At 36.3% G+C, this 113958-nt stretch overlaps 1 protein-coding gene across 1 annotated transcript; it reads right to left on the bottom strand.

Moving 5' to 3' along the window:
- Positions 1 to 16634: 16634 nt before the first annotated feature.
- C11H12orf40 (chromosome 11 C12orf40 homolog) lies at positions 16635 to 107388 on the bottom strand. Its single transcript, XM_003252303.4, has 13 exons — positions 107218 to 107388; positions 87976 to 88015; positions 85073 to 85211; positions 82529 to 82661; positions 82103 to 82151; positions 81012 to 81197; positions 78647 to 78762; positions 46309 to 46838; positions 45965 to 46034; positions 44563 to 44623; positions 37371 to 37434; positions 22096 to 22178; positions 16635 to 17755 (listed from the first exon to the last, which is right to left on the bottom strand). Exons 1-13 carry the CDS (start codon positions 107238 to 107240, stop codon positions 17291 to 17293), a joined length of 1959 nt encoding a protein of 652 aa, XP_003252351.1. The 5' UTR covers positions 107241 to 107388; the 3' UTR covers positions 16635 to 17290.
- Positions 107389 to 113958: the final 6570 nt, after the last annotated feature.

Here is a 113958-nt window from a genome sequence, read left to right as displayed (position 1 = left end):
GATATAGACCAATGGAACAGAACAGAGCCCTCAGAAATAACAGCACATATCTACAACTATCTGATCTTTGACAAACCTGACAAAAACAAGCAATGAGGAAAGGATTCCCTATTTAATAAATGGTGCTGGGAAAACTGGCTAGCCATATGTAGAAAGCCGAAACTGTATCCCTTCCTTACACCTTATACAAAAATTAATTCAAGATGGATTAAAGACTTACATGTTAGACCTAAAACCATAAAAACCCTACAAGAAAACCTAGGCATTGCCATTCAGGATATAGGAATGGGCAAGGACTTCATGTCTAAAACACCAAAAGCAATGGCAACAAAAGCCAAAATTGACAAATGGGATCTAATTAAACTAAAGAGCTTCTGCACAGCAAAAGAAACTACCATCAGAGTGAACAGGCAACTTACAAAATGGGAGAAAATTTTCGCAACCTACTCATCTGACAAAGGGCTAATATCCAGAATCTACAATGAACTGCAACAAATTTACAAGAAAAAAACAAACAACCCCATCAAAAAGTGAGTGAGGGACATGAACAGACACTTCTCAAAAGAAGACATTTATGCAGCCAAAAAACACATGAAAAAATGCTCATCATCACTGGCCATCAGAGAAATGCAAATCAAAACCACAATGAGATACCATCTCACACCAGTTAGAATGGCCATCATTAAAAAGTCAGGAAACAACAGGTGCTGGAGAGGATGTGGAGAAATAGGAACACTTTTACACTGTTGGTGGGACTGTAAACTAGTTCAACTATTGTGGAAGTCAGTGTGGCGATTCCTCAGGGATCTAGAACTAGAAATACCATTTGACCCAGCCATCCCATTACTGGGTATATACCCAAAGGATTATAAATCATGCTGCTATAAAGACACATGCACACGGATGTTTATTGTGGCACTATTCACAATAGCAAAGACTTGGAACCAACCCAAATGTCCAACAATGCTAGAATGGATTAAGAAACCGTGGCACATATACACCATGGAATACTATGCAGCCATAAAAAATGATGAGTTCATGTCCTTTGTAGGGACATGGATGAAACTGGAAAACATCATTCTCAGTAAACTATCACAAGGACAAAAAACCAAACACCGCATGTTCTCCCTCATAGGTGGGAATTGAACAATGAGAACACATGGACACAGGAAGGGGAACATCACACTCCAGGGACTGTTGTGGGGTGGGGAGAGGGGAGAGGGACAGCAGTAGGAGATATACCTAATACTAAATGACGAGTTAATGGGTGCAGTACACCAACATGGCACATGTATACATATGTAACAAACCTGCACATTTTGCGCATGTACCCTAAAACTTAAAGTATAATAATAATAAATTAAAAAAATAAAAAAAGAAAATACAAAGTACATCTGGTTGTAAAATTCAGAAATGACTCCTTGATTAAAACATACACTGAAATATTTTACGTTCATACATATTAAACAAATTTTGGATGCTCCCACAATTACTAAGGTCACTTTCTATAAAGTCAGATGAAATTATTTCCAAGTAAAAGCAGCCCAAGGAAATAATAACCATTGAATCTGATCTCATCTAAAATGAAGTGGTTTCCCATTATCAATTATTAAAGACAAATGAGAATTGACTATCAAACATAATAAGGTGTCAGTACAATTAGGTTATGATAGGAAAAAGATATTTTTGTACTCATTGCACTTTGATTTTTCAAATGTTTCTATTAGACTCCACCTGTTGTGGAAGAAGTGTCAAAGAAATTGCAAACATAACTTTTGATCACAAATTTTTATATTCCTTTCATATGCAAAATATACTCCACTTACTTAGGCAACTGGGTGTGGATGAGTCTCCTCAGATGCTATTTATCAAATACAGCTCTCTTGGTTTAACTTGTTAACTTCTCTCAGTTTTTATGCATTCACTTTGTCTAATTCGTAAATGATATATGAATAAAAATTCTTAAAAGAAGGGTGGCAAATATTGTACACATACGTGTTCAGTGACACAAAAAGCTGAGGAACAAGTGGCCAAGAGCAGGCAACAGAGTTAACTCTCATGCCAACATGCAACAGGAAAACAGACTCCATATGAGCAAGTGATTTCAGCTTAACAGAACAAAAGCATTTAACCGGTATATCTGCAATATTTAAAATGTCCAATTCTATGAGTGTGAAATCTAACATTAGAAAAGAATTCCAATAGGTGTTTTCATTCATTCTTACAAATCTTAATTTTTTCCAAGCATGGAAACATTTCAATGGCTCCAGTGAATGTTAGATTTCATAACTTTTCCATCTAGACAAGTTATTCTCTTTGTTACTGAAATAGGTCTTCTTAGTTCAGAATTTTATGTGCATAGTTAATCACATTTTGGTAGATTCTTTCTATGGACACTCAAATGTGAACCACAGGATGGAATGTAACTACACACAAATCAGGGACAAGCAAGGCATAAGTTCTGGAGAAGCAATGGCCAAATATCCAATAAAATACATGGTGTAGGCAAAGTCAATGGATAATACCTAGTTCAACAGCTAAAAATTTATGGTTAACAGCAAAACCAGGTAAAAATCAGTCATTAGAGCATAGGCTTTGAAGTCAAACAGACTTTTGGTTCAAATCCTGTCTCCACTATTGACTGTACTAACTTGGGAAAATCACTTCATTAATTTATTCAACTTCCTTATCTGCAAAATGGGGATAATAATCCTAATAATGTGTTGTGGAGATTAAAGGAGATTATGCATATAAGGTTACTTTGGTGTCTCCTACATAGTTATGATAAATCAATAAATGATTACTGAGTGTTTTACTCTGTACTAGGCACTGTGTTCCAGGGAGATACAGTGGCTCTCGACCTTATAAAACTTACATGTAGTTCAATATAGTTTATAGTTATCATCAGGCCATGAGGCAAAAGTTAGGTTAAGGAGTAGAAGTTGAGATGAAGTGAAAGAAATGCTAGACACTAGTTTGTGAACTAGAGCAAAGGGTAGAACGTAGCTAACGTAAACAAAGCAACAAGAGCAAACTTTCAAGGGGAAACGTAAACCAATCCAAACATATTGCAAGAATAGACCTGCTTTAAAAGAGCCAGGTGCATGTATTCTGGGTTGTGCTCCAATCCATTTAATATCACCAACTGGATTTATTGAGTATCAATTGTGGAAAAAAGCATTATTTGCAGCCATATATATTAAAAAACAAAAAGTAGTGCAGAACAGTTCTGGCTCTCAATAGTAAATACAGTAGTAAGGAGAATAAGATAGTTAAAGGTCCTCTGTTCCAATTATCTAATGCTGTGTAGCCCACCACCTCAAACTTTTGGTTGCAAAAAACAACATATTTTATCATAAATATGAAATCTGAGCAGGGTTAGCAGGGACAGCTTGTTCCTACTCACCATGGGCTGGGGCTGCACATCTAGTTCTTGGGCTAAGAAGACCCAAAATGCTGGGGCTGGGAAAGCTGGGACTTCTCAAGCATCTTACTCTCAATCTCTGTGTGGTCCCTCCACATGGTCTCTCCAGCATGGAGGCTTTAGGGTAGCCAGACTTCTTAAATGGCAGCTCAGGACACCCACAGCATGTGTCCTGAAAGACAGAGTGAGCATGCCAGCTGGAAATTCTATCACCTTTTATGACATAGGCTTGGAAACCATGCAACATCACTTCTGTCTCATTCTGTTTTGTTAGAAGCAAGTCATTAAGGCTCACCCATAATAAGGGAAGGGCAATTAGACTCCACCTTCTGAGGAAGGAGTGCCAAGAAATTGCAAACATAACCTTTGGTCACAGATTTTTATATTCCTTTCACAGGCAAAATATACTCCACTTACTTAGGCAACCAGGTGTGGATGAGTCTCCTCAGATGCTATTTATCAAATACAGCTCATAAAATATAGCTATCCTCAATCCAAAGACCTGGTGAATGAAAGAGAGAAGTTATATGTCCTTTACACACTGACATACAATGGTGGAAGAGGCATAGGATAATTACTACAGACTTTCCCATTGAAAAGGGAGGAAAAGAAAGGCAAACAGGATTCACTAGTCCATAAGAATTCTGTAATCCAGCCATGCACACACTATTGGCTCCTTGACTCAGGTCGGCTGTCAGATAATGCAGCATAGCATCTCCATGGGTCTTAGCTCTATCCTCTGAGCTCATAGTTCCTCCTCAAGTCATCCTTTTCCATTAAAAAGTGCTGATGTTTGCAGCTAAGTAGTTTTCTCAGCCTGCTTCCTACCAGTACTACTTCAGAAATCCAAAGCTCTCTTTTTGTGATGGTCTGTCTCTGTCCCCTTTAGTCCAAGCTGGCAGTGTTTCTCCAAGTACACTTCTCTTAAAACTTTGTGGGTCTCCTATGAATCATACTGGGGTTCACCCCATCTTCCAAAGTTATACCCATAAAATTCATCAAGATAAGCATTTCTCTACCTTTAGTTTCCTGTAAGGTTGCTATAGGAAAGCACGTTGACATTCTTAAAAGCCCTATTGTTTAGAAGAGACAATCTGCAATGCACGTGCCTCAAGATCCTTAGGGATAGTTACCTGTATGAAATACTACCTCAAATCTTTGCAAAGGGTTGTACAATAACACCCTTGAAATAATCTTTATTACTTATTTTCCTAACAGTGCCCTAAATTTGGCCTTCGTCCAAAAGCCTTTTCTTAATTTTAGCATCATTTGCCATCTGAAGAGACTACAATGAGAAAGTTGTATTTTTGATCCCTATAGTTCTGGCTTCTTAATATATTAAAGTTCTTTCTGTTGCTTAACACTCTCATCTGCCATTTTATAATAGGCAGCTAGAAACCAGGTGTCATCATCAACATTCTCCTTGGAAATCTACATAATTTTCTATTCCTATTTTCTACTTCTATTTTCTACATTACTTCATATGATAGTGTTGCTTAACTTTCTGTCACTACCTAATAAATATCCCCATTCTTCCAACTTTCAATAACATTATCTTTAATTTCCTTTCAGCCCTCACTATGAGCCACCTCTAGGGGCATAGAGTTACACTAAGAATCTCTTCAAGGCCCTTAGACCTTAACTAACAATGTTGTTAAGGTTCTTCGAGCTTCAGACCACCACTTAGTCCTAAAGCCACATGTTTTAGGGTTTTGTTATGGTAGCACATCACTCCCAGGTACCAAAATGTTTAACAACTATCTACTATGGGTTAAAAAGCTTCTCAAAACTTAGTGGCTTAAAATAATTTTCATGTTTCTCAAGAAGCACACTCTAGGCAAAAGATTGCTGCAATAAATTAGAGAAAACCTGAATAAGTAAAGAGCTACAGCATATTCATTGATTATAAAACTAAACATTATTAAGATATCAGTTCTCCAAATTGAGATAGCGAGTCAACACAATCCTTACCAAAATCCAACCAGGAATTTTTTAGTAGAAATTGACAAGCTGTAGCCAAAATCCCTATGGAAATGCAAGCAACCAAGTCTAGCCAAAGCAATTTTGAAAAAGAACAGAAAGTAACACTACAATCAAGACAGTATGATATTGGCATAAGAAGAGATATATAGATCAATGAAACAGAATAGAGTTCAAACTCACACGTATGGTCAATTGATTTTCGATAAAAGTGCAAAGTTAACTTAATTAAGAAGGAGTAGTCTTTTCAACAAATAGTGCTGGAGCAACTGGATATCTATATGCAAAAACAAACAAAAAAATCCTAATAACCCTATATTATATACATTACAAAAATTTTCTGAAAATGAATCGTAGACCCAAATATAAGAACTAAAAATAAAAAACTTCAGGAAGAAAAAGCAGGAGAAAATTTTTGTGACTACAATCAATATTTTTTAAAAGACAAATTTGATTTTATCAAAATTTAAAACTTTTGCCCTTCAAAAGATACCATTAAGAAAATTAAGATGATTCTTGGGCAAGATGGCTGAATAGGAACAGCTCCAGACTGCAGCTCCCAGTGAGATCAATGCAGAAGGTGGGTGATCTCTGCATTTCTATCTGAGGTACCCAGCTCATCCTATTGGGACTGGTTAGACAGTGCGTTCAACCGGAGGGCGAGCAGAAGCAGGGTGGGGTGTCACTTCACCCAGGAAGCGCAAAGGGTCTGGGAACTCCCTCCCCTAGTCAAGGGAAGCTGTGAGGGACTGTGCAGTGAGGAACTGTGCATTCCAGCCAAGATACTATGCTTTTCCCACAGTCTTCACAACCCGCAGACCAGGAGATTCCCTCAGGTGCCTACACCACCAGGGCCCTGGGTTTCAAGCACAAAACTGGGTGGCACCCTATTTGGGCAGACACCAAGCTAGCTGCAGGAGTTTTTTTTCATACCCCAGTGGCGCCTGGAATGCCAGCGAGACAGAACTGTTCATTCCCCTGGAAAGGCAGCTGAAGCCAGGGAGCTAAGTGGCCTAGCTCAGCGGATCCCACCCCTACAGGGCCCTTCAAGCTAAGATCCACTGGCTTGAAATTCTCGCTGTCAGCACAGCAGTCTGAAGTCAACCTGGGATGCTCCAGCTTGGTGGGGGCAGGGGCGTCCTCCATTACTGAGGATTGAGTAGGTGGTTTTCCCCTCACAGTGTAAACAAAGCCACAGGAAAGTTGGAACTGGGCGGAGCCCACTGCAGCTCAGCAAAGCTTCTGTAGCCAGACTGCCTCTCTAAATTCCTCCTCTCTGGGCACGGCATCTCTGAAAGAAAGGCAGCAGAACCAGTCAGGGGCATACAGATAAAACTCCCATCTCCCTGAGACACGGCGCCTGGGGGAAGGGGCGGCTGTAGGCACAGCTTCAGCAGACTTAAATGTTCCTGCCTGACGGCTCTGAAGAGAGCAACGAATATCCCAGCACAGCGCTTGAGCTCTGCTAAGGGACAGACTGCCTCCTCAAGTGGGTTCCTGACCCCTGTGCCTCCTGACTGGGAGATGCCTCCCAGCAGGGGTTGACGGACACCACATACGGGAGAGCTCCAGCTGGCATCTGGCAGGTGCCCCTCTGGGACAAAGCTTCCAGAGGAAGGAACAGGCAGAAATCTTTCCTGTTCTGTAGCCTCCACTGGTAATACTCAGGCAAACAGGGCCTGGAGCAGACCTCCAGCAAACTCCAGCAGACCTGCAGCAGAGGGGCCTGTTAGAAGGAACTAACAAACAGAAAGGAATAGCATCAACATCAACAGAAAGGATGTCCACACAGAAACCCCATCCGAAGATCACCAACATCAAAGACCAAAGGTAGATAAATCCACAAAGATGAGGAAAAACCAGCACAAAAAGGCTGAAAATTCCAAAAACCAGAACATCTCTTCTCCCCCAAAAGATCACAACTCCTCACCAGCAAGGGAACAAAACTGGACAGAGAATGAGTTTGATGAATTGACAGAAGCAGGCTTCAGAAGGTGGGTAATAACAAACTCCTCCGAGCTAAAGGCGCATGTTCTAACCCAATGCAAGGAAGCTAAGAACCATGAAAAAAGGATAGAGGAATTGCTAACTAGAATAACCAGTTTACAAAAAAACATAAATGACCTGATGGAGCTGAAAAACACAGCACAAGAACTTCATGAAGCATACACAAGTATCAATAGCCAAATCGATCAAGCAGAAAAAAGGCTGTCAGAGATTCAAGATCAACTTAATGAAATAAAGCATGAAGACAAGATTAGAGAAAAAAGAATGAAAAGAAATGAACAAAGCCTCCAAGAAATATGGGACTATGTGAAAAGACCAAACCTACATTTGATTGGTGTACCTGAAGGTGACGGGGAGAATGGAACCAAGTTGGAAAACACTTTTCAGGATATTATCCAGGAGAACTCCCCCACTCTAGCAAGACAGGCCAACACCAGGAAATACAGAGACCACCACAAAGATACTCCTCAAGAAGAGCAATCCCAAGACACATAATCGTCAGATTCACCAAGGTTGAAATAAAGGAAAAAATGTTAAGGGCAGCCAGAGAGAAAGGTCAGGTTACTCACAAAGGGAAGCCCATCAGACTAACAGCAGATCTCTCTGCAGAAACCCTACAAGCCAGAAGAAAGTAGGGGGCCAATATTCAACATTTTAAAGAAGAGAATTTTCAATCCAGAATTTCATATCCAGCCAAACTAAGCTTCACAAGAGAAGGAGAAATAAAATCCTTTACAGACAAGCAAATGCTGAGTGATTTTGTCACCACCAGGCCTGCCTTACAAGAGCTCCTGAAGGAAGCACTAAATATGGAAAGGAAAAACTGGTACCAGCCACTGCAAAAACATACCAAATTGTAAAGACCATTGACACTGAAGAAACTGCATCAACTAACGGGCAAAATAACCAGATGACATCATAATGACAGGATCAAATTCACACATAACAATATTAACCTTAAATGTAAATGGGCTAAATGCCCCAGTTAAAAGACACAGACTGGCAAATTGGATAAAAAGTCAAGACCCATAGGTGTGCTGTATTCAGGAGACTGATCTCACATGCAAAGACACACATAGGCTCAAAATAAAAGGATGGAGAAATATTTACCAAGCAAATAGAAAGCAAAAAAAAGCAGAGGCTGCAATCCTAGTCTCTGATAAAACAGACTTTAAACTAACAAAGATCAAAAAAGAGAAAGAAGGGCATTATATAATGGTAAAGGGATCAATGCAACAAGAAGAGCTAACTATCCTAAATATATATGCACCCAATACAAGAGCACCTAGATTCATAAAGCAAGTTCTTAGAGATCTACAAAGAGACTTATACTCCCACATAATAATAGTGGGAGACTTGAGCACCCCACTGTCAATATTAGATGGATCAACGAGACAGAAAATTAACAAGGATATTAAAGACTTGAACTCAGCTCTGGACCAAGTGGACCTAATAGACATCTACAGAACTCTCCACCCCAAATCAACAGAATATACATTCTTCTCAGCACCACATCACACTTATTCTAAAATTGACCATATAATTGGAAGTAAAACACTCCTCAGCAAATGCAAAAGAATGGAAATCATAACAAACAGTCACTCAGACCACTGTGCAATCAAATTAGAATTCAGGATTAAGAAACTCGCTCAAAACCACACAACTACATGGAAACTGAACAACCTGCTCCTGAATGACTACTGGGTAAATAACGAAATGAAGGCAGAAATAAATAAGTTCATTGAAACCAATGAGAATAAAGACACAACATACCAGAATCTCTGGGACATAGCTAGAGAAGTAGTTACAGGGAAATTTATAGCACTAAATGTCCACAGGAGAAGGCAGGAAAGATCTAAAATTGACACCCTAACATCACAATTAAAAGAACTAGAGCTAACAAATTCAAAAGGTAGCAGAAGACAAGAAATAACTAAGATCAGAATGGAACTAAAGGAGATAGAGACACAAAAAATCCTTCAAAAACTCAATGAATCCGGGAGCTGGTTTTTTGAAAAGATTAACAAAATAGACCACTAGCCAGACTAACAAAGAAGAAAAGAGAGAAGAATCAAATAGACACAACAAAAAATGATAAAGGGGAGATCACCACTGATCTCACAGAAATACAAACTGCCACCAGAGAATACTATAAACACCTCTATGCAGATAAACCAGAAAATCTAGAGAAATGGATGAATTCCTGGACACATACACCCTCCCGAGACCAAACCAGGAAGAAGTTGAATCCCTGAATACACCAACAACAAGTTCTGAAATTGAGGCAGTAATTAATAGCCTACCAACCATAAAAAAAAAAAGCCCAGGACCAGATGGATTCAGAGCCAAATTCTACCAGAGGTACACAGAGGAACTGGTACCATTCCTTCTGAAACTATTCCAAACAATAGAAAAAGACGGACTCTTCACTAACTCATTTTATGAGGCCAGCATCATCCTGATACCAAAACCTGGCAGAGACACAATAAAAAATGAAAATTTCAGGCCAATATCCCTGATGAACATCAATGCAAAAATTATCCATTAAATACTGGCAAACCGAATCCAGCAGCACATCAAAAAGCTTATCCATCACGATCAAGTTGGCTTCATCCCTGGGATGCAAGGCTGGTTTAACATAGGCAAATCATTAAACGTAATCCATCACACATAAACAGGACCAATGTCAAAAACCACATGATTATCTCAAAAAAGGCCTTCAATAAAATTCAACACCCCTTAATGCTAAAAACTCTCAATAAACTAGATATTGATGGAATTAATCTCAAAATAATAAGAGCTATTTATGAAAAACCCACAGCCAATATCATACTGAATGGGCAAAAGCTGGAAGCATTCCCTTTGAAAACCAGCACAAGACAAAGATGCCCTCTCTCATCACTCCTATTCAACATAGAATTGGAAGTTCTGGCCAGGGTAATCAAGCAAGTGAAAGAAATAAAGGGTATTCAGATAGGAATACAGAAAGTCAAATTGTCTCTGTTTGCAGATGACATGATTGTATATTAAGAAAACCCCATTGTCTCAGCCCAAAATCTCCTTAAGCTGATAAGCAACTTCAGGAAAGTCTCAGGATACAAAATCAATGTGCAAAAATTATAAGCATTCTTATACACCAATAATAGACAAACAGAGAGTCAAGTCATGAGTGAACTCCCATTCACAATTGCTACAAAGATAATTAAATACCTAGGAACACAAATTACATGGGATGTGAAGGATCTCTTCAAGGAGAACTACAAACCACTGCTCTAGGAAATAAGAGAGGACACAAACAAATGGAAGAACATTCCATGCTCATGGATAGTAAGAATCAGTATTGTGAAAATGGCCATACTGCCCAAAGTAATTTATAGATTCAATGCTATCCCCATTAACACAATTAGACTTTCTTCACAGAATTAGAAAAAACTAAATTTCATATGGAACCAAAAAAGAGTCTGTATAGCCAAGACAATCCTAAGCAAAAAGGCCAAAACTGTAGGCATCACGCTACATGACTTCAAACTACACTACAAGGCAATAGTAACCAAAACAACATGGTACTGGTACCAAAACAGATATATAGACCAATGGAACAGAACAGAGGCCTCAGAAATAATGCCACACATCTACAACCATTTGATCTTTGACAAACCTGACAAAAACAAGCAATGGAGAAAGGATTCTGTATTTAATAAATGCTGTTCTGAAAACTGGCAAGCCATATGCAGAAAACTGAAACTGGACCCCTTCCTTAAACCTTACATAAAATTTAACTCAAGATGGACTAAGGACTTAAACATAAGACTTAAAACCATAAAAACCCTAGAAGAAAACCTAGGCAATACCATTCAGGACATAGGCATGGGCAAAGACTTCATGACTAAAACACCAAAAGCAGTGACAACAAAAGCCAAAATTGACAAATGGGATCTAATTAAACTAAAGAGCTTCTGCACAGCAAGAGTAAACAGGCAACCTACAGAATGGGATAAAATTTTTGTAATCTATCCATCTGACAAAGGGCTAATATCCAGAATCTACAAGGAACTTAAACAAATTTACAAGAAGAAAAACAAACAACCCCATCAAAAAGTGGGCAAAGGATATGAACAGACACTTCTCAAAAGAAGACATTTATGCAGCCAACAAACATAGGAAAAAAAGTTCATCATCACTGGTCATTAGATAAATGCAAATCAAAACTACAATGAGATACCATCTCATGCCTGTTAGAATGGCAATTATTAAAACGTCAGGAAAGAACAGATGCTGGAGAGGAAGTGGAGAAATAGGAATGCTTTTACACTGTTGGTGGGAGTGTAAATTAGTTCAACCATTGTGGAAGACAGTGTGGCGATTCCTCAAGTATCTATGACCAGAAATATCATTTGACCCAGCAATCCCACTACTGGGTATATACCCAAAGGATTATAAATCATTCTACTATAAAGACACATGCACATGTATGTTTACTGCAGCAGTATTTACAATAGCAAAGACTTGGAACCAACCCAAATGCCCATCAATGATAGACTGGATAAAGAAAATGTGGCACACATACACCACGGAATACTATGCAGCCATAAAAAAGGGATGAGTCCATGTCCTTTGCAGGGACATGGATGAAGCTTCAAACCATCATTCTCAGCAAACTAACACAGGAACAGAGAAACAAACACTGCATGTTCTCACTCATAAGTGGGAGTTGAGCTGTGAGAACACATGGACACAGGGAGGGGAACATCACACACTGGAGCCTGTCGGGGTGTGGGGGGCCAGGGGAGGGATAGCATTAGGAGAAATACCTAATGTAGATGACTGGTTGATGGGTGCAGCAAACCACCATGGCACGTGTATACCTATGTAACAAACCTGCATGTTCTGCACCTGATTCCCAGAACTTGAAGTATAATTAAAAGAAGAAGAAGAAGAGGAGGAGGAGGAGGAGAAGGAGGAGGCGGCAGCAGCAAAAAAAAAGAAGAAAATTAAACGAAAATAGAGACTGGGAAAAATAGTTTTACTGGTACCAGTTGTTTTGAAAAGGCAAATTTGTTCCACATGACTGACATATTAGGAAACAATTTGAGCATACTGCAAGTATCACACTGGCTGATGTGCAGTTGTGTCCACAAGAAACACCAGGTGAACACACAAACCTGTACCCATGAGAACTGAACCACATAACACACAAAATGAACACACACACACCCTTCAGACACCTACAAGCTACCTTAATTCACTGTGTGTATTATAAGGTTGTGTTTTGCCGTTCTTTCACATTGTGGACATTTATAGATATCGATTATATAATTATATATTGGTTATTATATATATTATACATCTATAAAATATACATGAATAAATACAGTCAGTCAACATCCTAAAATGTCTATGTGTCCTGATTTTAAAATGTGCATGACACAGAAAGCATTAAGTGTTAAAGAGAAGCTTGAAATAAAGCCTTTTGAAGGAAATGAGAAAACACGTGGTACCTCCTGAGCAACAGGCATAAAGGAATACATATTGTAGACAGCACTGCAAAAATAAAACAAATGCCTGTGGCTAAAGCCATTTCAAGTGCTATGAAGTCTGTAAGAAGGCCTAAAGACATATGAGAAATAGGAAAATAGTTGAGCATATGGGTTGAAAAGCAAACAGGGATACAATCAAAAAAAACCTTTCCTACAGTCAAAGAGAAAGCACTTATCTATATACAATATAAAGACCCTAAATATGTCACCAAATCCTACAGAGCAGATCCTTCATGCTAGTAGTGGCTAGTTTTGTGATTTCAAACATTGTTACAGCTGTAGGGCTGGAAACACAATTTTGGAATGACAATTTTTTTCTGTCAGCATTTGGAAGGTATTATTACACTGTCTTTTAGCTTCCATCATTGCTGTTAGTGAGTCATGTGACACTGTAGCTGTCTTTTCTAAGAATGTAGTCTTTTTCTCTTCAGTGGCTTTCATGTTTTTCATTTGACTTTGAGGCTGTGTCATTTTATTATGTTGGGACTAGAATATAGATTTCATTTTTTTAAATCCCACTTGGAAATTGCTGGTCTTTGTGAATCTGTGGATTATATAATAGATCCATTCTGGAAAAAATTCTCAGCTATCATCTCTTCAAATTATGCCTCTATTCTCTCTCTCTCCTATACTGTTGATACTCCAATTAAACATATAAAGCTTCTCACACTGTCATTCTTATTGTTTAATTAATGCTCTTTCATATTTTCTATTTCTTTTTCTCTTCTGGCATTCGGGATAATTTATCTGTATATATATTTCACTTCACAAATTCTCTCTTCACCTGTATCTAACATGCCACTTTGCCCACATATTAAATTTTCAGCAGATGGCAGAAATGGAAATCTGAGACTAGAGAATGGTAAAACTACAAAAATTAGCAATGTTAACCTTTTAATTATACCTATAAAGCCAATTCATCCATCCACTTGTCATAATCTCTGCCTGTCTTAACTTGACTTGCCCCAAAAACAAACTATGAGGCAAGGATTCAAGTACATATAGTTTGTTTAGGGTATGATTTCAAGAAACACATGGAAGTGGGGAGTGAGACAGATGGGAGAAGAAGGAAAGTGTTGGTTATTAAGCAAGTTACCACTGTGAGCAATTTAAGGTTAATCCTTCTGAGGAACTCAGCAGGAGTAGTGTTTTCCAACATGAGAGGGCACAGACACCACTCTACAGATTCTCAGGACCTGAGATTCTGATTCAGTAATTTGGGGGTGGGTTCCACAAATTTTAATTCTCAGGCCTGAGATTCTGATTCAGTAATTTGGGGGTGGGTTCCACAAATTTTAATTACTAACCAGTTCCCAACCAATGTTGATGCTACTGTTACTGGTCAGTGGATAGTTTGAGTAAGCAGAGGTGTAGAACACACTTTCAAAGACTTATCCCACCCAAGAGGCAAGGGAGGAGTATTTAACCACCAATTCCCATCAGTTATTGTTTAAAACAACTGCGCTCAAACAGCATTAACACTCTGGTACTTCCTCTGCCTCCTCCTAGGCAGAAGAGGTATCTGCAGCCAAAAGACACCCCCCGGGAAACGAGTCATGCACTGGCAGCTGCAAGTCAGGCTGGTGTGTATGAAAATGAGGGATGCCCAAGAAATGTGAGCTGGGCACAGATAGCATTTGCTACACTGCTATATTGTCATGGAGGAAAATAAACAATTAACCAAGAAATTACAAATAAATTACAATTGTTATAAGTGCGTTAAAAGTAAATTACATGTAACTACCCATAAAGATAGCCTCTCATCTTACTACAGATGGAAACTTCCTGGAGTTGTTGTGGACCAAAAAAATGTACTGTTTCACAAATATGGTTAAACACCAACTCCAGCCCAATACTGTATAGCATTGGCCCTTACTGAATGTATAGTATCTTATCTGAAGTCACTCCGATTGGCAGTTTACATTAGAAATGTGTGCAGAATCATTAAATTTTCATTTTGTTTCATCTGGGTAGAACTTAGCTAGGATTTACTCTGCTTTATAAACATTAAATTACAAACATGGAATGAAAACAATGTTTCTTTCAATTGCTTTTTATTTATATTTTCATCAAACAGTTTTACCAAGAGAAAGCCTAAACCAGTAATGCATTTTGAGAAGTATGTTATAATTACATAAGATGGCTTATTTTGCAAATCCATACTCACTTTCCACTCTGAATATATGTATCTCCTTAAAGCATCTAAGGAATTAGCAACTGTGAAGTTAGGGAATAGACCATAAAACTGCCTTTACTTCTGACACCAACAGCAAGTCTGTGAGTTCCAAGACCACCCTCAGATTTGGTAATTCGTTAGAAAGACTCACAGAACACACTGAAAGATATTACACTCACAGTTATAGTTTATTATTGTAAAAGGATACCAATTAAAATCAACCAAGAGAAGAAACACATTGGAGAGAGTCTAGGAAAGTAACAAACGGGGAGCTTTCAGTCATCCTCTCTCATGGAGTCATGGACAGCATTACTTTCCTGGTAATGACTGACAATTCACATGAAGTATTGCCAACCAGGGAAGCTCACCTGAGCCTTGGTATTCAAAGTCTTTACTGGGTCTCAATCACAGCGGTGTGGCTGATTATCCAATCTCAGTTTCTGACCCCTTAGGAAGGCAAGCTGTTACTGCTTTACTCAACGTCTCCATCCTAAATCATATTGTTACTATCTAAATTGGGCCAAGCTTCCTAGGCAAATAAAGACACTCACTAGCCATGATATTGCAAGGGCTTGGAAGTTACCTCCAAGAAGCCAACAGCAAAGGTAATACCACTTTTGGGGCAAGATTAAATTATTTACTGCACTGCACCTTACTCTGCTCTCACTGTAAGTGGTCACTGCATTTTTTTAAAGCCCTGAAATTCTTCATCATACAGAGCTTAACTGCTACATTATGATATTGATAAAAACAGAACTAGGTGTGTACTTTCATAATTAATGTATTTTCAATATTGCTAGACTTCGATGCATATTTGGAAAAAAAATCAGTTTACTTGATATTTGAAACCAACCCAAAATTCACAGCTCAAGTTTATTCTACTGTCATCATTATAGTCTTCTTTTTCTATGTATCAGTCTTCACTGCTATAGTATGCAATATTTTTCCAAAATAATGCTCAGGATAACCAATCCACAATGGAATACCTTTCATTTAGTATCAGGATAAAAATCTGGCCTTTTGAAATACTATCAACATACATATATCAGATAATTATATTCCCCTTTCATGAGTTGATCATTAAACTGGAAGAAAATACTTAGGAGCTTATTGTGCTCTGTAAGATAGCAAAAATAACTTCCTAAAACTAGCTAAAAACCTGAAGATTGCTACTATTTAAACTTTAGCTGTTGGTGTCTCCAAATTGCAATGCCTCAAATCACCTCTGCAGCACAAACTCTTGAGTGATACATCTGTATATAAAAATGTAATATGAAACCATTGTTTTCTTTAAAGGCAAAGAAACCTCTAACAATTTTATTTTGGGTTCAGTTAGATACTAGAATGCCCTCTGCTGTGTACCTTGAAATATATCAAAACAAGTGTCAATTTTAGAGTACAAACATTTAAAATCTTTATACAAAATAAGTGTTGTCTTAGAAACAAAGCCTATATTTTAGAATAGGAAATCTTGTTATAATATTTATGAAAAGAATCAGCAACACTAAAATTAGTAACATAAATCTTTTTTAAGTTTCAAACAATTCTTTTATAAAAACATTAAAACATCTTTTAATCCTACAGAACATTTTCCTTTGAATAGCACCAACAAAAAAACTATGTTATGCAAATAGAAGAGATGTGTTATCTACGAATTAATGCTAGAATTTTTAAATAGGACTGTAATATTAAAGAGAAGTAGCTAACAAAATTATTATAATGAGGACATAAAATATATTAGGTATTATTTTCTATCTTAAATATCTTGAAAGAGAACATTTTTGCCAGAAAATGCAACTGCAAAGAATATTAAAATAAATGCAACAAGGAAGGAAGCAATTAAGCATATTTTAACCCATAAATAACAGCATATCATTATAATATACTGAATAATCACATAAAAATGATAGTAAATTTACAAATATATTATTTTCTAAAAACTCTACCATTTACCAAAGCTATTAAGGAAATGGCTATATACAAATTAAATACATACATTAATATTAAAATGTTTTAACATGAACCGTGAATATACACTCCGAACACTGTCAGCTTATGCTTAGCTACTTTTTCTCATTTCTTATCATGTTAATGAAATTTTCAACATTTACTATTGTTTTCTAAGGGCAAGTGAAATTCTACATCCTAGGTAGAGATTTTAGAATATTAGTTGTTCTTAAAGATTTCCTGCCCTCCAGTGGTATCTGCCTTAATATTTCCACTGCACTTTTCAAGGTTGCAAAGAGAAACATCACTTCTACATGTACATTTTGAAATTAGATCACACTGTATGGCAGCATCTAATTTTTTCTCCATTACAGATTCACTCTCTGTTTGTACCCCTGCATCACATCTTGCAGCCTGCAGAATGCAGTTATCATTGGTTTTGTTTTGCAAAATGTGGGCTGAGTTGCACTGCAACTGTGGAAACTGATCTGTATTATTTTTCACTGAGAACTGGTAGAAATTCTCATTCTGTTTGTGAATTTTGTTATTGTTTTTAACAATCCTGTCACCTGAAAGTTTTGCCATCCTTTCTACATAAAAATTATTCATTTTTTCCTTGGTTTTGATGGGAATCCTATTTGAATCTTCAATTTGCTGTGATATTTGATCTTCATCTTCAGATGACTAAAAAGAAATTAATAATGTTGCTATAAACCATGCTTACATTTTAAAAATGCATTCAATCACTTCAAAGAATATATTCTTAAAATCCCTACTATAGAAAATTTCTAAATACAGAAGAGAGTTTGGCAAGTTACAAATCAAAGCAGGTATATCATCAAAGAGTCTTCAACCAATAATCTGCCATACCTCCCAGGAGGCTATGAATTTTAAAATAGCAGTAACAATAATAATCTTTGTAATAAAAATGCAAAAGAGATAAAAAGGAGAAGGGAAATTTTGTCTTTTATTAGTCCCTATAATCACAGGCTCTATCATCTCTCTACCCTTTCAACAGAAGAAATGATATGCAGCATACTTCCTCCACTTAAAAAGAGTAGACTAGAAGCAGTACCTTCGAAGGAAACAGCTAACACAGATAACTTGTTCAATTATTTATTGATTCATTAAGTAAAAAATAACTACTTGTATGCTTTTTATGGGCCCAGTCCAATGAAATACATATATATATATATATACATATATAGATAGATATAAAAATATCTTAAGAGCATCAGGTAATAGGAAATTAAATAGACAAAGAAAAGTTAAGTAGCAATACATAAGCAATACATAACTCAACTGTTATATAAAAAGACAACCTTTAAGAACTTTTTTTAAAGAACTTTTTAATAGGTCTAGATTTCAATTTTCTAAGCATAAATTTTTCAAACTTCTTGAAAATTTCATCTTTTAATTACTGAATTAATGAAAATATTCTTTTAATGAAAATCTTATATAAAGTATTCATTATTCAAGTTAAAAATACAAAGTTAATATAAAAAACTAAATATAAAAAGGGGTATAGGCTTTAGCTGATTGACAATGAAAAATGTATATTTCAAAATAGCTAGTAGATACGTCTTAAAATGGTCCGAACACAGAGAAATAAATACTCAAGGTGATGGATATCCTAAATATTCTGGCTTGATCATTACACATTTGAGTCATGTAACAAAACATCATATACACCCAATTAAATACGTACAAATATTATATATCAATAAAAAAATAAAAGGTAAATCTAAATATGCTTCTTTAGTGATGCAATTTGAGTTATACTCTTTCAGAGAATCGAACTGTTTAACAAATAGATAAACTTGTAATCTAGTGTTGATAACATGTTATTGGTGATATTTTTTTATTTTTTTGAGACAGGGTCTCACTCCACTGCCTGGGCTGGACTGCAGTGGCACAATCATGGCTCACTGTGACCTCAACCTCCCAGGCTCAGGTGATTCTCCCACCTCAGCCTCTCCAGTAACTGGGCCCATAGGCGCACGCCACCATGTCTGACTAATTTTTTGTATTTGTTTTTGCCATGTTGTCCAGGCTGGTCACGAACTCCTGGGCTCAAACGATTGCCCACCTCAGTCTCCCAAAATGCTGGGATTACAAGCATGAACCACCATGCCCAGCTAAGTGATATTTCTTACCTTTGTTCATAAGTACTTATTATAATGTGTTTATGCATACACATTTAAAATGTAATTATAAGCAGGATCCTTTAGAAATGCATTATTTGCTCTTTTCTTTCAGGGAATGGAAATAGTTAACAAATAAAGAACACTGTAATATAGTGTTGAGAACATGCTATTAAAGGACAGTCATCTCTTCCTTTCTAAGGCCTCATTTGCATGAGTTTACATATACACAAGCAAAAGCTGAATCTAAGTATAGTTCTTTTAAAAAAGAAAGAAAAGGAAACTTGTGAAGGAAAATGTACTTTTGTGAAATACCTTTTTATGTTGTATTAAAAATGTAGCTTTTATGTGGGTGCAGGATTGCTATGACAAAGGCATACCTTTAGATGCTAATGTGATTCGAGAAAAAGTGAAGCCATTATATGACAACTTAAAGCAAAAGGAAGCTGAAGGATCTAATGCTGGAGAATTTAATGCCAGCAAAGGATGGTTTGATAATTTTAGAAACAGCTTTGGCTTAAAAAATATCAAGGTAATAGGGGAAGCAGCTTCTGCAGACCAAGAAGCAGCAGACACATTCCCAGATGCCTTTAAAGAAAATCACTGAAGAAAAAGGATATCTGCCCAAACAAGTTTTTAATGGAGACAAAAGTGCCCTATTCCAGGAAAAAAAAAATGTCACATAGGATATTTATTAGGAAGGGAAGCAAGCACCAGGATTTAAGGCAGGATGGGATAGGCTAACTCTACTGTTTTGTGCAAATGCACTCAGGTTTATGACCAAGATTGCCCTTATTTATAAAGCTGCTCACCCTCAAGTTTTGAAGGGAAGGATAAACACCAATTGCCAGTTTCTTGGTAATACAACAAGAAGGCCTGGAAAACAAAAACTCTTTTTCTGAATTGATTCCATCAGTGCTTTGTCCCTAAAGTCAGTAAGTGCTTTGCCAGTAAGGGACTGCCTTTTAAAGTTATTTTGATATTGCTAATGCCCCTGGCCACCCAGAATCCCATCAGTTCAATACCGAAGGCATCAAAGTAATTTACATGTTTTGAAGCACAACATCTCTAATTCAGCCTCTAGATTAGGGAGTCACACTGACCTTTAAGGTTCATTATACATTGTGCTCTATGGAAAGGATGGTCAATGCGATGGGAGAGAACCCAAGAGAGGGAACATCATAAAAGTCTGGAAGGATTATACCATTGAACATGTCATTACTGTTACAGAAAAAGCCATGAACGTCATCAAGACTCAGAAAAGAAATCCCTGCATGAGAAAACTGTTGTAGATGTTAAACATGACTTCATAGGATTTAAAAGAGCTAATCAAGAAAATCATGAAAGAGACTGTGGATATGGCAAAAAAGGTGAAAGGTGAAGGGTTTCAAGATACAGAGCTTAGAAAAATTAAAGAGCTAATAGATACCACTCCAGAGGAATTAACAGAAGGCAACTTGATGGAGATGAGTACTTAACAACCAGTTACAGACAACAAGCAAGAAGACATAAAAGAAGCAGTGCCAGAAAAATCTGACTTTAGACAATCTGGCAGAAGTGTTGATTACTCAAGACCTCTTGATTTCTTTATGACATAGACCTTTCTACGATACAGGCTCTGAAGCTAAAGTAAACAGTAGAAGAAGGATTGATACCATATAAAAACATTTTTAGAGAAACAAAAAATCAAAAGTCAGACAGAAATAATGATGTATTTCCATAAAGTTACACCAAGTGTGCCTGCCTCTCCTGCCCACCATTCTACTACCTCCATCTCTTCTGCCTCTGCTACCAATGAAACAGCAAGACCAACTCTGCCTCTCCCTTCTCCTCCTTGGCCTACTCAACGTGAAGATGATGAAGATTATGATGATTTATGACGATCTATTCCTACTTCATGAATAATAAATATATCTTCTCTTAAGATTTTCTTAGTAACGTTTTCTTTTCTTTAGCTTACTTTACTGTATAAATATAGTATATAATATATACAACATACAAAATATGTGTTAATCAACTGTTTATGTTATCAGTAAGGATTCTGGCCAACAGTAGGCTATTAGTAGTTAAGTTTGGTGGTGTCAAACGTTTTATTCAGATTTCTGACTGGGCAGCATCCCTAACCCCTGCATTGTTCAAGGATAAACTGTACACACATAAGTGTGTGTGTGTGTGTGCATGTGTGTATATATGTGTGTGTGTGTATATGTATGTATACATACATACATGTATGTATACATACATACGTATATACGTATATATATGTATGTATATACATACGTATATACGTATGTATGTATGTATATATACGTATGTATGTATGTATATATGTATGTATATAATGTATCTTGATAAAAGGATAAAAGGTGTTTTGTAATATAAACATGTATATATGTATATGTATATACGTATGTATATATATGTATGTATGTATATATGTATATATATACATATATACGTATGTATGTATGTATGTATACATACATACGTATATATGTATGTATATATGTATGTATATATATGTGTATATATATACGTATATACGTATGTATGTATGTATGTATATATACATACATATGTATATATGTATGTATATATATGTATGTATATAATGTATCTTGATAAAAGGATAAAAGGTGTTTTGTAAACGGCAATAAATGCATTTTTACAAACGTGAAAAATGGTACTCATGGAAATTTTTATTTACATTTTTCTTTTCTACATTTTTAAATAGTTGTACTTTTTTAAATTTTTTACTTTTTTGTTTATATTAATTTTTACTTCCACTATTTAATTGACTCAACATTTTTATAAGGTAAACTATGAGAAAAATAATTATTAATATAGCATGTATTAATATGTGAAACAAGCATCACTTACCAAATCTGAACTAGAACTGAAACAGCTGTCTGTTGGTCTTGGAGAGTAACTAGTAGACCGACTACTCTGTGTGGAATCAAGAGCTGAAAATAAAGGTTTAATACATCAATAATGGTATTTATGAATACTTTACAACATACATATGCCAGGCAGAAGATATCTGCTGGATAAAACAAATTTAGCTAACAACACACAACACTTTAAAATGTACCAAAATCAGTTAAAATTGTGGATACTTGGCACCTTACAATTCTGACAGGATTTATGGGTTTATTTTACCCTTAAAAGATTTGTAGCAAGAAATGAAATAAGGGTATATAACGTAAATGAAGAAAACAGAATAGAGAAAGTTGGATTGATTTTTCCAACATATGAATTATATTTTATGAACAAATAATTTAAAATGTTAACCTGAGGGAAGGAAGAGAAAACCAAGTTATTAAGTCCTAAGGCATCAGACATTTGCCAATCTAGTAAATGAAAGTTTCCTGTGCAATCAAACGATGCGAATAAAACCTATTCAAAGCATCCAGTTTGATACATTTTCATTATCTGCTTAATGTCGTTACTTTACAATTGCAAGTAAAGTTTTAAAATGGGATTGAGATGTAGGTCATGAATCCCTACTATGTATAAATGATAAAGAGCAACCGTAGCTTCAACCACTCCTGTTTCCTTGTTTATGAAAATGGATCCGCTATCAAGAGAAGCAAAAGGCTGCAGAACATCAACAACACATACCAGATCACATGCCCTCCTATATGCAATAAACCCTGAGTACCTCAGGCCGGGACTGATGCTCTCTGTAACAGAATCTAGCTTCAGTCAGCTGAGAAGCAGAGAGAACTTAGCTGAACTCTGATACCCTTATTTCATCATTCTAGAAGGAAATTTATACGCCCACGAAGCAGGTTTCTCCCTGACAACGAAAGTAGAGTGCACGAAAGTGAAGGGTAGAATATTACTACTAACAACATAATTTAAGGGCATTTCACCCCAATGAGGTTCATTCAGTCCATAAGTACTATAAATCCACAGTGATCAGAAGGGAAGAAATTTGTCCATTGAATGAATGTTCTCACCTTTAACACTACAGGAAAGGGCATGCAAATGAAAATAAGTACAATTAAACACTTGTTTTGGTGACCATGGCCTTATGGTATAGTTTGAAATTAGGTAGTGTGATGTGTCCAGATTTGTTATCTTTGCTTAGTCTTGCTTCGGCTATGTGGGCTTTTTTTGGTTCCATATAGATTTTAGAATTGTTTTTTCTAATTCTGTGAAGAATGATGGTGGTATTTTCATGGGAATTGCATTGAATTCGTAGATTGCTTTTGGCAGTATGGTGATTTTCAAAATATTGATTCTACCCATCCATGAGCATGGGATGTGCATGGTACTGGTATAAAAATAGCACATAGACCAATGGAACAGGATAGAGAACCTGGAAATAAACCCAAATACTTACAGCCAACTGATCTTCAATGAAGCAAACGAAAACATAAAGTGGGGAAAAGATACCCTTTTCAACAAATGGTGCTGGGCTAATTGGCTAGCCACATATAGGAGAATGAAACTAGATTCTCATCTCTTACCTTAGACAAAAATTAACTCAAAATTGATTCAGGACTTAAACCTAAGACCTGAAATTATAAAAATTCTAGAAGATAGCATGGGAAAAAACCTTCTAGACATTGGCTTAGGCAAGGATTTCATGACCAAGAACCCAAAAGCAAATGGAATAAAAACAGATATATAGCTGGGAGCTAATTAAACTAAAGAGCTTTTGCAAGGCAAAAGGAACAGTCAGAAAAGTAAACAGACAACCCACAAAGTGGGAGAAAATCTTCACAATCTATACATCTGACAAAGGACTTATATCCAGAATTTACAAGGAACTCAAATAAATCAGTAAGAAAAAAACAAACAATCCCATCAAAAAGTGGGCTTAGGGCATGAATAGACAATTCTCAAAAGAAGATATACAAATGGCCAACAAACACATGAAAAAATGTTCAATATCACTAATGATCGGGGAAATGCAAATCAAAACCACAATGCGATACCACCTTACCACCTGCAAGAATGGCCGTAATCAAAAAATCAAAAAACTGTAGATGTTGGCATGGGAGTGGTGAACAGGGAACATTTTTACATTGCTGGTGGGAATGTAAACTAGTACAGCCACTATGGAAAACAGCATAGAAATTCCTTAAAGAACTAAAAGTAGAACTACCATTTGGTCCAGCAGTCCCACTACTGGGTATCCACCCAGAGGAAAAGAAATCATTATTCAAAAAATTCAAAAAAATACTTTCACACACGTTTATAGCAGCACAATTCACAACTTCGAAATCATGGAACCAACCCAAATGCCCATCAATCAACGAGTGGATGAAGACACTGTGGTGTGTGTGTGTGTGTGTGTGTGTGTGTGTATATACACACATATATATATACACACATATATATGTGATATATACACATATATATATGATAGAATAAAAACACAGCCATAAAAAGGAAGGAATTAACAGCATTTGCAGTGACTAAGTGAAATAACTCAGGAATAGAAAACCAAACATCATATGTTCCCACTGATACGAGGGAACTAAGATATGAAGACGCAAAGGCATAAGAATGATACAATGGACTTTGTGAACTTGGGGGGAAGAGTGGGAGGAGGAAGTGGGATAAAAGACTACAAATATGGTGCAGTGTATACTGCTCGAGTGATGGGTGCACCAGTCTCACAAATCACCGCTAAAGAACTTTCTCATGTAACTAAATACCACCTTTACCCCAATAACTTGTGGTAAAAATTAAAAAAAAAAAAAAAGAAAACTAAAAAAAAAAAAACAACACTTATTGAGTAACTACTTTATGTAAGGCACTGTGACAGTTATTAGAGACACATGGTCAGAGCCCTCAAAGTGTTCAGAATCTTGTAGTGGAGAAAGATACACATTTGTTTAAGTCACAAAATAAGATGTGACATCATAGAAGATACAAAAGCAGTAGGCAGCTAAGTGTGAGGAACCCCAGGGAAAGAAATTTGGTGACAATTTACAGAGAAAACATAAGTATAAAGAGTACATTTTGAATGATGAATAAACAATTTTCAGAGACAAGATGAAAAATTAACATACGGGATAGAGGGAAAAGAATGTGTAAATATTTCTAAACATTAATGGAGGTACATTTTAGATTGTCCATGATGTCACCTAAGGATGAATTAAAGAGAAGTGAGACAATGAAATCAAGTCAGTTAGATGATTAACTGAATAATCTAGGTATGAAGTGATTATGATCTGCAATAAAGCAGTGAAATTGGGATAGAGAAGCAGCAAAAGATTCAAGTTTCAAGAAGGCTTTCAAATAGCCTGAATTTTTGCCTGTGTGTACATTTAAAAACTTTTGTGTATCTGTTATAACATCAATATCAAAATCTGATAAAGATTGCATACACATATACACACATTATCTCTCTACAGGAAAACCTCACTTATGAATACCAATACAAAAGCCTTATACTTAAAAAGTATTAAATTTTTTTAAAAGAACAGAATAAAAAGAAGAGCAAAGAATCATAACACATCAGGAGTTGGTGGAATTTATTATAGGAATGCTAAGATGGTCCAAATCACAAAATCCATTAGTAAAATTCACCATTTAAAAAGATCTATATCAAAATGAAATATCACCTCACACTTCTTAGGGTGACCACTGTCAGAAAAAACAAAAAATAATAAATATTGGCAAGGATGTAGAAAAACTGGAATCTTTTTGCACTGCTGGTGGAAATGTAAAATGGTGCAGCAACTACAGAAAATGGTATGAAGATTTCTCAAAAAATAAAAATAGAACTACCATATAATCCAGCAATATAACTTGTGAGTATATATCTAATAGAAGAGATATTTGCATACTTATGTTCATTGCAGCATTATTCACAATAGCCAAGAGTCAGAAACAACCTAAATGACCGTCAGTGAAAGAATGGATAAAGAAAATATGGTATACACATACAACTGAATACTATTCAGCAATGAAAAAGAATGAAATCTTGTTATATACCACAATGTGGATGAACCTTAAGGACATTATGCTAAGTGAAAGAAGCCATTACAAAAAAGACAAATACTACATGATTTCACCTACTAGATATATAAGTAGAGCATAGAAACAGAAGGTAAAATGGTAATGGCCAGGGGCTGGGGGGAGTGGCAAGTAGGAAATTGTTGTTTAGGGAGTGTGAGAGACAGGATGAGGGTCTGTTGCACAATGTGCATGTGGTTGACAACATTGTATTGTACACCTGGAAACTGTTGAGAGGATAAATCTTACGTTGCATGCTTTTTTGCAACAATAATGCAAAAAGACATATGAATAAAAATTAATAATCATTCCCATAGATGCTAAGAATCACTCTCTCCCAAATTACTGATTCATCAAAACTACCTCACAAGAAAAAAGCTATTGGCAAAACAAAAACAAAAAACAAAAACATAAGCCTAAGCCCCAAATCCAGAATCTTACTTAATATAGAAACACAGGATGTATATTCATGCTAAAGCAGCTGTGTGTGTTTGTTTGTGTATCAGAAAGCACTACAGATAAATCTAACAAGAAACATGCAGAATCTATGTGAGGAAAACCTCAGGAAAGTGCTTAAAGGTATTTTAAGCAACTACTAAATATAAAAAACTAGACTGAACTAATGAAAGGACATCTTATGTTCTTAGACAGGACTACTCAACATTATTAGGACAATAATTCACACTAAACTAACACATACAGCTAACAGTTTCCCAGTAAAAATTAAAACTTTTCTTCTGGACTTAAGCAAGTTGATTTTAAAGGTTATATGGAAAAGCAATCCAAGAATAACCAGAAAAAAACTTTTTAAAATGTGCAAAGAGGCATGTAATTCTTCAAGAAATTAAACATTTATAAAAATATAATAAAAGTGGTATGGTATTGGCACATGAAGATTAGGAAAGATCAATGAAACAATTAAGAAAGCCACAAAATAGATCAGCTACATATGGAAAGTTATTATATAAAAAAGGTAGTATCAAAAATACCTAGGGAAAAGACATATTTTTAAAACTTGGACTGATAGAAACCTCATGCCTTAAGTCAACTTAAACTCCAAATGGATTAAAGAACTAAATTTAAAAAAGCATATTAGTACTAGAAGAAAATATGGTAAGTTCATTTGTAACTTGGAAGTGTGGAGAGTCTGGAGAGTCTAAACCCAGAAATAAAAGAAAAAATTGATCAATTTAACTACATAAAGAAGATAAGTCTTCTGCAAAGCAAGAGACACTATATGCAAAGACTAAACAAAATAAATCAAAAACCAGTATTAAACTAGATGAAAACATTTGCCACATAGCAAAACATACATGTTATTACTTTTTAATTTTTGTGGATACATAGTAGGCATATATATTTATGGGGTACATGAGATGTTTTGATACAGGGATACAATGTATAATAATCACATGAAAACTGGAGTATTCATCCCCTAAAGCACTGATTCTTTGGGTTACAAATCATCTAATTATATTGTTTTCATTATTTTAAAATGTACAATTCAATTTTTATTCACTATAGCTACCTGCTGTGCTAGCAAATACTAGGTGTTATTCATTCTTTCTAATTAAATTTTTTGTACCCATTAACCATCACCACCCTCCCAAGCCCACCACTACCCTTCCTAGCCTCTAGTAACCATTCTTCCACCCTCTTATTTCCATGAGTTCAATTGCTTTGATTTTTAGATCCCACAAATAAGTGAGAACATGTGTTGTTTGTCTTTCTGTGCCTGGCTTGTTTCACTTAACATAATAACCTCCAGTTCCATCCATGGTGTTGCAAATGACAGGATCATTCTTTTTTTATGATATGTTCTGGAGTTAGGCAAGTTGATTTTAAAGGTTATATGAAAAAGTAATCAAGAATAACCAGAAAAAAAACTTTTTAAAAAATGCAAGGAGGTGTAACTTCTCAAGAAATGAAACATAAAACAATGATAATTATTATTAGATTATGTATAGATTATTAGATTGTGTTTAATTAACACATTTTCTTTAGTGATTCATTTGTTGATGGATACTTAGGTTGCTTCCAAATCTTGGATATTGTGAACAGTGCTGCAACAAACATGGGAGTGGAGATAGCTCTTTAATATACTGATTTCCTTTCTTTTGGGTATATATCCAGCAGTGGGATTGCTTGATCATATGGTATCTCTATTTTTAGTTTTTTTAGGAACCTCCAAACTATTCCCCATAGTGGCTGTACTAATTTATGTTACCATTGATAGTGTATAAGGGTTCCCTTTCTCCATATCCTCACCAGCGTTTGTAATTGCCTGTCTTTGGGATATAAGTCATTTTAAATGAGGTGAGATCATATCTCATTGTACTTTTGATTTGCATTTCTTTGATGATCAGTGATGTTGAGCACCCTTTCATATGCCCCTTTGCCATATGTATGTCTCTTTTGAGAAATGTCTATTCAAATATTTGGCCTATTTCTTATTGAGATTATTAGATTTTTTCCTATACACTTGTTTGAACTCCTTATACATTATATTAATCCCTTGCCAGATAGGTAATTTGCAAATATTTTCTCCCATTGTGGGTTGTCTCTTTATTGATTGTTTCCTTTATTGTGTAGAAGCTTTTTAACTTGATGTGATCCCATTTGTCCATTTTTGCTTTGGTTCCCTATGCTTATTATTACTCAAGAAATTTTTACCCAAAGGAATGTCCTGGGGAATTTCCTTAGTGTTTTCTTGTGGTAGTTCCATAGTTCAAGGTCTTAGATTTAAGTCTTTAATCCATTTTGATTTGATTTTTGTATATGGTGAGAGACAGGGGTCTAGTTTCATTTTTCTGCATACAGATACCCAGTTTTTGCTGCAGCATTCATTGAAGAGACTGTCTTTTCCCAGTGCATGTTCTTAGCACATCTATCAAAAATGCGTTCACTGGAAATGTGTGGAATTGTTTCTGGGTTCTCTATTCTGTTCCATTGGTCTATGTGTCTGTTTTATGCTGGTACCATGCTGTTTTGGTTACTATAGTTCTCATGCTGTTTTGGTTACTATAGTTCTATAGTATAATTTGAAGTAAGGGAATGCTATTCCTTCAGTTTTGTTTCTTTTGCTTAGGATAACTTTGGCTATTCTTGGTCTTTAATGGTTCCATATAAATTTTGGAATTGGTTTTTCAATTTCTGTTAATAATGTCATTGGTATTTTGATAGGGATTGCATTGAATATATAGATTGCTTAGGGTAGTATGGACATTTTAAACAATATTGATTCTTCTAATCCATGAACAGGGAATATCTTTCCATGTTTTGGTGTCCTCTTCAATGTCTTTCATCAGTGTTTTATAGTCTTTATTATTGAGCTCTTTCACTTCCTTGGTTAATTCCTAGGTACTTAACTTTATTTGTGGCTACTGTAAATGGAACTACTTTAAAAATTTTTTTCAGACTGTTCACTGTTGGCATATAAAAATGCCACTGATTTTTGCATGTTGATTTTGCCTCCTGCAACTTTATTGATTTTGTTTATCAATTCTAATAGGTTTTTTATGGCGTCTTTAGGTTTTTCTAAATATAAGACCACATCATTGGCAAACAACGATAATTTGACTTCTTTCTTTCCAATTTGGATGCCCTTTATTTCTTTCTCTTGTCTCATGCTGTAGATAGAACTTCCAGTAGAACTTCCAGTACTATGTTGAATAAAAATGAAAGTGGGCATATTTGTCATGTTCTAGATCTTAGAGGAAAGCCTTTCAGTTCTTCCCCATTAAGTACAATACTAGCTGTGGATCTGTCATACATGGCTGTTATTATATTAAGTTATGTTCCTTTTATATTCAGTTTTTTTGAAGGTTTTTTATCATGAAGGGATGTTAAATTTTATCAAATGCTTTTTCAGCATCAGTTGAAATGTTCATATGTTTCTTGTCCTTCATTCTGTTGTTATGATGTATCACATTGACTGATTTGTGTATCTTGAACCATTCTTGTATCCCAGGGATAAATCCCACTTGGTCATAATGAATAATCTTTTTAATTTACTGTTGAATTCTGTTTGCTAGTATTTTGTTGAAGATTTTTGCATCAATATTCATCAGAGACACTGATCTGTAGTTTTCTTTTCTTGATGTCTTTGTCTGGTTTTGGTATCAGGGTAATACACTGCCTTGTAGAATGGGTTTGGAAGTAGTCCCTCCTCCTCCCTTTTTCAGAATATTTTTAGTAGGACTGGTATTAGTTCTTCTTTACATGTTTTGTAGAATTCAGAATTCAGCAGTGAAGACTTCAAGTCCCAGGCTTTATTTCCTGGGAGACTTTTTATTACAACTTCAATCTAGTTCTCGTTATTGGACTGTTCAGGTTTTGGATTTCTTCATGGTTCAATCTTGGTAGATTGTGTGTGTCTAGGAATTTGTCCATTTCTTCTAGATTTTCCAACTTATTGGCACGTAGTCATTCATAGTACCCACTAATGATCCTTTGAATTCCTGTTATCAGCTATTATGTTCCTTTTTCATCTCTGATTTTATTTATTTAAATCTTCTTTTTTTCTTAGTCTAGATAAATGTTTGTCAATTTTAATTTTTCAAAAACCAACTTTTTTTCATTGATATTTTGTACTGTTTGCTTCATTTCAATGTCATTTATTTCTGCTCTAGTCCTTATTATTTATTTTCTGCTACTAATTTGGGGTTTGGTTTGTTCTTGCTTTTCTAGTTCTTTAAGATGTACAGCTAAGTTGTTTATTTGTGGTTTTTCTTCTTTTTTGATGTAGGCTTTTAGAGCTACAAACTTCCCTCTTAGTACTGCTTTTGCTGTATCCCACAGGTTTTGGTATATTGTGTTTCAATTATCATTTGTTTCAAGGAATTTTTCAATTTCATTCTTAATTTCTTCATTGACCCACTGGTCATTCAGGTGCATACTGTTTAATTTTCATGTATTTGTATAGTTTCCAAAATTCCTTATTATTGATTTCTAGTTTTATTCCATTGTAGTTAGAAAGATACTTGATATCATTTCAATTTTTTAAAATGTTTTAAGACTTGTTTTGTTGCCTAACATATGTCTACCTTTGAGAATGATACACGTGCTGGGGAAAAGAATGTCTATTCTGTAGCTACTGGATGAAATGTTCTGTAAATATCTTTTAGGTCCATTTGATCTATAGTAGAGATGAAGTCTGGTGTTTTATCAGTTTTCTTTCTGGAAGATCTGTCTAATGCTGAAAGAAGAATGTTGAAGTCTCCCACTATTATCGTATTGGGAGTGTGTCTCTTTCTCTTTCACTCTAATAATATTTGCTTTATATATCTGGGTGCTTCAGTGGTGGGTGCATATATATTTAAAATTGTTATCTCTTCTTTCCGAATTGACCCCCTTCATGAGGATGGAGCACTCATGGCCTAACTACCTCTTTAGTGGTCTCACCTCTTAACACTGTTGCATTAGGGATTAAGTTTCATTAAGTTGCATCAGGAATTATAATGACCTTCTTTTGTCTCTTATAATTTTTGTCTTGAAATTTGTCTAATAGACATATAGCTACTCTTGCTCTTTTTTGGTTTCTATTGGCTTGGAATATCTTTTTCCATCCCTTTATGTTCTGTCTGTGTGTGTCTTTATAGGTGAAATGTGTTTCTTATTGGCAACAGATCATTGGGTTTTATTTTTTATCCATTCAGCCACTCTATATCTTTTGATTGGAGAGCTTAATCCATTGACAGTCAAAGTCATTATTGATACGTAAAGACTTACTGCTGCTATTTTGTTATCTGTTTTTTGGCTGTTTTGTGGTCATCTCGTCTTTCCTTCCTTCTTGTCTTCCTTTTAGTAAAGCTGATTTTCTCTGGTGATATAATTTATTTTCTTACTTTTTATTTTGTGTATCTGTTGTATGATTTGGGTTTGAGTTTATCATAAGGCTTGCAAATACAATCTTAGAACTCACGATTTTAAGCTGATAGCAACTTGTTTGCATAAAAAAATGAGCAAAGAAAACTAATAAAAACTCTACCCCTTAACTTTGTTCCCTTTTTAACTTTCTGTTGTTTCTATATATATCTTATTATATACTCTGGCTTGAAAAGTTGATACAGTTATTATTTTTGACTAGTTCATCATTTAGTGTTTCTACTTCAGATATGAGTAGTTTACACACTACATTTACAGTGTTATAATATTTTGTTTTTCTGTGTACTTATTATTATCAGTGAGTTTTGTACCTTCAGATGATTTCTTCTTGCTCATTAACTTTCTTTTCTTTCTGACTGAAGTACTCCTTTTAGTATTTTCTTGCAGAACAGGTCTGGTGTTGATAATCCCTCAGCTTTTGTTTGTCTAGGAAGTCTTTATTTCTACTTCATGTTTGAGGGAGATTTTTGCTGGATATACTATTTTAGGGTAAAAGGTTTTTTCCTTCAGCACTTTAAATATGCCATGCCACTCTCTCGGCTTGTAAGGCTTCCACTGCAAAGTCTGCTCCCAGACGTATTGCAGCTCCATTGTATGTTACTTGTTTCTTTTCTCTTGCGGCTTTTAGCATCCTTTCTTTATTCTTGATCTTTAGGAGTTTGTTAAATGCCTTGAGGTAGTCTTCTTTGGGTTAAATCTGCTAGGTGTTCTATTACCTTCTTATACTTGTATACTGATATGTTTCTCTTGGGAAGTAAAAGGCCAATAACTACTCTTAGATTTGCCCTCTTGAGGCTATTTTCTAGATCCTGTAGGCATACTTCATTCTTTTTTTTTCTTTTGTCTCCTCTGACTGTGTATTTTCAAATTGTCTGCCTTCAAGCTCACTAATTCTTTGTGCTGCTTGATCAGTTCTGCTGTTAAGATTCTAATGCATTCTTCAATATGTCAATTGCATTTTTCAGCTCTAGATTCTGTGCTTGATTGTTTTTAATTATTTCAATCTCTTTGTTAAATTTGTCTGATATACTTCTGAATTCCTTCTCTTTGTTATCTTGAGTTTCACTTTCCTCACAACAGCTATTTTGAATACTATGTCTGAAAGGTCACATATGTCCATTTCTTCAGGGTTGGTCCTTGGTGCATTATTTAATTCATCTGGTGAAGTCGTTTTCCTGGATGGTCTTGCTACTTGTAGTTGTTCGTTTGTACCTGGGCACTGAAGAGTTAGCTATTTATTGCAGTCTTCACAGCCTGGGCTTGTTCTCATCCATCTTGGGAATGCTTTCCAGGAATTCAAAAAGGACTTGGGTGTTGAGACCTAAGCTGTATCTGCTTTAGGGGCACCCCAAGCCCAGTAATGCTGTGGTTCTTGCAGACTTGTAGACATACTGCCTTGATTGTCTTAGACAATATCTGGGAAAATTTTCTGCATTACCAAGCAGAGACTCTTGTCACTGCCCTTACTTTCTTCCAAATAAACAGTCTCTCTCTCTGTTCTGAGCCACCTGAAGCTAAGGATGGAGGGACATAGCATCCCCATGGCCACGACCATCAGGATTGTGCTTGGTCAGATGTTAAACAAGCACAGCACTGGGTCTTAACCAAGGTCCACTGTAACCACTACCTGGCTACTGCCTATGCTTTCTCAAGGCCCTAGGGCTCTGCAATCAGCAAGTGGCAAAGCTAGCCAGGCCTCTGTCCTTCCTTTCAGGGTGTCAAGTTCCCCCAGGCCCCAGGTGGATCCAGAAGTGCTGTCTCAGAACTGGGAGCCAGGGACTACAATCAAAAACCTTAGCAGCCTACCCGGTATTCTATTTTACTGGGGCTGAGCTTACATTCAAACCACAAGACACAGTCCTTCCCACTCTTCCCTTTCCAAAGGCAGATGAACCTCACCCCATGGCCATCACAACCCAGGCCTACAGGGAGTACTTCCAGAGTACCAGTGATGTTCCCTTAAGACCCAAGGGTTCTTCAGTCAGCTTGTGGTGAATGATGCCTAGGCTGGGAGTCACCCTTCAGGGCAGTGGGCTCCCCTCCGGTCCAGGGCAGGTCCAGAAATGCCATCCAAGAGCCAAGTCCTGGAATTGGGGACCCCAAGAGCCTACTTAGTATTCTACCCCCATGGCTGTACTGGTACCTAAAGTGCAAGACAAAGTCCCCTTTACTTTTTTCTCTGCTTTTCTCAAGTGAAGGGTCTTGTCCTATAGCCATCACAGCTGGAAATGTACTGAGACCCACCTGATGCCACCAAGTCTCAGAGTCTCACCCAAGGCCCTCAATGCAGTCCCTGGGCATCAGTGATGGTTATTCAGGGCCCCAGGGCTCCTCAGTTAGCAGGTGATGAATCTTGCCAGGAATGGGTCCTTCCTTTCAAGGATATAGGTGTCCTTCTCACCCAAGGAGTGTCTAGAAATGTCATCTTGGAGCTAGGGCCTGGAAAGGGGGCATCATGACTCTGACCAGTGCCCTATCTTACTGTGGCTAATCTGGTATCCAGGATGGAAGATAAAGTCCTCCCCACTATTCTTTCTCCTCTCCTCAAGCAGAGGGAAGGGGTCTATCTTGGAGCTGCAAGCTGAGTGGTCTGGGTTAGGAGAGGGGTGATTGCCACACTCCCTTAGCTGCCCCAGCTGGTGTCTCAATAGAACACATGCCAACCCCAGTCCACAGTCTCTGGGCCTAGTTCAGCACTAGGACTCACCTAGGAGTTGCAGTACTTGTGGCCTAGACTGCCTTTCAAATTTACTTAGAGCACCAGAGCACTTTAGCCCATAATAGGAGGCTTATGCAAACTCAAGTATTGACCTCTAGGATCAGCAATTCCCCTCTGGCTAGGGCTGGTTTAAATATTCCCTCCATGGGTAGGCATTGGCTGAGTTTGGTCCAATTTTGCTTTCTGTTAGAACAAGACAGCGCTGAGTTCAATGCCTCAAAACTGCTGCACTGACTGTCCCTCTCCCCAGTACACAGAATCACTCTCCGTACCATGTCGCCACTCCCACGGAATGGAGGAAGGGTGGCGTCAGTGACTCAAGACTGTTTTTCCTACCTGTTCAGTGCCTCTTTCAGTGATATAAAGTTAAAACCAGGTACTATGAGTGCTCTTATGCAGTTCTTAGGAAGGTGTTTTTTTGTGTGTAGATAGTTGTTAAATTGGTGTGCTTGCAGTGGGTGTCTTCTATTCCGCCATCTTGTTCCACCCCTCATCTACATCCTTCTAATATATAAGGATCTCTTAAATATCAAGAAAAAAATGCCAAAACCCAAGGGGGCAAAAGATATGAATAGAGAATTCACAGAAAAAGAATCGCAAATAGCCAATGAGCATTTTTAAAAGATGCTCAACTTCACACATAGTAAGCACAAACTAAAACTTCTATCTATCCGTCCCCCTGTGAGATTCAGAAAAATTCCTAAATTTGACCACAATCCCTGTTAGTGAGGCTGTGGAATAAAATGTACATTGCTACTGGAATTGCCAAACAGTGACACAAGGAACTTGGAAATATATATATAAATTGAAATTCAGCAAGATCTATCAAATACCAGCATATTTCTCCTTTTACTTAACAATGCCACTCCCAGAAATTACCCTGAAAATGTACCTCCACAAATAAGAAACATTGCACAAAGTTGTTTACTTACAGTATTTGTAAGAAAAATATACTGGAAATAGCCCAAATGTCCATCAATAGGGCATTGACTGAAAAAACTACAGTTCATGCATGTAATGGACTACTAAATGGTCATAAGTAAAGGATGAAGAAATACCTAGCACTAACACAGAGGAATCTATAGGAATATTTTATTAAATAAATGAATTCATTTAATTCTTTTATAAAATATTCTATATTACATTTGGAATGAGAAAGGCAGGAAACTAAGACTCATGGGTATTTACATGTTTATATATTTTTAGGATTTATTTTTTAAAAAATGGACTGGAATGAGAAACCAGAAAGCAGCAAAGAAAAAAAAAAAATACTCATGTTGCAGAAGGAAATAGGGCAGGGAGGATAAGGATAGAAACCAGACTAGTATTTTACATATTCAACAAATTAAATCATTAAAGGTTTCAAGGTATTCCATCAGACTAGATAACATGAAGGACTATGCTAGCATAGAATACCTAAAAGAGTACCAGATCAACATGAAACTTTTGTCTGTAAAAAGACAGTATAGACTTAAAAGATACTCAAACATGAAATATTTGCTACACACAAGCCTACAAGCAGTCAGTATCCAGGACACATAAAATATATATAGGAGACATAGACATATAAAAGACACATCCCATAAAGAAAACCAAATTTCAGAAAAGGAACATGAGCAAATGACATTTCACAAATGAAAATGAAACATCGGTGGCCAATTAACCTAATTAGTAATCAAAGAAATATAAGTTAGAACTACAATGAGCTATCAGATTACCAATAATGATAAAAGACTGAGATATTGTTGGTGAAAACACGTAACAACCAAGACTCTTACCCCTTGCTAAGAGGGGTACAACTGGAATAACCATTTAGGAAAATAATTTTGCATTACCTTGAAGATGCAAAGAAATGCATATTATATGAACTAGCAATTCTACTCCTAGAAATATATCCTAGAGAAACTTATACACGTGTGCAAGGAAAAATGTCAATAATAGTCCAAGTAGCATTGTTCTTCGTAGGAAAATATTCAAAACAACATAAGCAAAACATTCAAAATAACCTAAATATCCATTGTTAGAAGATACATAAATTGTGATATATTCATACAGTAGAATGCTGTATAGCAGAAAAAATAATAAATGTACTAGAGCTACAAGTATCAAAGCAGATGAACCATAAAATATAAAATTGGGTGAAAAAAAAGCAAGTTGCAGAAAAATATATAGAGTTGGATCAATATATAGAAAGTTCAAAATAAAGCAATTAAAAAGTCTGTGTTATAACAAAAAACAAATTCAAGGAAATAGTTACCTCTAGAGGGCAGGATATGAAATACAATTGAAGAAGTCTTCAAAAGTATTATGTATTGTTTCTTAAGCTACCTAGTGAGTATGAGGGTTATCTGTTTTATTCTTATTTGCTAAACTGTACGTATACATTAATGTGCTCATGTATATTTAATAAAATATAAAAGTAATTTTAAAGAGTCAATTGCATTAGTAGTACTAAAATATCCATGATATATATTTGTTGGCAAACGTCTAAAAAATCACTTCAAATTTAACTGATTTCTATTTAATTGTTAGTTTTTTAAATAGAGTAAAAGTAACATACAGTTATACTGACATATTTTCTCAGTAGATGTTGGCCTGCCTTTTAATGAACATATTCCTCCTTCTTCCATCAGAATCTAGGAGAAAACCAAAATGTTAACAATTCCTAAGTATACATAATAATATTCACTTATATCTACCCTATTTACACTACCAATTCATTTTATAGTACTTTTCTTTTACATTACTTCAGTTCAACATGGTTTATTTTTAAAGCACAAAGAAAAATTAGCCTGTGGTAAACAATAAAATGAAATTTAAATTCGTTTAAAAACAACAAGCAACAGAATAGACACTTGCCAAGAAATGAATTACTGAGAAAAAGGAAAAGCTTCAGGTAATCATAGTAAATGCAGCTGAAGAAAGACAAACATATTAAGGCAATTTGGAAATTTGTTATTTTTTATTTAATTTCCTAAGTTAGATCATCAGTCATTTATTATAAGGTTTTTTAAATAATAAAAGCTCTTAGAGGTATAACTTCCTATAGAACACACTATTGGTTTTGGTTTCCATCACTTTCTATGTAATTTGTACTTTATTTTCATTTCCTTTCTCTAACAAAGCAAACGAACCCTGAGTGTTTCTTTATTTCCAGGATGTTAAGGGAAGTTAAGTATCTCTTTTTAGTTGATTTCAATTTTATCAAATTTTGATTAGAGAATGTACCTATGAATCTCTCCTTAGATAAATTTCTTAGATTTTCTTTATGGCTTACTATATGAATTATGTTTGCATATGTATCATGGGCTTATAAAAATTTTTTTCTATATATTCTCTGTTGGTAGGATATAGAATTTTAGATATATAGAATAAAGGAGAAACTGTCTAGCTGCTTCCCAAACCTGACTCCCTTTTTCTTGGACATACAGCTAGACTGTATTTCCTGGCCTCCCTTGGAATTGGTTTAGACATGTTACTTAAGTTCTGGTCATAGGCAGAAGTAATGTAAACTACTGCCGGTCCTGGTCCATAAAAATCTTCCCCACAATCCTCCACATCCTTTTCCCTTCTGCTCTCTGGAAACAATAAACTGGAAGCCACCAGTTTAGGGCCTGAATAACTACATGGAGCAGAGCCCCTTCCCTAACCCCTCTATCTTATCATTTAAAAATCTTTTCTCTTCAAGTCATGACACATTCAAACCCCAAACTTGCAACAAGAACACAAAACTTTCAAGAAAGCTATGTAGACCCCAAGGCAGGCCTGCACTCCAATACCTACTTCAGATCTGCTTGAGAAGGACAGCAAAGATTTTCCTAAAGGACAAGACACTAAGTTTTTCACGAATGTCCTCCATCCTCCAGGATGGCAAGCCTTGCTATGGATCAGAAAATCTGCATCTCCTATTTTTCTCTTTTCCGAATGGGCTTTTTATTGCATTTATATGGTCTTTGCTCCAATAGTATATGTTTTCTTAATGTATGTATTTTGCTATCTGTTTGCTTTCAACCTTTATTATATTCTAGATACATTGCTTATAAACTATATTTATTTTTTCTTCATAATTTGATATCCTTTGAATCTTGAAAAGAATTCATATTCGATATATTAATTCATATTCAATGTTAATTGCTATCATATTCAATATGTTAATTGCTAAGTGGGTTTCATTTTTTACACTGTATATAGAATTGCTATTTCATTTCTTCCCATCTTGATCCGGTTTCCTAGTGTGACATCGTCACTCTTGAATTTTGTTCTTCCACGTCTCCACTTCTCTGGTGAATACCTTCCCATGTTAACAATTGTATTTAAACTTTATTCCTCTACTAAACCTTTAAAATTAAATAATTATACTCCTCCAATACTTTGTTCTTTCCTATTCTCTTCCACTCCCATCAAATGCTCTTGAGAACACCACATGTCCCCATCCAAGAGGCTTGTTCTGTTTGCTTGTTTTAGCCCGTATGTCTCTTCATCAATTCTTCCTCAGCAGAATCTACCTGTTTTAATTTTACCTAACCTGTGGACAGGTGCAACCCAGCCCCCTTTCTACTCCTACCCCTTCATTCCATCCCATTGGTGACTCCTGCCTTGGCCCCTCTGGTAGAACCTAATTTTAGTCAGGGTTCCACTGCACCTTTGGCCATGGCCAGGCATCACACTTTAAATTCCCCATACCTGCTCTACCCAAGGAAATCTTCATAGCACCTGATTCCCTTTGGGCTACACCAATGGGCTTTTTTATTTTTTGACTAGTTCTAGCCACATTCAAGCTGCCAGCTTTCTAGACAGAGGTGTAGTCAAACAGAATTTGTTTTTGAAGTATTAAATTCTGTTGATAATTCATCTTTTGGGAGGATACATCTATATTATTCATATTTGGGGAAATATGAATTATTTAAAGGAATAACAGGACAGCTTCCATCACTAATGACCACATTCTCCTCCTTTTTCTTTCCTATGACACTAGTACTCCTCAAACCTCTCTAGTAGCTCATTCTCAGCCCCCTTTTCTGGTTCCTCTTCTACTTCATACCCTCCAACCTGAAATGTGCCTTCTCAGGAATTTGACAATTTTTGTTCTTATTCTATACACTTTCTCTCGAGAATCATATACTTGGATGTAGTCAATTATCTCCTATTCATAAAGGCTAAAAAATCTCTTCTGACCTCAAGCCCTGTATATATAATTGTCTACTATACATCTCCACATAGATCACAGGTTTTTCAGAAGATCCTCACTTGAGCTCAGTGGGTCAAACTTACCTCTCTCAGAAATCTGCTCCTCCTCTGAATCAGAGTGATACTAGGTATTGTTTTTAAAAAGTACATCACAGAATGTATAATGCCAAACACAATCATTTCTCTCTGTGTAATAATCTAAAGTGAGTGTTTCTGGTAAGCAGGCAATTTTCCTCCATGTAGTGATTCAGAGACCCAGTCCTTTCCATCTTTTGGCTTCATTATCCCTTGGGGCCGCACTACCATCTAGCCATCAAAAGAAAGACAGCATGGAAAAATAATTCCCTTTTCTTATATGCCTTAACCTAAAATGATGCGCACCACTTCTCCTAACATTCCATTAGTGAGGTCTAGCCATACGGCCACATGTACATGGATGGATGGTTAGGAAATGTGTTCCTTGGCTGGGAAGCCATTTCATGGTGGCAGCTCTATTCTATTAAAAAGGGTACATTCTACAAAAAAAGGTACATGGATTTTGATGGACAGTTAACCTTTCCTGCCACCTCCTCCTATGGTTTCAATCTTGTTCAGTAGCACAATCCCATCAACTACCCATTTACTCATATCATAAATAAACCTAGGTCTTTCTCAATTTCTTCCTTCTCCCTTAACTAATCACCAATCACCAAGTACTATCAATTCTAGATCTAAATCTTCTCTTCTCTCACTTTCATCCTTACTGCTATTGTAAAACTGCAAGCTCTCATTATTTCTTCCCCTAACTTGAGCTGTTCCACTTATCAAATCCCTCCTCATTGTTGCTAGAGTCAACTTTTTTATTACTCTGATGTCATCATATTCCTCTGCTAAAGTTTGTTTAGTGGATCTCTGTTTAATGATCAAGAATTAAACTGTATATATCATACCAGGCCATCTATGACCTACCTCTTTGTATTGTCCAGAATTACCTAGGCCACTCCTGCGCCCTTTATCATTAGTATTATAAATCATAGCTATAACAGTAACTAGAATGAAACAAGGTACTTGAAATTTCTAAAACAGGCTGTACTCTGACATCTTAGTTTATCTATGTTGCTCTTTCTTCCCAATTTGACCATTTGGTAAACAACTTATTGATACTGTGCTCAAAAGTTACCTCCTCCATCACATCTTCCTCCTGTTTACAGATGAAACTTAGAAGTATCTTTTACTAATAACTCAAAACAAACTTTAATTCAAGCAATGTATCTAAATGCATTATATTTTTGTCTCTTTCTGACTAGCCACTAGATGAAGACTTCTTAAAGACAGGTTCCACGTCCTTTCATCTCTATACCTTGCAGAGTCTAGTGCATAACAGAATATAATCTTGAGAACAAAGCACCATTTTATCCCCAGTGTCTAGCATACAGGAAACATTCAATAAGTGTCTTTATATGAATTCACAATATGTACTCAATAAACATTTATTGAAGAAGGGAAAACAGTATAGCTGAAAATATCAAGTCAGATAAGACAGACAGTTTGAATCTTGTCTTGAGAGTGTGACCTCAAACAAGTTATCTAATCTCTTTAAATTTCAGTCTCTTTTGCTGTGAAGACTTTAGCAACTCAGGCTCCTGTAGATTAGAAATAAATTACATGAAGTTCCTAGCACTATTGTAAAAATTACACCCTTATGATGGCAACGGATTATAACATTACATAAGCAGGGTTTATAGATATTTCAATAGTATGGCAAATATAAAATTATGTAGCACACTGAAACCTAAAGCATTTTCATGTCGAAAGATGATATGGTTTGGATCTTTGGGTACCCCCAGGCAAATCTCATGTTGAATTATAATCCCCAGTGTTGGAGATGGGGCCTGGTGGGAGGTGACTGAATCATGGGAAGTAGTTTCTCCTGTATGGTTTTGCACCATCCCCCTTGGTACTGCCCTTACAATAGTGAAGTTTGTTCTCATGAGATCTGGATGGTTAAAAGTGTGTGGCACCTCCCACCTCACTCTCTCTTGCTCCTGCCTTTGCTGTTTGAGATGCCTCACACCTGCTTCACCTTCCACCATAATTCTAATTTCCTGAGGCTTCCCCAGAAGCCAATTAGATGCCAGAATCCTGCTTCCTATACAGCATGTGAAACCATGAGCCAATTAAATCTATTTTCTTTATAAATTACCCAGTCTCAAGTATTTTTTTTACAGCAATGTGAGAACAGACTAATACAGAAAATTGGTACCAGGAGTGGAATTTTGATATAAAGATACCTGAAAATGTGGAAGGAATTTTGGAACTCGGTAATGGGCAGAAGTTGGAAGAGTGTGGCAGGCTCAGAAGAAGACAAGAAAATAAGGGAAAGTTTGGAACTTCGTAAAGACTGGTGGTTGAATGGTTATAACAAAAAAGGCTGAAAATGCTGGTAGTGAAATTGATAGTGAAGTTCAGGCTGAGGAGGTCTCAGATGTAAATGAGGAACTTATTGGGAACTGGAGCAAAGGTCACTTTTGTTATGTGTTAGCAAAGAACTTGGCAGCATTGTGCCCCTACCCTAGGGATCTGTGGAACTCTGAACTTAAAGGTGATTAATTTAGGATATCTAGCAGAAGAAATTTCTAAGCAGCAAAGCATTGAAGATATGGACCAGCTGCTTCATATGAACAGCCTATGTTCATATGTGTGAGCAAAGAAATGATATAAAACTGGAACTTATATTTAAAACAGAAGCAGAGCATAAAAGTTTGGAAAATTTGCAGCCTGGCCATGTGGTAGAAAATAAAATGCCCATTTTCCGGGAAGGAATTCAAGCAGGCTGCAGAAATTTGCATAAGTAAAAAACGAGCTAAGTGCTAATAGCCAAGACAATAGGGAGTTGGTCTCAATGGCATTTCACAGAACTTCATGACAGCCCCTCCTATCACATGCCTGAAGGCCTAGGAGGCAAGAATGGTTTCCCGGGCCAGGCTCAGGGCCCTGCTGCTCTGTGCAGCCTCAGAACACTGCTCCCTGTATCCCAGTCACTCCAGCTCCAGCCATGGCTCAAAGGGGCCCAGGCACAGCTCAGTCTGCTGCTTCAGAGGATGCAAACTGTAAGCCTTGATGGCTTCCATGTGGTGTTAAGCCTGTAGGTGCACAGAGTATAAGAGTTAAGGCTTGAGAGACTCCACCTAGATTTCACAGGTTGTATGCAGAAGCCTAGATGTTCAGGCAGAAGTCTGTTGCACAGGTGGAACTCTCATGGATAACCTCTACTAGGGCAGAGTGGAGGGGCAATGTGGGATTGGAGCCCCCATACAGAGTCCCCAATGGGGCACTGACTAGTGGAGCCATGAGAAGAGGACCACCATCCTTCAGACCGCGAAAGGGCAGATACACTGACAGTTTGCGCCTAGCTCCTGGAAAAGCCACAGGCACTCAGCACCAGCCCATGAAAGCAGCCACAGGGGCTGAACCTTGCAAAACCACAGAGGCAGGGCTGCCCAAGGCTTTTGGAATCCACCTCCTACACCAGTGTGTCTGGATGTGAGATATAGAGTCAAGGGAGATTATTTTGGAGCTTTAAGATTTATGACTGCCCTGTTGGGTTTCAGACTAGTATGAGGCCTGTAGCCCCATACTTCTTTTGGCCTATTTCTCCCTTTTGGAATGTAAATTTTTACCCAATGCTTGTACCGCCATTGAATCTTAGAAGTAAGTACCTTATTTTTGATTTTACAGGCTCATAGATGGAAGAGACTTGCCTTGTATCAGGTGAAACTTTGAACTTTTGAGTTAATGCTGGAATGAGTGAAGACTTTGGAGAACTGTTGGAAATGCATGATTGTATTTTGCAATATGAGAAGGACATGAGATTTGGGGGGCTGGGGGTGGAAAGATATGGTTTGGATCTATGTCCCTGCCAAATCTCATGTCGAATTATAATCCTGAGTGTTGGAGGTGGGGCTTGGTGGGAGGTGATTGGATCATGGCAGGGCAGTGGTTTCTCCTGAGTGGTTTAGCACCATCCCTCTTGGTGTTGTCCTCACGATAGTGAGTTTGTTCTCCTGTGATCTGGTCATTTAAAAGTCTGTGGCACCTCCCTACTCACTCTCTCGTGCTCCTGCTCCTGCCATGTGAGACTCCTTGCTCCCCGTTTGCCTTCTGCCATAATTAGAAGTTTCCTGAGGCCTCCCCAGAAACCAATCAGATGCCAGCATCATGCTTCCTGTACAGCCTGCAGAACCATGAGCCAACCAAATCTCTTTTCTTTATAAATTACCCAGTCTTAGGTATTTCTTTATAGCAATGCAAGAATGAACTAATACAGAAGTTTTGTAATACTTAAAAAATGCATTTAAAATGTCCTCAAGATTGTTTTGTCTCAAATAAAGCATGTTAACAGTCTCTGAAAATGACTTTTTATTTCTAGATCTAAGCTATAATTTCCTCAGAATAAAAAAGTATAAGAAAAAGAGTCCATCCAAAAAAAATTAATGAATAAATGTTAACCTTAAATCAAAGTGAACGCTAAATACAGTAATATGATATGGTAATACAAACTGACTTAATTGAGAAGATAATGTGAGACTGTGCTTTACCTCATCAAGTCCAAGGTCCCATGACTGCTTAGAGTACAATTCTTCCGAAGGTATACTTCCCCTAAGGATTATAAATACACAGTATTAAAGTTTGTTGTATTCCCTCTGGGAATTATTGTTCTAAATTAGAGCTCCCAAACTTGGCTTCAGATCAGAATTATATGGGAAGCTTTCTTAAAAATAAAGATTCATAAGCTCCATGCCAAGGAGCCCACCTATTATGTGCAGGTCAATCTTGGTATTCTATAGTTTAAAATCACTCCCTCAAGTAATCTGGACCTGCAGTCAGGATTGGGAACCATGTTCTAAATTGCTTTCATAAGGTACGTTTAAAACTCACGGCCTAACATGATTTTTTCACTCATAAATTTCTAGATACTGGGAGATTTAACAACAAAAATACAAATTTGTCAATTTTATGAAATGTTTTGTAAGTCTATGTTTTAATTAATTTGTAGTGCCAATCCCACTAAAATTACATCTTTTTATCAATCAATATTTTTAATAATTCCACAAGAAATCACTTCCAGAATAAAAATTTATTCTAGTTCATGATTTCCAACCAGAAAGATTTGGCTAAATTGTAATTATTACCAGGAAAGTTAGGACTATTCAGAAACTACTAGCTAAAATAAAGTTTTCTTTAGTTACTTATAATTGCAGGCCATTATTCAGAAAAGCCTGGAAGGCAGTTCTCAAACTCTTAAGGAATAAATTTAACATCAACACATAATGGATGAGTGTAAAAATCACCTTAAATTCAGAACATTTTGTACACCAGCTGCAAGAAGAGAAAGAAAAATCTCGTGGAACGTAATTGTTTTCAATCTATGGGTAGAGGAGATTGTAATCTTGAACACAGAGAAAACATGGAGTCTCTCGGAGGTAAATGTTGGCAATGAGAAGAGTGCTCTATCCCTAAAATGTACACTGTCCTATAAACTGCTGATATGCTTGCTTATGCCACTAACATCTGAATTCTATCACTCCCTGTAGTGATGCTATACCAACCAAGCAAGCAATCTTCCCACTGAGGGCTGTTTGAAAGTAAGAAAATATGCTTTTTCATGTCAATAAGATTGTTCCCTTTCTATTTATTACTTTAATAAATTGACATTCTGGTGGATATGAGTTTCTTGGACACATTAAATCAATTTCCTCAAATATAATCAACACTAGTATTCAGATAAGAAGGTATTTGGGAGCTGGCAAATATGAGCACCACACTCTCAACTGGGGTGATATTATCAACACTGTGACTCCTGGTAAGGCTCGTTTGAGACCAGGTTGCCTGCCCACCCTCAGATGGCAATACGCCTACCTCACTTTGCATCAACTCAACCTTCATCATGCATCATACTAGATCCTGATTTGTATTCCCCAGATTTACCTAAAAACTTACATAGTGTTTGCTGGATATTTCTGAATACTTTTCTGTGGTGTCTTCTCTTGGTAATCATTTTCAAGTTTTCCTTAAAAAATAAAAGTATGCACTGAGTTAAAAATTTAGCATAGTCTATTTTCATTTTTTAATTCAAAGCATATTAACATGACACGTACAGAGGAAAACCACTGGTCCACAATGTTATGTAATAGGAAACCATTCTATTTTTGGTTTCATCTTCCTCCAAACACATAAACACACATACAAATATATAGACGTGTGTGTATAAATATACAAATATATATACTAAAACTGAAAGAAAAAAAGAATATGCAATTACATTTTCCATGTACAATACCAACCTTTTCTTTCAGAGCTGCTTGGGTAGTAATCGTTCTCAAAAGATGTAGTAAGATCATTTCTTTCATTTTTGTTGTACTCTCTCTGATACTTCTTGTTTGGCTGACATTTTTCTGGATAACTTGTTTTATTCAAAGTCGAATTACTAAAAGTCAACTCTGGAACTGTAAAAATGTTTCTAATGCATCTGTCAGTGACATAGTTTTTATCAGAACTAGTGACTACACAAGTATCTCCCATACTATCATAATCACACTTGTTAAATGTTTTCTTTATCCTTTGCTGATCTATGTTTAATACATTGATCATATTTTGACTAACAAAAGAGTCACAATTCTCTGATAGAAGATTAGGAGTAGACTGTTTCACATCTTCTAGAAAATTTGGAACTTCCTTTCCATTTTTCCCCCAAATATGCTGTATTGAGTGTTTTTCAGTAATGTAGTCTGACTGTCTTATTTCATCCATGCTTCTACAATCTTCATCCATAATTACAGCCGGGCTTTCAGTAAGTAAATTCCTATTTCCTAGACTTTGGGATAAACAAAAACATATTTAGCAAGAAAAGCATGGATTATTTGCATTTAGAAACTCTTACGTTCAATTCTTAGAGGACATATTGAGTTGCTACTAACATTTACCTAGACTATGTTTTTATTTTTTATGTTTAAATAAATAATACTGCTTTGGGTGAAAATTTGTCTAATGTGCTCTTCTAATGACTTATTGAGTATGAAAATAATCTATGGTCAGTTTTTTATTACAACATGAAATGTTAGCATGAGTTTTAATTAAAACATGACCAACCTATAGTATATTTTCTCTAATAAAATCTAAAGAATAAACTAGACAACCACTACATGTCACCGCTGTTCCATTTAACCAGAGAAAGATGTTTTGAAGACTGTGCAGAGAAAATTTATCACCAGTGTTAAAACATAAAATCAAATAGTTATGAGACCATCATAACACATTTTTCAACCTAATATGGATGTAAAGACAATTGTAAAGTTCCCAAGGAAGAGCAATATAAATACAAATGTGTATATAAGTAATAAAACCAAGAGATAAGGTGAATTAGATAAAAACTAATTAGATGAATTAGATAACTTATAAGTTCTATTCTAATGCAGAAATAATAATTCTAGGTTAAGTCCAATTTGTGTACAAGAATCAAAGCTATAGTGGAAAATAATTACAAATCAAGATGTTTCTTATTTTATTGTCAGTGACCACAAATTTATTTGGAAGTGAGTTGTTCCAGAGGTTGGAGGTATCAAAAAAATTAGGAAAAAAAAAACACAGATTGCTAAAACTCTGATTTCTAGTCTTATTTTTAAGTTATTTATTAAATATTTGATGATCACCTACTCTGTTCCAGGTACCAGGCCATATATTGGCAACAGAGAGATAAAAGAGCTCAGCTTGTTGTTAAAGAGAGAGATTAATGTTTTACCCATGAATGTTCACAGCTCATGATCCTACATTGTTTCTCAATGAGGGCCTTAACGGTGTTTTAGACAGAATGATGTTATTTTGCTATACCAAAAGACACAGTATATAGTATGCACTAATATACACCATTAACATGAGGAAAATATCTGTTACTCTACATAAAAGAATAGAGGTAAATGCACTTTATGTTAAGCACACTATAAATGTAAATCTTTTTTTAATATTCTTTCAATAGTTTTTGGGAAACAGGTGATGTTTGGTTAGAACAAGTTCTTTAGTGGTGATTTCTAAGATTTTGGTGCCGCCATTACCCAAGCAGTGTACACTGTACCCAATGTATAGTATTTTATCCCTCACCCCTCCCCCACCCTCCCCCAGAGTCCCCAGAATCCATTATATCAATCTTTTTTGTGTGTGTGTGTGAGACGGAGTTTTGCTCTTTTCATTCAGGCTGGAGTGCAGTAGTGCAATCTTGGCCCACTGCAACCTCTGCTTCCTGGGTTCAAGCAATTCTCCTGCCTCAGCCTCCTGAATAGCTGGGATTACAGGTGTGTGCCACCACGCCCGGCTGATTTTTGTGTTTTTAGTAGAGACAAGGTTTCACCATGTTGGCCAGGCTGGTCTCAAACTCCTGACCTCAGGTGATCCACCCGCTTCAGCCTCCCAAAGTGCTGGGATTATAGGTGTAGGCCACCACACCCGGTCCATTATATCAATCTTATGCCTTTGTGTCCTCAAAGCTTAGCTGCCACTTATAAATGAGGACATAACAATGTTTGGTTTTCCATTCCTGAGTTACTTCAGTTAGAATAATGGTTTCCAGCTCCATCCAGGTTACTGTGAATGCCATAATTTCATTCCTTTTTACGGCTGAGTAGTATTCCATGGAGTGTGTGTGTGTGTGTGTGTGTGTGTGTGTGTGTGTGTGTGTATTTTCTTCACCCACTCATTGGTTGATAGGCATTTAGGCTGGTTCCATATTTTTGCAATTGTGAATTGTGCTGCTATAAACACACACGTGCAAGTGTCTTTTTCATATACTGACTGATTTTCCTCTGGGTAGATACCCAGTAGTGGGATTGCTGGATCAAATGGTAGTTCCACTTTTAGTTCTTTAAGGAGTCTCCATACTGTTTTCCATAGTGGTTGTACTAGTTTACATACCCACCAGCAGTGTAAAAGTATTCCCTTTTCACCACATCCATGCCAACATCTATTATTTTTTCATTTTTAAATTATGACCATTCCTGTAGTAGTAAGGTGGTTACTGCACTGTGGTTTTGATTTGCATTTCCTCCATCTTTAGTGATGTTGAGCATTTTTTCATGTCTGTTGACCATTTGTATATCTTCTTTTGCAAATTGTCTATTCATGTACTTAGCCCATTTTTTGATGGGATTACTTGTTTTTTTCTTGCTGATTTGAGTTCCTTGTATATTCTGGATATTAGTCCTTTGTCAGATGCATAGTTTGGGAAGATTTTCTCCCACTTTCTGGGTTGTCTGTTTACTTTGCTGATTATTTCTTTTGCTGTGCAGATTTTTATTTTAATTAGGTTCCATTTGTTTCTTTTTGTTTTTGTTGCATTTGCTTTTGGTTCTTGGTCATGAACTCTTCGCCTAAGCCAATGTCTAGAAGAGTTTTTCCAATGTTATCTTCTAGAATTTTTATGGCTTCATGTCTTAAAGTTTTTGATCAATCTTGACTTGATTTTTATATAAGGTGAGAGATGAGGATCCAGTTTCACACTACATGTGGCTTGCCAACTATCCCAGCACCATTTGTTGAATAGGGTGTTCTTTCCCCACTTTATGTTTTGGTTTGCTTTGTCCAAGATCAGTTGACTTTAAGTATTTGGCTTTATTTCTGGGTTCTCTATTCTGTTCCATCTGTCCACATACCTATATTTATACCAGTGTCATGCTGTTTTGGTAACCATAGCCCTGTAGTATAGTTTGAAGTCAGGTAATTTGATGCCTCCAGATTTGTTCTTTTTGCTTAGTCTTCCTTTGGCTCTGTGGGGTTTTTGGGGTGCATATGAATTTTAGGATATTTTTTCTAGTTCTGCGAAGAATGACAGTAGTATTTTGAAGGGAATTGCATTGCATTTATAAATTGCTTTTGGCAGTATGGTCATTTTTACAATATTAATTCTACACATTCATGAGCATGGGATGTGTTTCCATTTGTTTGTGTCATCTATGATTTCTTTAAGAAGTGTTTCTAGTTTTTCTTGTAGAGATCTTTCACCTCCTTGGTTAGGTATATTCCTAAGTATTGTATTTTTTGCAGCTGTTATAAAAGGGGTTGAGTTCTTGATTTAATTCTCAGCTTATTCAGTGTTGATGTATAGCAGTTCTACTGCATTGTGTACATTGATTTTGTATCCTGAAACTTTACTGAGTCCATTTATCAGATCTAGGAGCTTTTTGGATGAGTCCTTAGGGTTTTCTAGGTATACTATTATGTCATTGGTGAATAGCAACAGTTTGAGTTCCTCTTTATCTATTTGGATGCCCTTTATTTCCTTCTCTTGTCTGATTGCTCTGGCTAGGACTTCCAGTACTATGTCGAATAGAAGTGGTGAAAGTGGGCATCCTTGTCCTGTTCCAGTTCTAGGGGGGGAATGCTTTCAACTTTCCCTCATTCAGTATAATGCTGGCTGTGGGTTTGTCATAGATGGCTTTTATTATCTTAAAGTATGTCCCTTTTATGCTGATTTCACTGAGGGTTTTAATCATAAAGTGATGCTAGATTTTGTAAAATGCTTTTTCTGCATCTATTGAAATGATCATATAATTCTTGTTTTTAATTCTGCTTATATAGTGTATGATATTTATTGACTTACGTATGTTAAACCATCCCTGCATCCCTGGTATGAAACTCACTTGATTGTGATGTATCATCTTTTGGATATGCTGTTGGATTCAGTTAGCTAGTATTTTGTTGTGGATTTTTGCATCTATGTTCATCAGGAATATTGGTCTGTAGTTTTCTTTTTTTTTTTTGTTATGCCTTTTCCTGGTTTTGGTATTAGGGTGATACTGGCTTCATAGAATGATTTAGGGAGGATTGTCTCTTTATCTTTTGGAATAGTTTTTAGTAGGATTGGTACCAGTTCTTTAAATGGCTGATAAAATTCAGCTGTGAATCCATCTGGTCCCGGACTTTTTTTTTGTTGGCAAGTTTTAAAATTCCCATTTCAATCTCACTACTTGTCATTGGTCTGTTCAAAGTTTCTATTTCTTCCTGGTTTGATCTAGGTGGGTTGTATATTTCTAGGAATTTATCAATCTCCTGTAGGTTTTCTAATTTGTATGTGTAAAGATGTTCATAGTAGCCTTGAATAATTGTTTGTATTTCTGTAGTATCAGTTATAATATCTCCCATTTTGTTTCTAATTGAGCTTATTTGGGTCTTCTCTATTCTTTGTTAATCTTGCTAATGGTCCATCAATTTTATCTTTTCAAAGAACCAGCTTTTCATTTCATGTATCTTTTGTATTGTTTTTTCTGTTTGTTTCAATTTCATTTAGTTCTGCTCTGATCTTTATATTTCTTTTCTTCTGCTGGGTTTGGGCTTGGTTTGTTCTTGTTTCTCTAGTTCCTTGAGGTGTGACCTTAGATTGTCTATTTGTGCACTTCCAGACTTTTTGATGTAGGCATTTAATGCTATTAACTTTCCTCTTAGCACCACTTTTGCTGTATTCCAGAGGTTTTGATAGGTTATGTCACTACTACTGTTCAGTTCAAAGAATGTTTAGATTGCCATCTTGATTTCATTGTTGACCCAAAGATCATTTAGGAGCAGATTATTTAATTTCCATGTATTTGTACAGTTTTCAGGGTTCCTTTTGGAGTTGATTTCCAATTTTATCCCACTGTTATCTGAGAGAGTACTTGATATAATTTCTGTTTTCTTAAATTTATTATGACTTGTTTTGCAGCCTATCATATGGTCTATCTTGGAGAATGTTCCATGTGCTGATGAAAAGAATGTATATTCTGCAGTTTTTCGGTACAATATTCTGTAAATATCTGTTAAGTGCATTTGTTCTAGGGTACAGTTTAAGCCTATTGTTTCTTTGTTGACTTTCTGTCTTGATGACCTCTCTAATGTTGTCAGTGGGGTACTGAAATCCCCCACTATTATTTGCCACCTATCTCATTTCTTAGGTCTAGTAGTAATTGTTTTATAAATTTGGGAGCTCCTGTGTTAGGTGCATGTGTATTTAGGATTGTGATATTTTCCTGTTGTACTAATCTTTTTATCATTATATAATGTCGTTCTTTGTCTTTTTTAACTGTTTTTGCTTTAAAGTCTGTTTTGTATGATATAAGAATAGGTACGCCTGCTTGCTTTTGGTTTCTGTTTGCATGGAATATCTTTTTCCACCTCTTCACCTTAAGTTTATGTGAATTCTTATGTGCTACATGAGTCTCTTGAAGACAACAGATACTTGGTGGATGGATTTTTATTCATTCTGACATTCTGTATCTTTTAAGTGAAGCATTTAGGCCATTTATATTCAATGTTAGTATTGACATGTGAAGTACTTTTCTATTCATCATGTTAGTTGTTGCCTGGATATCTTGGTGTTTTTTTTTCATTGTGTTATTGTTTTACAAGCCCTGTGAGATGTATGCTTTAAGGAGGTTCTATTTTGGTGTATTTCAAGGTTTTATTTCAAAATTTAGAACTCCTTTTAGCATTTCTTGTAGTGCTGGTTTGGTAGTGGTGAATTCTCTCAGCATGTTTGTCTGAAAAATACTTTATCTCATATTATGAAGCTTAGTTTTAATGGATACAAAATCTTTGGCTGATATTATTTTGTTTAAGGAGGCTAAAGATAGGATCCCAATTCCTTCTGGCTTGTAGGGTTTCTGCTGAGAAATCTCTTGTTAATCTTATAGGTTTTCCTTTGTAGGTTACCTGAAGCTTTTGCCTCACAGTTCTTAAAATTATTTCCTCCGTCTTGACTTTAGATAACTTGATAACTATGTACCTAGGTGATCATCTTTTTGTGATGAATTTCCTGGGTGTTCTTTGAGCTTCTTGTATTTGAATATCTAGATCTCTAGTAAGACTAGGGAAGTTATCCTCGATTATTCCCTCAAATAAGTTTTCCAAACTTTTAGATTTCTCTTCTTACTCAGGAACACTGATTATTCTTATGTTTGGTTGTTTAACATAATCCCAAATTTTTTGAAGGCTTTGTTCATTTATTTTTTATTAATTAGTTTTTCTTTGTCTTTGCTGGATTGGGTTAATTCAAAAGCCTTGTCTTCAAACTCAAGTTCTTTCTTCTACTTGTTCGATTCTATTGTTGAAACTTTCCAGTGTACTTTGTATTTCTCTAAGTGCATCTTTCACTTACAGAAGTTTTGATTGTCTTTTCTTTATGACATCTATTTCTCTGGAGACCTTTTCATCCATATCTGGTTTGTTTTTTTTTAATTTCCTTAAGTTGGTGTTCTCCTTTTTCTAGTACCTCCCTGAGTAGCATATTAATCAACCTTCTGAATTCTTTATCTGGCAATTCAGAGATTTCTTCTTGGTTTGGATCCATTGCTGGAGAACGAGTGTGGTCTTTTGGGGATGTTACAGAAACTTGTTTTGTCATAGTACCAGAATTACTTTTCTGGTTCCTTCTCATTTGGATGGACTGTTTCAGTGGAAAGGATCTGGAAAACAGGGGCTGCTGTTCAGATTCTTTTGTCCCACAGGGTGATCCTTTGATGTGGTGCTCTCCCTGTTCCCCTATGGGTGGGGCTGCATGTGAGCCAGACTGCAGTGATTGGGTCTAGCCCCCCAGTGAGGCTATCAGGCTCCAGGTTGGTGCTGGGGAATGTCTACAAAGAGTCCTGTGATGTGATGAGGTTATCCATCTTCAGGTCTCCCAGGCGTGGTTACCAGCACCTGCTCCAATGAAGGTGGCAGGGGACTGATGTGGACTCTGTGGGAGTCCTTGGTTGTAGTTTTGTTTAGTGCACTGGTTTTCTCAAATGCTGCTTATGCTAGCAGTGAAGTTGTCACATGAACAGACTCAGACCTCTGGATAGCCAGGATGTTGCACGTGGTAGAATTAGCTGTTGTTTTCTCCTTCTTTGGAGGAGGCTTGTTCTGAGTTGCTGTAATGGACTGAGTTGGCTGGCCTCCAGCCCAGAGGTGGCACTTTCAAGACAGCACCACCTGTGGTAGTAGAAGGGGTATGCAAGTTTGCCCTACATTGGCCAGGAAAAATTTTCAGGTTTCTCAAGCAATAGGTGGGGCCATAGAGTTCCCAAGAGTTTTTGTCTTTTTCTTTGGCTACCAAAGTGAGAAAAAAAATCAGGTAAAGGCAGAGTTAGAAAGGTCTGTGCTCAGACCCTCCTTGGGCAGTGCTTGCTGCAGCCACTGTGGGGGATGGGGGTGGTTCTCACGCCAATGAAGTTATGTTCCACAGAGGATTATGGCTACCTCTGCTGCATCATACAGTTCATCACAGAGAGAAAGCCTCCAGTGATAGGCTTCTCTCAGCTCCCACACAGCGAGTAAAGCCTGTCTCACTCTCACCACGCCCACCAACAGTGCCAAGTTTACATCCAGGCAATGGGCACACAGTGCTGAGATCTTGCCCCAGGTTATGAGACTCCCCACTAAGAAAGCAAGCAGGGCTCCCAGGCCTTGTCCCTCCCTGTCTACCCACACTGTTGGCTGCAGCTTCTGAACTCATATCTGCACTTCCCATTCGCACCCCGCCGCCAAGATTCTGCTCATGAAAATTCATGCTTAGTCAAAATTATTACAGAGTTCAGTTAGAAGCTTCTTTCACCCTATGGCCCCTCTTCAATTCCACCGGATACCTTCCCCAAGGACCCCTGTGAGACAAGGCCAGGGATGGCTTCCCTCGGCTCAAGCTGGGGACCAGGAGTGTCTACAGGGCTCTTCCAGCTGCTTCTTCCACTTTTATATTTTGCTTAGCTCCCTACTTCCATTTCAGCTCTAGGTATGGTTAAATCCTTCTCCCGTGATCTGGATTTCTGGTTCCCCAGTGGAGATGTGTGTTTGGAAGCAGGCTATCCCCCCCTCACACTTTGGGAACTGAATTTTTTGGCTATCTCACGGAGTTTTCAGAGCAAGCCACATCTTTCAAAGGGTCTTTGAATTCTTTGGCTTTCCTGGTATGTTTCTGCAGTGCTTTTTGGAGTAAAAGTTCATGATGTGAGTCTCCACATGCTGTTCTCTCCAAGTGGGAGCTGCATACTAGTCCTGTCTCTTATCTGCCATTTTCCAAAATCACGATTTTTAAAAGGTATTTTAAGCATCTGACTCAGTGGAATCACTCACTAAGAGATGTGGACAATACAGAAATGTAGAGTAGTTATTGCCACAAGAAATTTACAGTATAAAAGAGGAAGAAAAAAATTACAAAGTGACAGGTATTATCCTACAGTCAAATGCTAAAACAGTAAACGGAGGAAAGAAGAGATTCTTCTGCTTGAGACAAATTAGGCAGATGGCATCTGATTTGGGAACTAAAGTTGGAAAGGATTCTTACTTCTAGAGATGACAGAGAGCAATTATCCTAAAAAACTGAAAAGAATTAAGACAAGTCCAATTTAAATTTAAATTTAAAATTTAAACAATTTATGTTTTCCTATAGATAAATATAAAATTCATTAAAAATTATGGACTAAAAGTTAATAAAAACATTCATTATCTAAATAAGCCTTTTATGTGTATTCAACAAATATTTAATGTGTCTACTATGTAGTAGGGAGACAACACAGGTTATAGTCTAGTGAAGGATGATAATAAACAAATAAAAGACAATGAACCACTAACAAATACAGTGGATAAGAAATACAGAAGTAAATAAATATAAAAGATAATTACAAATACTACCAGATCACATGATGGGATGCCTTGTGTTGGAGGTCATGTTTCAGAGAGTTTGGTCAGGAAAGTCACTAGAGTAAGGAAGTGATAAATACGCTAAAGATACAGAATGGTTAGATACATGAAAACAGGAATAGGCAAACTGCATAATCAGTAAAAATGCAAAATTTGCAGCATGTTTGAGAAACAGAAGGGTAAAGCTGGAATAGAATCAGTGAAAGAAAACTTATGACCTAGGGCTATAAAGTACAAAAGGGCCCAGATTATGCTGAGCCTTGCTTTTGAAAAGAACAATAAGATATCATTGAAATAAATGTTCTGAGCACAAAAGTAAAATTGACATTTTGCCTTGGAAAACAGCAGTCTGACTCCTGAATGAATTTCCTGAAGAATGAATTTCAGGATCTCCACCTGACTAAAATGAAATAACAGGGGCCAGACCGACCTTACTAACTAATAAAATTTAAAAACTGGAAGATAGTTTCAAGGTGGCTGACTAGAGGCATAGGACACTTTTCCACAAAGAATCAAAGTAGTCAGTAGATAGTTACACTTTAAAGAGAATATGAAAGAGAACACACTGGAATTCAACATAGAAGTGACAGGAAACACCTGGGGCACAGAAGGAGAGGGAGGCTAGGCAGATAGCCCAGCCTCCCTACATTAGCAGAGCCCGGAGAAGCTCCCCAGTGTGGGAAAAGGTTAAATGAGAGATCCCCAGCAGTCCACATTCTCATCACAGACTCCTATAATCCTGGCCACATTAGAATCCCTCAACCCTCACGGGCTCTGAGAATGGAATGGGAAGGCCCCCAAAGTCCCTGAGGTGGCACTGCTCTAGTAAGGGAGTTAATGCCAGGTCCCAAACAAACCCCAAATACGAAGCAGCTCCTTCAGAGCATCATTTGATAGCCCAGGCCCCAACAGATGGTATCCTGCCCCAGGGCCCAAAAACCCTTGCATCTACATATCCCTGGATCCCCACTGACATTTTCCCATGTCCACCTAGATGGATGCTGCAGTAAGACACCGGTTGGACCCTGTAGTTCAGCAGAGCCCCCCAGTACTCTAGCCCACGGTATCCTGCACATTAGGGAAAAGGTGGTGTAGCACACCATGAAGACTACCCCTGGTACAAAGGGTGCCACAGCATGTGCTCCCCAGAGACAGAAGCCTGCCGGCCTGGGACTGCTATCACTTATAGCTGCCCCCAGTGACAGGGTGGCCACACACTTGTGCATGCGCTGAAGATAGGTTCTCCGCGTCAACTGCCACTGCCAATTCTCAAAGCATGCTCTACCCAGAGCCTGAAATCTGCCTGCCTCAGGCAGCTGCCAAAGATAGAAACTGCCTCCCCCTAGCAGCAGAGTCACCTCACACTTGCATGCCCCTGAGGACAGGCTTTCCCCACCCACTGCCTCTGCTGCCACTGCTACCCAGGCACACTGCTCAAACACTGGGGACCAGCCTGCCCTGTTCACTACAGCCTACACCCATGCACAATCAGGGGGCCTGAGGAGAGGCCCACCCAGCCTGGCACCATCCCTTCCACACACCCCTGCATCTGCCAAGTCCAAGCATGATGCTTGAAGTCCCAGGAATTGTCTTGCCCCATCAGCCACCCCTGATGCACACACATACACCACCAGGGGGCTTAATAATAGCCCCACACCACCTGCCACCACCAGTGCCACTTGTAGGCCTTCCAGAGTCCTGGGGCTTGTCCTGCCCCACCCACCATAGCCTGTGCCCATGTACACCACTGTAAGGACTTAAGAGGCCTGCCTCACCTAGCACTAGCCCCCAGTGCCCAAGCATACCTCCTGGGGGTCTGGGGATCATCTTACTCCATCAGTTGCCCCAGGTACATGTGCACACCACCTGAGTCTAACAACAGACCCAGAAAACCTGCCACCAGTGTGCAATCTACCCATCCAGAGGCCTGGAGATTGCCCCATCCATCCACCACAGCTGGCATCTGCACATTCCTTCCCAGTGCCTGAGGATGGTCTTCCCCAGCCTGCTGCTACCACCACTGCCAGCACCCACACACACACACCACCCGGGGCCTAGGGACTAGCCAGGCCAACCTGTCAAGGCTACCACTATCACCAACAAATGCCACCTGGAAACCTGAGGGTTGTCCGTCCCACCACCATGATTATCATCACCCATGCCACATACACTGTATAGGGGCCCAAGGACTTACCCACCCACCTGGTTTGCCATTACCACAACCAGAACCTGAGCAAGCTACCAGGAGGATCAAGAATTGGCCCACCTGGATCTGTCAATGCCAGCGCCTAAACATGCTGTCTAGAAACCCAAGAACAGGCACACTCAGCATGCAACTGGGGCCCAAAGACTGGCCCACCTGGCATCCCATCCCCAGAAAAATCTCACCACAGCCTCCTCTAACAATTTTGTGGCCTAAGTCAATGAGGAAATCAGACACCACAGACAGTGTGTACAGTTGAAGAAATTATACAGAGACTACACTACTGCATGTATCCAGAATCAAAATCCAAGCCTACCCAACCAACTTTATGGATACACCTACAGGAAAAAGTCTTCCCCTGTGAAAGCCAATCTAAAAAATCAAAAGGAGAAACTATCACATCTGGTGCACATATATCAATAAAAGAACACAAACATGAAAAAGCAAGGAAATATGGCACCTTCAAAAGAACACAATTCTCCAACAACAGATTTTAACAAAAAAGAAATTTATGAAATACCTGAAAAAGAATTCAAAATCATCATATAAAAGAAGCTAAGTGAGATAACAAAGAACACAGATAAAAAAATACAAAGAAATCAGCAAAACAATTTAGAACATAAATGAGAAATTCACAAAGACAGATATCACAAAAAAGAAGTCCTGGAACTGAAAAAGTCAATGAATGAAATGAAAAATACAACCAGGAGCATCAATAGATTAGATCAAACAGAAGAGTTTCAGAACTTAAAGACAGGTCTTTCAAAATAACCCAGTCAGATGAATTTAAAAAAAAGAAGAAGAAATGTAGAAAGACGTGACATATGACACACCATAAAGTGATAAAATATTCAAATGTTGAGTATCCCGAAAGGTGAAGAAAAGGTTAATGGTATAGAAAACCTATTTGATAAAATAATAGCTGAAAACTTCTCAAGACTACCAAGCAATTTAGATATCCAGATAACTAAAAGATCCCAAAACAAATACAACCCAAAAAGGTCTTATCTCCCACCACATTATAGTCAAACAGTCAAAAGTCAAAGACAGGTCAGGCGCGGTGGTTCATGCCTCTAATCCCAGTACTTTGGGAGGCCGAAGTGGGCAGATCACCTGAGGTCAGGAGTTCAAGACCAGCGTGGCGAACATGGCAAAAATCCATCTGAACTAAAAATACAAAAATTAGCTGGGTGTGGTGGCATGCCTGTAGTTCCAGTTATTCAGGAGGTTGAGGCACGAGAATTGCTTGCACCCAGGAGGCAGAGGTTGCAGTGAGCTGAGATGCCACCATTATACTCCAGCCTGGGTGACGGAGCAAGACTCTAACTCAAAAAAATAAATAAATAAAAACTCGGATGGCCGAATAGGAACAGCTCCAGTCTACAGCTCCCAGTGTGAGCGACGCAGAAGACAGGTGATTTCTGCATTTCCAACTGAGGTACTGGGTTCATCTCACTGGGGACTGTCAGAAAGTGTGTGCAGGACAGTGGGTGAAGCGCACTGAGAGTGAGACAAAGCAGGATGAGGCATCGCCTCATCCAGGAAGTGCAAGGGGTCAGGGAGTTCCCTGTCCTAGTCAAAGAAAGGGGTGACAGACGGCACCTGGAAAATCGGGTCACTCCCACCCTAATACTGCACTTTTCCAACAGTCTTAGCAAATGGCACACCAGGAGAATATATCCCGCACCTGGCTCGGAGGGTCCTACACCCATGGAGCCTCGATCATTGCTAGCACAGCAGTCTGAGAACAAACTGCAAGGCGACAGCAAGGCTGGGGGAGGGGCGCCACCACTGCCAAGGCTTGAGTAGGTAAACAAAGCAGCCAGAAAGCTCGAACTGGGTGGAGCCCACCGCAGCACAAGGAGGCCTGCCTGCCTCTGTAGACTCCACCGCTGGGGGCAGGGCATAGCCAAACAAAAGGCAGCAGAATCCTCTCCACACTTAAATGTCCCTGTCTGACAGCTTTGAGGAGAGTAGTGGTTCTCCCAGCACGCAGCTGGAGATCTGAGAATGGATAGACTGCCGCCTCAAGTGGGTCCCTGACCCCCGAGTTGCCTAACTGGGATGCACCCCCCAGTAGGGGCAGACTGACACCTCACACGGCCGGGTACTCCTCTGAGACAAAACTTCCAGAGGAACGATCAGGCAGCAACATTTGCTGCTCACCAATATCTGCTGTTCTGCAGCCTCCACTGCTGATACCCAGGCAAATGGTCTGGAGTGGACCTCCAGCAAACTCCAACAGACCTGCAGCTGAGGGTCCTGACTGTTAGAAGGAAAACTAACAAACAGAAAGGACACCCACACCAAAACCCCATCTGTACATCACCATCATCAAAGACCAAAGGTAGATAAAACCACAAAGATGGGGAAAAAACAGAGCACAAAAACTGGAAACTCTAAAAATCAGAGCGTCTCTCCTACTCCAAAGGAACACAGCTCCTCACCAGCGATGGAACAAAGATGGATGGAGAATGACTTTGACGAGTTGAGAGAAGAAGGCTTCAGACGATCAAACTACTCCGAGCTAAAGGAGGAAGTTCGAATCCATGGCAAAGAAGTTAAAAACCTTGAAAAAAAATTAGACAAACAGCTAACTAGAATAACCAATGCAGAGAAGTCCTTAAAGGACCTGATGGAGCTGAAAACCCAGGCATGAGAATTACGTGACGAATGCACAAGCCTCAGTAGCCAATTCCATCAACTGGAAGAAAGGGTGTCGGTGATGGAAGATCAAATGAATGAAATGAAGCGAGAAGAGAAGTTTAGAGAAAAAAGAATAAAAAGAAATGAACAAAGCCTCCAAGAATTATGGCACTATGTGAAAAGACCAAATCTATGTCTGAGTGGTGTACCTGAAAGTGACAGGGAGAATGGAATCGAATTGGAAAACACTCTGCAGGATATTATCCAGGAGAACTTCCCCAGTCTAGGAAGGCAGGCCAACATTCAACAGAGAATGCCACAAAGATACTCCTCGAGAAGAGCAACTCCAAGACACATAATTGTCAGATTCACCAAAGTTGAAATGAAGGAAAAAATGTTAAGGGCAGCCAGAGAGAAAGGTTGGGTTACCCACAAAGGGAAGCCCATCAGACTAACAGCTGATCTCCAGGCAGAAACTCTACAAGCCAGAAGACAGTGGGGGCCAATATTCAACATTCTTAAAGAAAAGAATTTTCAACCCAGAATTTCATATCCAGCCAAACTAAGCTTCATAAGTGAAGGAGAAATAAAATCCTTTATAGACAAGCAAATGCTGAGAGATTTTGTCACCACCAGGCCTGCCCTAAAAGAGCTCCTGAAGGAAGCACTAAACATGGAAAGGAACAACCAGTACCAGCCACTGCAAAATCATGCCAAATTGTAAAGACCATCAAGGCTACGAAGAAACTGCATCAACCAGCTAACATCATAATGACAGGATGAAATTCACACATAACAATATTAACCTTAAACGTAACACATAACAATATTAACCTTAAATGCTAAATGCTTCAATTAAAAGACACAGACTGGCAAATTGGATAAAGAATCAAGACCCATCAGTGTGCTGTATTCAGGAAACCCATCTCATGTGCAGAGACATACACAGGCTCAAAATAAAGGGATGGAGGAATATCTACCAAGCAAATGGAAAACAAAAAAAGGCAGGGGTTGCAATCCTAGTCTCAGATAAAACAGATTTTAAACCAACAAAGATCGAAAGAGACAAAGAAGGACATTACATAATGGTAAAGGGATCAATTCAACAAGAAGAGCTAACTATCCTAAATACATGCACCCAATCCAGCAGCACCCAGATTCATAAAGCAAGTCCTTAGAGACCTAGAAAGAGACTTAGACTCCCACACAATAATAATGGGAGACTTTAACACCCCACTGTCAATATTAGACAGATCAACCAGACAGAAAGTTAACAAGGATATCCAGGAATTGAACTCAGCTCTGCAACAAGCAGACCTAATAGACATTTACATAACTCTCCATCCAAATCAACAGAATATACATTCTTCTCAGCACCACACTGCACTTATTCCAAAATTGACCACATAGTTGGAAGTAAAGCACTCCTCAGCAAATGTAAAAGAACAGAAATTATAACAAACTGTCTCTCAGGCCACAGTGCAATCAAACTAGAACTCAGGATTAAGAAACTCAAAACCACTCAACTACATGGAAACTGAACAACCTGCTCCTGAATGACCACTGGGCACATAAAGAAATGAACGCAGAAATAAAGATGTTCTTTGAAACCAATGAGAACAAAGACACAACATACCAGAATCTCTGGGACACATTCAAAGCAGTGTGTAGAGGGAAATTTATAGCACTAAATGTCTACAAGAGAAAGCAGGAAACATCTAAAATTGACACCCTAACATCACAATTAAAAGAACGAGAGAAGCAAGAGCAAACACATTCAAAAGCTAGCAGAAGGCAAGACATAACTAAGATCAGAGCAGAACTAAAGGACATAGAGACACAAAAAACCTTTCAAAAAATCAATGAATCCAGGAGCTGGTTTTTTGAAAAGATCAACAAAATTGATAGACCACTAGCAAGACTAATAAAGAAGAAAAGAGAGAAGAATCAAATAGATGCAATAAAAAATGATAAAGGGGATATCACCACAGATCCCACAGAAATACAAACTACCATCAGAGAATACTATAAACACTTCTATGCAAATAAACTAGAAAATCTAGAAGAAAAGGGTAAATTCCTTGACACATACACTCTCCCAAGACTAAACCAGGAAGAAGCTGAATCTCTGAATAGGCCAATAACAGGCTCTGAAATTGAGGCAATAACTAATAGCTTACCAAACAAAAAAAGTCCAGGACCAGATGGATTCACAGCTGAATTCTACCAGAGGTACAAGGAAGAACTGGTACCATTTCTTCTGAAACTATTCCAATCAACAGAAAAAGAGGGAATCCTCCCTAACTCATTTTATCAGGCCAGCATCATCCTGATACCAAAGCCTGGCAGAGACACAACAAAAAAAGAGAATTTTAGACGAATATTCCTGACGAACATTGATGCAAAAATCCTCAATAAAATACTGGCAAACGGAATCCAGCAGCATATCAAAAAGCTTATCCACCATGATCAAGTGGGCTTCACCCCTGGGATGCAAGGCTGGTTCAACATACGCAAATCAATAAACGTAATCCAGCATATAAACAGAAACAAAGACAAAAGCCACATAATTATCTCAATAGATGCAGAAAAGGCGTTTGAGAAAATTCAACAACACTTCATGCTAAAAGCTCTCAATAAATTAGGTATTGATGGGACGTATCTCAAAATAATAAGAGCTATCTATGACAAACCCACAGCCAATGTCATACTGAATGGGCAAAAACTGGAAGCATTCCCTTTGAAAACTGGCACAAGACAGGGATGCCCTTTCTCACCACTCCTATTCAACATAGTGTTGGAAGTTCTGGCCAGGGCAATCAGGCAGGAGAAGGAAATAAAGGGTAATCAAGTAGGAAAAGAGGAAGTCAAATTGTCCCTGTTTGCAGATGACATGATTGTATATCTAGAAAACCCCATCATCTCAGCACCAAATCTCCTTAAGCTGACAGGCAACTTCAGCAAAGTCTCAGGACACAAAATCAATGTGCAAAAATCACAAGCATTCTTAAACACCAATAACAGACAGAGAGCCAAATCATGAGTGAACTCCCATTCACAATTGCTTCCAAGAGAATAAAATACATAGGAATCCAACTTACAAGGTATGTGAAGGACTTCTTCAAGGAGAACTACAAACCACTGCTCAATGAAATAAAAGAGGATAAAAACAAATGGAAGAACATTCCATGCTCATGGGTAGGAAGAACCAATATCATGAAAATGGCCATACTGCCCAAGGTAATTTATACATTCAATGCCATCCCCATCAAGCTACCAATGACTTTCTTCACAGAATTGGGAAAAACTACTTTAAAGTTCATATGGAACCAAAAAATAGCCCGCATTGCCAAGTCAATCCTAAGCCAAAAGAACAAAGCTGGAGGTATCACGTTACCTGACTTCAAACTATACTACAAGGCTACAGTAACCAAAACAGCATGGTACTGGTACCAAAACAGAGATATAGACCAATGGAACAGAACACAGCCCTCAGAAATAATGCCACACATCTACAACCATCTGATCTTTGACAAACCTGACGAAAACAAGAAATGGGGAAATGATTCCCTATTTAATAAATGGTGCTGGGAAAACTGGCTAGCCATATGTAGAAAGCTGAAACTGGATCCCTTCCTTACACCTTATACAAAAATTAATTCAAGATGGATTAAAGACTTACATGTTAGATCCAAAACCATAAAAACCCTAGAAGAAAACCTAGGCAATACCATTCAGGACACAGGCATGGGCAAGGACTTCATGTCTAAAATACCAAAAGCAATGGCAACAAAAGCCAAAATTGACAAATGGGATCTAATTAAACTAAAGAGCTTCTGCACAGCAAAAGAAACTACCATCAGAGTGAACAGGCAACCTACAGAATGGGAGAAAATTTTTGCAACCTACTCATCTGACAAAGGGCTAATATCCAGAATCTACAATGAACTCAAACAAATTTACAAGAAAAAAACAAACAACCCCATCAAAAAGTGGGTGAAGGATGTGAACAGACACTTCTCAAAAGAAGACATTTATGCAGCCAACAGACCCATGAAAAAATGCTCATCATCACTGGCCATCAGAGAAATGCAAATCAAAACCACAATGAGATACCATCTCACACCAGTTAGAATGGCCATCATTAAAAAGTCAGGAAACAACAGGTGCTGGAGAGGATGTGGAGAAACAGGAACACTTTTACACTGTTGGTGGGACTGTAAACTAGTTCAACCATTGTGGAAGTCAGTGTGGTGATTCCTCAGGGATCTAGAACTAGACATACCGTTTGACCCAGCAATCCCATTACTGGGTATATACCCAAAGGACTATAAATCATGCTGCTATAAAGACACATGCACACATATGTTTATTGTGGCACTATTCACAATAGCAAAGACTTGGAACCAACCCAAATGTCCAACAATGATAGATTGGATTAAGAAAATGTGGCACATATACACCATGAAATACTATGCAGCCATAAAAAATGATGAGTTCATGTCCTTTGTAGGGAAGTGGATGAAGCTGAAAACCATCATTCTCAGCTAACTATCACAAGGACAATAAGCCAAACACCACATGTTCTCACTCATAGGTGGGAATTGAACAATGAGAACACATGGACACAGGAAGGGGAACATCACACACCAGGGCCTATTGTGGGGTGGGGGGAGGGGGGAGGGATAGCATTAGGAGAAATACCTAATGTTAAATGACGAGTTAATGGGTACAGCACACCAACATGGCACATGTATACATATGCAACTAACCTGCATGTTGTGCACATGTACCCTAAAACTTATAGTAAAAAAAAAAAAAAAAAAACTCAAAGACAAATAATTCTAAAAACAAGAGAGACGTCACATAGAAATGAATTCCTATTAGACTAACAATGAATTTTTAACAGAAATCTTATAGGCCAGAAGAGAAAGGGATGATATATTCTGGTAGCCAGGAATACCCAGAAAGGCTATCCTTCAAAAATGAAAGAGAAATAAAAACATTTCCAAGCCAAAAAGAAAAGAAAAAGAAAGGAGGAAATTCATCACCACTAGATCTGCCCTACAAGGATTGCTTGGGGACTTTTTCACCTCAAAGTGAAGGGGTGATATCTACTGTCACGAAAATGCATGAAAGTATAAAACTAACTGGTACAGCAAAGATACAAATAAGGAAGAAAAAGGACTCAAACGTTACCACACCAGAAAATCAAACCATTAGGATATATAATAAGAGAGAAATAACAAAAGAAATACAACCAGAAGACAATTGATAAAATGACAGAAATAAGTCCTCACATATCAAGAGTAACCTTGAATGTAAACTGATTAAAATTTCCCATTAAAAGATATAGATCCACTGAATGAATAAGAAACCATAACACAACTATATGCTACCCAAAAGAAACTCAATTCATCTGTTAAGACATATATAGACTGAAAGTAAAGGGATGGAAAAAGATATTCCACACAAAAGGAAACCAAAAGTGAGCAGGCTTTAAGTCAAAAACACTTCAAAGAAACCAAAGGTCATTATATAATGGTAAAAGGATCAATTCAGCAGGATATAACATTTCTAAATATATATATATATGCACCCAACACTAGAGCATCAAGATTCATAAAGCAAATACTATTAGATCTAAATAGAGAGAGATACCAATACAGTAAGAGTTGGAGACTTCAATGCCACACTTTCAGCATAAGACAGATTATCTAGACAAAATATTGAAGAGGAGGAAATCTTCCTAACTCATTATATGAAGCCAGCGTTACTCTGATATCAAAACCAGGCAAGGATACAACAACAGAAAGAAAATCATAGGCCAATATTCCTGATGAATAGACACAAAAATCCTCAACAATACACTAGCAAACCAAATCCAAAAGTACTTAAAAAAAGATAATACATGATAATCAAGTGGATTATCCTAGGGATATAAGGATGGTTCAACATATGCAAATCAATCAATGTGATATAAAACATCAACAGAATGAAGGACAAAAACCATATTATCCTACCAATTAATTCAGGAAAAGCATGCAATAAAATTTGACACCCATTCATGATAAAAACATTCAACAAACTAAGCATAGAAGAAACATATGTGAATATAATAAAGGTCATCTATGACAAGCCCACAGCTATCATACTGAATGGGAAAAACCTGAAAGCCTTTCTTCTAAGAACTAGAACAAGACAAGGATGCTCTTTCACCACTCCTATTCAACATGGCATTGGAGGTCCTAGCCAGAGCAATGAGGCAAGAGAAAGAAACAAAAGGCATCCAAACTGGAAAAGGGAAAGTCAAACTGTCCCTCTTTGCAGATGACATGATCTTATATTTAGAAAAACCTACACTCCACCAAAAAAAAGCTCTTAGATTTGATAAATTCAGTAAAGTTGCAGAACAGAAAGTCAACAAACAAACATCAGTAGAATTTGTATACATCAATAATGAACTATCTGAAAAACAAATCAAGAAAGCAATCCCATTATATACCTACAACATATAAAAATAAAATACCTAGGAATAAATTTAACTAAGGAGGTGAAAGGCCTCTACAAAGGAAACTACAAATCTTTGGTAAAAGAAACTGATGAAGATACAAATGGAAAGACATCCAATGCTCCTGGATTGGAATAATGAGTATTGTTAAAATAATCATACTACCCAAAGCAATCTACAGAGTCAATGTAATCCCTGTCAATAAATTTTTCACAGACATCGAAAAACAATCCTAAAATTTGTATGGAACCCAATAAACAGCCAAAGTAGCCAAAGCAATCCTGAGCAAAAAGAACAAAGGTGGAGGCATCACACTACCCAACTTCAAAATATATTACAAGGCTATAGTAACCAAACAGCATGATATTGATACAAAAACAGGCACATGGACCAATGGAACAGAATGAGAACCCAGAAATAAACCCATATATTTACAGCCAACTGATTGTTGACAAAGGTGTCACAAACATATCTTGGGGAAAGGACACCTTCAATAAATGGTGCTGGAACTAGAAATCCATATGTGGAAGAATTAAACTAGACCACCACTTCTCACCATATACAAAAATCAACTCAAAATATTAAAGACTTAAATGTATAGCTTGAAACAATAAAACTATTAGAAGAAGATACAGAAGAAACACTCCAGGACATTGGTCTAGGTGAAGATTTTATGACTTAGACTTCAAAAGCAGAGACAAGAAGAAAAAAATAGATAAGTGGGACTATATTAAACTAAAAAGCTTCTTCACAGTAAAGGAAACAATCATCAGAGTGAAGAGACAACCTGTTGAATGAAAGAAAATATTTGCAAATTATTAATCTGACAAAGGACTAATATCCAGAATATACAAGAAACTCAAATGACTCAATAGGAAAAAAACAAACAATCCCGTTAAAAAGTGGGCAAAGGATATAGACACTTCTCAAAAGAAGACATACAAATGCCCCAAAAGGTATATTTAAAAAATGCTCAACATCAATAGTCATTAGGGAAATGCAAATCAAAATCATGATAAGGTATCATCTTATTTCAGTTAGAATGGCTATTATCAAAAAACAAAAAAATGACAAATGTTGGCAAGGACATGGAGAAAAGAGAACTCTCATACACTGTTGGTGAGAATGTAAATTAGTACTGTCATTATGGAAAAGAATGTGGAGACATCTCAAAAAACTAGAAGTAGAATGGCAGTATGATCCAGCAACCTCATTACTGGCTATTTATCCAAAGAAAAGGAAAACAGCCTATCAAAACAATATATGCACCCCCATGTTTATTACAGCACTATTCACAATAGCAAAGATATGGAATCAACCTAAGCATACTTCAGTAGATGAACGGATAACAAAATGGTAAATTTACAAAACAGAATACTATCCATCCATTAAAAAAGAATGAAATCGTGTCATTTGCACAACATGGGTGGAACTGGAAGTGAAATAAGCCAGACACAGAAAGACAAATAGCACATGTACTCACTCACATGTGGGAGCTAAAAAAGTTCATCTCTGGGGGGGGTAGAGTGGAATGATAGTTACCAGAGGCTGGGAAGGATGTAGATATGTGTGCGGAGGGAAGGGAGGGGGTACGAAGGGAAGTTTAATGGATACAAACATATAATAGATAGAATGAATAAGTTCTAATATTTGATAGTAGAGTAGGGTGCTGTAGTTAACAAAAATGTGTTGTACATTTCAAAATAGCTAGAGGTGAGGACTTAAAATGTTCTCAACACATAGAAATGATCAATGGTTGTGGTGATGGATATCCTAAATACACCGACTTGATTATTACACATTCCATGCATGCAACAACATACCACATGTACCCCATTAATATGTACAATATTAAATAATATGTATCAATAAAAAAATTTAAAAAAGAACAAAATATATGAGACAACAGTTTTCAGTCAGAGGAGACCAGGTGAGCAAGATAATGATCCCTGAGAGAGAGAAAACAAATGAGGAGAACTCTATGATTGTTCCTAGGTTATTGTCTGGAGAGAACATTCAAGCCACAGAACAAGGAAAGGGAACCCAATCAGAGCCCAACTGAGACTCCCTTTGTTGAGGAAACAGCTGGGGATCCAGGGAGATTGCAGAGGATAGAGTTCACAAGTTAGAGTACCATAAAGGAGAGTGTTTCAGAGAGTAAGACCTCCAGAGATCCAGAGTGTTCTCAAGTGTTCAACTAAATACTAACCGGCACATGCATGTGAAGTAATTGCCGAGGGCTGTGAAAAGAACCACCCAAGGTAAGAAAAATAGAACAATCTCAGGAGCTCACTAGGGCTAGGAAAATTTTGTTTCCACCCTCTAGAGTGGAAAATTTCATAATTCAAGGGGGATCAAGAAGGTATTCAGAAGGGTATTGCCTCAGCAGTGGAGCAAAATTAACTACAAACTCAAGGCTTATTGGTCCTGCTTGACAAAAGTTAAAAGCAAGCCTCCATAAGATCATAGTGTTTTCAAGTACCTGAACGATTTACAGGATGATGTGCAGGAAAATAAAAATGTCCAGCAGCCATAAAGATAAAAATCCACAATGTATAGAATCCAACAAAATTACCAGGAATGCAAAAAAGAGAAAATCTATAATAAGAAGCAAAATCAATTATTAAAAACAGATCAAGAAATGACAAAAATAATGGAATTCATAGACAAGGACATTAAAACAGTTATCATAAGTATATTTCCTGTATTCAAGAAGACAGAGGAAATACTGAACATGCTTAATAGATACATGGAAGATAAAAAAGAAAAGGTAAATCAAAGTTCTAGAAATGAAAATTACACTGGATAGGATTACCAGCAGATAAGACCACATGGAAGGATACAATTACGGACTTTGAAGATATAATAATATAATCTACAGAAAATAAAACAATGAGAGAAAAAAGACTGGAAAAAACAGAGCACCAGTCAACTGAGATTTCAAGTAGACTAATTTACCAATTTGAGTCCCCCAAGGAAAAGGAAAGGAGTCTGAAAAAATATTTGAAGAAATAATGGCTAAAAAATTTTGATAAAAATAATAAGTCCACAAATCCAAGATCAACAAAACCCAAACACAAGAAATAGAAAGAAAATTAATATTTTAATCAAAGAATAGAAATCAATGTTTAAAAAATCATGACAGAAAAATCACAAAGACAAAAACTATATTATATATACAGATATTAAGATAATGACAGAAAACTTCTAGTTGGAAACTACACCAAGTCAAAAGACATCTTTCAAGAACAGAAATTTGCAAATATACAAAGGTTAGAGCATTAATCACCAGCAGATCTGCAATATAAGAAATGTTAAGTCTTTCAAACAGAAAATGACACCAGATGGAAATCTAGACCTACACAAAATAATGAAGACCACTAAAAATAATAGCTATGTGCTTAAATATAAGAAATATATTTTCTTATTTAGCTTTCTTTAAAACAAAACAACAATGCATTATTGGGTTTATAACATACACATAAATAAATGTGTGAATATAACACAAAGGCCAAAGGAGAGAAGAAATAAAAAGTATACTACTGTAAGATTCTTATACTATACTTGATACTATAACTTGAAGACAATCTGTGATACATTAATATATATCTGATAAAGTCTAAAGCAATCAATAATAAAACAGAATTATAGCTAATAAACAAAGAGATGAAAAGAAGTCATAAAAATACTTACAGTAGAAAAAGAGGCAAAGGGACAGATAAAATACAAATAGCAAGAGGACAGACTTAAACCCAAACCTATACATTGTCATATTAAATGTAAACCATATTCTTAGCCACAGTACCAGTCTCAATAAATTTGGGAGGATCAAATCATACAAAGTATGTTCCTTGTCCACAAAGGAATTAATTCAGAAAGATAATGGGAAAGTCTTAGTTTCTGGGAACCAAATACGAAATTTCTAAATAACGCATGGGTTGAAACAGAAATCCAAAGAAAGATTAGAATGTATTTTGATCTAGGCTGGGCATGGTGTCTCAAGCCTATAATCCCAGCACTTTGGGAGGCCGAGGCAGGTGGATCACTTGAGGTCAGGAGTTCGAGACCAGTCTGGCCAACATGGTGAACCCCCAACTCTACTAAAAATATTTTTAAAACTTAGCCAGGCATGGTGGCAGGCACCTGTAATCCCAGCTACTTAAGAGGCTGAGGCAGGAGAATCACTTGAACCCAGGAGGCACAGGTCACAGTGAGCCAACATCACACCACTGCACTCCAGTCTGCGCAACAGAGCGAGACACTGTCTCAAAAAAAAAAAAAAAGTATTTTGATCTGAATAAAAATGAAAACATAATATTTCAAAATTTGTAAGATACAGCAAAAACAGCAGTTAGTAGGGAATTTATAGCCCTAAAATGCCTATATTAGTAAAGAAGAATGGTTTCAAACCAATGACCTTACCTCTTAACTGAAAAAAACTAGAAAACGCAGAGGAAATTAAATGCAAAATAAGCAGACAAAAGAAAATAATAGAAGAGCAGAATTCAATGTAATTTTTAAAAATAGAAAAATAAAAGACTTGTGAAACTAAAGGGTAATTCTGTAAGAACATAAATAAAATTGATATTGCTGCAATCAGAATAGTCAGAAAAAATAGAGAATAGAGAAAAATAATCTCATTAATGAGAGAGAAGACAGTGCTACAGATGGTAAAGATTTCAAACAAATAATAAGAGAATGTTATGAATAACCTTACGTCAATAAATTCTACAAGGTAGACAAAATAAATACATTCTTTGTAAGACACAAACTACCAAAGCTCACTCAAGAACAAATAATCTGATTGACTGGCCCTGTGTTCAGTAGAAACTTAAAACTGTAATAAAAATCCTTCCCAGAAAAGAGAACACCAGTACTCACATGTCTTCACTGATTAACTTTATGATTTAAGTTAGAAATTACAATCATGTATCACTTTACAACAAGAATACATTTTGATAAATGTGTCATTAGGCAATTTTGTCATTGTGGGAACATCACAGGGTGTACTTACACAAACCTAGATGGGACAGCCTACTACACACCAAGGCTATATAGTATGGCCTATTGCTCCTAGGCTACAAACCTGTACAGTATTGCCTACAGTACAATTGCCTATAGCACAATATTGTAGGCAAGTGTAACACAATGTTATTTGTGTATCTAAACATAGAAAAGGTATAGGAAAAAAATACAGCATAAAAATTTTTTTAAAGGCACATCTGCAAAGGACACGTACCATGAATGGAGCTTGCAGGATGAAAGTTGTTTTGGGTAAGTCAGTGAGTGAGTGGGGAGTGAATGTGAAGGCCTAGAACATTACCATACACTACTGTAGACTTTATAAACACTCTACACTTACACTTCACTAAATTTATTTTTAAAAATTTCTTTCATCAATAAATTAACCTTATCTTACTGTAGCTTTAAAAATGTTTTAATTTTTTAAACTTTTTGACTCTATTGTAATAGCTTAAAACAAACACTTTGTACAGCTGTAAAAAAATTTTTCTTTACAACCTTATTCTATAAGCTTTTTTCTATTTTTAAATTTTTTAAAATGTTTTCCTTACTTTTAACCTTTTTTGTTAAAAACTAGGATATAAACATACATTAGCCTAGGTCCACACAGGGTCAGGATCATCAATCTCACTGTCTTTCACTTCCCCATCTTGTCCCACTGGAAGGTCTTCAGGGGCAGTGATTCACAGGGAACTGTCATTTCTTATGATAACAATACCTTCTTCTGGAATACCTCCTAAAGGCCCTGCCTGAGCCTGTTTTACAATTAACTTTTTTTCTAATAAGTAGAAAGAGCACACTCTAAAATAACAATAAATAGTACAATAAATACATAAACCATTAACAAGTCATTTATCATTATCAATTATTATGTATTACACATAATTGTATATGCTATGCTTTTATATGACTGGCAGGTTTGTTAATACCAGCATCACACAAACACATGAGGAATGAGCTGTGCTACTATATTACGATAGCTACGATGTCACTAGATGGTAAGAATTTTTCAGCTCCATTATAATCTTATGGGACCACCATCATATATGCCATCCATTGTTGACTGAAACATTGTTATGCAGCACATAACTGTATATGCTTTCTATACAAACTCTTCCAGAAAATTAAACACGATGGAATACTTCCAAGCTTATTCTATGACACTGGCATTATGCTGGTCAAAACCAGACTAAGATATTACAAGAAAAGAAACCTACAAAATAATATTCCTCATGAAGACTGATGCAAGATTTCCTAACAAAATTTTACCAAATCAAAGCCAAGAATACATAACAAGAATAATATATTTTGACAGGTGGGATTTATCCCAGGGATACAAGGTTGGTTTAACATTAGAAAAAGAAGAAAAAAAAAACCTGATGTGGGGCAGGACCTTCTGGGATGATAGAGTGAGCAATTTGGCAAATACTCTCCCCCCAAATGCAATGTTAAAACCAGACAAAATGTGCAAAAACAACCATTTCAGAATGTGTGAAGCAACCAAAGGCACATGAAAAACTGAGAAGCAGTACTTCAAGAAAACTACTGAGCTTTAGTAGAAATAGTAGGTGTCCATAGAGTTATAGCCCAGAGCTGTCCCTTCCCTCCACCCCTAGATCTACCAAGGTTGGAGAGCCCCATAATGGAAGGGCATCAAAAACAATCATACTTTCAGTGGCAAACCATCAGGGAAGTCCAACACTGCAGCTCCCTGAGACTGTAATATTTGAGACCAAGCAAAAACCATTAAGAAATTTCATAGAGAAATCAGGAAAACAAATAGTCATAATGAGCTTTGATAAACTCCCAGACCGGAGGTCATCTAGGAGGATGCAAATATGTGTAAGGCTGTGTGTACATTCAGGAGAGACCAGAGAGGGCCTCAGGTATCTACTCATCCTTGGCTGAATGTGAGGTGTTGCATGCAAGAGGAAGCCTTATGAGGTCTAGCTGTTTAAACACAACTTCTGACCAATCATTAGTTGACATCTAAGCAGTACTATGAGAGAAAGATATAAAATCAGTAGGTTAAACTACCACTTTAAGAAACTAGAAAAAGAAGGGCAACCTAAATCCAAGGCAAGCAGAAAAATAAAATTATAAACATTAGTGTAGAACTTAAAAAATGGAAAACAGAAAAACAATTGAGAAAATTGATTAAACCAAAACTCAGTTGTTTAAAAAGACCTACAAAATTGAAAAATCTTCAGCTACACTAAACATGAAAAAAAGAGAATGCTTATCTAGAATTAAAGAAGTGATATAACCACCAATCTTACAGAAACTAAAAGGATTTCAAGGGCATACTATAAATAACTTCATGCCAACAAATCACGCAACTTAGATGAAATGGACAAATTCCTAGTAAAACACAAATTACCACAATTGACTCAAGCACAAACTAGACAATCTGAACAGACCATAACAAGTAAAGAAAATGAATTAGTAATTAAGTGTTCTCACTAAAAAAAAAGTCCATGTGCAGAGGCCTTCACTGGTGAATTCTAAGAAAAACCTAGAAAAGAAATAATACCAACCCTCTACAAATTCTTACATAAAACAGGAGGAAACACTTTCAACTTTTTCTATGAGGCCAATATTACCCTGATACCAAAGCCAAACAATCACAAAGAAATAAAAAATTCAGACAAATATTCTTCATAAATACAGACACAAAAACCATCAATAAAATATTAGCAAACCAAATCCAACAACATATGGAGAGGATTATACACCAAGCAGGATTTTTTTTGTTTGTTTGTTTTAAGATGGAGTCTCACTTTGTCTCCCAGGCTGGAGTGCACTGGCACGATCTCGGCTCACTGCAAGCTCCGCCTGCCAGGTTCACACCATTCTTCTGCTCAGCCTCCCGAGTAGCTTGGACTACAGGCGCCTGCCACCACACCAGGCTAATTTTTTTGTATTTTTAGTAGAAACGGGGTTTCACTGTGTTAGTCAGGATGATCTCGATCTCCTGACCTCGTGATCTGCCCACCTTGGCCTCCCAAAGTGCTGGGATTACAGGCGAGAGCCACCACGCCCGGCCTACACCAAGCAGTTTTTATCCCATCAATACAAGGTGGTTTGACACCTGAAAATAAATTGTTATATATTAACAGGTTAAAGGAAAAAAAAAAAAAAAAACATCATAATTTCAAGAGACATGGAAGGAGCACTTGACAAAATTCATGATAAAAACTCTCAATGCTCTAGAAACAGAAGAGAACTTTCACAACCTGATAAAGAACACTTACAAAAACACCTGTAGCTAACATCATACTTACTGGTGAAAAGACTGAATGTTTTTCCCCTAATACTGAGAACAATAAGCACATCCGCTCTTGCCACTGCTATTCAGCATTGTATTGGAGGCTCTAGTTAGCAAAGTTAAGCAAGAAAGGGAAGTAAAAATTGCTCCCTGGCCTTTTGGCTAAGATCACATTCACAATGCAAAAAAAAGAAAAAAGAAGAAGAAGAAGAAGGCATCCAGTTTGAAAAGAGAGAGGTAAAAATATACTTACTTATGGACAATATATTCCACCATGATTTAAAAAAACCCCTACTCAACTATTACTAGAATAATAAATTTGTCCAAGTCAAAAGATGTAAGATTCATATACAAAAATTAATTGTATTTCTATACACTACCAATGAATAATCCAAAAATGAAATTGGGAAAGTAATTCCATTTACAAAAGCATAAAAAGAATAAAATACTAGGAAGAAGGAAACAAGGCTTATATCCTGAAAACCATAATACATTATCGAAGAAATTAAAGAAGATGAAAGAGGAAAAACATTTTATGCTTGTGGACTGGCAAAGTCGCTATTGTTAAGATGGCAATTCTATCAAAATTAATCTATAAATTCAACATAATCTCTTAAAATCCAAATAGGTTTGGTTTCTGGTTTTTGGTTTTGTTGCAGAAACTGACCGTCAGATCCTAAAATTTATACGGAAATGCAAAGGATTAAGAAAAGCCAAAACATTTTTGAAAAAACAAATGTTGGACTAATATGCTTCTTTGATTTCAAAACTAACAATAAAGCTACAGTAACCAAGACAGTTTGGTACTAACATAATCAACAGAACAGAATTGAGATTCCAGAAAAAAATCCTTATATTTACAGTCAATTGATTTCTGACAAAGGTGCCAAAGCAATTAAGCAAGGAAAAAATATTCTTTTCCACAAATGTAAATAATGGATTCAGACCCTTACCACACCCAACACATAAAAATTAACTCAAAATGAATCATAGACCTACATGTAAGATCTAAAAGTATAAAACAAAAGAAAATCTTCATGACCTTGGGTTAGGCAAAGATTTCTTGGTTTTGACACCATAAGCACAATAAATGAAAAAATTAATAAGTCAGACTTCATCAAATTAAACCTTTTGCACTTCAAAAAGGTACCAGTAATAAAATGAAAAGGGTAAACATTTCACCAAAGAGTCACAAATGGCTAATATCCACATGAAAAGATGCCAAAATCATTAGTCATTAGGGAAATGCAAACTAAAAACATGAGATACTGCTACACACTGACTAGAATGGGTTAAATTTTAAAAGACTGACTGTACCAAGTGTTGACAAGGATGCCATATATTGTTAATGGGAATATAAAATGATACAAATACCACTGGAAAATAGTTCAGTAGTTTTTTTTAAACTTAAACATACACCTAACACATGATCCAGTCATTCCACTTGCACCCAGGAGAAATGAAGTATATGTCAAAACAAAGACTTATACATGAACTGTCACAGCAGGCATATCTGCAATAGCCAAAAACTCGGTGGAAACACCCAATGCCCATGAACAGGTAAATGAATCGTTGTGCTATGTTCATACAACGAAATACTACCCTGCAATAAAAAGGAATGAACTATAGATACGGGCAACAACCAACATAGATGAATTTCAGAATAATTACACTGAGTGAAAGAGGTCAAACAATAAAAAAGAACATACTATATGATGTCTTATTTAAAATTATAGAAAATATGGGCTAATACACAGCAACACAAAGCAGATCAGTGGTTGCTTTGGGATACACGTAAGGGATGTGAAGCAATAGGGAGAAGGGATTACCAAGGTACCCAAATAAACTACTGGGGATAATAAATGTGTTCATGTGTCATTATCTTTGACATTGTCAAAATTTATCAAAGTGCATATATTATCATAGTTAAATAAGTTTATTTTATGTCATTTCATAAAACTGTTTTTAAAAAATGAATCTCAGAACAAAAAAGAACTGTCATGTGGCATTACAACTCTCCAGGCAAGAAAGAATGATGTCATAGACTGGGATGGAACCCATAGAAACAGAAATGTAAGTAGATAATTTTAAAGTTTATTAAAATACAGAATTTACAACACTTTTTGGTGAAATGGATATCGAGAGTTGAAGGAAAGGAAGGAATCAAGGACAATTTTTATTTTGGCTTTAGCAACTCAGTGAATAGTGATGCCATTTACTAAAATAAGGAAACTAGGATAGTATGACAGAGTCAAGGTTTCTCATCACATCACCAGGAGTGGGTCAAACTGGTTTTACAAGCTTAATAGATTTTAAAACAACAAACTAGGGTTCACAGAATTCCCTATTACCCACAGTTTCACTTTCTGCAGTTTCCGCTTTCCACGGTCAGTCTATAACCCACAGTCAACCGCAGTCCAAAAATAGGTAAGTACAGTATATATAGTAAGATACTTTGAGACCAAGAGACCACATTCTTATAACTTTTAACAGTATATCGTTATAATTGTTCTATTCTATTATTAGTTATTGTTGTTAATCTATTACTATCCCTAACATAAATTAAACTTTACCATAGGTATGTATGCATACAAAAAAACATAGCATATATAGGGTTTGGCACTGTCTGCAATTTCAGGATTCCACTGGGGGTTTTGGAACATATCCCCTGTGGATAAGGTGGCACTACTGTACTGTATATATAGACATCTAGAAAATGAAAGTGGGATTCTATTCAACTACCACAAATGTGAAAAAGAAATCACTATTTTTGCAGAAAAAGAAAACAGTAATTCACGGAAATTATAAAATGTGCAAAATACCTCTGTCCAAAATAATTTTAAAACTAAATAAATGACTGTGGGAGGCTAAGGTGGACAGATCACTTGAGGCCAGAAGATTGAGACCAGCCTGGCCAACAAGGTGAAACCCCATCTCTACTAAAAATTCAAAAATTAGCCAATTGGCTGTGGTGGCACTCGCCTGTAATCCCAGCTACTTGGGTGCTAAGGTACGAGAATCACTTGAACTCAGGAGGCGGAGGTTGCAGCAAGCTAAGATAATTGTGCCACTGCACTCCAGCCTGCGTGAAAGAGCAAGACTTCTCTCCAGAAAATAAAAAATAAACTTAAATAAATGAAAGGTAGATGTTCATGTTATAAAATAATTACTTACACTATTTTAATTAAATAATACATTTTACTTTTTGAATTTTTTTTGAGAAGTATTACTTAGGACTCATATTTTTAACTAAAAATATTTGTGTCCATTAAAATCAAATTTCTAAGTGAAAGTACAGAATGCTACAGCTTCTTTATTTCCTTCAGCATCTTTGCTTACCTGTTTAATCTTTCAAATAATGTCCCAAATCGTGTAGTTTTATGTGATGGACTGAGAACATCTTGACTTTTATTTAATTTGGAAAGCAAGGAATCAGAACAGTTAACATTACTGAGCTGAAAAAAAAAATTTGAAGAAACTGCCAAAATAGTAAATGTACATATACACAATTTAAATTATTTACCATAAAATGTCATGTAAATGAACTACATTTATATTTTAAAATTGTAAAAATAGTCCAAAATAAAGTAATTTTACTACTTATTGAAAACAAAATAAGCACTTTCCTAACAAAAAAATCAATACTAGTATCTGAATAATTGTTAAAATAACAGAGTTGATATGATGGTAAGCTAACCATTTTCTCCAAGTTAAAAATAAAAATAAAAAAACAAAAAAACACCCAGGACACCAAGATCTTGAATAATTTTAAGTTAAATTTCTCTGACAGAAAACAATAATTTGTCCTAATACAAGAGCTATACTTATCTCAGTTCTTCCATTTACTGAATAACTTTAGATTGCTACTTTAATTTTTCTGAATATCAATATTATTCAGTTCAATAGGGAGAGTGTGAAGACTATTGTGAAAAGAAGATAATAAATTTGTTAATGTGGAAAGTACCCTATAAATGTAACTTATTATATTGGCCCAACACTAATCTATTCAACAATAATTTATATCTGTCATACATTTGATTTATAACTCATGAAACATAGAAATGAGAAGTCCAAACACAGCCAATGACAGAATTGTTCAAAAAAGAAGGGAGAGTCAAAAAGAGACACTGAAAGTCTTTGGGGAAAAAAAATAGACTAAAGTCAGAGAGAGCTTATACTAATGTCTCAGCTAACTAATACATCTAAGAGAGAGTGACAGAGGTGCAAAATGTTATCCCTTAAAATAAGAAACAAATCAAAAGAGAAGAGAATATAGTATTATATATTCGACAATACTACTTAACTAAGGATCAGGAAACCCCAAATCACTTTTTCTTCTAACTTGTTTTTCGACTCATTTTCTTTTGTATTTTATAATTTCATTTTAATTATTTTCACTTTTTTTGAAATTCCTCCAAGTACGCTATTAAGTACTTCCCTAGTATTTCATGATGTGACACTATGATTGAAAAGGGACATTATCTCTTTTCAGTCTTTTACCATGTTAAGTATAAAATTATTTACCTCTCTGGAGCTCATCATTAACCTGCAGTCTATAATATGTACAGGCAAGAAAGTAGAGATTACACAGATGTTTTATCCCCTATCCTTAAACTGTTTAATAGAGCAAGGATGAGTTATAAGCTGATCTAGAATGTAGGTTTTTGTCTTATGAAATATAAACTGAATGGGTAATTGAAAATGTCTTTCATTGCATCATTCAAAAATTATTGGGCCTTTATAACAAGGCTAGAATGGGTCACAGGAATGTAATACTTCATTTTCTCTTATCTGGGAAGTCTTTAGTAAAAACTTTAATAAAATAGAATTATATATAACTATCATATGGCATATATATATAACTGATATGCTATAATATATAGCTATAATATAATTTCTAAAATGTAAAACTATAAATTAATTATAAATTGATTTATAAATAATATATAAATATGTCATAAAACCACTGCATGCTAAAAATAAGATAAATTCAAAACTAAGTATTCCCATTAACAAGACATAGTGTTTATGTAAGCATTTTCCTCATTACCATTAGACATTAGTATAGTAACAATTAAATTTCATTTTTAGTAGATTTCCTGGTATGCTCTATGACAGATGTATTTTAGAATCTTAATATTTATATATTTTATATTTTTAGTTTTAGAGCACACAATGATTGAACAACATTTTAGCACATCTCTATATACTTGTATAGTGTTAATTGAAAAACTTAAAAACTTGTCATCTTTCAAATTATAAGAAGAATCAAGCCATCACAATTCACACTTTAAGAGACTATTATGACATTTCTGAAACTGTATATTGCTATTCACAGGACACTTTCCATATCATGCATATTGGGTCATCATGACATCACCAACTAATCAATCACAGTGATTATAAACATCAACTACTATATAACACACTGAACTACTTTCAATTCTACTATCAATAGTTTTCTAAGAGAATGATACATTCCAAGATTTTTTTAAAAAAACACACCAGTTCTGGGATCCTCAATCTTCTACAGTGCAAAGAATTAAGTTTTTGATGTAAAGGGAATTATCCTTAATTTATCTCCTAATTTGTTTATATGTATAGCAATTCAAAATGTAAATATTTTAAATATATAAAAAGAGAAAAAAAGAGTTTCACGAAAATATAATAATATAAAATGCTAAGAACTAATGATTCAAGGTACCTGGTCATTCTGCTTTTTTTCATATGCAAGTTTCTGAGGAGTAGGTGCTATTCCAGGTGTGAAACTTAGTTTTGGAATACGTCTGTTAGAAGGTAACTCCACTGAAAAAGATGGTGGAGTGAAACTGCAGTTCTCTATTTTGCTGAACTGAGGGTCAAGCATACTATATGAGTCCATGCCTTGCGACTATAGGAAAGAAGATAAAATCATTTACATTACCAAAATATATAAACTAGAGAAGAGGAAAGTCAAAATAGTGAAATTAAAATAAGTGAAAAGGGCAGGCGTTACAAAAGAAAATGTCCTAAGGCAAGGCAACCCATCAGTAATTGACAGAACTTACTAGGAAGAGAGTGGTTATCAGTGAAGGCTACACTCAAGAGCACCTTTCCCTCTGCCTTCCCTACTCCTGCTCCTCTCCATCCTCAAGCTCCATTCCTGTAGGTTACCTTCTAAAGACAGGAAATCTGAGTTTCATTAACCCATAATCCGGGTGACAAGATTTCTAAGGGATTTTAGTATCATTGCCATTATCTTTCTGATCTAGCTTAACTCTGGCAATTCAAAGGAAAAAAAAATGATAGCTAACAATATGACATTAGATGTTAAAGTGTCAAGCTTTAATTATAATCTATGCATTTTCTAATTGATTAAAATTTTATTTCCTAAGAAAATTATTTGCTATACTTCGAAAGAGAAATCATCTTGGGATCCATGTGAGGGCTGGACATCACAATTTGATATAAAGTAATCTGATTACTATGTTTGAACAGATGAATTGCTCAATAATCACGTGAACCCAAAGTAAGAATCCCTAAGTGAACTGTCCTTGGCAGCTCATCAGTAACAAGCAGAATCAAATGTTATGCAAACATAGGCCTAGTCACATTACCAGCCGTCCAAAGAGATTCTCATAAGCAATCAATTAAAATATTCTTAAGGCATAGATTTCTCACCTGGAAAGCTTTTAAAAGAACTAAAGGCTCAAAATTTTCTTTAAAATAATTTTCTCCAGTATTCAGACATTTAGATCATTAGGTGGCACGTCACAATTGCTGAAATAACTTATAGAATTTTTTTTAAAATCTCACCTGGACTAGGCCAAGATCTTCCTTGCTACTTAGTCTTTGATAGTTTACACTAATGAAAAGAAAAATTTAGGTCAAAAACATAAATTGAAATAAAATTGACTGTCCTTTCCTGTATTTAAAATTCATACTTTTCTACACAAAACACATAGAAACCTAAGTAAATCATTACAGGGTCATAATATTACTCAGTTTTATAAAAATTATATTACTACTAGCGATAGACATTTTTATGATAAGGTAGTCAAACAAAGTGTACAAAATCTGGATCATTTGATGAAGGTCTTAATTATTGCATAATACTGTTAACAGCCAAAAAAACAAAAACTGGGGGTAGAAGGTAAGTATTTTATACATTTTCAAGTGAGTAAAAGTGTTGCTAATAACCAGTTTAAACACCTAATAATATAAATCCTAGCTAAAACCTACTTGGTTTCTGTATCATCAAGGCAGAGTTTAGAAGGTACACAGTGAGGCGACATTGGAAGTTCTAAATTATGCTTTCTTAGGGGCATTTTTATGTCTCTATTCATGTTCACATGGGTTGGTTTTCTCACAGTTTCTACAATAAAAAATATATAATTTTAAAATCAGAATAAAAATATTGTAAAAGTACTGTTTAATAGATCATGTTCATTACATAAATGTACATCTAAAAAATTTTACTAAAACATTTACATTATATCAGTGCTAAAATAAATCATTACAATATAAACAACTACCACAGAGACTTTAAAACATATTTTTCTTCATCATATATATTCCACATTATAGCTGCCCTATTAATTTAGTTCTACTTTTTCTTCCACCAAGATTTCTCTGATCTCCAGACTAGATTAGATACTATGTTATATATTCCCACAGTACTATATATATTTTCCCTTTCTCTGGTCAGTTCTTTCACCTACTCTATTTTTGTGATACACCCACCCAAACTATATTCATAGTTATAGTGTAGATTTTATATCTTCTTATAAAACTCTGCCTCAAGCCAGGCACAGTGGCTCATGTCTGTAATCCCAGTTACTAAGGAGGCTGCAGTTGGAGGATTGCTTGAGGCCAAGAGTTCAAGACCAGCTTGGGCAACACAGTGAAACCCTGTCTTTAAAAACAAAACAAAATAAAACTCTTGTCTCTCTGGATAAAATAATTGATTTGGCAGTAGCCATCTCACTAAAGGTGAACCAATAATAGTATCCCATTCTGCTAGTTATAAGCGAAATTTTTTCACTGTGAGATTGGTACCAGTAGCACAAGGAAATATTCTTACAGTGGAATTTTAAAATGTGGGACCGGAGAAACAATTCTCAGTATTTCCTTGATGGCAAAACTAGAGGAGGTGAGTAATATTAGTTTCTTAAGGCCATGTTTTGAGCCTCAATAATAAAGACAGTCCAAGAGAATAAAGTTAATAACTGAAGTGAAAAAGAATCTTGATAGTATTCAAGTCCCTGTTTCAAGTCATCTCTGAGGCCCACTGCACCATCACCCTTCCTGTTAAAGGAGTAAAAAGATAACTGTTTTGAATTTCTGTCATTTGCAGCCATGAGTCCTGATTAATAAAGCTTGCTTTCTGTTTTATCCTCAGCACCCAATAGAGTACTTACAGTGGGTACCCAATAAAAATATGCTGAAAAAATAAATGAAAAGAAAGTGCAGGAGTTCAGGACATTATCCCAAAATAAGCCATCTTGCTATTTAAGAAAACAGCAGAAGCAGGAAGGTTACTCTCAGCTTTCCCCTGAAGCAGGTCATAAAACCCTCATTCGAGAGGTGCTCTGGTTATACTTGGAAGAAAATAATATCCCTATCTCTGAAGACACAGGGTCACAAAGAAGAATCTGAACAAAGAGGCCTTGCTAAGATCTCCTTAGTTTATTACTATTGGATCATTCTTTTAAAAATTCAATCATACTTCTTGAGGACTATACACTTTTTCATCAAACCTGGCAAGAAAAATACACAAGTTTAGCCATTTCTTCCAATCTTAAGATCTTAAATTTCTTATCAAGGCTCTTGTGTCACATAAAACTTACTAAATAAATCTGTATATTTTGCTCCTGTTAATCTGTCTTTTGTTATTGAGGCTTTAGCCATAAACCTAGCAATGGATGAGGAAATATATTTTTATTCCCCTTCAACTGGGAATAAATAAAGGTAAATACATCAAAAAGATTTACAACAAAAAGTTTTATTCTCAAAGTCCATGAACAATGTATTTATTCTTTCTAAAGTGTAACTAAATTTACTTGTGTAAACTGTTATCTGTGGAGGGAAAAAAAATGATGGAGAAAGGAAATGAGGAAATATTAACAATATTCTAATCAATTTCTATCCCTTCCTGATAAATTGTCTTATTTTTATGCTCATTTTTAGCAGTTCTTTTAAAAATTAAATATCAGACACAAGTTCCTCTAAAAGAGGAACAATATACTCTAATTAAGCTTTTTATTTACTTGAAGTATCAAAATATATGACAAAATGGACTTTATTTTACAGTATTAGACTGCTATGATTAATATCCCAGGAAAGTGTAATAAATAATTCAAGTGATGACATATGAAACTAGTCATTGAGGCAAAAATCTTTCCAGATCTTCCTTTCATACCTATCCTCTAAATAGTAAAGAATAGTTAATTTGTTGACATGTACTAACATTTATTCCCCGCTCTCTAGCTAAACTTTGGTAACTACCTGCCTGTATAGAATAATGTAACAACTGTACTATAATAAGTTTAGTGACACCTAATAAATTAATTTTATATAACACATACACAACATAAAAATAAAAAATGGATTAAGCAACAAAACGTTTTAAGCAGATATTAACTAGGCATCTAATTTAAGAGAGCAACCAAATTTTAAAATTAATTTTCCACATGCTTTGAGCTCGAAAATTACAAACTAATTAGAAGGCTAAACATTATTATGATCACATCAAGTTCAAAACAGAATACAATTGGAACGACTTACCAGGAATTTTCTTCTTGCAAGATATCTGATTTACCATATATAGGTTAAGAATGTCTAAGCTGACAGCAGAGTTTTTGACAGGAGATAAAACTCCCAGTGATTTCATTTTTGATTTTAACCTGTGTTTTTCAAAATATTCCTAAAATAATTAAAAATTAAAAAGAATGCAGCAAATATGTGGTTTTAGACAGAATTATAAATAATAAAAAAGCAATCATGTTATTAAGTCATTGACTTGATACTTTTATATTTTGTGACATCTTTATATATTAATACATTACAATTAATCATAACTTGCAGTTTGCCTAAAGACTAAATTTCACAGCCTTTTATGATCTTCCTTAAGCATAACCTTTAAAACAGAATGCTATAAAGCTATTCTCTGAAATCAAAAGATTAGAAATTATCTCTATATGGAAAGTTAAAAAAATCTGGTAACAGAACAATTCTGACAGGCTAAAATCTTGTTTTTCTACAAAGTATGCTATTCTGCAGACATAGAAAACCTTAAAAATATGCACAGCTGAGTGCCATTAAAAGTCAATGGAAATGAAGAAAAAAAAGCTATGTGCAAATTAATCTGCAACCAAAGCCAATTTCATTTATTTGTTATCCCTCCATGATTCCTAGATGTTTGTTTTTTTAACAAGACTTGCACATAATTATCACTTTATCCAGTTTTTATTTTCTTTCTGTTTGAACTGTTATTATTCTTTCTTATTGCCATTCTTTTCCTTTCAGGTTCCATCATTAATTAATTTAAATAAAAATTAACTAATATTTATTTATCAAGCAACTATTATGTGCTAGGTTGTGAAAACATCTTCTCTTCCATTAAATAACTCATAATATAATGCTGTGAATGTAATTATAAATGTGAAATTGTCAGAAATGAGAAAAAGCTAAGATGGCAAAATATTTGGTGCAAGAGGTCATAATTTGAAGAGGTTACATATCATATTTATTTTCAAGAAGTTGAGGCTCTTTCACATTAATATTTCAGAATATTGTTAATTATAACTTTTAAGTTTGTAAAAATCTTGTAAGAACTATAAGAGACTTGCCAATGATCACACACAAAAAAGTAAATGTCTTGTTTTACAAAATAAATCATAGATAAAAGGTATTTGTTCATATTTCATTTGAGTGATCTGGAACTCCAAATTAGACTAAAATGTACTTTTAGACCACACTATGGTTAAGCAATGAAATAACAGGATCTTCGGGATGTAAATATTTTTCCACCTTGAAACAACAACTCAGTCAATGCTAGATCTTATAATTGATTGTGTCCTGGAATTAAGAAGTTGTTAGTTCATCTGTACAAAGTACAATGGCACTGTACTTTGTGATGGATAAGACCATAGTGAGGAAGATGATGACACAAATAAATACAACTGAGTGTGATTGGGGATGGTATCAAATCCTAGGAAAGGTACGGAAATTATTGTTTGGGGATAGGGTGGGTACAGGGAAGGGAGGAGGACATGGAAGACTTCTTTGGAAATGAGTTCTAAGATAGGTGGATGAGTCAGAGCTATCCAAAGAGGGTAGGAATATAAGGTTCCAGGAATAAGGAAGAACAATACAAAGACTGTCAAAGGGACTAAGCCTTTATTTCCAGGAAACATGTTGAAGAAGTTTGTCCCATATTATCCAGCCATCATGATAGTCTCTAATATCTGTTCCAAGAAAGAACAGAAGTATGTAACTAACTGATTCACTTGACAAGACTAAGCTCAATTTTTTTGTCAAGTCTCACTTGGTAAAAACAACTAGAAAACAATTTGAAAAGAACTAGAAAACTTTCAGAAACTAAGTAATCAAATTTCAACTTGAAAACAGTCATTAAAAAGGAACAACCAGAGAGATAGAAATAAAATCTGGAGAATGTACCAAAGAAATAACAGAAAGAATTTGCTTTGTGTAGGAGATGACAACGTAATAAAATAAATTGGACTGACAAATATCCTTTCAATTGAACAGCATAAAGTTCATTGTTGACTTTAGCAAGATGACTGAGAAATGAATGGGATGCAATATAAAAGGGGATAGCTGGGAAGGAAAAGAATCCAGAGACTGCCACTATCCTGCTTTTATAATATCACTCCGTTGTTTTTATTGAAATTTTACTACCTTTGATCATATTAACATTATTGGGTTTTTTTCTGTTTTAGAACTTTATATAAAGGAATCTTACTGCTTATATTCTGTGAGTTTCTTCTTTTGCTCAACATTATGTATTTGAGATTCATCTGCATTAATTATATGTAGCTTATACATTTGCACCACTATGCTATTACTTGGATATGCCATAATTTGTTTAACCATTCTACTATTCTACTGCTAATGGATGTTGGGGCAGTTCCCTTTCCTTCTCCTTCCTTCCCCTTGCCTGTCTTCTTTCTCCATCTCTCTGTTTGCTATTTCAGCATAACAATGACCCAAACAAATCTTGTACATATCGAAAAGGGCACATGTACAAGGGTTTCTTTGCTCAGTTGTAAGGTATATACATGCTCAGCCTCACTATGGAATGCAATCAGTGTAATAAAAAATAAAGACAAAATAAATGGAAGTAGTACACAGGTTATGACACCATTACTGTATATCATTTATCTAGGTAATAAATGATTATTTAAATTAGAATACCAATACTCAGGTAGTGAGAAGTGGTCAGATCTGGGATACATTTTGGAACTAGAAGGACAGCAGGAATCAACAATGATCTTTAAGTCTCTGTCTGAGCAAAATACATGGCTAATCGAGCTATCAACAAGGATGTAGGAGACCAAAGGAAGATGGCCTCCAGTTTCACTTAGGTGAATATATTAGTGGTAGAAAAGCACTTGAAGGTCATGAGTCTCATAAGGCTGACAAAAATAAAAACATTTTTTCTTTACCTTTTGCTTTCTTCTTTCCTGCTTGATCAGAACCCTGGACCTGAAAAAAGAAGCAGAATAAAATATATAGTGATTAAAGAAATGGCCTTTAAGACAATTGCCAGTTTAGCTTAATTGAAGATTTAGAGTTAAAATCTAAAACTGTAGTCATTGCATTTTTTTCTGAAAAGAAACTATAAAAATATTCCTAAAGTATTTATAGTATGATGTTTCACAAAATTTTCTTAGGAAATCCAATATCTAATAAAAAATACTGCATGCCAATGATGAATAATTAAGTATAAAATAAATCTGAATTCTAATGCTAAGACAAGCAAAAAAAATGCATTGGAAAGAATATATCCCTGAAACATCTGAGAGCAATATTCTCGGTCAACTTCTTTTTTCTTTGGATTTCAACATTCTACTGAAATCTACAGAGAACAGAGAGGAAGTTGAAATCTATTTGAGATCTAAGGAAATGTGAAGTGTATTGCTAGAGCAACATCAGTTACATTAACATATCAGCTATATGTACTTGAAATCTCATATCTATGTCTTAATCTGTTCAGGCTGCTATAACAAAATACTATAAAGCCAGGGAGCTTACCAAAAGAGAAATTTATTCCTCACAGTTCTAGAGGCTAGGAAGTCCAAGATCGAGGCAACAACAGATTCGATGTCTGGTGAGTGCCCACTTTCTGGTTTACAGATGACATTTTTTTGCTGTATCCTCATTTGGTAAAAGGGGTGAGCTGACTCTATGTAGCCTCTTTCACAAGGGTATGAATCTGAATCACGAAGACACTGCCCTTGTGACCCAATCACCTTCCAGAGCCATCCCCTCCTAATATCATCACCTTGGGAGTCAGGATTTTAACATACGAACTTGGGGGAAAGACAAAAGTTCAGACAATAGCATCTTCTTTTAAAAAAAAAAACCTAGTAGTTCTGGATGTGCTTTGTATCTATAATCCTTGAGCCAAATACAGCACTGAAGACCAATGATAGTGCAGTATTTAATGGTTATATTTGTTCTATTAATAACAGCGGAACACTATAAAATATTCATGACAGTATTACCAGATTTACATAACTTTTAGACATGCAAAACACTATGGTCTCAAATTCAAGATTTATGTAAGAATAAGTAAAATGACACTGTGTCTTAACTGTATAATATCTAATATCAAAATAATAATCGCTAATACTAAATAGCATATATCTTCCACCATTCTAGATACTTCAGACACTTTACATGTATAAGCTCATTTAATTCCATGGCAACTCTGTAAGGTAGGTTCTATTTCTGTACCCACTTTACTGATGAGGAAACTAAGGCAAAGACAGGTTAAGTAACTTCCCCAAGATCACACTGCTTATAAGTGGTAGAGGCAGAATTCAAATCCAGGGTTTCTGATATTGGAGTTCTTAGCCAAAACTGCCTTTCAAGTATGTCAACTGAGATTATACAAAGTTGTTCATTTTTCCCAGTGATTTTCATAAAATTTACCAATGACAATTACTGAATACCCCAGACTTTGCTACTTATTGAATACGTTCTTTAATATACTTCCCATTAACTTTGTTCCCCCATGCAAGAACTAACCAGGCCCAACCCTACTTAGTTTCTGAGATCAGGCATGTTCAAGATGGACTCGCTAGAGTCCAGCTGACTCATTAGCTATGTCTTAATTGACCATTTGAACTCATTGAGCAAAGAACCCTATATATTCTGCTGCATGCAGCATCGTAAGTGTACTGCTGCCATTCAAACTTTACAAAGAAAAATGAAAAAAATTTTCATTTTACCAACTTATTTGCTAAGACTAAGGAGGACCTGAGAAATTAGTTTATCCTCCATCATTTTAAAACTCGCAAAGCTTATGCACAGAAAGCAAAGTGACTTTTCAAAGTTCAGAAATATAAAAATTATAACAGCTGGCAATATTACGCAATCCAGACTAAAAAGGGATAACAAAAATAAATGTTTATTGTATAAGCAGTTTCCATGTTATAGAGCTCAGTAAAATTAGGAAATCAAAGTAAATATAGTCTTCATATATGTATGCATTGTGTGATTTTATTCCAGGCTGATTTTCTCTTATCCAGGACATTCATGGCTATCACCAAATTCTACATACTACTTAATGCCCATCCCTATGTGCCTAAGAAAAAAATTAATTAGGAATTTAAGACCAATGTCTACATCAGCCTAGCAATCACTAGACTGCAGTGAAAATGAAAAAGGATTCTGACATATATGTCAAAGGTCATTTCTTAAACAGAACATTTTAGATTATTATTAAGGCTATCACTGTTATTAATAGAATGGTATGTCCACATAAACTAAATATTGTCCTGAATATAGTCACTCTCAATTATTTGCACTAAAGAAGAAGAGTGCATCAGTCAGAATTCTTATAAGCAATAGAAAGTATATTTGGCTGATTCAAACAGAAAATAAATTTATTAAAAGAAAAATGGATAGCCAAACAGACCTGCTGAGAAGGCATGCTTGTCAAATGGCAAGAACAAGGAAGTCTAGGCAGTTTTGGGAATATGGCCAAAATCAGGCAACAATTATTCTCATAAGGATACCACTGCTGGCACTGGTGAATACTGGATACTGCTGACTATACCATTTCCACTCCTGGACAGCACTTCCCCTGGCATCTCTGTCCCTGAAAATTCAATCCTGCTGCAGCTCCTGCAACTGCCTACTACAAAAACAGATGCACTGCAGTCCCTATTTTCTTGGGTCACTAATTCCTGATTCAATGTACAAGGCAAGAACACCAAAACTGAGTTTAGATCATGTACCCATTCACTAGCTGCAAAACAGACTGGGAAACAAGTATCTAGGCTTGTTTATTTGTTTTTTGTTGTTGTTTGTTTGTTTTTTCAGCTTCTATAGAGGAAGGCGGCCTGTACCTTTCACCAAAACGCCTAAGGTGGTAGACAGATATACCACACATAGACAGGGGCCTCAGATACTGGTATGCCAAAGAACACAAATGTCTACTACACTGCTACAATAAAATGAAAATAGGTAATGATCCAAAAGTCATTTTTATTTGGCTATGTCAGGATATATGTACTCCTTAATAGTTGCTTCTTGTGGTTTGCTTAGGCTAATATAAAAATAAGACAACAGTAATAAGAGACTATATTCCCTAAGTAGTAGGGGAAACCAGCCAGAACTTTATATATGACAAAAATAAATTATAATTAAAAGGACTTGCTAATGAATCCCTAGTAGTCATTGCTAAAAGCATTCCACACTGACTACTGCAGTATTATGTATGTAGTCAACTGTCATAATTACATTGTAAATGGTCTTTTTGATTTTATGCAAATGTTCTCCAATATATTTTACTACATAAGTAATTGCTTTAAAACACAGCTCTAATTATCATTTAGGGATATGACTTCCATAGCATGCCCCTACTTAGCTTTCAACGTTGTTTTACATTCTTCAACTTACATACTACAACACTCAACCAAACTAAAATATGTGTTTCTCTAATTTTTGTCTTGAAATTTAAATTACTAGAGGACTGGGAGTGAGCTAGAAAGTGGGAATGAGGTTCATCTTTTTTAAACAGCAATTACTACGTTGTTTTGGAAAATGAATTTTTAAAGAAATATGCACAATCATCTCTTTCAATGAAAGTTTGAATTAACAATATTAATTGTCATTATAATAGGTATTGATTCAAAATCATTTTGTACTTAAAAGAAAATTGGTAAGTCATAACCTCTTCATAGAATCCTCCACAAGTTATCTATTCTAGATAGTAGTAACATAAATATTTGTTACATTATTCTTTGCTAAGAAAGAAAAAAATTAAAAACAAAAAAGTATAAAGGGGTTAAAGAAGAGAAGGGAGGGAGAAGGGAAGAGAAAGGAGAGAAAGGAGAAAAAAGGAGTAGAGGGAGAGGGAAAAACAACCATGCTAATTACAGAAACGCATCAGGGCATTTCTGCTCCTTGCTATTACTTCTAGTAAGGAAAGGTTTAAAGGAAAATGCTAAAGAAATACTTTCTTTTTTAAAAAAATTAAAAAGACACAAATGCAATAAAGTTGCCAAAGAAATGTTTTAAAAAAACCACTAACATGTACATTTTACGTGGAGTATGCAAGAGATATTGAAACTGTATTAGAAATTAAAGACTATGAGTGTCACATAAACACCACACACTGTCAGTATTAACTTGTTCTTTTTTGCTTCTTTTGTTTTGTTTTGCTTTTTAGTTTCTTGATCAGTTTGTTTTCTTAGGGGCATTGTGTCATGCAAAAGAAACTGCTCCAGACTGTTAAGCTCTTATAATAATATCTTAAATTTGATGAAAAGTGGAAAATTTAAAGAAAATTAATAGCCCAATAATTAGCAAATGAAAAACAGGATTTTATGGTTTCGTGACACTGAAATTAATATTAACCTAAAACATCAAAATCCAACATTGTTAGCTGGTAGGCTTATTAACATTCAAGACAGTAACTAGCCTAGAAAAAGTACTTACATTGGTTTTCCACAAAACTAAAGCAGGTCGACCTGATGTGTTAGGAATAGTAATGATATATGTTAGAATGTTATGGCTTTTAAGTAACTTCTCTTATAATGCAACAGAAAAAGTTTTCACATAAGTATAAATTACCAAAAAAAGGCATTAAGGAAAAAAACGTTAAACCAATAAAGCAAAAATTCATCTTATATTTAGAATACAGAGCCTAATTAAGTTATCGGAGACCGAATTATTGCAGTATTTTCACACAGAAAACACTGTTCCATGGCTACAAGCTGTAATCATAAACACGAACAGCCATTTCCTGAGTCACACAGTGGAAGATATTTCAGAATGCAAATGACACTCCAACGCAGAGGTATATTTCAAGCTATTTCCATTATCACTAGTTCAAGAAGAAAAAAATGAATATACTCATAGTTCCATTAGTACTATCTCTAAAATTTACAAATAGTCTTGAAACATTTAACGTATTTTCATCAAAATAACTAAACTGGTTTTTAGATGCAATTTGGCAACTAATTTTATAGCTACAAACTTCGTAAGATTTCCACACAAACATTCCTGATAGTCTTACAGATAGCTAGACACGGATTTGAATTTTAATAAGCAATATTATAAATACCATAAAACCTCTACATCCCTAAAACAAACTTTTTTTTTTAATACTTTAAGTTCTAGGGTATATATACACAACATGCAGGTTTGTTACATAGCTATACATGTGCCATGTTGGTTTGCTGCACCCATCAACTCGTCATTTACATTAGGTATTTCTCCTAATGCTATCCCTGCCCCAGCCCCCCACCCACCAACAGGCCCCAGTGTGTGATGTTCCCTATCCTGTGTCCATGTGTTCTCATTGTTCAACTCCCACCTATGAATGAGAACATGTGCTGTTTGGTTTTCTGTCCTTGTGATAGTTTGCTGAGAATGATGGTTTCCAGCTTCATCCAGGTCCCCACAAAGGACATAAATTCATCCTTTTCTATGGCTGCACAGTATTCCATGGTGTATATGTACCACATTTTCTTAATTCAGTCTAACATTGATGGACATTTGGGTTGGTTCCAAGTCTTTGCTATTGTGAATAGTGCCACAATAAACATACGTGTGCATGTGTCTTTATCAGAGAATGATTTATAATCCTTTGGGTATATGCCCAGTAATGGGATTGCTGGGTCAAATGGTATTTCTAGTTCTAGATCCTTGAGGAATGGCCACACTGTCTTCCACAATGGTTGAACTAATTTATACTCCCACCAACAGTGTAAAAGTGTTCCTATTTCTCCACATCCTCTCCAGCATCTGTTGTTTCCTGATTTTTTAATGATCACCATTCTAACTGGCATGAGATGGTATCTCATTGTGGTTTTGATTTGCATTTCTCTGATGACCAGTACTGATAAGCATTTTTGCATATGTCTGTTGTATCTGTTGGGTACATAAATGTCTTCATTTAGAAGTGTCTGTTCATATCCTTTACCCACTTTTTGATGGGGTTGTTTTTTTTTTCTTGTAAATTTGTTTAAGTTCTTCATAGATTCTGGATATTAGCCCTTTGTCTGATGGGTAGATTGTAAAAATTTTCTCCCATTCTGTAGGTTGCCTGTTTTACACTGCTGATAGTTTCTTTTGCTGTGCAGAAGCTCTTTAGTTTAATTAGATCCCATTTGTCTATTTTGGCTTTTGTTGCCATTGCTTTTGGTGTTTTAGTCATGAAGTCTTTGCCCATGCCTATGTCCTGAATGGTATTGCCTAGGTTTTCTTCTAGGGTTTTTATGGTGTTAGGTCTTACATTTAATTCTTTAATCCACCTTGAGTTAATTTTGGTATACTGTGTAAGGAAGGGATGCAGTTTCAGTTTTCTACATATGGCTAGCCAGTTTTCCCAGCACCATTTATTAAATAGGGAATCCTTTCCCCCTTTCTTGTTTTTGTCAGGTTTGTCAAAGATCAGATGGTTGTAGATGTGTGTGGTGTTATTTCTGAGGCCTCTGTTCTGTTCCATTGGTCTATATATCTGTTTTGGTACCAGTACTATGCTGTTTTGGTTACTGTAGCCTTGTAGTATAGTTTGAGGTCAGGCAGCGTGATGCCTCCAGCTGAAAACCCAATTGTCTCAGCCCAAACTCTCCTTAAGCTGATAGGCAACTTCAGCAAAGTCTCAGGATACAAAATCAATGTGCAAAAATCACAAGCATTCCTATACACCAATAATAGACAAACAGAGAGCCAAATCATGAGTGAACTCCCATTCACAGTTACTAAAAAGAGAATAAAATACCTAGGAATCCAACTTACAAGGGATGTGAAGGACCGCTTCAAGGAGAACTACAAACTACTACTCAACGAAATAAAAGAGGACACAAACAAATGGAAGAACATTCCAAGCTCCTGGATAGGAAGAACCAATATCGTGAAAATGGTCCTACTGCCCAAAGTAATTTACACATTCAATGCTATCCCCCTCAAGCTACCGCCGACTTTCTTCACAGAATTGGAAAAAACTACTTTAAAGTTCAAATGGAACCAAAAAAACAAACTTTTTAATATAAATCTTTTAAAATGTAACTGCTGACAAGAAGAAAAAGGGTAGATAATGAACTGAGACTATTATAACACTTACAGTTAAGTTTCAAGGAGTAAAAAAATCACACACTGCATAACGATGGTTCCATCAAGGACAGACCACTTATACAACAGTGGTCCCATAAGAATATAATGATGCTGAAAACTTCCTATCATCTAGTGACTGCCCAGTTGTCGTAACATGGTAGCAAACATTACTAACATGTTGTGGTGATCCTGGTACAAATAAACCTACTGTACTGTAAGTGGTATAAAAGCATAGCACATACAATTATCTATAGCCCATAATACTTGATAATGATGATAAAAGACTGTGTTACTGGTTTATGTATTTACTACTATACTTATTATTTTAGCATACAGTCCTTCGCTTATTAAAAAAAATAGTTAATTGTAGAACAGCCTCAGGCATGCCCTTCAGAAGGTGTTCCAGAAGAAGGCATTGTTATCACAGGAGATGGTAGCTCCATGCATGTTATTGCCCTGAAGACCTTCCTGTGGAACAAGATGTAGAGGTGAAGACAATGAGATTGATCATCCCTAACCATGTGAGCCTAGATTAATATGTGTATTTGTGTTTTCATTTTTAATAAAAGTTTGAAAAGTTTTAATAAATTAAAAATAGAAAAAACTTAGACTAAGGATTTAGTCTTGTACAGCTGTTCAATGTGTTTTAAGCAAAGTGTTATTATGAAAGAGTCAAAAAGTTAAAAAGAATTTGTAACAAACCTGCACATTGTGCACATGTACCCTAAAATTTAAAGTATAATAATAATAAAATTTTTTTAAAAAGTTTATGAAGTAAAAAATGTTCCAGTAGTTTAAGGTTAATTCATTACTAAAGAAAGAAAAACATAGCCCTTCTCTCCACTGGTTATTCTAGTTATCCATTCGTCTAATTTTTGAAAACTGGCACAAGACAGGGATGCCCTCTCTCACCACTCCTATTCAACATAGTGCTGGAAGTTCTGGCCAGAGAAATCAGGCAGGAGAAGGAAATAAAGGGTATTCAATTAGGAAAAGAGGAAGTCAAATTGTCCCTGTTTGCAGATGACATGATTGTATATCTAGAAAACCCCATTGTCTCAGCCCAAAATCTCCTTAAGCTGATTAGCAACTTCAGCAAAGTCTCAGGATACAAAATCAATGTACAAAAATCACAAGCATTCTTATACACCAATCACAGACAAACAGAGAGCCAAATCATGAGTGAACTCCCATTCACAATTGCTTCAAAGAGAATAAAATACCTAGGAATCCAACTTACAAGGGATGTGAAGGACCTCTTCAAGGAGAACTACAAACCACTGCTCAATGAAATAAAAGAGGATACAAACAAATGGAAGAACATTCCATGTTCATGGGTTGGAAGAATCAATATTGTGAAAATGGCCATACTGCCAAAGGTAATGTATAGATTCAATGCCATCCCCATCAAGCTACCAATGACTTTCTTCACAGAATTGGAAAAAACTACTTTAAAGTTCATATGGAACCAAAAAAGAGCCCGCATCGCCAAGTCAATCCTAAGCCAAAAGAACAAAGCTGGAGGCATCATGCTACCTGACTTCAAACTATACTACAAGGCTACAGTCACCAAAACAGCATGGTACTGGTACCACAACAGAGACATAGATCAATGGAACAGAACAGAGTCCTCAGAAATGATGCTGCATATCTACAACTATCTGATCTTTGACAAACCTGGCAAAAACAAGAAATGGGGAAAGGATTCCCTATTTAATAAATGGTGCTGGGAAAACTGGCTAGCCATATGTAGAAAGCTGAAACTGGATCCCTTCCTTACATCTTATACAAAAATTAATTCAAGGTGGATTAAAGACTTAAACGTTACACCTAAAACCATTAAAATCCTACAAGAAAACCTAGACAATACCATTCAGGACATAGGCGTGGGCAAGGACTTTATGTCTAAAACACCAAAAGCAATGGCAACAAAAACCAAAATTGACAAATGGGATCTAATTAAACTAAAGAGCTTCTGCACAGCAAAAGAAACTACCATCAGAGTGAACAGGCAACCTACAGAATGGGAGAAAATTTTTGCAACCTACTCATCTGACAAAGGGCTAATATCCAGAATCTACATTGAACTCAAACAAATTTACAAGAAAAAAACAAACAACCCCATCAAAAAGTGGGCGAAGGTCATGAACAGACACTTCTCAAAAGAAGACATTTATGCAGCCAAAAAACACATGAAAAAATGCTCATCATCACTGGCCATCAGAGAAATGCAAATCAAAACCACAGTGAGATACCATCTCACACCAGTTAGAATGGCCATCATTAAAAAGTCAGGAAACAACAGGTGCTGGAGAGGATGCGGAGAAATAGGAACACTGTTGGTGGGACTGTAAACTAGTTCAACCATTGTGGAAGTCAGTGTGGCCATTCCTCAGGGATCTAGAACTAGAAATACCATTTGACCCAGCCATCCCATTACTGGGTATATACCCAAAGGACTATAAATCATGCTGCTATAAAGACACATGCACATGTATGTTCATTGCGGCACTATTCACAATAGCGAAGAGTTGGAACCAACCCAAATGTCCAACAACAATAGACTGGATTAAGAAAATGTGGCACATATACACCATGGAATACCATGCTGCCATAAAAAATGATTAGTTCATGTCCTTTGTAGGGACATGGATGAAACTGGAAAACATCATTCTCAGTAAACTATCGCGAGGACAAAAAACCAAACACTGCATGTTCTCACTCATAGGTGGGAATTGAACAATGAGAACTCATGGACACAGGAAGGGGAACATCACACTCCGGGGACTGTTGTGGGGTGGGGGGAGGGGGGAGGGACAGCATTAGGAGATATACCTAATGCTAAATGACGAGTTAATGGGTGCAGCAAAACAACATGGCACATGGATACATATGTAACAAACCTGCACATTGTACACATGTACCCTGAAACCTAAAGTACGATAAAAAATAAAAAGAAAAAAAATGAAAAGAAAGAAAAACATCCTTAAAAATAAATTTAGTGTAGCCTAAGTGTATAGTGTTTATAAAGTCTACAGTAGTATACAGTAATGTCCTAACGCTTCACGTTCACTCACCATTCACTCACTGACTCACCCAGGTCAACTTCAGTACTGCAGGCTCCATTCACAGTAAGTACCCTACATAGATGTATCACTTTTTATCTTTTATATGGTATTTTTACTGCATCTTTTCTATATTAAGATATGTTTAGATACATAAATACTTACTATTGTGTTATAATTACCTACAGTATTCAGTACAGTAACATGCTGTATAGGTTTGTAGCTTAGAAGCAAAAGACTATACCATATAGCATAGGTTCGTAGTAGACTAGACCTCCTAGGTTTCTGTAAGCACAGTCTATGGTGTTTACACAACAACAAAATTGTCTAATGATATATTTCTCAGAATGTAACCCTATCACTAAGCAACATGTGACTGTATATGTACAAATGTGAATGTATATATACATGCATGTATACATACATATATACATATATGTGTATATAAATATATGCACATTTAAAATGTTATTTGTGGACAAAAATATTGGTTTTATTATGTTGTCAATCTCTAAAATATTTTATACAAAAACTATTTTCAAAAATAAATTTATTTCTGGCTGGGTGCAGTGGCTCATGCCTATAATCCCAGCACTTTGGGAGGCTGAGGTGGGAGGATCGCCTGAGGTCAGGAGTTAAGGACCAGCCTGGCCAATATGGTGAAACCCTGTCTCTACTAAAAATACAAAAATTAGCCAGGCATGGTGGTCGGGTGCCTGTAATCCCAGCTACTCAGAAGGCTGAGGCAGGAGAATCACTTGAACCTGGGAGTTGGAGGTTGCAGTGAGCCGAGATGGCACCAGTGCACTCCAGCCTGGGCAACAGAGAGAGATTCCATCTCAAAAAATAAAAAATAAAAATAAATAAACTTATTTCTCAAGTTAAAATTATATATATATATATATTTACACATATATATGTAAATATGGGAACATTAAAGCAAAAACAGTTCTTTATATCAGTTATCAGAAGGTTAAACAAAAAGTATAAGCAGTATAGTATACATGTGCTATCATCAATTACTTAAACTGCATATGTCTCTAACAATGTGTTACTCATAGTTTTCAGAAGAAAGCAGTTTTTCAGTATTGATTCCTTATATTTAAATTCTCTTCATAAAATTGCCTGCAATGTTTAAAATTGCATTTCGTTAACAAATTTAAAACTGTTGAACTTTCAATCAACACTCTGCATAATTCACATTAACTGAGAAAATACTTTCTCTACAGATAATGAAGTACCTGGTAAGCTCAGAACAAATTTTGCCAAATGGAAGATACTATCCAATTTTTGTTTGTATATAAGCATTTAGCCCAAATATTTTCACAAGTACTCTTTGTCATTCCATTTATACCTTATTTTTTACAAGAAAAAACTTGACAAATAAGCAGCAATATTTGATTCTTTTAAACATTTATCTATATTTAAATGCTACAAAACTGTAGGCTCCTTCAATTGCATTCTGTTCTTCTACAAAAAAAAAAAACTAACCAATTAAAAGTAGGCATTCTATCAAAACCTTTGTACCAGTCACAATATTCCAATATATCTGAATACCAAAAATATATTTTCAAAATTAAATCTTCTGCAGAATTAAATTTTAAAAGCCTTATATTCAATAATTATAATTTACTAAGAGCTTCAAAAGTTGAATTTTTGATCAGGTCATTCATGGAATGTTTTAAATAAAAATTTCCAACTGTTTTTGAACAAAAGTGTAGAGTACCTGCTTATAAAAATGTTCAATAGGCCGGGCACAGTGGCTCACGCCTGTAATCCCAGCACTTTGGGAGGCCGAGGTGGGTGGATCACCTGAGGTCAGGAGTTTGAGACCAGCCTGGCCAATATGGCAAAACCCCATCTCTACTAAAAATACAAAAAATTAGCTGGGCATGGTGGCAGGTGCCTGTAATCGCAGCTACTCAGGAGGCTGAGGCAGGATAATCGCTTGAACCTGGGAGGTGGAAGTTGTAGTGAGGTGAGATCGCACCATTGCACTCCAGCCTGGGCAACAAGAGCGAAACTCCACCTCAAAAAAAGAAATGTTCATTAACATTGTAAGACCCATAGGTTAATTTATAACGTAATTATTCAAAGACTCAAATGTTCATGAAATTCAATTAATGAAAAGAAGCAAAGAGAAGAAGCTCATAACAACATACTAAAGCATTCCTTTATATACAACATCAATTTTACTCAGACTACTATAGTTCAGTTACATTACTGAATATATATAGAATAATTCATAAGTTTTGACAACTGTAAGTTTCCATATGGTAAAATATCAAGCTTCTTTTGATGCAACTATATAATATATGTAAACCATAACCAGTTCCAAGTATATCTCAGCTTCACAGGTTACTTAATTTAATAAGCACTCCATTTTAACCATTATACTATGGTCCACAAAATTTGTATTCATACAATTGCAGAAATAGTTTTATCTTCAATGTTGAACTTAACTAAATTCACAATTGCATTAATGATAATATTGGATGTTTCACCTTTGACAGAAAGAACTTTTAAGAAATTTTTTTGATTCCATGAATTAGATGGAAAACTTATTGGAATTAGCTTATTTTCTGTTTGCGGCATTGATGACACTGATATAAAATTGGCATCACTCAACTCTTTATGAATTTCTCCTAATAAAAGACACATTTACAGCTATCACTTTTATTTTTGAATATACACAAGAAAAAATTAAATCAAAATAAGTGGAATTAATTTAGAAGTCATTTGATGTAAATGAAAACTCATACTTCACAGATTAATTGGGCCTTCCACAGTTATATATGTTAAATTGTTATCTGCAGGTATAATCTCCTCAAAATAACTACTGAATTTGAGGGTAAATTCTGATGCTTTTTCAGTAGATTTGTGTCTTCAGAGTTTCATGTGGTCAGTAATATAACCATGGGAATGCTAAATATTGGCAAACATTTTATGCACGATTTACAGTTTCATCACCAACATCCTTGAAAAACAAAATATCAGTAGTCAAATTTTCATTATGCATTAACTTTTCCTTTATTTGAGCTCTCTGCTCCCAAAAAGATTTATTGCAAAAGCATTACCAAACAATGAGAAAAACAGCTGTTGACAAACCCACTATAGCAACAGCCTTCACACCATTCTTTGTATCCTCTCTGACAGGACTGATACGCCTCTATTCTCTGCAAACATTTCATTTACTCCTAATCTAAAATTCCCCACATCTCCTATTGACCCCAACCCAAGCATAGGAGCTACACAAATCTCAGACTTCAGCATGCATTTGTATAACTAGCTGGTACACTAAGTACCACTTAGTACTTCTCCCACCCTACCTAGCAAGTTAATTGTCTCTAGCTTCTCATGTTCCAGCACACTTCCACTTCATGAGCAAGGGCCCATCATACTGTCTTTAAAAGGAGTTGTTTGTTAATTTCCATCTGGAAAGTATCAGGAAAAGAGAGCTGGATTATCACTGGATGTCTTTCAGATTTAACCTCCTGTTAAAGTGAGAACTCTCTTCATTGCACATATGGCTCACACACTAATAGAACCAGGCAGAGGGTTAAAAAAAAAAGAAAAAAAAAGAACGTTCATTGAATCTATCTGGGCTCATTTTAACAGAACTATTAATGGTAGTTTATATTTAGTTAAAAAACAAACACTCTGAGACAAATGCTAAACTGGGCATGCTACTAGGACCACAGGCATAAACCTTGACCGTTTCAGGCAAACTAGGATGATGTTCGCTGTACGTTTAAGTATTACCCACATTTAACAGACGAAGAAAGAAACATAGAGAAGCATAGAGACAGAGGCTACTTTACGGTAACGCTAATTAAGCTTAAGCTTCATGGTCCTTCACCTGAATATGCCTCTTCCAAGGCCCTGTATCTAATTTTGCAGTCAAAATTTTGTATTCTTTTTCCACAAACAGGGCTCTGCACAACCTGGATCTGCTCCTGTATGGAAAAATTTAGTAATTAACCCAAATTTACATAGCCTGTGATCCATCCAAAACGAATTAGGACTTGTGCGGATTGAGTTTAAAGAATAAAGTTATATCTGAAAATGGAAAAATGGAAAAATAGTATTATATTTGTTTTCTACCAGAATCCTAACTGGTATCACTATCTTGGAGTCTCTCCCCACTATATTCCAATCTAAATACCACTAACACCACAAACTAATAGTCATAAGATACTATTTTCACTATGTGACTTCTGAATTTGAATGACTCCTCAATAACATAAATTTTCAACTTCTTTGTCTAGCTTACAAACTCACCATCAAGCAGACATATGCAGACATTATCTCCAACTAGTTAGGTAATGCTTTTCTGTTTTGTTTTTCTCCATCGAACCTTCTTTTGTCCTTGCCTCTGAGTAGCCAAACTCTCAGCTAAACCTATCCTATGTTCTACTATGGTTCACATTATCTATTTTTTATATCCTATTTTGGCCTCTGACATTAAATATTTTCTAACTTAATGGCAAGTCATACTTTTCTTCCCCAATACACTACAACCTTATAGAAAAAGACTAAATTTCAGTTACTTTGTACTTACACCTGGCACAGTGCTTGGTACATAGCACTCAATAATATCTTGCTTAGATGAACTAGGTCCAGGCCTACATTTACAAATGGTAACCTCTCCCTCACCTAAATTCCAACAGAACTTTGCCTAGGCCTTTCTTATGACATTGATTGATTCTCCAATCTGAATTATAAAAATAAAGCTCCCTAATTTAAAAAAATCTTATACTGCATGTATAGTGGTATATTTATAGATCTATAGCCGATCTGATTCTGAATAGCATTTTGCAGACCAAAGTCTGGTTATATGTTCCTCCTTTCCTACTACCACTTTCATATCTGAAGTAATTATGAATTTGGTGAAACTAGTCATTAATAAACAAGAAAATAAAAGAATCTTTTCAAAATTAAAAACAAATCAATGCTTACATATGTTGTCTCTCAAATCTGCACTTCAACCTGATTAGAAAAATACAGGGTCTCAGTGGTGCCTTCCAGCAAATATGAAACAAATGTGAGAGGTGTAGGTCACTAATTCCCAGATAAGTCAAAAAAAATTTTTAACTGGTGGGACTGACAATAGATTGAAATTTTAACTTTGTCAAAAAAGGATTAAAAATAGAAGGGGATATTTTAGTATCAAAAAATTTAACAAGGATATAACTGCAGAAAAAAAGAAAAAAGAGTTCATTAAATTGAAAAACCTGCTATTATCACTGATTAGCAAGTCTCAAAGAGACAGTAGCTTGGGAACTACTATCATATACATGTAAATTAATTTCTTAGATCAATCTCTTTGCCCTCAGTGAGACCTTGGTTTGAAATGCACTGTTATGAGATCTTGCAAAGATGGCCAAAACCAAAACTGTAAAGCCAAACTAAGTAAGCAACTAAAAAAGGAAAATAACGTAAGCTTATTTCTCATCACTGGCTCTTTCCTTTACAAAAAGACATTTTATGTATGACTGGTAAAATCCCTAAATTGAAGAGCAGCAAAGGGTCAAATGCCCAGTTTGGTTTATGTAAGAAAAGCTGTAAAGATCTTTGCAACTATAAAACTGTAAAGATATTGCTATCAAATGATTCTGCAACTAAACTCAATATATCAGGTTTCTATAACATACAAGAACAATCTACTTCAAATTAGTGTATGCAACCTGGTTGCTATTACTAAAACATAAATTTGCTTCATTCATTCACTTGAGAAAAAGTATATAGAGAGCCCTTTATTAACTGTTTAAGTGTCTTAATGCAGACTCACCTAGTATCGCAAACTAACATTTTTCAAGTTCTTTAATACCTTCCCTTCCAACTTATTTTTCCCTTTCCTAAGAAGCCTTGCTGAAACCTAGATCTCCAATTTGATCAATTATTTATTTCACCTCCATTTTAACTTTTAGGAACCAGTGTTCGGCCGGGCGCAGTGGCTCACGCTTGTAATCCCAGTACTTTGGGAGGCCGAGGCGGGCGGATCACGAGGTCAGGAGATCGAGACCACCGTGAAACCCCGTCTCTACTAAAAATACAAAAAAATTAGCCGGGCGTGGTGGCGGGCGCCTGTAGTCCCAGCTACAGGAGGCTGAGGCAGGAGAATGGCGTGAACCCGGGAGGCGGAGCTTGCAGTGAGCCGAGATTGCGCCACCGCACTCCAGCCTGGGCGACAGAGCGAGACTCCGTCTCAAAAAAAAAAAAAAAAAAAAAAAAAAAAAGAACCAGTGTTCGATTGTTTCCCTTTGGTGCTTGCTCTGTTCACTATTTCTGTCCTTCAAGGCTTAGTGTAACTTCCTGTTTCTCATTTCTCTGAATTTCCACAGCCCTTTTTTGTGGTACTTTTATTTACTTTATTTGTGGCACTCATCTTTCTATATAGCATAGGATGGAGGGTAAGCACACTCGACTCAAATCCTAACTCTGCCATATACTAGCTGGGTGACTATAGTCAAGTCACTTAACATTAATTAACTATGCTTCAGTTTCTCCATCAGTAAAATGGGAATAATATTTGTATATAAATCATAGCATTTTTAAAAGCAAATGAATAAGAAGCACTTAGAACAGTGCTTGTGACAATATTAAGTCCTATTTAAATATCTATTATTATAGTGATTTACCTAATTTTAAACTCTACTTTCTCTCATAGGTTCCTTTTGTGGACTAGATGTATTTTTCTTTTCTGAATCCCCCCTGTACAGCTTACCAATTCCCTAAACGGGTAGTCAGGTAAAAAATATATTTGCTGAATTACTTTCTGTTGAAGGCTCTGGAATTGTTCTGAAGGAACTTTACAATTGTTCTCCAATCACTTCACTTGTCTATATTTTAAGTTCCTAACAGTTCTTCTTAAAATGTTCAGCCAAAAACATCCCTAACAATGGAGGGGGGTAAAAAGAACTCCAGGATGGTTTGGGATAAAGATTAAAATTTCTATTCTATTAGCTCCAATCAGCTGCCACTAGTTACTAAAAGCACTAGTTCAGATTGAGGCCCTTTAGGATCTTGGCACTATGAGTGCCAAGATCAACTAATCTTGTGTACCCTTGCCTGTTCTGAAAGTAGAAAATGGAGATACCCATTTTTTTTTATTACCAATCTGGGGCTTTACCCTAAGAAGCCTATCCCTCCACATAAAATTTATTTAAAATTGCAGTTTATCTGAACATTTCACAAGTTTTTCATTGCACTCTACAATGCAACCATGTTTGTGTGAAAGTTGATCACACAAATTGAGTCATTCTTGTGATGTCCAACCACATCAGAGTTGAGATGCCAGGAGGCAAAAGCACTCAGGGCACAAAGCATTGCTCCAAAAACGTGATTCTCTGCAAGCCAAGCTGCTGAAACTGACTAGGACCAGTTATACCAAATAACTACTAAAATGACCTCCCAGGAGGTCATTTTAACTACCATCATCACCCACCAATCAAAGCTTGCCAGCTTCTCACAACTTTACTACTGTCAATGAACTTTCTCTCAAAACCATATGTAACATTCCTCTTTTTTTGTAAAATCTCCACCCTTTTCTTTGTTCTTCAGACATACCAAAGACATACTTTGAGTATGCCCTGAATTGCAATTCTGCCATTTCCAAATAAAACGTTAAATTTAGAGATGTGTCTCTATATTATTTTGACTTTGACGTTTGTATAAATTTAAACACATATTTTCTCCTAATCTCTGATTAAAACTGATGCTTCGGGGGGATGTAACCATGTTTCTTAAACCCCCGGTACCTAATATCTCCAGATGCTGCACCTCCAGGTGCTGCAGTACACCTCATTTTCAGAAACACAATCCTACATTACACGTTTCCTGCAGTATATTGTTTTTGCATCCTCCCAATAGCAGCTAAAATATTACTCCCAAAATAGCCATAAAAGTTTGTGATATATGACAGAATAATAGCAACATCTACATTTTAATAGTGCTAAGCACTTGTAAAATTATTTCATAGAATCCTATTTAATATTTTAAAGAATACTAAATTCAAAAACATCACATTATAAGCATGTATCAACTAAATCCCGTTGAAGCCTGTAAGTAAATTTTCACTTTTCTCCAAAGTACAAGTCTGCTGCCAGAACACTAGCCAGAAGTAATTCAGGTAAATTTCTAAAATACAATGCTAGCATATTCAACAGGATAAAAGTGCATGCTAAAATTATCAGGCATAGTTACGATATTTAGTGAATACAAAAGCTGTCTTTCCTCCTATAAATTCTTTAGAATTTAAACACATTATAATCTAACCATATAATTACTGTCCTGGGTCTACTTGTGACAAAAAAATTACATGTAATGGCTTCTTGTTTCAATCAAAACAATTCTTCTCATCAAGAACTTTGATCAAATGAAATTACAGGCCCACATGATTTTCCACCCAGCTGGACTTTAAGGTCAATAACAATGAATAGGTTATATAAAACTAAATTTTCAATCTATCACGCTTTATGTGATCAATCCTAAATACAAAATAAATGGCAAATTCGCTCAAGTTATTCAAGTAAAAACGGTTCACTTTACTTCCCTTTAAAATACAAACTATAATTTGGATTTATGGTGATACTGCTGCCCTGCCATTGATTTAAGTGCAGCTGGGACTGGGCTGTTTCACAACAATTTCCAAACTCATGCAAAGACTATATAGCAACTCAGAAGAACCTAAAAGAGGTGAAGACACGGAAAGAAGGCAGTAGGGGAGGGCTCAAGTGCTAAAAGGCCTCATTAGCGTTACAGGGCATAGGACATGGAGAAGGGGAGGAGGGGCAGCAGGGAAGGTTACGCACAGTTGCCCCCACAGGTGAAGTCTTTGTAAAGGCAGTGAGTGGGGAGAAGCTGAGTTACTTTTGTTTTAGGAGTAGAGACATGGTTCTAGAGTCTCCAACCCGATTTGGATAACAATAAAAAGACCCTTTCCTTCCAAATTCTTTCCAGCTAAGTCTGTGACCTCTCCGCCAGGAACTGGAAAGAGGCGTCCTAGGAATGAATGTCCTAGTCTCAAACTCCAGCTGCACAACTTACCGGGACCCCCCGACCCAATTCATCTTCCCAAATCTTTTGACACTGAGGTGCTTGTGTCTAGAGCTCAGGTATCTAAGCTCTTCGGCAAATCGCAGCTTCAGTGGGATCCCGCAGGGCCTCCTGACAGCGTCAGGGCCCGAGGAAGCGCCATCTGGTCCACCGCCTGAGGCCCAACCTCCCAACAGCCTCTGCGGCTTCTGCGGGTTCCTTCCGGTCCTGATAGGGCCGCAAGGGTACGCTGTGGCAAAGCAGCCGGCCTGGCTGACAACGTTTTAATCGCTGAGGCAAGGCAGGCCTAAATAAATGGAAGCCTAAATATCTGACAGGGGCCACAGTATTAGTGTTTCAAAACATCTCCATCATAATTTTATCTACTTCTGACAGGTCTTTGACGTCTTTTTCGAGTCAGAGACCAGACTTCAGAAAGAAAAAGAAGGCAAGGACACAGTTAAGGATCGCTAACCTTAAAAATGTTTCCCTTCCCATTTGTTACCCCATACCCAAGTTCCTTAAATATCCTTCAGGTGCAGTTTTACTACTCCGTAAACAGGTGTTTATAAGAAACATAGCCCTGTAGTTAGTTACCATTCTGTGCATTGAGTTGCTAAGAGAGCTTAATCAGGCTGGGCGCGGTGGCTCACGCCTGTAATCCCAGCACTTTGGGAGGCCAAGGTGGGCAGATCACGAGGTCAGCAGATCAAGACCATCCTGGCTAACACGGTGAAACCCCGTTTCTACTAAAAACACAAAAAATTAGTCGGACGTGGTGGGACGCGCCTGTAGTCCCAGCTACTCAGGAGGCTGAGGCAGGAGAATTGCTTCAACCCAGGAAGGCAGAGGTTGCAGTGAGTCGAGAAACTCCAGCCTGGGCGACAGAGCAGACTCTGTCTCATTTAAAAAAAAAGAAAAAGATAAAAAAAGAGCTTGAGGAAGAAGTGAGGAGCGTCTCTGCCCGGCCGTCCCGTCTGGGAAGTGAGGAGCACCTCTGCCCGGCCGTCCCGTCTGGGAAGTGAGGAGGACCTCTGCCCGGCCACCCATCGTCTGGGAAGTGAGGAGCACCTCTGCCCGGCCACCCATCGTCTGGGAAGTGAGGAGCGCCTCTGCCCGGCCGCCCCGTCTGGGAAGTGGGGAGCACCTCTGCCCGGCCACCCCATCTGGGAGGTCTACCACGGAGGCCAGACGCAATGTGGGGGCTGGACGTGGTGGCTCACGCCTGTAGTCCCAGCACTCTAGGAGGCCAAGGAGGGTTGATCACTTGAGGCTATGAGTTCGAGACCAGCCTGGCCAACATGGTGAAACATATGAAAAATATAACAGACAAACCAACCAACCAACCCAGCAACAACAAAACAGGTCTACCCTGGAGTCATACTCTATAATTTTTTCTATTCTCCTCCCTTTCTGATCCCTTATCCCACTTTCTTTTTCTTCCTCTTCCTTCTTCTTCTTTGTCAAATAGAGGATTGAGTTATTATCATTGATCCAAACAAAGTCCCTCTCTCATTTATTTTCTTTAATTCCTACCCCTCATTTCTATTCCCCGTCTTCCCATGTGCAACCTTCCTAATATGTTTGATATGCATCTTTTTGTTTGTATGTATTTTTAGAAAATGTTTATTGTTTTGTGTGCAAAAAAAATTAATAAATAAAAAATAAAAAAAAGAGCATGATCAAAACTTAATTAGATGTAAAGGTCCAAAGATGTTAAAATCCTTACTGAAAAAAAAATCTCAAAACAAAAATTGAATTATGCTATTTGTTTCTGTATTGTTTGTATATCCTTACAAAACAATTATCTTACAAACTGTCCTATATTATTTTGGTTAGAAACTAGACATCTCTTCTTCCAAATAAATGCACAAATTACGTTTTTTTAAATTGCCATGTTTTTTTTCCAGAACATAACCTGGGGAAGATTTCACAATTTGATATATAATAATCGATTTTTTGTTAAATCATTGGAAAATAGTACTTAGAATAGGATTATGTCCCAGGGTAGATATCTTGTTTAATCACAAAAATCCTGTTTTTTATGACAAAATTCACCAAGGTGTATCTAAAATTGAATTAGACCAAGTGAGTTCAGCATTTCCGAGAATATTAGACTTTGACATGGAGTTGTTTTTTCAGTAACAAAACCATACAGGCAAGGAAGGAGCGATGGCCCTGTGTATTAGCCTTTCCTACTTTCAACATTTTAAAACATATTGACTAAATTAACTGAAACGGGAAATAATTTGCTAAGGGATTAACTAACTCTTTTTTTCTTTATTGTGAGTAAAGGGACATAAGGAGAGGTTGACCAAGTTGTTAGGTAAAGAACTAAGAGCTGGCACTGCATTTGTGGGAGCCAAAAATTAAAACAATTGAACTAATGGAGATAGAGACTAGAGTGATGGTTACCAGAGGCTGGGAAGGCTAGTGGGGGATAGGGAAGTAGGAATGGCTAATGGGTAGAAAAATATATTTAGATAGAATGAATAACATCTAGTTTTGATAGCACAACAGGATGATTACAGTTAACATTTATTATACATTTTAAACTAACTAAAAGAGAATAATTGGAATGTTTATAACACAAAGAAATAATAAATGCCTGAAGTGATGGATACTTCATTTACCCTGAAAATTATGCATTATATGCCTGTATAAAAATATTTCATGTACCCCATAAACATATACACCTATTATATACCCATTAAAATTAAAAAGAAAAATACATAAAAATGTTAATAAGAACTGAGAGCTGGATGGGCCATCTCTTCTCCCTTACTAGAGTCATTTCTTTCTTTCTAGTCACAGGGAGGCAGTGAATAAGGCTAGGGAAAGATTAACCTATGAGATACATGTTCAGACAAGATATTTACTGGGTTTTCCTTCACAGAAAAAGACATTTCCTTATGAACTTGGTATTAGGTAGTTATGTGTAATAGCTGAAATGTTGACCTAAAATCTCATTTTCAGTGCTGTTTATGCCTCCATGAGTAAGACTAGCATGACTGATAGATAATAAGAGAGTCCAACGCTGTGCTATTTTAGGGCTAGTAGAGCAATTAGGTAATCTCTTGGGTCAGGAAACAGTTCAAGAAAGCAATATGGCACAGATGAAATACTATTAAGCATTTGTTGAAAAGGAAATCCATTCGAAATTCTCAAACCTTAAACAATTTATCTTTACCTATTTCTAAAAATTATTTACTTTCTGGATATTCATAATCTGAACATGCAATACATACATAATATATATTATATATACATTTATGTAGCTACATATATATAATTCTCTTTATTACAAAAATAATTTCTGATGTTTTACAGTTCATAAAACATATATAGTCTCTCATTTGTATTCTATATATATAAACTCCATTGAATCCATCTCTTTCATGGATATTGGTAGTGTACATGAGAATATCACACTTGAGAGCACAGTGATTGGAGAATTATTGATTTTAAAAATTATTCTCATTGTTTCTTAAGATCTTTTCTAAGACGATTTCTCCTCTCTTAAGAAAATTTTAATATTCTCCCATATAAACACACACGAAGTTGAGACATTTGTATGGAAATTAGGCCTAAGTATGTTTTTTACTACAGTAACAAAGATTTTGTTCTCCTCTTTCCTAGTTTGGAATTCAAACTAAATTAACATTCTCTTAGCTTTAATTTCATACTGCTAATAGAAAAAAAAACTGAAAGAAGGCCGGGCACGGTGGCTCACGCCTGTGATCCCAGCACTTTGGGAGGCCGACGGGGGTGGATCATCTGAGGTCAGCAGTTCGAGAACAGCCTGACCAACATGGCAAAACCTCATCTCTACTAAAAATACAAAAATTAGCTGGGCGAGGTGGTGGGCACCTGCAGTCCCAGCTACTTGAGAGACTGAGGCAGGAGAATCGCTTGAACCTGGGAGGCAGAGGTGGCAGCGAGCCTAGATTGTGCCACTGCACTCCAGCCTGGGCAACAGAGTGAGGCTCCATCCCCCCCAAAAAAAGAAAGAAAGAAAAGAAAAAGAAAAAACTGAAAGAAGTACCTTGACATTCTTAGTTTTTTACTTAAATGCCATATATTATTGACTCAATTGTCCATATGGCTTCCTGTCTTCTTGAATCCTTCCTCTGCCTTATCTGAAGGCTTGTGCCTAGTCTCAGACACTAGGACCAACTCTTACCCTTGAGAGCAGGGAGAGGTGAATGGTGAGAGTGAAATTTAAGTGGTTAGAGTTAGGCCTTCACCTAAGTGGCTCAATATCAAATCAAATTTCACGTTGACATTTTCCACACTTCAGGTAACTCACTTTCAACCTTCCTTGTTACGATTCAGGTAACAAAATTTCTGTCTTGATCATTTCCCTCATAAACAATTCTTCATTCTCACAAGTCTCTCACTCCAGATGCTGAAAGCTTCTTCCTGCACTACAACCTCATTATCAGTCGGTAAACTGATCTACCTCCAGCTAAGTCCTGTTTGAATCTCTAGTGTCCTTTGCTTCTAGAGTTCCCACTGCCATGCTCCTCCCCTAATATGGCTGTCTCTGGTTGTATGTATTGCAAACCACTTGCCTCGACTGCCAGCTGCTGTCTGCATCCTTCTGTGTACCATGTTCTGTCTAACAACATCCTGTCATCACCCCCAGTTAGGTTTACCCTGGCCTTTAACCTGTCCTGTCGCTGCTAACCCTTTTATGTGTAGCTGTTAGGAGATGTGACATAAATGAAAGGCAACCTTATCTTGCATACAACAAAAGCAAGAGCTTAGGTATAAAAGATTTTGGGAATAACTTCCATGACCACTATTATCTGTACATACAGGCTTAAAAAGTCTTAATGGGATGATGGAGTATGCTACTAATATGGCCAGCTATCAAAAAAACTTGCATGACTTTGACACTCATGTGTCAGTCAATCTCCTGAATTGAACGCAAATGAAGAGATATGTGATGATTGTCAGAATTAATATGAGTACATAAGAAAGAAGTTTTAAAATTTTAAGAATATGGTTACTTATGAAAGTGAGGATAGTTCTTTGTGATAAACTCAGTAATGAAGATCATTTAATGCTGAGATGGGTTTTATATTCTAGCACAGAGATTTGCAAACTTCTATAAAGGGCCTAATAGTACATATTTTAGTCTTTGTTGCATCCACCACTGTGGCTTGAAAGAAGCCATAGACAGAGAGTAAATGAATGGGTGTGACTGTTTTCCAATAAAACTTTATTTATAAACACAAAAATGAGAATTTTATATAATTTTCACAGGACAAAATATTCTTTTGAAGTATTTTCAACCACTTTAAAAATGTAAAAATCACTCCTAGCTTAAAGGTCATATAAAATTAAGTGGCAGGCTAGATTCGCCCCACCGGTTGTAATTTGCCAACTTCTGTTCTAGCTTAATGCATATTTTCCTAAGCTCCTAATTGACTGGAAATGTGTATGTATGTTGGGGCCCAGCTGCTGGTGAACAAAACCGGCTGTAGCTACTGAGCATACTCAGTGTCACTTAGAAATCCCCAGAAGTTTCAGAATATATATCACTTCTGTAAGATTTCAGTAGATACCACAAGCGGAAGAGCAAGCAGAAAGGGAGATTTCCAAGAGTTTTAATGAGATGGGGGGTGGGGAGAGTGAAGAGCAAAAAAATGGTTTTTCCATATCCAAAAATATACTCAGCCCTGACTACAAAAAAATGCTCTTGGCTGGGCATGGTGGCCCATGTCTATAATCCGAGCACTTTGGGAGGCTAAGGCAGGTGGATCACTTGAGACCAGGAGGTTGAGACCAGCCTGGCAAACATGGCAAAACCCGTCTCTACTAAAACTACAGAAATTAGCCAGGTATAGTGGCGCACCCTTGTAATCCCAGCTACTCGGGCTGCTGAGGCACCAACCTGGGAGGCGGAGGCTGCAGTGAGCCGAGATCGTGCCACTGCACTCCAGCCCGGGTGACAGAGAGAGACTCTGTCTCATAAAAAAAGCTTTTTACATTTTCAAAAATATGCAGAATTGTCCTTGACTGTTGAACAATTTAAATCCTCCATTATGGATGTGAAGAATTTTAAGACTCTTAGTTTTTATCAAATAACCAAATGGAAATAGGAAGTAGCCAGTAGATTATCTCTACAGCTAAACAAAACAAACAAAACAGAAACTTGCAAAAGACAAAGGATTCTTGAAAAATGAAGTAAGGTCCTAGAGAAGCTATTTCCACCATCTAACACCAGCTGAATTCCCAAATGGTTAAACTTTCATTATAAGTGCTACCCCACTCCAAGTAAAAACTACCTAACACATGGGAGTAGTAAACATGAAACATTGCTCTCATTTATTTAATAGTCGTCACCTTGTAAGTAAATATGAGTACATCAGATCTCCAGTTATGGGGCTGGAAGATTTTTAGCATAAGGACAAGTAGGATGGAGGGGAAAAAGGGAGAATGGCTAGAGGCATTGCAAATAATTATTTTCTGTAACACGGAAGACTTTTATCCTATTTGTTTACAAGAGATACCCTCAATTACAACTTGTCTATTAGGTTCTGAGACCTTATGTGAAATCAGACCCCCAAAAAAGCCGGGGGTTGCGGGACCGAAAAACAGATCCAAGTGTATTTGATATTTGGCATTCTCCAGTGCCCCTCACGCTTGTCACTTTCTTTTCTGATCCGTTTCAGATTCATTCCATATCCTTTTCATATTCATTTTATGTTGATCCTCTTGTCCCTCCTCCCTCATTTCCGTGGT

This window comes from Nomascus leucogenys, chromosome 11 (assembly GCF_006542625.1).
Source record: "Nomascus leucogenys isolate Asia chromosome 11, Asia_NLE_v1, whole genome shotgun sequence".
NCBI classification, from domain to species: domain Eukaryota; kingdom Metazoa; phylum Chordata; class Mammalia; order Primates; family Hylobatidae; genus Nomascus; species Nomascus leucogenys.
This window is presented reverse-complemented; position numbering and strand designations above follow the sequence as displayed.

Bases quoted from the DNA above. Each gene is read 5' to 3' on its own strand.
- C11H12orf40 (XM_003252303.4), bottom strand. From the start codon at position 107,240: ATGAATTGGGTCGGGGGGTCCCG. The intron at 82,152-82,528 runs GTAGGTTTTAGC...TCTTTTCATTAG, and splicing joins CTTGATGATACAGAAACCAA to TGTAAACTATCAAAGACTAA. The intron at 81,198-82,102 runs GTGAGATTTTAA...TCTTTCCTATAG, and splicing joins AAGATCTTGGCCTAGTCCAG to TCGCAAGGCATGGACTCATA.